Source organism: Ranitomeya variabilis, chromosome 2 (assembly GCF_051348905.1).
Source record: "Ranitomeya variabilis isolate aRanVar5 chromosome 2, aRanVar5.hap1, whole genome shotgun sequence".
In the NCBI taxonomy this organism is placed as follows: domain Eukaryota; kingdom Metazoa; phylum Chordata; class Amphibia; order Anura; family Dendrobatidae; genus Ranitomeya; species Ranitomeya variabilis.
In genome coordinates, this window is record NC_135233.1 from 684,177,598 (window position 1) to 684,321,776 (window position 144,179).

At 43.6% G+C, this 144,179-nt stretch overlaps 3 protein-coding genes and 1 pseudogene across 3 annotated transcripts; all 4 read right to left on the minus strand.

Moving 5' to 3' along the window:
* Nucleotides 1-15,253: 15,253 nt before the first annotated feature.
* LOC143803920 (trace amine-associated receptor 4-like) lies at nucleotides 15,254-16,270 on the minus strand. The gene has a single exon (XM_077281680.1). The coding sequence runs from the start codon at nucleotides 16,268-16,270 to the stop codon at nucleotides 15,254-15,256; it is 1,017 nt and encodes a 338-aa protein (XP_077137795.1).
* A 19,870-nt stretch (nucleotides 16,271-36,140) lies between these two features.
* LOC143803921 (trace amine-associated receptor 4-like) lies at nucleotides 36,141-37,181 on the minus strand. The gene has a single exon (XM_077281681.1). It carries the CDS (start codon nucleotides 37,179-37,181, stop codon nucleotides 36,141-36,143), a length of 1,041 nt encoding a protein of 346 aa, XP_077137796.1.
* A 14,789-nt stretch (nucleotides 37,182-51,970) lies between these two features.
* On the minus strand, nucleotides 51,971-115,578 carry LOC143803922 (trace amine-associated receptor 3-like; annotated as a pseudogene).
* A 13,047-nt stretch (nucleotides 115,579-128,625) lies between these two features.
* LOC143803923 (trace amine-associated receptor 3-like) lies at nucleotides 128,626-129,589 on the minus strand. The gene has a single exon (XM_077281682.1). The coding sequence runs from the start codon at nucleotides 129,541-129,543 to the stop codon at nucleotides 128,626-128,628; it is 918 nt and encodes a 305-aa protein (XP_077137797.1). The 5' UTR covers nucleotides 129,544-129,589.
* Between the last annotated feature and the right edge of the window lie 14,590 nt (nucleotides 129,590-144,179).

Sequence of the window (144,179 nt, forward strand, 5' to 3'; positions counted from 1 at the left end):
ACAGTGGGAGAACTCCATGTGAGGTTAGTGAAGGGTTCAGCTGCCTGGAGGCCTATCGCTAGGGGAGAGTTTCTGAGGTGTCTGGATGAAGAAATCCACCTCCCCTTTTCCCATCACATGGACAGTCTCGAAGGATCCTTCTTTAAGGGAAAAACTTAGTGTTTAGGGGGGATTGTCAAGGTGAAAATGTATTTTCTTATATACCTTTGTACTTTTATATAAATCTTTATACTCTTTTTGTACTGCTATACTTTTATACTGTGAAACAATAAGTTTTTCCTATCTGCTAGTTAATGCAAATGTAATTGTATTTAAAGATGGCCGCCAGGGTTCAGTTTCGTTTCTGGTTTGTGTCTGGAGGGATGATTCATTTCTTTGGAAACGAAACGAAAAGAATGAGAAGAAGAGGAGGAATTCACCAGGAGACGTTCGACGAATCAAAAGGACTGAGCACTAGATGTATGCTGCTTAAACCCCACCCATTGCATTCCCTTTTTAGTACTATGTATTGAAAAATAAAGCACAGTTGCTGCTCAGCTCCTCACTGAGGTGAACGCAAGAGCATCAGCAAAGATTGAATCAGCTACGTGTCTGAATCATTTCTTTTTCCGGTACCAGAAGTTCTGCGCTCACATTACAATTTGGAATGACTGGTGAATGAGGATTAATTGTCGTTATTACGACCCCGACACCTTCACATGAAGCGACGCTGCAGCGATAGCGACAACGATGCCGATCGCTGCAGCGTCGCTGTTTGATCGCTGGGGAGCTGTCACACAGACTGCTCTCCAGCGACCAACGATGCCGAGGTCCCCGGGTAACCAGGGTAAACATCGGGTTGCTAAGCGCAGGGCCGCGCTTAGTAATCCGATGTTTACCCTCGTTACCAGCGTAAAAGTAAAAAAAACAAACAGTACATACTCACCTGCGCGTCCCCCGGCGTCTGCTTCCTGACACTGACTGAGCTCCGGCCCTAACAGCACAGCAGTGACGTCACCGCTGTGCTTTCACTTTCACTTTACGGCCGGCGCTCAGTCAGTGTCAGGAAGCAGACGCTGGGGGACGCGCAGGTGAGTATGTACTGTTTGTTTTTTTTACTTTTACGCTGGTAACCAGGGTAAACATCGGGTTACTAAGCGCGGCCCTGCGCTTGGTAACCCGATGTTTACCCTGGTTACCAGTGTAAAACATCGCTGGTATCGTTGCTTTTGCTATCAAACACAACAATACACGGCGATCGGACGACCAAATAAAGTTCTGGCCTTTATTCAGCGACCAGCGACATCACAGCAGGATCCTGATCGCTGCTGCGTGTCAAACTAAACAATATCGCTAGCGAGGACGCTGCAACGTCACGGATCGCTAGCGATATCGTTACAAAGTCGTTTCGTGTGAAGGTACCTTTAGTAAGCTGTTAAAGGCTGAAGGAGGAGGTTAGAGAAAGAAGATGAGTGACAGATTGGGAGAGCAAATCATCAATGGGGATGTTAAAGTCCCCCATGATGAGAGTACCAATGTCACAGGATAGAAAGTGGATGGAAGCCAGGAGGAAAAGTGAACCAGAAACAGACGAGAGGAGCTCGGAGGGTAATATACAACCAACACTCGCAGGGTGAAGGGTTTGAAGAGTCTACCAGAGTGGATTTCAAAGGAAGGAAACATACAGTAAGTGTACAGGGTACAAGTGATAACCTGAAAAGCACATTGTGATGAAAGGAACAGACTAACACCTCCACCTTAAAAAAAAATGGAGAACCATTTCAATGCTACTATAAAAAATTTATACATTTTATTGAGAACTAGCTGTACTACCCGGCTTCGCCCGGGTTAATGACTGCTGTTAGCAAAATAGAATGTGTTAACAAAAATTTATTCTGCACACAAAAACCACAAAACAAATAGATAGAAATGTAATTATTAAAAGGCAAAAACTAAGCAAATAGAAGCATTTCACAACATATATTAGCTTTGTTATACTGAGAATGTCTTTGCTGCCTATATTAACCAATCAGAGCTCAGGTTAATTAACTGTAGCAAAATAGAAGCTGAGCTGTGATTGGTTGCTATTGGCAGCCTGATAAATCCCCAGCCAACAGGAAGCCCTCCCCCCTGGCAGTATATATTAGCTCACACATACACATAATAGACAGGTCATGTGACTGACAGCTGCCGTATTTCCTATATGGTACATTTGTTGCTCTTGTAGTTTGCTTATTAATCAGATTTTTATTTTTGAAGGACAATACCAGACTTGTGTGTGTTTTAGGGCGAGTTTTATGTGTCAAGTTGTGTGTGTTGAGTTGCGTGTGGCGACATGCATGTAGCGACTTTTGTGAGATGAGTTTTGTGTGGCGACATGCGTGTAGCAACATTTTGTGTGTTGAGTTGCATGTGACAGGTTAGTGTAGCAAGTTGTGTGCAGCAAGATTTGTGCATGGCGAGTTTTGCGCGTGGCGAGTTTTATGTGTGGTGCATTTTGAGTATGTGCAAGTTTTGTGTGAGGCAACTTTTGCATGTGGTGCAACTTTTGTACATGTGGCAATTTTTCTGTGTGTGCAAGTTTTGCATGAGGTGAGTTTTCCATGAGGTGAGTTTTGCACGTGTGGCGAGTTTTGCGTGAGCCTAGTTTTGCATATGGCGAGTTTTGCATGTAGCGAGTTTTGAGTGGTGACTTTTGTGTTTCAACTTTTATGTGGCGAGGTTGGTGTGTGTGTGTGGTGAAATGTGTGCTGAGGGTGGTATATGTGTTCAAGCACGTGGTAGTGTGTGGCGCATTTTGTGTTTGTGTTCATATCCCCGTGTGTGGTGAGTATCCCATGTCGGGGCCCCACCTTAGCAACTGTACGGTATATACTCTTTGTCGCCATCGCTCTCATTCTTTAAGTCCTCATTGTTCACATCTGGCAGCTGTCAATTTTCCTCCAACACTTTTCCCTTCACTTTTTCCCCATTATGTAGATAGGAGCAAAATTGTTTGGTGAATTGGAACGCGCGGGGTTAAAATTTCACCTCACAACATAGCCTATGACGCTCTCGGGGTCCAGACGTGTGACTGTGCAAAATTTTGTGGCTGTAGCTGCGACGGTACAGATGCCAATCCCGGACATACACACATACATACATACACACATTCAGCTTTATATATTAGATATACCTGTATGTAATCTCCTGTATATAGTATATACCTGTGTGTCATCTCACCTATATATAATATATATCTGTGTGTCATCTCCTGTATATAGTATATACCTGTATGTCATCTCCTCCTATACATAGCATATACCTGTGTCATCTCCTCCTGTATATACTATATACCTGTAGGTAATCTGCTCCTGTATATAGTATATACCTGTGTGTCATCTCCTCCTGTATATAGTATATACCTGTATGTCATCTCCTCCTGTATGTAGTATGTACCTGTATGTCATCTCCTCCTCTATATAGTATATACCTGTGTGTCATCTCTCCTGTATATAGTATATATCTGTGTGTCATCTCCTCCTGTATATAGTATATACCTGTGTGTCATCTCCCCTGTAAATAGTATATACCTGTGTGTCATCTCCTGTATATAGTATATAGCTGTATGCCATCTCCTCCTGTATTAGCCCTCGTTCACACGTTATTTGGTCAGTATTTTTACCTCAGTATTTGTAAGCTAAAATGGCAGCCTGATAAATCCCCAGCCAACAGTAAGCCCACCCCCTGGCAGTATATATTAGCTCACACATACACATAATAGACTGGTCATGTGACTGACAGCTGCCGGATTCCTATATGGTACATTTGTTGCTCTTGTAGTTTGTCTGCTTATTAATCAGATTTTTATTTTTGAAGGATACCAGACTTGTGTGTGTTTTAGGGCGAGTTTCGTGTGTCAAGTTGTGTGTGTTGAGTTGCGTGTGGCGACATGCATGTAGGGACTTTTGTGAGATGAGTTTTGTGTGGCGACATGCGTGTAGCAACTTTTTGTGTGTCGAGTTGCATGTGACAGGTTAGTGTAGCAAGTTGTGTGCAGCAAGTTTTGCGCATGGCGAGTTTTGCGCGTGGCGAGTTTTATGTGTGGTGCCTTTTGAGTATGTGCAAGTTTTGTGTGAGGCAACTTTTGCATGTGTTGCAACTTTTGTGCATGTGGCAATTTTTCTGCGTGTGGCAATTTTTCTGCGTGTGCAAGTTTTGCGTGTGGCGAGTTTTGCACGTGTGGCGAGTTTTGCATGTGGAGAGTTTTGCGCGTGGCGAGTTTTGAGTGGCGACTTTTGTGTTTCTACTTTTATGTGGCGAGGTTGGTGTATGTGTGGTGAAATGTGCACTGAGGGTGGTATATGTGTTCGAGCACGTGGTAGTGTGTGGCGCATTTTGTGTGTGTGTTCATATCCCCGTGGTGGTGTGATTATCCCATGTTGGGGCCCCACCTTAGCAACTGTACAGTATATACTCTTTGGTGCCATCGCTGTCATTCTTTAAGTCCCCCTTGTTCACATCTGGCAGCTGTTAATTTGCCTCCAACACTTTTCCTTTCATTTTTTCCCCATTATGTAGATAGGGGCAAAATTGTTTGGTGACTTGGAAAGCGCGGGGTTAAAATTTCACCTCACAATATAGCTTTGACGCTCTCAGGGTCCAGACGTGTGACTGTGCAAAATTTTGTGCCTGTAGCTGCGACGCCTCCAACACTTTTCCTTTCACTTTTTCCCCATTATGTAGATAGGGGCAAAATTGTTTGGTGAATTGGAAAGCGCGGGGTTAAAATTTCACCTCACAACATAGCCTATGACGCTCTCGGGGTCCAGACGTGTGACTGTGCAAAATTTTGTGGCTGTAGCTGCTACGGTTCAGATGCCAATCCCGGACATACATACATACATACATACATACACACACACACACATTCAGCTTTATATATTAGACTAGCTGTACTACCCGGCTTCGCCCGGGTTAATGACTGCTGTTAGCAAAATAGAATGTGTTAACAAAAATTTATTCTGCACACAAAAACCACAAAACAAATAGATAGAAATGTAATTATTAAAAGGCAAAAACTAAGCAAATAGAAGCATTTCACAACATATATTAGCTTTGTTATACTGAGAATGTCTTTGTTGCCTATATTAACCAATCAGAGCTCAGGTTAATTAACTGTAGCAAAATAGAAGCTGAGCTGTGATTGGTTGCTATTGGCAGCCTGATAAATCCCCAGCCAACAGGAAGCCCTCCCCCTGGCAGTATATATTAGCTCACACATACACATAATAGACAGGTCATGTGACTGACAGCTGCCGTATTTCCTATATGGTACATTTGTTGCTCTTGTAGTTTGCTTATTAATCAGATTTTTATTTTTGAAGGACAATACCAGACTTGTGTGTGTTTTAGGGCGAGTTTTATGTGTCAAGTTGTGTGTGTTGAGTTGCGTGTGGCGACATGCATGTAGCGACTTTTGTGAGATGAGTTTTGTGTGGCGACATGCGTGTAGCAACATTTTGTGTGTTGAGTTGCATGTGACAGGTTAGTGTAGCAAGTTGTGTGCAGCAAGATTTGTGCATGGCGAGTTTTGCGCGTGGCGAGTTTTATGTGTGGTGCATTTTGAGTATGTGCAAGTTTTGTGTGAGGCAACTTTTGCATGTGGTGCAACTTTTGTACATGTGGCAATTTTTCTGTGTGTGCAAGTTTTGCATGAGGTGAGTTTTCCATGAGGTGAGTTTTGCACGTGTGGCGAGTTTTGCGTGAGCCTAGTTTTGCATATGGCGAGTTTTGCATGTAGCGAGTTTTGAGTGGTGACTTTTGTGTTTCGACTTTTATGTGGCGAGGTTGGTGTGTGTGTGTGGTGAAATGTGTGCTGAGGGTGGTATATGTGTTCAAGCACGTGGTAGTGTGTGGCGCATTTTGTGTTTGTGTTCATATCCCCGTGTGTGGTGAGTATCCCATGTCGGGGCCCCACCTTAGCAACTGTACGGTATATACTCTTTGTCGCCATCGCTCTCATTCTTTAAGTCCTCATTGTTCACATCTGGCAGCTGTCAATTTTCCTCCAACACTTTTCCCTTCACTTTTTCCCCATTATGTAGATAGGAGCAAAATTGTTTGGTGAATTGGAACGCGCGGGGTTAAAATTTCACCTCACAACATAGCCTATGACGCTCTCGGGGTCCAGACGTGTGACTGTGCAAAATTTTGTGGCTGTAGCTGCGACGGTACAGATGCCAATCCCGGACATACACACATACATACATACACACATTCAGCTTTATATATTAGATATACCTGTATGTAATCTCCTGTATATAGTATATACCTGTGTGTCATCTCACCTATATATAGTATATATCTGTGTGTCATCTCCTGTATATAGTATATACCTGTATGTCATCTCCTCCTATACATAGCATATACCTGTGTCATCTCCTCCTGTATATACTATATACCTGTAGGTAATCTGCTCCTGTATATAGTATATACCTGTGTGTCATCTCCTCCTGTATATAGTATATACCTGTATGTCATCTCCTCCTGTATGTAGTATGTACCTGTATGTCATCTCCTCCTCTATATAGTATATACCTGTGTGTCATCTCTCCTGTATATAGTATATATCTGTGTGTCATCTCCTCCTGTATATAGTATATACCTGTGTGTCATCTCCCCTGTAAATAGTATATACCTGTGTGTCATCTCCTGTATATAGTATATAGCTGTATGCCATCTCCTCCTGTATTAGCCCTCGTTCACACGTTATTTGGTCAGTATTTTTACCTCAGTATTTGTAAGCTAAAATGGCAGCCTGATAAATCCCCAGCCAACAGTAAGCCCACCCCCTGGCAGTATATATTAGCTCACACATACACATAATAGACTGGTCATGTGACTGACAGCTGCCGGATTCCTATATGGTACATTTGTTGCTCTTGTAGTTTGTCTGCTTATTAATCAGATTTTTATTTTTGAAGGATACCAGACTTGTGTGTGTTTTAGGGCGAGTTTCGTGTGTCAAGTTGTGTGTGTTGAGTTGCGTGTGGCGACATGCATGTAGGGACTTTTGTGAGATGAGTTTTGTGTGGCGACATGCGTGTAGCAACTTTTTGTGTGTCGAGTTGCATGTGACAGGTTAGTGTAGCAAGTTGTGTGCAGCAAGTTTTGCGCATGGCGAGTTTTGCGCGTGGCGAGTTTTATGTGTGGTGCCTTTTGAGTATGTGCAAGTTTTGTGTGAGGCAACTTTTGCATGTGTTGCAACTTTTGTGCATGTGGCAATTTTTCTGCGTGTGGCAATTTTTCTGCGTGTGCAAGTTTTGCGTGTGGCGAGTTTTGCACGTGTGGCGAGTTTTGCATGTGGAGAGTTTTGCGCGTGGCGAGTTTTGAGCGGCGACTTTTGTGTTTCTACTTTTATGTGGCGAGGTTGGTGTATGTGTGGTGAAATGTGCACTGAGGGTGGTATATGTGTTCGAGCACGTGGTAGTGTGTGGCGCATTTTGTGTGTGTGTTCATATCCCCGTGGTGGTGTGATTATCCCATGTTGGGGCCCCACCTTAGCAACTGTACAGTATATACTCTTTGGTGCCATCGCTGTCATTCTTTAAGTCCCCCTTGTTCACATCTGGCAGCTGTTAATTTGCCTCCAACACTTTTCCTTTCATTTTTTCCCCATTATGTAGATAGGGGCAAAATTGTTTGGTGACTTGGAAAGCGCGGGGTTAAAATTTCACCTCACAATATAGCTTTGACGCTCTCAGGGTCCAGACGTGTGACTGTGCAAAATTTTGTGCCTGTAGCTGCGACGCCTCCAACACTTTTCCTTTCACTTTTTCCCCATTATGTAGATAGGGGCAAAATTGTTTGGTGAATTGGAAAGCGCGGGGTTAAAATTTCACCTCACAACATAGCCTATGACGCTCTCGGGGTCCAGACGTGTGACTGTGCAAAATTTTGTGGCTGTAGCTGCTACGGTTCAGATGCCAATCCCGGACATACATACATACATACATACATACACACACACACACATTCAGCTTTATATATTAGACTAGCTGTACTACCCGGCTTCGCCCGGGTTAATGACTGCTGTTAGCAAAATAGAATGTGTTAACAAAAATTTATTCTGCACACAAAAACCACAAAACAAATAGATAGAAATGTAATTATTAAAAGGCAAAAACTAAGCAAATAGAAGCATTTCACAACATATATTAGCTTTGTTATACTGAGAATGTCTTTGTTGCCTATATTAACCAATCAGAGCTCAGGTTAATTAACTGTAGCAAAATAGAAGCTGAGCTGTGATTGGTTGCTATTGGCAGCCTGATAAATCCCCAGCCAACAGGAAGCCCTCCCCCCTGGCAGTATATATTAGCTCACACATACACATAATAGACAGGTCATGTGACTGACAGCTGCCGTATTTCCTATATGGTACATTTGTTGCTCTTGTAGTTTGCTTATTAATCAGATTTTTATTTTTGAAGGACAATACCAGACTTGTGTGTGTTTTAGGGCGAGTTTTATGTGTCAAGTTGTGTGTGTTGAGTTGCGTGTGGCGACATGCATGTAGCGACTTTTGTGAGATGAGTTTTGTGTGGCGACATGCGTGTAGCAACATTTTGTGTGTTGAGTTGCATGTGACAGGTTAGTGTAGCAAGTTGTGTGCAGCAAGATTTGTGCATGGCGAGTTTTGCGCGTGGCGAGTTTTATGTGTGGTGCATTTTGAGTATGTGCAAGTTTTGTGTGAGGCAACTTTTGCATGTGGTGCAACTTTTGTACATGTGGCAATTTTTCTGTGTGTGCAAGTTTTGCATGAGGTGAGTTTTCCATGAGGTGAGTTTTGCACGTGTGGCGAGTTTTGCGTGAGCCTAGTTTTGCATATGGCGAGTTTTGCATGTAGCGAGTTTTGAGTGGTGACTTTTGTGTTTCGACTTTTATGTGGCGAGGTTGGTGTGTGTGTGTGGTGAAATGTGTGCTGAGGGTGGTATATGTGTTCAAGCACGTGGTAGTGTGTGGCGCATTTTGTGTTTGTGTTCATATCCCCGTGTGTGGTGAGTATCCCATGTCGGGGCCCCACCTTAGCAACTGTACGGTATATACTCTTTGTCGCCATCGCTCTCATTCTTTAAGTCCTCATTGTTCACATCTGGCAGCTGTCAATTTTCCTCCAACACTTTTCCCTTCACTTTTTCCCCATTATGTAGATAGGAGCAAAATTGTTTGGTGAATTGGAACGCGCGGGGTTAAAATTTCACCTCACAACATAGCCTATGACGCTCTCGGGGTCCAGACGTGTGACTGTGCAAAATTTTGTGGCTGTAGCTGCGACGGTACAGATGCCAATCCCGGACATACACACATACATACATACACACATTCAGCTTTATATATTAGATATACCTGTATGTAATCTCCTGTATATAGTATATACCTGTGTGTCATCTCACCTATATATAGTATATATCTGTGTGTCATCTCCTGTATATAGTATATACCTGTATGTCATCTCCTCCTATACATAGCATATACCTGTGTCATCTCCTCCTGTATATACTATATACCTGTAGGTAATCTGCTCCTGTATATAGTATATACCTGTGTGTCATCTCCTCCTGTATATAGTATATACCTGTATGTCATCTCCTCCTGTATGTAGTATGTACCTGTATGTCATCTCCTCCTCTATATAGTATATACCTGTGTGTCATCTCTCCTGTATATAGTATATATCTGTGTGTCATCTCCTCCTGTATATAGTATATACCTGTGTGTCATCTCCCCTGTAAATAGTATATACCTGTGTGTCATCTCCTGTATATAGTATATAGCTGTATGCCATCTCCTCCTGTATTAGCCCTCGTTCACACGTTATTTGGTCAGTATTTTTACCTCAGTATTTGTAAGCTAAAATGGCAGCCTGATAAATCCCCAGCCAACAGTAAGCCCACCCCCTGGCAGTATATATTAGCTCACACATACACATAATAGACTGGTCATGTGACTGACAGCTGCCGGATTCCTATATGGTACATTTGTTGCTCTTGTAGTTTGTCTGCTTATTAATCAGATTTTTATTTTTGAAGGATACCAGACTTGTGTGTGTTTTAGGGCGAGTTTCGTGTGTCAAGTTGTGTGTGTTGAGTTGCGTGTGGCGACATGCATGTAGGGACTTTTGTGAGATGAGTTTTGTGTGGCGACATGCGTGTAGCAACTTTTTGTGTGTCGAGTTGCATGTGACAGGTTAGTGTAGCAAGTTGTGTGCAGCAAGTTTTGCGCATGGCGAGTTTTGCGCGTGGCGAGTTTTATGTGTGGTGCCTTTTGAGTATGTGCAAGTTTTGTGTGAGGCAACTTTTGCATGTGTTGCAACTTTTGTGCATGTGGCAATTTTTCTGCGTGTGGCAATTTTTCTGCGTGTGCAAGTTTTGCGTGTGGCGAGTTTTGCACGTGTGGCGAGTTTTGCATGTGGAGAGTTTTGCGCGTGGCGAGTTTTGAGCGGCGACTTTTGTGTTTCTACTTTTATGTGGCGAGGTTGGTGTATGTGTGGTGAAATGTGCACTGAGGGTGGTATATGTGTTCGAGCACGTGGTAGTGTGTGGCGCATTTTGTGTGTGTGTTCATATCCCCGTGGTGGTGTGATTATCCCATGTTGGGGCCCCACCTTAGCAACTGTACAGTATATACTCTTTGGTGCCATCGCTGTCATTCTTTAAGTCCCCCTTGTTCACATCTGGCAGCTGTTAATTTGCCTCCAACACTTTTCCTTTCATTTTTTCCCCATTATGTAGATAGGGGCAAAATTGTTTGGTGACTTGGAAAGCGCGGGGTTAAAATTTCACCTCACAATATAGCTTTGACGCTCTCAGGGTCCAGACGTGTGACTGTGCAAAATTTTGTGCCTGTAGCTGCGACGCCTCCAACACTTTTCCTTTCACTTTTTCCCCATTATGTAGATAGGGGCAAAATTGTTTGGTGAATTGGAAAGCGCGGGGTTAAAATTTCACCTCACAACATAGCCTATGACGCTCTCGGGGTCCAGACGTGTGACTGTGCAAAATTTTGTGGCTGTAGCTGCTACGGTTCAGATGCCAATCCCGGACATACATACATACATACATACATACATACACACACACACACATTCAGCTTTATATATTAGATTACATTAAAAAAGACAGAAGGTAGGCAAGTGGGCGCACTTGCTGGTGGTTCAATGTAAGGTCCCACAAAAAGGCTGGAGATACTGCCGGAAACAATGGTATCATATATATATGTATATATATATATATATATATATATATATATATATATATATATATATATATATATATAAACAAAGGGAGGATCATCAAGTGACTATAATTGTATTATTTGACATGCATGTATGTCACACCAAAAATGATGGTATCTTATATGTAAAAACAATCATGCATTAAAGGCTATATACACACATTATGAAGCTATATTGTTTAGCAATTCATCAGTGGTTCCATGCAAAATGTACAGTGAAAGAGACATGCATGAAAATCTAAACATATACTTGTTATACAGATAAACACAGGGTGGGCCATTTATATGGATACACCTAAATAGAATGGGAATGGTAATATCAACTTCCTGTTTGTGGCACATTAGTATATGGGAGGGGAAAAACTTTTCAAGATGGGTGGTGACCATGGCGGCCATTTTGAAGTTGGCAAATTTGGATCCAACTTTATTTTTTTCAATGGGAAGAGGGTCATGTGACACATCAAACTTATTTAGAATTTCACAAGAAAAACAATGATGTGCTTGGTTTTAATGTAACCTTATTCTTTCATGAGTTATTTACAAGTTTATGACCACTTATAAAATGTGTTCTAAGTGCTGCCCATTGTGTTGAATTGTCAATGAAGCCCTCTTCTCCCACTCTTGACACACTGATAGCAACACCGCAGAAGAAATGCTAGCAAAATCGGCCTCAAGGATACTGCTTTCTCCTGCTTCTCCTTCTACCTCTCTGACTGTTCCTTCACTGTATCTCCTCTTCTCTTCCCCTTACTCTCGGCATTCCTCTAGGCTCAGTACTAAACCCCCTTCTTGTCTCTATACACTGCCCCTATTGGACAAACCATCAGCAGATTTGGTTTACAGTATCATCTCTATGCTGATGACACCCAATCATACACTTTTTCTCCTGACATCACCCCCACTTAATTATAAAATACTGTCTGTCCGCTGTCTCTAACACCATGTACTCCCTCTACCTGAAACTGAGTCTCTCCAAAACTGAACTTCTCATCTTTTCTCGCTTTACTAACCTACCTATACTCTATATTGCAATTATTTTGATGGGTGGTTCAACCATAACTTCCAAGCAGCACGCTCGACGTTTTGGGGCCATAATTGACACAGAACTTTCCTTTATTCCTTACATCTAAAATGGAGTAGCTCATGTTAGGCTGCTTTCACACATCAGGTTTTCAGTGTCAGGCTAAATCCGGCTAATTTTCAAAAAACCGGATCAGGCGAATGTTGCCGCCGGATCAGGTTTTTTTTCCCAAAGACTTGTATTAGTGCCGGATTGCACCGGATGACAATGCGTTTCACCCGGTTTTTGCCGGATCCGGCAAATCTGCCTCTTCCAGTTTCTTGAAAAAACGTCCATAGCAACTTTTTTTGTCTCCGGCGAAAAAGCCTGAAGTGCTGGATCCGCCACTTCCGGCTGCTTGCTAGAATGGAAGCCTATGGGAGCCGGAAGGTGCCGGATCTGGAAAAAGGCGGATCCGATGGCCTGATCTGTTTTTTTAAACTGAGCATGCTCCAAATTTTTTTTATCCATTAATCTAGATAGGCTAGCCAGAGCCGTCAAAAAAACGGATCCGTCGCATCAGTTTTTCACAATCTGCGCCGGATGCAGTTTTTCCAACATTTGCTGGATTTAGCCTGACACTGAAAACCTGATGTGTGAAAGTAGCCTTACGTGCATCTTAAAAACATCTCCAGAATCCGATCTTTTCTCACCTTCGAAATGGCAAAAACTCTTACTGTTGTTCTAATCCATTCTCATCTGGACTGCTGCAACTATTTACTGATTAGTCTCCCTATAACCAAACCTTATTCTCTTCAATTCATCCTGAATGCGGCAGCCAGGGTTGCATTTCTATCCAGCCGCTTTACCGATGCCTCCATATTGTGCGAGTCATTACACTGGTTGCCTACCCACTACAGAATACAATATAAACTTATCTCTCTCACCCATCTCAGCTTTTCACGTTTTGAACCACCCTATATTTCATCCCTCATTTATGTCTGTCACCCTACCCATGCCCTCTGCTCTGTAACTGATCTAAGACTAACATCCCCCATATCCCAAACCTCACACCTCCATCTCCAAGACATCTCTCATGTTGAGCCAGTGATCTGGAATGCAGTACCCAAAGCAATTTGACTAATATCTAGCCCCATTTTTTAAGCGTGCTTTAAAAACACATCTCTTTAGGAAAGCTTACCACTAGTGTTGAGCGATACCGTCCGATACTTGAAAGTATCGGTATCGGAAAGTATCGGCCGATACCGGCAAAATATCGGATCCAATCCGATACCGATACCCGATACCAATACAAGTCAATGGGACTCAAGTATCGGACGGTATTCCTGATGGTTCCCAGGGTCTGAAGGAGAGGAAACTCTCCTTCAGGCCCTGGGAACCATATAAATGTGTAAAAGAAAGAATTAAAATAAAAAATATCGCTATACTCACCTGTCCGACGCAGCCGGGACTTCAGCGAGGGAACCGGCAGCGTTGTTTGTTTAAAATTCGCGCTATTACTTGGTTACGTGAATTCCCGGCTTGTGATTGGTCAGGTCGGCCATGTTGCCGGGACGCGGACCAATCACAGCAAGCCGTGACGAAATTACGTCACGGCTTGCTGTGATTGGTCTGCGTCCCGGCAATATGGCCGCCCTAACCAATCACAAGCCGTGACGTCACGGGAGGCTGGACACGCGCTCATTTTAAAATGGGCGCGTGTCCAGCCTCCCGTGACGTCACGGCTTGTGATTGGTTGCGCCGCGGTCAACCAATCACAAGCCGGGAGGCTGAACGCGCTCATTTTAAAATGGGCGCGTGTCCAGCCTCCCGTGACGTCACGGCTTGTGATTGGTTGCGCCGCGGTCAACCAATCACAAGCCGGGAGGCTGGACGCGCTCATTTTAAAATGGGCGTGTGTCCAGCCTCCCGTGACGTCACGGCTTGTGATTGGTTGCGCCGCGGTCAACCAATCACAAGCCGGGAGGCTGGACGCGCTCATTTTAAAATGGGCGCGTGTCCAGCCTCCCGTGACGTCACGGCTTGTGATTGGTCAGGGCGGCCATATTGCCGGGACGCGGACCAATCACAGCAAGCCGTGACGTAATTTCGTCACGGCTTGCTGTGATTGGTCCGCGTCCCGGCAACGTGGCCGACCTGACCAATCACAAGCCGGGAATTCACGTAACCAAGTAATAGCGCGCATTTTAAACAAACAACGCTGCCGGTTCCCTCGCTGAAGTCCCGGCTGCGTCGGAGAGGTGAGTATAGCGATATTTTTTATTTTAATTCTCTCTTTTACACATTTTAACATTAATGTTGTTGCGATACCCGATACCCGATACCACAAGAGTATCGGAATCCCGGTATCGGAATTCCGATACAGCAAGTATCGGCCGATACCCGATACTTGCAGCATCGGAATGCTCAACACTACTTACCACTTCAACTCAATAACCTAACTCTTATTGTTCCCTCCTTTTAAATGTTATTCATAATCTGCTCCCTCCTGTTCATGTGTCTCCACGTCCTCCATACATCCAATAGCACACGGTAACTACACTAATACAGATAATGGCTGATGACTGGCTCAAGCACTTTTATGTAAAAACTAAAAACCCTTATTTATTACAATGATGGCCGGACCATACATAACAGCATGTTCTACCTATTGTGTCCCCCTTACTTCCTTATAGATTGTAAGCTTGTCAGCAGGGCCCCCACTTTTCATGTAACTGTGTTACTTTGTATTGTACTTATTGTCTGCACATGTCCCCGATTAATTGTAAACTGCTGCCAAATATGTTGGCGCTAGATAAATAAAATTATTATTGATTACTATTATCTCCAATGGACTCAGAGGAAGAGAGCCACATATAAGCATGACAACCTTTACATTGAAGCAATGCAGGTGGCAACCAGTCTGAGTGGGAATTCCAGAGGTGGAACCTCAACCTGTACAGTATTTTTGCTGAATAATGCTTCAAAGTATTCAATTTATGTCATGTTTACAATGTTGAAAGAAGCAGAGCCTAATGTTAATATTTTACCAGTGAGAATTAAAAGGAAAGATTTTTTAAACCAAGGGTAAAATAGGCCATAAATAATAGGATCAAATGCAGAATTGAAATAACCAAGCCATAGGACAATATTGTATATATTACCAGAAACAAAAAAATTGAGATACGGATCAACCACAGTAAGAGTGAAAAAGGGCAACCAGCAAAGGATGAAAATCCCCATCACCAAACTCAATGTTCTAGCTGCTTTGTTTTCGGCATTTATAAGAATTTTCTTTTTATTGTTTTTCTTCTGATTTATAGAACTGGGAATAATATTAATTAATTTGGCTTGTTTCTTTGCAACAGAGAAAATGTATATATAAATTCCAATCATGAGTGTTCCTGGAATAAAGAAAGAAAACATAGCAGAGAAAATGCTCCAAATTTTGTTAAACACAAGAGAACAAGACCCCATACAAGGCACAAGTGTCTCCTGCCCCTCCAATCCTTCAGTGTTTACATTTGATAAAACGAGGCCAAATGAATACAGACAGGGGACAGACCAGCTGACAAATATATAGAGTTCTATGACAGAAATGGTTATTTTCCTGCTGTAATGAAGAGGATGACATATTGCATAGTAACGGTCAACAGCAATGAAGAATAGATGAAATATGGATGTAGTGCACAATGTCATGTCAATGCAGCTGTGCACTTTACAAAACAGGTCACCATAATACCAGCATGCAGTTATGGACCTCACCATACTGTATGGCATAACTGTGAGCCCAAGCAGGAAATCCGCAGTGGCCAATGACAAAATGAGAAAGTTGGTTGGCGTGTGAAGCTGTCTGAAATGAGAAACCGAAATGATCACCATCAGGTTTCCCAAAATTGTAAGGATGATAGCGCCATGCATGACAAAATACAAGCATATATCCGTAAGCACAGGTCTGATAGTTCTAGGACAAGATGTATTCACACCATTGAAGCACACTTTGGTATTTTGCATCTTCTGGAAATCAAGGTTGCATAAAATGATACTATTATCATCTCTTTGAAAACCCTGTAAAGGAGAAAGTATGACTCTTTTAAACTATGATGGGGACAATAAGATGACTATATGTCAGTCATTTCTAAAAACATTATGTGGTTTTGAACAATTTATAAAATGTACAGGACTTTAATAATTATGACTTGCCCTTAGGGTATGATAACATTCGAGAAATTCAAGGGCAATTTCTGACACCCCCAAGTGACCAGCAGGTTAAAGGTACAATAGTGCACTGGAGGTGGCACAGTTCTATACATTGTAGAGTAGCTATCAATAGTTCTGCTAGCTCTTTTCTTTACAGTATATAGAACGGTGTTTCCAATTTTTGTACTTACATATTATTAGTGTCATTTATTGAACATTTGCTTAAGGAGGATCTTTCAATTTATTTTTAATTTAAACAGAGTATCCCCTCCAACTGGCGCTGCTCATTTGATTCTGGAATAGCTTTTCTTTATTCTTCTGTGCCCCTCTGTTCCAAGTTATGCCCATGGAAGTAAAGATACAAATTTTCCGTTCAACCACCTAGGAGTATACAACACAACAGGGTAACTTGTTTTGACCGGCTAGCATAAGTGGCAAATTTGTTTATTTCTACCTTACATAGGGGTCCTTGTCCTTGGGTATGTGCATGTGGTTGCGATACTGATACTGACACCTTCAGGATACGTTTTGGCACAAATGGTGCAGTTCCGGACCCCTTTAACTCCACGATGAAGAAAACAGATGGGTTTGCAAAAATAGGAATAGCCTTGTTTACTGGGTTTGGAACATATATACAAAAGGTAGCAGGAACAATGCTTAACTTTCTCTTCTGTGAAAGTATGAAAATGGCACATTACTTGTGAAGGACGTTGCACATGCATAACAGATTGCACTGAGGGCCTCCACCTCCCCGGTAAAGGACCATATGGGTCAATGTGTAACACAGTGTCCCGTGCACCCTAACTGCACTCTGTGAACAGTGTAAGGCAGCATTCACTAGCTACCATCTTATGAATGTGCCTTAGCATGGCTGATCACATATTCTTTCACAAAGACCTCCAGGACTGGCTAACACTGAGTGCTTTAAAACCCTCTTGCATTAGGAGCTCCAACTTGCCTGCTAATGATATGAAGAAAGATTGCTGACACAGTTGCTTGCTTGTTTTAATGTCCTCTCTTGGAAGTCTGTTTCTCCACACACCCAATGATGAACAGAACTCTCTGTCATTATGTAAACTAGGGAGCAGGTCACTGAGGGATCATTGATCTCTCAGAAGCCATACTGGTGAATACATAGTCAGAGCACCACATGAAGACCCCCATACAGGATGCCCAAGAGCACGAGCATATCAGTAACCCAGAACTAAAAATAAAGATTAAACAACAAAAACAAGACAGATTTCATCAACCAAGGTATCATTTTAATCAGTATAACGGCGTGGACCTGACAGTGTATGTAGGTTATTGTGCACAATCCTGCTGACAGGTTCCCTTTAAAGGGAATCTGTCACCAGATTTTTGACAATTATTCTGAGAGCAGCATAATGTAAAAACAGAGACTCTGATTAAGATTGTGATGAATGTTTCACCTTCTTGCTGCTTGCTGAAGATTTGATAAACTCAATATTTTTCAGCAGGAGTTTTTCACCCAAGGACAGGTTAACCTCTGGCCATGTAGGCCTCTATATTCATGAGTTCTCTATAACCCTGTCCCAAAACTGGTTATAGAGTACCTCCGGCCATGTAGGCCTCTATATTCATGAGTTCTCTATAACCCTGTCTCAAAACTGGTTATAGAGTACCTCCGCCCATGTAGGTCTCTATATTCATGAGTTCTCTATAACCCTGTCCCAAAACTGGTTATAGAGTACCTCCGCCCATGTAGGTCTCTATATTCATGAGTTCTCTATAACCCTGTCCCAAAACTGGTTATAGAGTACCTCCGCCCATGTATGTCTCTATATTCATGAATTCTCTATAACCCTGTCCCAAAACTGGTTATAGAGTACCTCCGGCCATGTAGGCCTCTATATTCATGAGTTCTCTATATCCCTGTCCCAAAACTGGTTATAGAGTACCTCCGGCCATGTAGGCCTCTATATTCATGAGTTCCCTATAACTCTGTCCCAAAACTGGTTATAGAGTAACACAATAGAGAGTAAAATATGCTGGCAGTGGAATCGCCACAATAAAGAATGCAAAACAGCCTGCAAAGCCATTTCAGGAAAGCAATCATTAGGGTTTTCCTCAAGTGGCTATATCTGGGACAACTCAATGGTTGCATCTAAAATGCACTCTGTGCCCATAGTCTATTGGCAAAATCTCTAACAAAAGTGAATAAAAAAAAAATAACTACATAACTGGAGGTATAGTTTAAGTGATGAAAATGGGAAATAGGAGAAAACGTTACCATGTTTGCACAGCATTACAATTCTATTAGAAGATGGCTTTAGAGTTCAAATTATGGTAAATTTCCTGAATATTGAATCTGAGGCATACAATTACCTGTTTTATTTCATCAGCTTCAGGCAAGTATTTTCAGGAACAGATCATCTGTTGTTTGAGATCTGGTAAGATGAACAATGGTTTATATAGTCAGTTTTCCCCAGAAGATCGCACATTGAGGACACCAGGGAACATTTTGCAGCTGCTTAAACTGCTTTCAAAGATAGATTATCAGAATAGGGTTGCTCATGAAATGAAAAAAACTTTCTGAAAATATTTCCATATAGAAATTATCAACATATCTTGCTTTAGTTCACAATAGTACAGACAGCAATCACATTGTCTGAGGCAAACCATGCTTAAGTTAAAACCATATTAGTATTTGGAAAGGTGAAACAACCAAAATATGAACATTTATCGAAGTGTCAAATACAATAATACAGTATATTTATTCTTGGCAATGAACATTTTCTTGGAGGGTTACACACTTAATTTATCATATCATTACATTGTTCTTTTTTCCCAATTTTTTACGTTTTTTTTACATTGTATTAGTATGTTTCATCACTAAATTGGTAATTTTCTGCAATTATTTTTCAGCCATTTTCATTTAAAGGGAACCTGTCACCCCCCCAGGCTTTGTAACTAAAATAGCCACCTTGTGCAGCACTAATGCTGCATTCTGACAAGGTGGCTCTTTTAGTTCTTGTTCCTGCCACTGTTGAAAGAATTGTTTATCAAATTTGTTCCTCATACCTTGAAATCGCCACTGGGCAGGACTTTCCCCTCCTAATACAGACACACCACAGGCATCACTCATGGCCTCTGTGCCCCGGGCACCGCCTCCTCAGTGTTATTCAATTGTCCCGGCACCTGCGCTGTCATATTAGGCCTTGGGTATGCGCAGTTAGCGCTGCCCGTCCACTGACATCACTTGATGTCTTGCTTACTGTGCCTGCCTGCCTAATATGACAGCGCAGGCGCCAGGACAATTGAATAATGCTGAGGAGGCGGCGCCCGGCGTGCAGAGGCCATGAGTGATGGCTGTGGTGCGTCTGTGTTAGGGGGGAAAGACCTGCCCCCGTGGCGATTTCAAGGTATGAAGGACAAATTTGATAAATGATTTTTTCAGCAGTGTCAGGAACAAGAACTAAAAGAGCCACCTTGTCAGAATGCAGCATTAGTGCTGCACAAGGTGGCTCTTTTAGTTATAAATGCCTGGGGGAGGGGGGTGACAGGTTTCCTTTAAGGAACTTTATTCTTGATTAATCAAATATTTGCTTCCTCTAAACCCACAATCCTACACAACTTCAATTATTCAAATACTTTAGGTTACTTTAGCCCCTTGTCGACGCATCTAATTTTCATTTTTGCATTTTCGTTTTTTCTTCTCCTTTTTCAAATAGCAATATCTTTTCTTTTTTTCCACAGACATGGACATGTAAGAGCTGGTTTATAGTGGGACAAGGTTGTGGTCTTAAATGACACTGATGATTTTCTTATTTTGAGTAACAAAATATGGAAAAAAAAAAATGCAAGTGTGATGAAATGGTAAAAAAAACTCAATTCCGTTATAGTTTTTTGGGGCATTATTTTTATGTTGTTAATTGTGCAATAATAATAACCTAAAAACATGACTTTCCATGTCCGTTTGATTATGGTGTTACCAAGCTTCTTTTAATTTTTTTTACTATTTTAACGATGACAAAATAATTCCAAACTTTGCAAATAAAAATGGTTCCCAGTTGCTATTTTCATATACCCATAACTTTTTATTTTCTATCAGTATTTCTGTGTGAGGGTTTGCTTTTTGTGTGGCAAGCAGGAGTTTTTCTTTATTTAGTTTTGGATTAGATGCTATGTTTTAATTCATTTTAATTGCATTTCTTGAGGGAAGTGAGGCTGCAAAAAAAAAAATCAGAAATTTGGGCTTTTCATTTTTTTATTTCTGACATTTAGCATGTATATTAAAGAAGTTGTCCACTACAAAAAATTTTTTTTCATAAATCTTGCTATTATGTGCCACTGAAAACATCCACTGTGTTTATTTTAGCAATGTTACCTTTTATCATGCTGTGGCAGCACATCTTCAGTGCTGGATCCAGCTCTCATGGGGTTAATCAACAACTTCCTTTCTCCTGAGTTATTGTGCTCTAATACTACAAGTTCCATGATGCATTGCACTCGCCTGTAACTCTGCACCTGGCACACCCACTCCAAAACACACCCCAACCCCTCCCTCCTCTTCCCCTCTATCTTCAAAAAGATTTGTGATGTCATTTCTGTCCAACCTCCTCTTTTACATTTGTCCAACCCACACTCCATTACACACAGATAGATGGATGGATAGATAGATAGATAGATAGATAGATAGATAGATAGATAGATAGATAGATAGGAAGATAGATAGGAAGATAGATAGATAGATATGGGATGGATAGATACATACAGATATATCTACAGTATATATATATGTCTATTTACATAGACATGTCCATATCCATGCTTCTAAACCCCTTCACCCCTGGAGCTTTTTCCGTTTATCGCTCCCCTTCTTTCCAGAGCCATAATTTTTCCTGTCAATATGGCCATGTGAGGGCTAATCTTTTGTGGGACAAGTTCTACTTTTGAACGACATCATTGGTTTTACCATGTCGTGTAACAGAAAATGTGAAAAAAATTCAAAGTGCAGTGAAATTGCAAAAAAAGTGCAATCCCACACTTGTTTTTTGCTTGGCTTTTTTGCTAGGTTCACTAAATGCTAAGGCTGTGTGCACACGTTGTGGATTTGATTGCAGATCCGCAGGGTTTTTTGCTGCACAGAATTGCATCAAATCCGCAGTGTAGTGCACAACCAATGTAAGCCTATGGGAGCCGCAGACTTGTTGTGCACATGCTGCGGAAAAAGCCACACCAAAACGCAGCTTTTTTTTTCCGCAGCATGTCACTTCTTTTGTGCCGAACTGCAGTGTTTCTGCACCCTTAGGCCGGGATCACACACAGCGAGATATGGTCGAGTCTTGCAGGTTAAAACCAAGCTCTGGCACCGGCACTCCAGAGCGGAGCATGCAGCCGCATAACAATACATAGAGCTGCACGCTCCGCTCCGGAGTGCCGGTGCCAGAGCTTGGTTTTAACCTGCAAGACTCGGCCGTATCTCGCTGTAGTGTGACTCCAGCCTTAGGGCTTGTGCACACGCTGCGGATTCCAACGTGGAATTTTCCGCAGTGGATTTGATAAATCCGCAGTGCAAAACCGCTGCAGTTTTTACTGCGGATTTATCGCGGTTTCTATTGCGGTTTCCTCTGTGGGTTTTCACCTGCAGATTTCTATTGGAGCAGGTGTAAATCCGCAGCGTAATCCGCACAAAGAATTGACATGCTGCGTTTTTTTCCGCAGCATGTGCACTGCGGATTTCGTTTCCCATAGGTTTACATTGTACTGTAAACTCATGGGAAACTGCTGCAGACCCGCAGCTGCGGAAACACTGCAGTTCCGCAGCAAAATCCGCAGCATGTGCACATACCCTTAGACTTTCATTGAGTCGGGCACATCCACAGCAAAACCGAAGATGTAAAAAAGATCTGCAGTTTTGCTGCGGATGTGGGTCCGAGAAACGCTGCAGGAGGAGGGAAGTGTGTGGGCGGTGACTGTGTGCATGTATGTGTGTGCGGGCGGGGTCTGCGGGCTGTTCGGGTGTGTGCGGGGCTGTGCGGGGGGTCTTTTGGGGTGAGTGCGGGGATCATCCGATGGGACTACAAGTACGCAGCATCCAATCTGCAGCTAATTCGGATGTAAGGCTACTTTCACACTTCCGTCAGTACGGGGCCGTCGCAAACCGTCGGCCCGAAGTACCGACGGACGTTGTGCTAAATTTAGCACAACGTGAGCAGCGGATGCAGTTTTACAATGCATCCGCTGCCCATTGTGATGAGCGGAGAGGAGGGGGCGGAGTTGCGCCTGCACATGCACGGTCGGAAATGGCAGACACGTCACACAAAAAATGTTACATTGAACGTTGTTTGTGTGTCATGTCCGCCAAAACACGACAGATGCGACGTGTTCCCATCCGTCGCGATCCGTCGCTAATACAAGTCTATGGGCAAAAAACGCATCCTGCAAGCACATTTGCAGGATCCGTTTTTTGCCCATAACGACGGATTGCGACGGAGCCCAGAAGACGGAAATGTGAAAGTAGCCTAATCCGGACAGTGGACACGCACCCTACACTATCCATACATCTATCAATAGATATATCTATCCAGATATATCTATAGATAGATATATGAATAGATAGATGTATGCATCTATAGATCTATCTATATGTAGATCTGTCTATCCATTTAATCTGTCATCTGTCTATCTGTGTGTAATTGAGTGTGGGTTGGACAAATGTAAAAGAGGAGGTTGGACAATAATGACATCACAAATCTTTTTTTTTTTGTTCAATAATATACCTTTATTTAGCTTTCAAAAATGCATAAAAACCGCACAAAAACTGCACCAAAAAAATAAAAAAATGCATCAAAACCATGCAAAAATGCACCAAAACTGCATCAAAACTGCCCAAAAACTGCATCAAAACTGCACCAAAAACTGCACCAAAACTTCACCAAAAACTGCATAAAAAAAGCATAAAAAAACTGAATCAAAACTACGCAAAAAAACGCACTGAAAACAACATCAAAACTGAGCAAAAACCACTCAAAAACCGTGAAAAAAATGCATAAAAAGGCAACTGCGTTTTCTGCAAGGAGATGCAGATTTTGTGCAGAAAATTCTGCACCCAAATCTGCAACGTGTGCACACAGCCTAAAGCTGACCTGCCATTATGATTCTCCAGGTCATTACGAGTTCATAGACACTAAACACGTCTAGGTTATTTTTTATCTAAGTGGTGAAAAAAATTCCAAACTTTGCTACAAAGAAATAAAATAATTGTGCCATTTTCCGATAGCCGTAGCGTCTATATTTTCTGAGATATTGGGTCGAGTGAGGGCTAATTTTTTGCGCTCCGATCTGACGTTTTTAATGATGCCACATTTGTGCAGATACGTTCTTTTGATCGCCCATTATTGTATTTTAATGCAATGTCGCGGCGACCAAAAAAAACATAATTTTGGCTTTTGATTTTCTTTTCTCACTATGCCGTTTAGTGATCATGTAAATTTTTTGTAGCGGCTGACATGTTGCGGCTTTGAAGTGGGCTCACCGCCGAAGCCCACCTCAAAGCGTGGGAAATACTGCCAGCTGACGTACTATTCTGTCAGCTGGCAGAAAGGGGTTAATGAACAATATGCGTGGGCTCCCGCGCAATTTTCTGCACCAGAAGGGGAAAGCCAATGGCCGGGGGCCAATATTTGTAGCCCGGGAAGGGGGTAATACCCATGGCCCCTCCCAGTCTGTGAATATCAGCCCACAGCTGTCTGCGTAGCCTTTACTGGCTATTAAAACAATAAAATGATGTGGGGTGCCCCTATTTTTTATAGCTAGAAAGGCTACGCAGACAGCTGCGGGCTGATATTCATAGCCTAGAGAGGGGCCATGGATATTGGCCCCCCGGCTACAAATACCGGTCTGCAGCCGCCCCAGAAATGGCGCATCAGTAAGATGCCCCAATTCTGGCACTTAGCCCCTCTCTTCCCACTCTCGTGTAGCGGTAGGATATGGGGTAATAAGGGGTTAATGTCACCTTGCTATTGTAAGGTGACATTAAGCCGGGTTAATAACGGAGAGGCGTCAATAAGACGCCTATCCATTATTAATCCAATAGTAGTAAATGGTTAATAAAACACACACACATTAGGAAAAAAGTATTTTAATATTCTTCATTTAACCATACTTACCATACTTCAGCGCCTGCAAAAAACATAAAATAATAAACCGTATACTACCTGTCCGCCGTAGTCCAATTAATAACGAGTGTCCCACGACGATCTCCCCTATAGAACAGTGACATTGGGTGATGTCACTGCTCTATAGGACCCTCAGTGACACACTGACAGGAGACAATGGCTCCTGCAGTGCATCACTGAGAGGTTACCTTAGGACAAAGTCTCACTTTATGGCAATTGCTGTGTGGGAAAATTTCTCACACAGCAATACCAAAAGTGAGACTAGGGACTATTTTCTCACAGGGGTGTAGGAATACATTGTGAGGAATACATTGTGGAAGGATACCTTCGATCATTCTGTTCCTGGAGCCCCTGGAGAGCGGTCACATCATCATCAGCTGATGCTGTTGCTCTGCACGGGAGATCGTCAATTTGGATTTCTGCAGATCAGGGAGTATATTGTTTGTTTATTATTTTAATATTTTTTACAGATGACACTGGCTTCGGGGATCAAGGTGACAAGTGATGGTGAGTATGTACTCTATGTTTAAGGTACTGTATGTCTGTATGTATGTTGTATGTATGTACTGTATGTATGTACTGTATGTGGCATGCTGCATGTCGCATGTCACATGTTGCATGCCGTCGCATGTTGCATGATGCATGTCGCATGTCGTCGCATGTCATCGCATATTGCATGCAGCATGCCGAATGTCATCGCATGTTGTATGTTTCATGTTGCATGGTGCATGTCATCATATGTTGCATGTCATCGCATGTTGCATGCTATCGCATGTTGCATGCTGCATGTCATCGCATGTTGCATGTTGCATGTTGCATGTCATCAGATGTTGCATGTCATCGCATGGTGCATGCCGTCGCATGGTGCATGTCACATGTTGCATGTCATCGCATGTCGCATGTTGCATGTCATCACATGTTGCATGTCACATGTCGTCACATGGTGCATGTCGCATGTTGCATGTCGTCATATGATGCATGTCGCATGGTGCATGTCACATGTTGCATGTTGTCACATGTTGCATGGTGCATGTCATCGCATGTTGTCACATGTCGCATGTCATCGCATGTTGCATGTCATCGCATGGTGCATGTCGCATGTTGCATGTCACATGTTGCATGTTGTCACATGTTGCATGTCATCACGTCGCATGTCATCGCATGTTGCATGTCACATGTCATCTCATGTTGCATGTCGTATGTTGCATGTTGTCGCATGGTGCATGTCACATGGTGCATGTCACATGGTGCATGTCATCGCATGGTGCATTTTGTCACATGTTGTCACATGTTGCATGTCACATGTTGCATGTCATCACATGACGCATGTCATTGCATGGTGCATGTCGCATGTCATCGCATGGTGCATGTCACATGTCTGTGAAGGAACAGATGATTGGCCACGGGTTTCTCAACGCAGTGATCCAGAACACTGCCCCCATCCCTTATGGGTGCCTTTTACTAGGCACTGCTCCTAATAGCCAGATTCCTACTCCACACTGATGAGGGGCAAACACCCCGAAACAGCTGTCTGTGGATGGATACCATGCTTGGCATAGGTGGTTTTCCTGTATTGGATGTTTTCCTTTATTGGATGCTGCCCTTCCCGTGGTTGTTCCTTCCCGGGGAAAGGTCTGGCTATTCACTGCTTGCATTGAGAAACACGTGATGGTGTCTCCTGTTGTGAATTTGGTTTCTGGGCTCCCCCGGTGGTTACTGGTGGTACTGAACTTGTGTGCTTCATCTCCTCTGTTCACCTGTTTTCATCAGGATGTGGGAGTTTCTATTTAGCCTTGCTCCTCAGTCATTTCTATGCCGGCCAACAATGTTACCAGAAGCCTTTCTGTTGCATGTTCCTGCTCCTAGACTACTATAAGCTAAGTTGGACTTGTAGTCCTAAGATTGTTTTTGCATTTTTGTTCCAGTTCTCTGTGTTTGAATATTTCTGAGGCTGGAAGCTCTTGTGAGCTGAAATTGCCACTCTGGTGTCATGAGTTGATATTAGAGTCTTAAAGTAATTTCAGGATGGTGTTTTGAAAGGGTTTTCAGCTGACTGTGAAGTTCCCTTTTCTGTCTTCCTACTATCTAGTAAGCGGACCTCAATTTGCTAAACCTATCTTCATACTTCGTATGTCAATTTCCTCTAAAATCACCGACAATATATGTGGGGGCTACTGTCTGCCTTTTGGGGAAAATTTCTCTAGAGGTAAGCCAGGTCTGTATTTTCCTCTGCTAGGGTCAGTCAGTCCTCCGGCTGGCGCTGGGCGTCTAGGGATAAAACGTAGGCACGCTACCCGGCCACTGTTAGTTGTGCGGTAGGTTTAGCTCACAGTCAGCTCGAGTTCCCATCTTCCAAGAGCTAGTCCTTTTGTATGCTTTACTACGGTCTCTTGCCATTGAGAACCATGACAGTTTGGCCGGCCAAGGGTTAAAATAATTGGCAGAAGAAAGGAGAGAAAAGAAGTCTGCAGAGAATTTTTTTTTTTTTTTCTGAGTTTGCTCATTAGTTGATTCACTTGCATCTCTGCTTACTGCAGCCTTCGTCTCTCTCTCCTTCTAATCCTTGAATGGTTCTGATTTCACCTGATTAAAATGGATTCTCAGAGTTTAGCTACAGGTTTGAATAATCTCGCTATGAAGGTTCAAAGTTTACAGGATTTTGTAATTCATGCTCCTATATCTGAACCTAGAATTCCTTTACCTGAATTTTTCTCCGGGGATAGATCTCGCTTCCAGAATTTCAAACATAATTGTAAATTATTTTTGTCTCTGAGATCTCGCTCCGCTGGAGATCCTGCACAGCAGGTCAGGATTGTAATTTCCTTGCTCCGGGGCGACCCTCAGGATTGGGCATTTGCTTTGGCACCAGGGGATCCTGCGTTGCTCAATGTGGATGCGTTTTTCCTGGCTTTGGGGTTGCTTTATGAGGAACCTCATTTAGAGATTCAGGCTGAAAAAGCCTTGATGGCCCTGTCTCAAGGGCAAGATGAGGCTGAAATATACTGCCAAAAATTTCGTAAGTGGTCTGTGCTTACTCAGTGGAATGAGTGCGCCCTGGCGGCGAATTTCAGAGAGGGTCTCTCTGATGCCATTAAAGATGTTATGGTGGGGTTCCCTGTGCCTACAGGTCTGAATGAGTCCATGACAATGGCTATTCAGATTGATCGGCGTTTGCGGGAGCGCAAACCTGTGCACCATTTGGCGGTGTCTTCTGAGAAGGCGCCAGAGATTATGCAATGTGATAGAATTCTGTCCAGAAGCGAACGACAGAATTTTAGGCGAAAAAATGGGTTATGCTTCTATTGTGGTGATTCAACTCATGTTATATCAGCATGCTCTAAACGTACTAAGAAGATTGATAAGTCTGTTTCAATTGGCACTTTACAGTCTAAGTTTATTCTATCTGTGACCCTGATTTGCTCTTTATTGTCTATTACCGCGGACGCCTATGTCGACTCTGGCGCCGCTTTGAGTCTTATGGATTGGTCCTTTGCCAAACGCTGTGGGTTTAATTTAGAGCCTCTGGAAGTTCCTATACCTCTGAAGGGTATTGACTCCACGCCATTGGCTAGTAATAAACCACAATACTGGACACAAGTAACTATGCGTATTAATCCGGATCACCAGGAGATTATTCGCTTCCTTGTGTTGTATAATCTACATGATGTGTTGGTGCTTGGATTGCCATGGCTGCAATCTCATAACCCAGTCCTCGACTGGAAAGCAATGTCTGTGTTAAGCTGGGGATGTCAGGGGACTCATGGGGACATACCTTTGGTTTCCATTTCGTCATCTATTCCCTCTGAGATTCCGGAATTTTTATCTGATTATCGTGATGTTTTTGAGGAGCCTAAACTTGGTTCACTACCTCCGCACAGAGATTGCGATTGTACTATAGATCTGATTCCGGGCAGTAAGTTTCCAAAGGGTCGTTTATTTAATCTATCTGTGCCTGAACATGTTGCTATGCGGGAATATATTAAGGAGTCCTTGGAAAAGGGACATATTCGTCCTTCGTCATCTCCCTTAGGAGCCGGTTTTTTCTTTGTATCTAAAAAAGATGGCTCTTTGAGGCCGTGTATTGATTATCGGCTTTTGAATAAAATCACGGTTAAATATTAGTATCCTTTGCCACTGCTTACTGATTTGTTTGCCCGAATAAAGGGGGCCAAGTGGTTCTCTAAGATTGATCTTCGTGGGGCGTATAATTTAGTGCGAATTAAGCAGGGGGATGAGTGGAAAACCGCATTTAATATGCCTGAGGGCCATTTTGAGTATTTAGTAATGCCTTTTGGTCTTTCAAATGCCCCTTCAGTCTTTCAGTCTTTTATGCATGACATTTTCCGTGAATATTTGGATAAATTTATGATTGTGTATCTGGATGATATTTTGATTTTTTCGGATGACTGGGACTCTCATGTCCAACAGGTCAGGAGGGTTTTTCAGGTTTTGCGCTCTAATTCCTTGTGTGTAAAGGGTTCTAAGTGTGTTTTTGGGGTTCAAAAGATTTCGTTTTTGGGGTACATTTTTTCCCCCTCTTCCATTGAGATGGACCCTGTCAAGGTTCAGGCTATTTGTGATTGGACGCAACCCTCTTCTCTTAAGAGCCTTCAGAAGTTTTTGGGCTTTGCTAATTTTTATCGTCGATTTATAACTGGTTTTTCTGATGTTGCTAAGCCGTTGACTGATTTGACTAAGAAGGGTGCTGATGTTGCTGATTGGTCCCCTGCTGCTGTGGAGGCCTTTCAGGAGCTTAAGCGCTGCTTTTCTTCCGCCCCTGTATTGCGTCAGCCTGATGTTACTCTTCCTTTTCAGGTTGAGGTCGACGCTTCAGAAATCGGAGCTGGGGCGGTTTTGTCGCAGAAAAGTTCCGACTGCTCCGTGATGAGACCTTGCGCGTTCTTTTCTCGTAAATTTTCGCCCGCTGAGCGAAATTATGATATTGGTAATCGGGAGCTCTTGGCTATGAACTGGGCTTTTGAGGAGTGGCGTCATTGGCTTGAGGGGGCTAGACATCAGGTGGTGGTATTGACCGACCACAAGAATATGATTTATCTTGAGTCTGCCAGGCGCCTGAATCCTAGACAGGCGCGCTGGTCGTTATTTTTCTCTCGGTTTAATTTTGTGGTTTCTTACCTACCGGGTTCTAAAAATGTGAAGGCGGATGCCCTTTCTAGGAGTTTTGAGCCTGATTCCCCTGGTAATTCTGAACCTACAGGTATCCTTAAGGATGGAGTGATATTATCTGCTGTTTCCCCAGACTTGCGACGGGTCTTGCAGGAGTTTCAGGCGGATAGAACTGATCGTTGCCCGCCTGGTAGACTGTTTGTTCCGGATGATTGGACCAGTAGAGTCATCTCGGAGGTCCATTCTTCTGCGTTAGCTGGTCATCCTGGAATCTTTGGTACCAGGGATTTGGTGGCTAGGTCCTTCTGGTGGCCTTCCCTGTCGCGAGATGTGCGAGGTTTTGTGCAGTCTTGTGATGTTTGTGCTCGGGCCAAGCCTTGTTGTTCTCGGGCTAGTGGATTGTTGTTATCTTTGCCTATTCCGAAGAGGCCTTGGACTCACATCTCCATGGATTTTATTTCTGATCTCCCTGTTTCTCAGAAGATGTCTGTCATCTGGGTGGTGTGTGACCGTTTCTCTAAGATGGTCCATTTGGTCCCCTTGCCTAAATTGCCTTCCTCATCTGAGCTGGTTCCTCTGTTTTTTCAAAATGTGGTTCGCTTGCATGGTATTCCGGAGAATATCGTTTCTGACAGGGGAACCCAATTCGTGTCTAGATTTTGGCGAGCGTTCTGTGCTAGGATGGGCATTGATTTGTCTTTTTCGTCTGCTTTCCATCCTCAGACTAATGGCCAGACCGAGCGAACTAATCAGACCTTGGAGACTTATTTGAGGTGTTTTGTGTCTGCGGATCAGGATGATTGGGTTGCCTTTTTGCCCTTGGCGGAGTTTGCCCTCAATAACCGGGCTAGTTCTGCCACCTTGGTTTCTCCTTTCTTCTGTAATTCGGGGTTTCATCCTCGTTTCTCTTCCGGTCAGGTGGAGTCTTCGGATTGTCCTGGAGTGGATGCTGTGGTGGAGAGGTTGCATCAGATTTGGGGGCATGTGGTGGACAATTTGAAGTTCTCCCAGGAGAAGACTCAGCAGTTTGCCAACCGCCGTCGTCGTGCTGGTCCTCGTCTTTGTGTTGGGGACTTGGTGTGGTTGTCTTCTCGTTTTGTCCCTATGAAGGTTTCTTCTCCTAAGTTTAAGCGTCGGTTCATCGGCCCGTACAAGATATTGGAGATTCTTAACCCTGTGTCCTTTCGTTTGGACCTCCCTGCATCTTTTTCTATTCATAATGTCTTCCATCGGTCATTGTTGCGCAGGTATGAGGTACCGGTTGTGCCTTCCGTTGAGCCTCCTGCTCCGGTGTTGGTTGAGGGTGAGTTGGAGTACGTTGTCGAGAAGATCTTGGACTCCCGTGTTTCCAGACGGAGACTTCAGTATTTGGTCAAGTGGAAGGGCTACGGTCAGGAGGATAATTCTTGGGTGACAGCCTCTGATGTTCATGCCTCCGATTTGGTCCGTGCCTTTCATAGGGCTCATCCTGATCGCCCTGGTGGTTCTGGTGAGGGTTCGGTGCCCCCTCCTTGAGGGGGGGGTACTGTTGTGAATTTGGTTTCTGGGCTCCCCCGGTGGTTACTGGTGGTACTGAACTTGTGTGCTTCATCTCCTCTGTTCACCTGTTTTCATCAGGATGTGGGAGTTTCTATTTAGCCTTGCTCCTCAGTCATTTCTATGCCGGCCAACAATGTTACCAGAAGCCTTTCTGTTGCATGTTCCTGCTCCTAGACTACTATCAGCTAAGTTGGACTTGTAGTCCTAAGATTGTTTTTGCATTTTTGTTCCAGTTCTCTGTGTTTGAATATTTCTGAGGCTGGAAGCTCTTGTGAGCTGAAATTGCCACTCTGGTGTCATGAGTTGATATTAGAGTCTTAAAGTAATTTCAGGATGGTGTTTTGAAAGGGTTTTCAGCTGACTGTGAAGTTCCCTTTTCTGTCTTCCTACTATCTAGTAAGCGGACCTCAATTTGCTAAACCTATCTTCATACTTCGTATGTCAATTTCCTCTAAAATCACCGACAATATATGTGGGGGCTACTGTCTGCCTTTTGGGGAAAATTTCTCTAGAGGTAAGCCAGGTCTGTATTTTCCTCTGCTAGGGTCAGTCAGTCCTCCGGCTGGCGCTGGGCGTCTAGGGATAAAACGTAGGCACGCTACCCGGCTACTGTTAGTTGTGCGGTAGGTTTAGCTCACAGTCAGCTCGAGTTCCCATCTTCCAAGAGCTAGTCCTTTTGTATGCTTTACTACGGTCTCTTGCCATTGAGAACCATGACAGTCTCCGCAGCTATCCTACATGCATTTGCATATTTCCCATAAGGGATGGGGGCAGTGTTTTGGATCACTGCGTTGAGAAACACGTGATGGTGTCTCCGTGGTGTTGGATGTTTTGGTCTCCCTGAGGCCAATCATCTGTTCCTTCACAGCCTTTTACTAGGCACTGCTCCTAATAGCCAGATTCCTACTCCACACTGATGAGGGGCAAACACCCCGAAACAGCTGTCTGTGGATGGATACCATGCTTGGCATAGGTGGTTTTCCTGTATTGGATGTTTTCCTTTATTGGATGCTGCCCTTCCCGTGGTTGTTCCTTCCCGGGGAAAGGTCTGGCTATTCACTGCTTGCGTTGAGAAACACGTGATGGTGTCTCCGCAGCTATCCTACATGCATTTGCATATTTCCCATAAGGGATGGGGGCAGTGTTCTGGATCACTGCGTTGAGAAACACGTGATGGTGTCTCCGCAGTGTTGGATGTTTTGGTCTCCCCGATGCCAATCATCTGTTCCTTCACAGCCTTTTACTAGGCACTGCTCCTAATAGCCAGATTCCTACTCCACACTGATGAGGGGCAAACATCCCAAAACAGCTGTCTGTGGATGGATACCATGCTTGGCATAGGTGGTTTTCCTGTATTGGATGTTTTCCTTTATTGGATGCTGCCCTTCCCGTGGTTGTTCCTTCCCGGGGAAAGGTCTGGCTATTCACTGCTTGCGTTGAGAAACACGTGATGGTGTCTCCGCAGCTATCCTACATGAATTTGCATATTTCCCATAAGGGATGGGGGCAGTGTTCTGGATCACTGCGTTGAGAAACACGTGATGGTGTCTCCGTGGTGTTGGATGTTTTGGTCTCCCCGAGGCCAATCATCTGTTCCTTCACAGCCTTTTACTAGGCACTGCTCCTAATAGCCAGATTCCTACTCCACACTGATTAGGGGCAAACACCCCGAAACAGCTGTCTGTGGATGGTACCATGCTTGGCATAGGTGGTTTTCCTGTATTGGATGTTTTCCTTTATTGGATGCTGCCCTTCCCGTGGTTGTTCCTTCCCGGGGAAAGGTCTGGCTATTTACTGCTTGCGTTGAGAAACACGTGATGGTGTCTCCGCAGCTATCCTACATGCATTTGCATATTTCCCATAAGGGATGGGGGCAGTGTTCTGCATCACTGCATTGCATGCATGTCACATGTTGCATGTTGTCGCATTTCGCATGGTGCATGTCATCGCATGTTGTCACATGTCATCGCATGTTGCATGTCGTCGCATGGTGCATGTCACATGTTGCATGTCACATGTTGCATGTTGTCGCATGTCGCATGTTGCATTTCATCACATGTTGCATGTCATCGCATGTTGCATGTCACATGTCATCGCATGTTGCATGTCGTATGTTGCATGTCGTCGCATGGTGCATGTCGCATGTCACATGTTGCATGTCATCGCATGCCGCATGTCGAATGTCATTGCATGCCGCATGTCATCGCATGTTGCATGTAGTATGTTGCATGTCGTCGCATGGTGCATGTCGCATGGTGCATGTCACATGTTGCATGTCGTCGCATGTTGCATGTCGTATGTTGCATGTTGCCGCATGTCGCATGCTGCATGTCATCGCATGTTGCATGCTGCATGTCATCGCATGCTGCATGTCGTCGCATGGTGCATGTCGTCGCATGTTGTCACATGTCGCATGTCATCGCATGTTGCATGTCACCGCATGTCACATGTTACATGCTGCATGTCACATGCTGCATGTCACATGTCATCGCATGTCGCATGCTGCATGTTGCATGTCATCGCATGTTGCATGTCATCGCATGTCGCATGTTGCATGTCGCATGTTGCATGTCATCGCATCGTGCATGTCGTCGCATGTTGTCACATGTCGCATGTCATCGCATGTTGCATGTCACCGCATGTCACATGTTACATGCTGCATGTCACATGCTGCATGTCACATGTCATCGCATGTCGCATGCTGCATGTTGCATGTCATCGCATGTTGCATGTCATCGCATGTCGCATGTCATCGCATGTCGCATGGTGCATGTCACATGTTGCATGTCGTCGCATGTCGTCGCATGTCGCATGCTGCATGTCGCATGTCATCGCATGTCGCACGGTGCATGTCATCGCATTTTGTCACATGTTGCATGTCATTGCATGTTGCATGTCATTGCATGTCACATGTCATATGTTGCATGTCACATGTTGCATGTTGTCACATGTTGCATGATGTCACATGTTACATGTATGTATGTTGTATGTACAGTATGTGTGTACTGTATATGTGTATGTGGGTTTTTTTTACATTCAACACATTAGCCGGATGATGGGACTACTACTGTCCCATCATTGGCTAATGTGTCACTCACTGTCACTGTAGCAGGCAGAGCCCGATGGGACTTGTAGTCCCATCGAACGATGCCTGCACACAGAGATACACCAATGACCCTGCCCCCCACAGCAGACCCCAGCACCAGCCGCACATCCCGGCGCCAGCACGCAGACCCCGGCGCCGGCACACAGACCCCCAGTGCCATAACGCAGACCCCCGGCACCAGCACTCAGACCCCCGGTGCCGGCACGCAGACCCCCAGCGCCAGCACATCCCAGCGCCGGCATGCAGACCCCCCGTGCCCGCACACCACATTGTGATCGGACGTACACATCCCTGCGTAGCCCCGCCCGCTCCCAGCACAGCCCCGCCCACCCCCAGCACAGCCCTGCCTAGCCCTGCCCACCCCCAGCACAGCCCCGCAGGCAGCCCCCAGCACCGCCCACAGCCCAGTCACTCTTGATGAGTGACTGCTGACTGTGAGGCTGGTCACGCCTGCTGCTGACATCACGTCAATTTCCAGAGTCTGGAAATTGACGTGACGTCGGCGGAAATAAGCGGTGGCTGCAGCCTGGGGGTCATGTGACCCGGACTCAGCCTCCAGCATAGCGCCGCTCACAGGTGAAAACGGCAACGGAAGGTAATGACACAATTCATTAGGGGCCTCGGGGGGATACATTGGGGGGTTAATTGAAAGTAGTGGACAACCCCTTTAACAAACATGAACTAATTGGGGCCAAATACTTTAATTGCTAATATCTCTACAAAGCAGAGGAAAAAAATGTTTTTATTCCACTCTGTGGCCACCATTGCATATTATATGCATTTTAACATGCGCAACTTGGTGAAAAGTTCTCCTTAACGTACATGTATAAAGATATATTGTATTTTGCAGGTAATGTAATGTAATAGGAACTAACTAGAGATGAGCAAATTTATTCCAGTGGAAATGAACACTCATTGAATTTAACTATAATTCGTATTCTTCAAAATACAGATTTTATTTGTAATTCACTCCTATTGAAATCAGTAAAATGGCAGTCATTTGCAGTGTCTTCACTCCAGCCCAACTGGGTCTTAGGTGTCTATGCGTGCCATGCCTTCTCGGCACACATTGTTCCGTAACAGTGACATCTGGCCTGTAGTGAAGAGGATAGACTTGATAGAGGTAGGGAAAAAGAGGTGCAGGGATAGAGGGACAGATGAGTGGTGAGGTGATTATGAATTTTTTTTACATCCTACATCTGGAGGAACCAAAGAGCATATTAAAAATTATTTATTATGCAATGAATATGTTTTCTGCAAATCAAATTTTCCTGTAAAATTTACGCTACTTGGCATGTTTGAATCATGGCAAATCGGCCATCTCTAGAAATAACCCACCAAACCTAGTAAATAGATTATTTACTTCAATTTTATTGGAGAAAATAGTAATAATGCATATCGTTGTTGTATGAGATTTCACTGAGATTTCAGTAAGAGCTGTTGAGTTAGGGGATGGGGATTTTTGAGGGTAATGCAAGTTCTTGAGTAGAAAAGGTTATCGTACTAAGACAGTTTTTGAAGTTTTGACATTCTGTGAAAACAAGAACTTTGATAAACTACAATGATTTAAGAAATAAGAAAAGTGGCAAAGGGGACTTTAGTAGTGATTAAAGGATGAGTAACAAAATCCAAAGAATCATCAACTATTCCAAAGCGTCATAATTAAATTCTTATGGCTCATGCAGACATCCACGGATCATGGTCTGATCATGGACCGAAATGCACAGACTGGCCATTGGTCTCCTGACCAATGCATGACAGCTTCCTATTTCTAAGTGTTATTTAATATATTGTAAGAAGCAGATCCTAACTGTAATATTTTACCAGTGAGAATTAAAAGGAAAGATTTTTTAAACCAAGGATAAAATAAGCCATAAATAATAGGATTAAATGCAGAATTGAAATAGCCAAGCCATAGGACAATATTGTATATATCATCAGATATTGAGAAATTGAGATAAGGATCAGCCACAGTAAGAGTAAAAAAGGGTAACCAGCAAAGAATGAAAACCCCCATCACCAAACTCAGTGTTCTAGCTGCTTTGTTTTCAACATTTAGAACAGGTTTCTTCTTACCGCTTTTTTTCTGATTTATAGATTTGGGAATATTGCTAATTAATTTGGCTTGTTTGTTTGCCACCAAGAAAATGTATATATAAATTCCAATCATGAGGGTCCCCGGAATAAAGAAACATAGGAATGAGGTGATTATAGCCCAGATTCTATTAAACACAAGGGAACAAGACCCCATACAAGGTACAAGTGTATCCTGCTCCTCCAATCCTTCAGTGTTTACATTTGATAAAACGAGGCCAAATGAATACAGACAGGGGACAGACCAGATAAGAAATACAAAAATCTCTATGACAGAATTGGTTATTTTCCTGCTGTAATGAAGAGGATGACATATTGCATAGTAACGGTCAACAGCAATAAAGAATAGATGAAATATGGATGTAGTGCACAATGTCATGTCAATGCAGCTGTGCACTTTACAAAACAGGTCACCATAATACCAGCATGCAGTTATGGACCTCACCATACTGTACGGCATAACTGTGAGCCCAAGCAGGAAATCTGCAGAGGCCAATGACAAAATGAGAAAGTTGGTTGGCGTGTGAAGCTGTCTGAAATGAGAAACCAAAATGATCACCATGAGGTTTCCCACAATTGTAACAATGATAGCGCCATGTATGACAGAATACAAGGATATATCAGTAAGCACAGGTCTGATAGTTCTAGGACAAGATGTATTCAGACCAGCAAAACATACTTCATTAATTTGTGAGTTATGGAAATCCAGTCTACTCATGATGGTATTTTATGATTGTCTCAATCACATCTCTGTAACAAAAAAAAACAGGAGAAAATGATCAGCCACGATTTTTGAGCTTTAGTAATGGCAACTGTGTCATTTTACATTTACAGCATTTTAATTGGTTAGTACTACTGAATTTTTGGCTTAAAGATGTGTCCAATGCAATGCAGACTAAAAATAAGTGTTAGTCTTGGGCATGTTAGTGTCCAAGGCAGAGTTGGGAAAACCTGCTCTGGGGTTTTTGTATTTTGAAGCAGACTGCAGGATGTAGTCGTGCAGTCCGTTTCATTCCAGGCCCGGGTTTTCCAAGTGTCTGAAGGCCACAGATCCCAGTTAAAATCCCTGCAGTATAGAGTTTGGGTGTGTCATGGCCAGTTGGTGCTTGATAGTGTGCAGAGCAGTTGGCGTTTCAGAGCTCCTCCTGTGTGAGGCAACACAGGCCAGCTGAGCCAAAACGGCCAAGGCAGCTGAATAACCTGGCACCCATGGTAACGGGTCCTGGAGGTGGACAGTCTTGTGCCTGGAGGTGAACCAGTGATAGACTGTCCTGTGCCTGTAGGAAGACTAGTGTGTGTGACAGCTGCAAACTGAGGGATATTGTGTACTGTGGAAAAGCTGTGAGTAAAAAGACATTGACATTGGCGGTGCAGTCACCCACAGCAACCGGTCATGAAGGTAGACCGGCATGTGTAGTTACTGTGTAACCCAGAGTATATGTGCCCGGCTGTTATACAGAGGATACTGGGTACTATGTAGTGCTATGAATTGGACATTAAGGGTATGCACTGGTGTGAACTGAACACTAATTGCTATGTACTTGTGTGAATCGGACATTTAATGCTGTGACATAATGCAATAAAGAGACTTTTTTTTGTTGGAACTTTGTTGGCTCGCTGCCTTATCACTGCACAGACTGCTACCGGAGCACTACACCATTTAATTATTCTTTTTTCTCTGCTCTATGTACGAGGGCATGTAAAAGTTTGGGCACCACTGGTCAAAGTGACTGTTATTGTGAACAGTTAAGCAAGTTGAAGATGAAATGACTTTTCCAAGGCAATATGGATGGAAATCCCTCAAGCAAGAATTAAAAGACTACTGTCTAGCTATAAAAATGTTTACAAGCTGTGATATTTTCAAAAGGGGATGATGCTACTAGGGACTAACCATACAGGGTGCCCAACTTTTGCATCATCCTTTGTACTTTTTAAAACAACTTTTTAAAAAGTAAAATACACTGTATATATATATATATATATATATATATATATATATATATATATATATATATATACAGTACAGACCAAAAGTTTGGACACACCTTCTCATTTAAAGATTTTTCTGTATTTTCATGACTATGAAAATTGTACATTCACACTGAACACATCAAACTATGAATTAACACACGTGGAATTATATACTTAACAAAAAAGTGTGAAACAACTGAAATTATGTCTTATATTCTAGGTTCTTCAAAGTAGCCACCTTTTGCTTTGATGACTGCTTTGTGCACTCTTGGCATTCTCTTGATGAGCTTCAAGAGGTAGTCACCGGGAGTGGTCTTCCAACAATCTTGAAGGAGTTCCCAGAGATGCTTAGCACTTGTTGGCCCTTTTGCCTTCACTCTGCGGTCTAGCTCACCCCAAAACCATCTCGATTGGGTTCAAGTCTGGTGACTGTGGAGGCCAAGTCATCTGGCGTAGCACCCCATTACTCTCCTTCTTGGTCAAATAGCCCTTACACAGCCTGGAGGTGTGTTTGGGGTCATTGTCCTGTTGAAAAATAAATGATGGTCCAACTAAACACTAACCGGATGGAATAGCATGCCGCTGCAAGATGCTGTGGTAGCCATGCTGGTTCAGTATGCCTTCAATTTTGAATATATCCCCAACAGTGTCACCAGCAAAGCACCCCCACACCATCACACATCCTCCTAAATGCTTCACGCTGGGAACCAGGCATGTAGAGTCCATCCATTCACCTTTTCTGCGTCGCACAAAGACACGATGGTTGGACCCAAAGATCTCAAATTTGGACTCATCAGACCAAAGCACATATTTCCACTGGTCTAATGTCCATTCCTTGTGTTCTTTAGCCCAAACAAGTCTCTTCTGCTTGTTGTCTGTCCTTAGCAGTGGTTTCCTAGCAGCTATTTTACCATGAAGGCCTGCTGCACAAAGTCTCCTCTTAACAGTTGTTGTAGAGATGTGTCTGCTGCTAGAACTCTGTGTGGCATTGACCTGGTCTCTAATCTGAGCTGCTGTTAACCTGCGATTTCTGAGGCTGGTGACTCGGATAAACTTATCCTCAGAAGCAGAGGTGACTCTTGGTCTTCCTTTCCTGGGGCGGTCCTCATGTGAGCCAGTTTCTTTGTAGCGCTTGATGGTTTTTGCAACTGCACTTGGGGACACTTTCAAAGTTTTCCCAATTTTTCGGACTGACTGACCTTCATTTCTTAAAGTAATGATGGCCACTCGGTTTTCTTTACTTAGCTGCTTTTTTCTTGCTATAATACAAATTCTAACAGTCTATTCAGTAGGACTATCAGCTGTGTATCCACCAGACTTCTGCACAGCACAACTGATGGTCCCAACCCCATTTACAAGAAAGAAATCCCACTTATTAAACATAACAGGGCACACCTGTGAAGTGAAAACCATTCCCGGTGACTACCTCTTGAAGCTCATCAAGAGAATGCCAAGAGTGTGCAAAGCAGTCATCAAAGCAAAAGGTGGCTACTTTGAAGAACCTAGAATATAAGACATAATTTCAGTTGTTTCACACTTTTTTGTTAAGTATGTAATTCCACATGTGTTAATTCATAGTTTTGATGCCTTCGGTGTGAATGTACAATTTTCATATTCATGAAAATACAGAAAAATCTTTAAATGAGAAGGTGTGTCCAAACTTTCGGTCTGTACTGTATATATATATATATATATATATATATATATATATATATATATATATATATATATATATATATATATCCTTAAATACAAAGGAAATAAGGAAATGTGTCATCTTTAACTTTAGGCCTTTTAGAGATAATTTCATCTTCAATTGGTTAACTGTTCACATTAACAGTAACTTTGACCAGGGGTGCCCAAACCTTTACATGCCACTGTAGAGTCAGGAAGTATTTTGTCGCTGTATGCCCAGTATGACTCAATCGCCTCTTTAAATCCTGTTCCAGCTGCTTTATTCTTCCCCTTGCCATAGAATTTTGCCTTGACTCATGACTTGTGCAGAGAAAACTGACCTCCTGTTTCTACATAGATCTTACAAGGATTCAGCTAGTCAGATTTTAATCACGTGATGTCATAGACATTTTCTCTTTGGTCATAGACCTATTGGAAAACAGTAGAAATAACAATACACAGTGCTATATAATATGATGATTGCAATATATTAAGAGGATAAAACTTTTGATGGGAGGACTTCTTTAAAGGGAATCTGTCATGAGGATGCTCTTTCTCCAGACCAGAAATAACAAAAAAAAAAAATCAAGCATATTGAAATATTTTGAATCAGTATTAAGTCTTTTGCCTCTTATGCTTCCAACTTTGTATTTAAAATGCTTTTTTTTATCTTAAATTATAGAATCTATTTGGTTTAAGATTAATGTGACATAACAATTATCAGCTATCTTTGCAATTAGGATAATGTTTTATTGAAAGCCTGTCATAAATTACTATTGTGTAACCATAAATGTCCCGATTCATCAGGACCAGCGATTTTCTCTGTGCATGTGAATTGGAAGCATATGACGAGCAGAATTTGCCACTGTGCGCCATGCCAGAAATCTATCACCATTCCCTCACTGGTTTAACATTTCTGGCTTAAGTAATGCCACAGTTTTTTGTGAATTAGACAAGCTGAGGCATCAAGACCACCCCCACCCCCCCGCACACCAGTCATACCCAAGCTTCACCAAGCTCTGTACGGTATATTTTGTTATAGCCAGAAGAAGCTGCTGTAAAAATGCCAAAAGTTGTTAAACTTTTGCACCACCCTGAGTTGCTCCAAAATTATTTGACTTTTCAAAGCAATTGTGCCAGCATTCAGGCAAAATTGCTTCGATCAATTGGGTCTAATATATATATATATATATATATATATATATATATATATATATATATATATATATAAAGCAAAACACTTCCATAGCTTGTGCTGAGAACACAAATAGCTTTGAAAGTTTTTACTGCGGACAGTATGCAAATTGTGAAAATGCTGAATATGTTGCAATGTCTTGTAAGAGAAACCTAAGACTTTGGTTTAATGTGGTCTACATTTTAGTTAACAGCATAATATTTAAATGTCTTGTATTCAATGACTAGCTTGAAAAAAAAAATGAAGTAGAAAGGAAGAAAAACTGCATGTGTAAATATAATGGAAGTTATCAATTAAGTACTTTTATTTTGTATTCTTGCTGGTTATTATTGCATTAAAAACTGCCGTGATGTTTTTTCAACAGATCATGAGCCCTTTTCGATAAGACAGGAATAAGATGCACCAAATTCGTTAAGAGGTGCACTCTACTTAATTCATTTGGCACATCTTACCAGTGTGTGCCTCTGTGTTCCTTGTAAGAAATGTTTCTCCAGTCAGGCACTGGAGTAACATTTTTGGTATAAGTAAACCAACCATGCTTTGTCTCACTCGTGCTTCACCCATTTGCCATTTTGGCAGTGCTAGTTGGACTGGAATGAAAATTCCAAAAGTAGCAAAAGTTTTGTGCAATTTTGCACTGCATCAAAAAAAATCCATCATTTTAAAGTGTTTGATTCTAATGTCTTTAATGAATCCACCATTAATTAAAAAAACATAAATTATCATAAAAAATGCACTAAAGACACCAGAAAATACTGTATGCAGCTATAAAAAGTGTGCTTTCTGCAATAACATCCCTATCTAAATGAGTGGAACATATTTTCAGCTACAACATTTCTGAATTTATTTGTTTATGTATAAATAAAGCCTTAAAGTTGAAACAACAAATAAAAGCAACAAATAAGACAAATATGAGTGAAAAACAAAGTGCAACTCTCATAATTTTCAATGTAAAAGAGAAAAGTAGATTGTATATACAAGAAATATGGATTAAAAAATGGAAAGGAAAAATTATTTTTATCATAAATGTTGATAAATAAAATACCAGCCTTATGCCAAAGTCATCCCCTGCCAGATTGCTATAGGTACAAGTTAGAATTGAAAAACCAATGGTTTATATAACATGTCTTTTTCCCAGTATACCACACGTTGAGGACATGAGGGAATTTTTTTCAGCCCTTTAAACTATTTTGAAAAAAGATAAGTCAAAGAAGGTTTCTGAAATATTTTCTAAGTAATGTAATGATTAGGTCATAAATAAAACATGATCTTCTCTATCTCACAATAGGGCAGACTGTACCCCATCAAGGTAAAAATAAAGAAAAACCCATACAAGTTTGGTATTTTTGTAATTGTACTGATTGTATATTTATAATTTTTTTACAAAAATATCCAAAAATATAATTCTTGTATTGCTTTTTTTTTTTTTACAATTTCACTGCACCTAAATTCTTTTCTGGTTCTCAGTACATTGAATAGTAAAATTAATTATGCAAATCAAAAATACAACTTTCCCACGAAAAGTAGACCTCACACCACTATGTCAATGAAAAAATTGGGAATGTGATTAACCACTTCACCCTAAAGCCTGGTTTCACCTTCCTGACCAGGTCAATTTTTACAATTCTGACCACTGTCATTTTATGAGGTCATAACTCTGGAACGCTTCAATGGATCCCAATGATTCTGAGAATGTTTTCTTGAGACATATTGTACTTCATGATAGTGGTAAAATTTATTTGATGTGACTTGTGTTTATTTGAGAAAAAAATGGAGATTTGGAGAAAATTTTTAAATTTTAAAAATTTAATTTTTATGCCCTTAAACCAGAGAGTCATATCACACAAAATAGATAATAAATAACATTTCACACATGTCTACTTTAGATAAGCACAATTTTGGAAACATACTTTTTTTTGTTAGGAAATTATAAGAGTTAAAAGTTGATAGCAACCAAACACTCCCTTGAGAAAGCGGCCTCTAGCTGCCGTGAAACGTGCGTCGGGACCCTCCATCCACCCCCCTCCTTGTTTCCACTCATCTGTTGGTAAGAGTTGCATTTCTTGCCATGCACTATTGCACCTTAGATGTTAGATAGACTGGTGTAACTTTATTCCCGATCATCTGGTTCATGCATGCTGCTTCCCTGACGTCCATGTTTGGACGCAGTATCTTTTCCCTGAGTTACGGTCTTTGGACCTTTATTTATTTATTTTTCCAGGGATTGAAGTGTATATGTGAGGTGGGGATAGGTGTGGGTGGGGTTCATAACAGTCTGCATTGTTTTTTGGTGTTCTATATATTGTTGTGACATTTTACCTTTTCTATGATATGATAAAATTATATGATATCTTTTAGATATACCGTATATACTCGAGTATAAGCCGAGATTTTCAGCCCAAATTTTTGGGCTGAAAGTGCCCCCTCGGCTTATACTCGAGTCACGGTCGGCGGGTGAGGGGGAGAGGGCGCTGAGGCATACTTACCTAGTCCCGGCGATCCTGACGCTCCCCCTGCCCGTCCCACGGTCTCCGGGTGCAGCAGCTCTTCCCCTGTTCAGCGGTCACGTGGGACCGCTCATTAGAGAAATGAATAGGCTGCTCCACCTCCCATAGGGGCGGAGCCGCCTATTCATTTCTCTAATCAGCGGTGCCGGTGACCGCTGACAGAGGAAGAGGCTGCGGCACCGAAGACCAGCTGTCCGGGGGAAGGAGCGGGACGCCGGGAGCAGGTAAGTATTACATATTCACCTGTCCTCGTTCCACACGCCGGGCGCCGCTCTGTCTTTCCGGCGTCTCTCCGCACTGACTGTGCAGGTCAGAGGGCGCGATGACGCATATAGTGTGCGCGCCGCCCTCTGCCTGATCAGTCAGTGCGGAGAGAGAGACGCCGGGACGGGACATGAGGAGCTGCAAGCAAGAGACGTGAGTATGTGTTTTATTATTTTTATTGCAGCAGCAGCACAGCTATGGGGCAATAATGGACGGTGCAGAGCACTATATGGCACAGCTATGGGGCAATAATGGTGCAGAGCACTATATGGCACAGCTATGGGGCAATAATGGTGCAGAACACTGTATGGCACAGCTATGGGGCAATAATGGACGGTGCAGAGCACTATATGGCACAGCTATGGGGCAATAATGGTGCAGAGCACTGTATGGCACAGCTATGGGGCAATAATGGTGCAGAGCACTGTATGGCACAGCTATGGGGCAATAATGGTGCAGAGCACTATATGGCACAGCTATGGGGCAATAATGGTGCAGAGCACTGTATGGCACAGCTATGGGGCAATAATGGTGCAGAGCACTATATGGCACAGCTATGGGGCAATAATGGTGCAGAGCACTATATGGCACAGCTATGGGGCAATAATGGTGCAGAGCACTATATGGCACAGGTATGGGACAATAATGGTGCAGAGCACTATATGGCACAGCTATGGGGCAATAATGGACGGTGCAGAGCACTATATGGCACAGCTATGGGGCAATAATGGTGCAGAGCACTGTATGGCACAGCTATGGGGCAATAATGGTGCAGAGCACTGTATGGCACAGCTATGGGGCAATAATGGACGGTGCAGAGCACTATATGGCACAGCTATGGGGCAATAATGGTGCAGAGCACTGTATGGCACAGCTATGGGGCAATAATGGTGCAGAGCACTATATGGCACAGCTATGGGGCAATAATGGTGCAGAGCACTATATGGCACAGCTATGGGGCAATAATGGTGCAGAGCACTATATGGCACAGCTATTTGACAATAATGGTGCAGAGCACTATATGGCACAGCTATGGGGCAATTATGAACGGTACAGAGCACTATATGGCACAGCTATGGGGCAATTATGAACGGTGCAGAGCACTATATGGCACAGCTATGGGGCAATAATGGTGCAGAGCACTATATGGCACAGCTATGGGACAATAATGGTGCAGAGCACTATATGGCACAGTATGGGGCAATTATGAACGGTGCAGAGCACTATATGGCACAGCTATGGGGCAATTATGAACGGTGCAGAGCACTATATGGCACAGCTATGGGGCCATAATGAACGGTATGGAGCATCTATTTTTATTTTTGAAATTCACCGGTAGCTGCTGCATTTTCCACCCTAGGCTTATACTCGAGTCAATAAGTTTTCCCAGTTTTTTGTGGCAAAATTAGGGGGGTCGGCTTATACTCGGGTCGGCTTATACTCGAGTATATACGGTAATCAGTTTGCTCTTTTTGTCCTCCTGTTGTTATCTGAGTTAAAAGTTGACCAGCGATTTTTCAGTTTTACATTGCAAAACCATTTTATTTAGGGACCACCTCACATTTGAAGTAACTTTGAGGGGCCTATATGACAGAAAATACCTAAAAGTGACACCATTCTAAAAACTTCACCCTTCAAGGTACTGAAAACCACATTAATAAAGTTTATTAACCCTTCAGGTGCTTCACAGGAATTTTTTGGAGTCTGGAACGAAAAAATAAACATTTACTTTTCTTTCACAAAAATTTTCCTTTAGACCTATTTTTTTTTACTTTTGCAAGGGTAACAAGCAAAAATGGACCATAAAATGTGTTGTGCAATTTCTTCTGAGCATGTTGATACCCCATATGTGGGGAAAATCTGTTTGGGCACTTGGCAATGCTCGGAAAGGAAGGAGTGACATTTCACTTTTTGAATGTAAAATTTGCTGGCATAATTAGCGGACGCCATGTCATGTCTGGATTACATTTAGAATCGTGAAGAGAGCGGCTTGCGTAATCTATCACCCTCTCTCTCCTGTCCTGTATCTGTGACAACATAGCCCCAAGTCCCAGCAAACTCCCGTCAGTGTGCAGAAAAACCGGTTGAGAAAAGTCTGCATAGGCCAACACAGGAGCTTTCTTCAAATCTTGAAAAGCTTCCTCCTGATGTTCCTTCCAACGAATGCTCCAGTTCTATGCACCCAAGGGAACCCCTTTAAGCAGCTCCTGCAGCGGTCTTGCTCGGCGGACAAAATTCTTCACAAAACGGAGGTAATATCCAGTTAATCACAGAAACGCTCGGACATCTTTCACCGTCTCTGAAGTAGGCCAATCCTGTATCTCCGCTATCTTTTCTCGGGATGGTTTCACCCCGGCAGCAGAAACAACATGGCAGAAGTATTCAATCTGTGTGCGAAACAAATTATATTTTGGAGGTTTCACCTTTATTCCGTGCTTTGGAGGCGACTCAACACTTGTTCTAGCCGATATATTCCTCATTATAGCGTAGACTATAATGTCATCTAGGTAGATAAGTGTGGCTTCAAAATTTAAGTCACCCAGACACCTTTCCATGAGACGTTGAAAAGTTCCGCGGGCATTGGCCAGGCCAAACAGCATTCGGATAAGTTCAAACAGGCCCATGGGTAGAATGAAAGTGGTCTTTAGTCGATCCTGTTCGGACATTGGTACTTGCCAAAAACCGCTGCCGAGGTCCATTGTAGAAAAGAATTTGGCTTTTCCTAGCGTAGACAAGGATTCCTCAATCCTGGGCAAAGGGTATGAGTCTTTCATGGTACAAGCAATGAGTTTCCGGTAATCCACACAAAAATGCAGAGTCCCTTCCTTTTTCCACACCAGCACTATCAGAGCAGACCAGAGCAGCCCAGCATCTATCCCAACATGCTGTTCACCTCCTGGTACAGCTGTGGTGGGATTTGCCCATAGCTTTCTCTAATGGGTGTGGTATTCCCAGTAGATATCTTGTGTGTGATGGCCATGGTGCAGCCAAAATCATGTTCATGGTGAGCTAACACATCCTTATATCACCCTATCAGAGCTGCCACCGGTTACACCTGAGTCTCAGTGAGTCCAGCCAATTCAGCCCTCATTTGCTCCAGAATAAGCCGCCCATCCTGAATGTATTGGAGCTCTGGTGACAAAGAGGAGTTCACCGTCACAGTCCACGGATACCCTTGTTGCACCTCCAGCTGTACAAACTGAGATGGTACTATCTCTTCAAGCATACTCACAATCTGGGCTACTTCAAATTTGGGGAGGACTATGAATTCCTGATCCTCTAAATTGATGCAGTGTACAGGAACAGTCCCATCGCGTACAATGGCTAGCATACGGGCCACCAAGAATCCCGAGGGAAGTTGCCCCAAGAAGGAAGACTCAATTTTAATTTCAACTCCTTCTAAAGGTACGCGATCCCGGACGGGCAGAGTGAGTACTGTTTGTCCGGGTGGTAGAATGAGTTTGGAAGAAGCAGGAACAATCACTTTGCCTAACACTCCTCCTTCACGGCAAGTTTCTTGAGCTTGAGCTTCACGCACTAACTGGTGGAATAGTCTTCTTTGAGGCATATGTGGACTCCATTGCTTGAGAGTCTCATTGGAGGGTTCATTGATGAGGAGACTCCAAAATTCCTTCAAAACGTTCATCCCTAAAGTGACTGTATATCCGCTGCTCACTCCTCCCTGGGTTAGCACCACACCCTTTCGTTCCAGATCTTTTGCACAAATGGAGATTTGCATCCACATCACCCCTGCGATCGGGATGGGCAGTTGGTTGTCTGCCATCAACTTTATCACTGGTTCCCACTTGGGCCGCCTTGCTTGAGGAAAATGTCGCCGGAAGTACGCTTCTTGCATCGTTGTTACTTGTGAACCTGTGTCCACCAGGCAGCACACCGCACGACCATCAAATTTGGCCCAGACTAGAGGGCGCACTGACGCTAGACTTGAGGGACTTCCACTACTCCTCTGCATCTGTTCTGGCTCCAGGCGGCGTCCCCCAGACTTGGAGCCTTCTAGTTTAAAGGACGATGGGGTGGAACTCTTCCACAATGTGTACACATCCACGCTATATGTATACTTTTGCCACAATTAAAGCAAGTGAGAGGCCTCTGTCGATGAAGCATTCTAGTATGACAGCGGGACTCTGGGCCTTCCCTGTTTCCGGAAGCATTTGCGTCAGTCTCTTTTAACGTCAGCCAATTCTCCTTTAATATTCAGAAGTTCTCTCCTTAATTCTTCCACCCATTGGGGTTTGGTGATTGCATTCACAGTCACCTCCCCGCTCCGGACCTTCCCCACCGGGACTGTCACCCCCTGCTCTTGTTCATGCGTGCTTTTCCTCCTGACTGCCGACTCATGTCCCACTGCTGCTGCTCATATGAAAAGAGCAGTTGAGGCAACGTGTCCTTCTTCTGAGCTGCTCCCGTCCTGTCACATCAATGGTGCTCCTGCAGAGGGAGCGGCCCACGGCAAGGGGCGGCCCCTCTGGCAAATGCCAGAACTGCCCTATGGCCAGTCCGGCCCTGCACCCGCCCCAGCAGTCAGGTGCAAAAGTTTATTCCGGTCAGAAAGTGCTTCCCCTAACAACAATGGTGACAGACCCGACAGTTCCGGCCCGGACATGCTAGAGAGACTACTATTCTGGTCTATCTTCCTACATTGTGTGGTCTGATAAAACTAAAATTTAACTTTTGGGGCACATGACCATCGTTATGTTTGGAGAAAAAATCGAGAAGCTTGGAAGCCTAAGAACACCATCTAAACTGTGAAACACGGATGTGGCAGCATCATGTTGTGGGGTTGTTTTGCTGCTGGAGGGACTGGTGCATGTCACAAAATAGATAGCATCCTGAGAAAAGAAGATTATGTGGCAATACAGAAACAACATCTCAAGACATCAGCCAGGAAGCTAAAGCTTGGGCAGAAATGGGTCTTCCAAATGAACAATGACACTAAGCATACTGCCAAAATGTTAACAAAGTGGCTTAAGGATAACAAAGTCAATGTTTTGGAGTGGCAATCACAAAGCCCTGATTTCAATCCTATTGAAAATTTATGGGCAAAGCTGAAAAGGCAGGAGCGAGCAAGGTGATCTACAAACCTGGATCAGTTACACCAGTTTTGTCAGGAGGAATGGGCCCAAATTCGAACCAACTATTGTGAGAAGCTTGTGGAAGGATATCCCAAATGTTTGACCCAAGTCATTCAGTTTAAGGGCAATGGTGCCAAATACTAATGAAATGTATGTAAACATTTGACTTTGCAGTAAGTAATAAAAATTCCTTCAAACATTCTCTCTCTCATTATTCTGGCATTTGACAAATATTAATAATTATGGTAATCCTAATTGATCTAAAACGGGAAAGGTTTATTCTGATTTCATGTCAGATATTGAGAAAAACATGCATACTGTATGTGTCTTACTATATAGTGTATGTAAACTTCTGGTTTCAACTGTATATGTGTATACCGGTCAATTTTGGATATGTGGCCTATGCTCCTCTTGAGCATAGTGCAATGAGACACACAGACACACAGCAGGTTTTTAATTGCAGATGTCATTTACTCAAATTCAGGATGCTAAACACAGTGATTACAGTCAATACTGTGGCACACAGCTTGGTGGTCACAACGGATTGATAAATTCTGGTTACACATCATAGTTGGGGCACAGAGGAGGTTATAGAGTTCAAAACTCACAATAGGTATTCACCAGCAGCAAAAGCAACAGTCTAATTTCAAACTACACAGTGCATCGCAATTTACATAATGAACTATGGTATGTGATTTATAGTATTCAGCTGCAGTATTCACATTCTTATCCAGGATGTAGCCAATTGTACTCACTTAGAATATAGGCTTAGATCTGCAAGCCATCTACAGCTTGCAGTATATAGAGCTGCTGCTCTATACATGGAGCAATCATTCAAGTAGGTCCATACATGCATTGTACCTCCCAGACTTTTCCACAGGTCTGTCCATTTTGTCAAAGTTGCTTCAAAATGGAGTCCAAACATCAAATGTCCCCAATTTTTTGGCAATTCCTGGACAAAAGGTTTCATGAATAGGGCCAAAGTATGTAATAATTAGTTCATATACTTTACTACTCAATATTGCTTCGTTGCGAAAAATAAGTCTAAAAGGAAGCTGGAAGAGTCCACAAAAGGTAAAAGGGTAAAAGGTCCAGTAACTAATAGTGTTGAGCATTCCGATACCGCAAGGATCGGGTATCGGCCGATATTTGCTGTATCGGAATTCCGATACCAAGTTCCAATATTTTTGTGATATCGGAAATCGGAATCGGAAGTTCCCAGTGTATGGTTCCCAGGGTCTGGAGGAGAGGAGACTCTCCTTCAGGCCCTGGGATCCGTATTCATGTAAAAAATAAAGAATTAAAATAAAATATATGTATATACTCACCCCTCCGGCGGCCCCTGGACCTTACCGATGTAACCGGCAGCCTCCGTTCATAAGAATGAGGAGTTTAGGACCTGCGATGACATCGCGGCTTGTGATTGGTCGCGTGAGCGGTCACATGAGCGGTCACGTGACCAATCACAAGCCGCGACGTCATCGAAAGTCCTAAACTCCTCATTCTTAGGAACGGAGGCTGCCGGTTACATCGGTAAGGTCCAGGGGCCGCCGGAGGGGTGAGTATATCCATATTTTTTTATTTTAATTCTTTATTTTTTACATGAATATGGATCCCAGAGCCTGAAGGAGAGTTTCCTCTCTCTCAGACCCTGGGAACCATCCAGGATAGCTTCCGATACTTGTGTCCCATTGACTTGCATTGGTATCGGGTATCGGTATCGGCGATATCCGATATTTTTTGGATATCGGCCGATCCCATCCGATACCGATACCTTTGAGTATCGGAAGGTATCGCTCAACACTAGTAACTAATAATTGCAAAATGAAAAATGTTATCCACTCATCGGTCATCCCTCAGCTTCATGTAGTTAAGGTAAAAAGGTTTGTTCTAAGTAGACCGCATTTCTCTCACATGTGATACCTCTCCTGCCTCATATAAATCAATAAACAGAACATACTTGTAGGGTGAAACAGCAGACCAATCCCCACTCTACAATCTGATTCTGATAATGTGACAATTTAGAAAACATACAATTCGTTATTTTGTTTTTTCACATATTTTATTATGAATTTACAAGATTTGATAAAATTTAGGATATGTCAGCATCACGACCGGACAGAGAGAGAAGAGGGACTCCTTACAGCTCATCATAGTGCACCTGTTTTGGAGGTATAAGTAGGCCTATTTACCTCTCGAGCCCCTGTGTGGCTGCACAGGTTTCACCAATGGTGTGTTCACCCCTGGTAAGCACATAAACCAGAGATTATATTAGTGATGAGCGAGTATACTCGTTGCTCGGGTTTTCCCCAGCACGCTCGGGTAGTCTCCGAGTATTTGTGACTGCTTGGAGATCTAGTTTTTGTTGACTCGGCTGCATGATTTACAGCTGGTAGCCAGCCTGAGTACATGTTGCCTGGTTGCTAGGGAATCCTCACATTTAATCAAGCTGTCTAGTAGCTGCAAATCATGCAGCTGTGGCAAGGAAAACTAAACCTCCGAGCTTGGAGACCACCCAAGCTTGCTCTGGAAAACCCGAGCAACGAGTATACTCGCTCATCACTAATTATCATATAGATAATTAAAGGAAGCTGCATTATTCTGAGCAGAAATCCGCAGTCTTGTGAAAGAGTTCCATTTTGGGTTTTCCCTTCTTCTAGGTTAGATTTTATTAAAACTTAAAATTTGGACAGATTTTAAAGTGAAATAGTAAGAGACCTGCAAAGTAATCAATACTTACCAAAATGATAATGTTTTAAGAAATTCTGTTAAGTCTTATTTTTGTCCAATTTATATCATCTTATCACAAATTTGCTAAACAAGAATCAGTTTCAAATATTTTGCCAATAACAATATATTCTAAAGCTTTTTGAAACCAAGTATAGAAGAATCCGTATATTAAAGGATTTAATGTTGAATTAAAATACCCAAGTCAGTTGAAGGCATTAAACAGCATTTCTGGAGTAGAAAAGTTGATAAATGGGTCTGCCAGGATATTAATAAAGACAGGCAGCCAACACATAATAAAGACCCTAATTACAATGCTCAATGTCTTTCAGCTTGGAAACTTGAGATGAGACTTCTGTCACATTTGCAGATGCACATTTCATAATTTGTGCATGCCTTTGAGACACTATAAATATCTTAATGTAAATGTCAACCATAACTGAACCAGGAGCAATAAAAAATGTAAAAAACATAACCAATGACCACAATTTATTAAATGTAATTGGACATAAATTAAAACCTTCCACCCGCAGCTCATATCCAGCAACTCCAGATACATGGGAGTTTGTTATGACAACTGTAAATGCAAATGGAGCGCCCCCATGGGCAAGGGGTACTCGGTACCGGGTCCTTCGGTTCTCAGGGGGATGTCACGGTGGCTGACCCGTTCCATGGCCCTTGGGACGTCCATGTTAAAGGGAAAGGTCTTTAAAGAGATATGTTCGTGATGCCACCTGTGGTATTCGGTCAGGGTGACCAACGCTGCTTTAAGGGGTCCGCTGGGGTGATGTTATGGCAGCTAGATGGTATACCTTCCCACAGGTGAAGTATGTCCCCAGGGCTTCCCAGTGTGTAGATGGTGGATGGTGTGAGGCGCAGTGAAGAACGAGGATACAAGGTTGCAGTCTCTTTACCTTTTTACTGAAGGCTTCAGCATCCACAGTCCATAGCACAGACCACAGGGCAGGCAGAGTCCGGCCACTTTGGAGGCAAATCCAGAGCCCCCTTATCCAGATAGAAATCAGTAGCTTTCCTCTAGCTCCGTGTGTTGTAGTACCTTACTGCCAAGCTTCTCATAAGATCCTCACAACTGTTGAAGATGCTACAGATGCTATGTCTCTCTCTGTCCCCCAGATGGATAGGACAAACCCGTATGACCGGTGGCTTGAGGCTTTTTACAGGGACTCTATCATGCCCCAGCCTCTCGTGGATTCCACCTTGCCTCCTGGGTTTAGGGCGGGCAGATAACATGAAACTAGCTGTCCTGCCGGTCTCTGAAGCTAAGCATAAAGGACTGTTGCTCCCTCGGTGTTCTGGCTACCGGGATCCTGCGCCTCAGAAGGAGGCAGCCTGTGCAGGGCAGAACTCCTCTGATATCCACTCCTTTGCTACAAGTTCTTTGCCCTCTCTACAATACAGTTCTCTTTCAATGACTCTTTCTGGAAGCTGCCGCACTCAGGGCAGGCGCAGCTCCATGTCCTTCTGTCTCAGCCTCTAACAGGATCCCACCCCTGTCAGAGACCAGCTACCTGAGCAAAGCTCAGCCAGCAACTGACTAACTTCCTATCCAGGCAACCAGTTTTACCTAAGTGTGAGGAGTGCCCTAATAAATAGGAGCAGAGCTCCCCCTGGTGGCCTGGAGTGCGAAATGTGTTGTATGTTTGTGATACCTGGATTCAGTTGTCCTTCATTGCCTCCAAACGTAACATCACTCCCCCTAGAGGAAAATGATATTACTGCAACGACCAGGACCCTGGGGCGCTGCACAAACATAGCTGGTAGAGACCAGCAAACGAATACCATATTCTTTATGACAGAGATTGCTATTTTATTGGGGTAACGGAGAGGATCACAGCATAAAACCTATCAATGGCAATGCAGCAGAGATGGAAAATAGAGATTACACTCAGCATCAAATCAAAACTATACTAGAATTTGCAAAATAGTTTCCCAAAAATCCAACATCTTTCCACAGAACTTACCATACTATACGGCATTACTATCAGGCCAACCAAGCAATCGGTGACAACCATAGAATGAATAAGGAGATTGGTTGAGGAGAAGTAACTTAAAATGACTGATAGAAATGATGATACCCAGATTACCAAAGATAGTGGCAGTTATTGGGATGACAAAAAAATGTACATGTACAACAAAAGGCCTGTTTTGGGGGCAAAAAGCAATGTGTTTTCATATTGCAAACTCTCTGGATTAATAATGGATTTATTAATGTGATTGATCTTCTATAAAAGTGAAAATTAATAGAGTGAATAGAAGAACAGAGCACTTTAGTTAAAGGAAATATATAAAAAAGTGTGATGAAAAGTTAAAAAATAAATTGAAACACACACACATTCCTCAATATTGAGAAAATTACAACATCAAGAAGGAAAAGTCATGGAATCATAATGGATAAATGGAAGCAAAAAGTTCAAAATATCTCAATTTATTCAGTGCATGGCTTGGCATGCTGTCAGTGAGTATATTAATGGGTAGTTGAGGAGTGTTGTACCACAATGATAGCACTTGGGCACTCGGATCATCAAGATCCACTGCTGGCAGCTTCCATTGCAATTGTTGACCAATGACATCCTAGAAGTGCTCAATAGGAGACAAGTCTGGAGATACTGTAGTCCATGGTAGCACATTTTGGGAACACAAGCAGCACACAGTAGCATGATCAAGATATAGCTTGGTGTTGTGTTGAAAAACAACTCCAACAATGACTTTCAATAAGCTGCGAAATACAGTAGTTTAAAATGGAGCAAATGTGCCAAAATCAATCTTATGAAAAGCTCTGGTTTACAAAACATTGGTCACTAGAAAAGGCGTCATTACTAAAAAGCATGCTCCTAATATGCTAAAAGGCATATATGTCAGTGACCCATTTTTAATGTTTGAAACAGTTTTTTTTATTTTGATAATATCAAGAGAGATGTCCAAACAAAAACTTCAGTCTATAATATGACGAAGACCCAATTTTATCAGACTGCACTTACAAATGTGCACCTTCTTACCTTTCCTATTCGCTTGACATGTCTCTGTATGAGTGATGTGAGATTACCAGATTTAAAAATATTTTCATGGTACTGTGTGAAGAGTTGTTTCTGCTATGTGTGGCTTTATGTCAGTATAAGCAAGGATAATAAAAATAGTGCATGCTATGTGGTCATTCTGTGGTTGAGATGTGAGTTAAAGTCTATGTTTTTAGTAGCATGATATAGTAATTCAATGAATTTGTATGCAAAAAATAAGAAACCTAAACAACATTTGCAAAAGCATAATAGTGGACAAATCTGTACAAACTATAGCAGAGTAGTTAGAACCAGGTACCGAGGGCTTATCTTGTTTATAACATAATTATTGCATTTTAGGATTGGTCTCTTCTTTCAAGTCACCTGAAGAAAAGACCAATCTGTCAGAGAGATGAGCTGATCAATATGGGGAGGAACAAGTTTGAGTACAATTTTCTGAAATTCACGGTTTAACATTAATGCAAACATTTGGGTTTCGGTTCGCAGTTCGCAAAAAAAACTTGTCAGGCACCATTTCCCACAATGCTGAAGCATCAGAGAGCAGGCAAACATCATTTTGCATAGCCACACGGGCCTCCCCATACTGTCCTGCAGTTAGAAGAAAAACAGCACTTAAACTGCATGACTGAAAGAACTTTTCTTGGTGCAAAAATAGCATATGGTTGTTTTATTGGACAACGCATTTCTATTCCATACGAGCATCTTTTTCAAGTAAATAGAAACCCAACAGATAAAAAAGACACCAGTACATTGTATAAATATGAATTCCAACAAAAGAACCATCTTCTATTTGTTTTCACCAAGAATTCTCTTCCAGCAGCCTATTTAAAGTGTTTTGTTTTTTGTCTCCCCCATAAAGCAACAGCACCCTTTCAAACCACATGTTACCACTCTTTGCTGAAGGTGAGCGTTACCATATTACTTTCTATCCTTTCTAATAATGTCAAAAAAATTTTGTGCGCTCTTTCCCCACACAGCTTTTATAAACTTATGGATTATCATATTGTATACATATCTCTCACGATCTCCACACTGTCCTTGTCTGCTATGTTACCATTGTGTGGAGACTGTCAGTCTGTTTTGGTTGTGCTGGTTCTGGGCTGCAATCACCTGTGTTCACTTCTCTTGATTAGTCCTCTACTTAAGCATGCTAGCTCCTCCATCCAGTGTCAATCGTACACTTGCTGCTGCCTGTGTAAGTCTGATCTCTCTTTGCTCTGCGCCTGACCCAGCCTGACTTTATTCCCTTCCTGGACTTAGACTCTTTGTTTGTGAGCTGACTTCTCTTTTGCCTGCTCCCTGTAAACTACACTGCTCAAAAATATAAAGGGAACATTTAAACAACAGAATATAACTCCAAGTAAATCAAACTTCTGTGAAATCAAACTGTCCATTTAGGAAGCAACACTGTTTGACAATCAATTTCACATGCTGTTGTGCAAATGGAATAGACAACAGATGGAAATTATTGGCAATTATCAAAACACACTCAATAAAGGAGTGGTTCTGCAGGTGGGGACCACAGACCACATCTCAGTAGCAATGCTTTCCGGCTCATGTTTTGTTCACTTTTGAATGTTGGTTGTGCTTTCACACTCTGGTAGCATGAGACCGACTCTACAACCCGCTCAGGTAGTGCAGCTCATCCAGGATGGCACATCAATGCGAGTTGTGACAAGAAGGTTTCCTGTGTCTGTCAGCGTAGTGTCCAGAGGCTGGAGGCGCTACCAGGAGACAGATCAGTACACCAGGAGACATGGAAGGGGCAACAGGAGGGTAACATTCCAGCAGCAGGACCACTAACTCAGTCTATGTGCAAGGAGGAACAGGAGGAACTTCCAGAGCCCTGCAAAATGACCACCAACAGGCCACAAATGTGCATGTGTCTGCCCAAACGGTTAGAAACTGACTCCATGAGGATGGACTGAGGGCCCGCCATCCACAGATGGGGGTTGTGCTAACAGCCCAACACTACGCAGGATGCTTGGCATTTGCCACAGAACACCAGAATTGGCAAATTCACCACTGGCACCCTGTGCTCTTCACAGATGAAGGCAGGTTCACACTGAGCATATGTCACAGACGTGACAGAGTCTAGAGACACCATGGAGAGTGATCTGCTGCCTGCAACATCCTTCATGACCGGTTTGGCAATGGGTCAGTAATGGTGTAGGGTGGCATTTTGTAACGCCGTTGGGTTTATACTTTGTTTCTTCAGCGTTACTTTTGCATGTCTCTGCTTTAACCCTTGCTCCTCTCCCCCTAACTTGCAGGGATACTGTAGTCTGTTACCTGGATGGATGCGGCTCAGTTCCCTGTGCTGCTGCGTAGCTGTACATGTGCTGTGATGTCTTTGCTCTGCTGCATGACCACTCGCATGTGCGGTCCCTGGCTGCCGCTGTGGAAGCTATCCGTGACTTGCAAGGTCCTCTGCAGCTGGTGCATGACTTTCAATGTGTGTTCAGGCTAGCAGTCACTGCCAGATGCCCTAAGCCACAGTTCCTGTGCTGTCTGTGCTGTAATGGTTTCTGTTTGTGCTTAGGGTGTGCGCGGCCACACCTACCCTGCTTTTATTAGGGTTTGAGTGAGCACCTGTGTTGCTTCCTCAGCCTATTGCTGAGGGGCAGCTCCTATATAAACTCCCTCTTCCCTGTTGGGCATTGCCAGAGCATTGCATTGTGTTTCTGTGTCTTGCCTTGTGAGTTAGGTATCCAGCTCCTGTTCTGTCTGCAGTATGTTCTGGGAGAGCTGATACCTGTCTTCCGCCTATCCTGGAGGCTGCATACCCAGATCCATTTGCGTTTTGTTTTTCCGCCTAATCTGGGGGCAGAGTACCCAGACCTGCCTATTCTGGAGGCTGCATATCCAGATCTGTTTGTGTTTTGTTTTTCCGACTAATCTGGGGGCAGAATACCCAGACCTGCCTATCCTGGAGGCTGCATCTCCAGTGCCTGACCCTGCCTGAACTGAGTCCTCTGCTATGTTGCTGAAGTCCTTTTGTGTCTGGCACCCTGTACCCAGTGACTGAACTTCCTGGGCTCATCTTTTAAAGATGGAGTCTGGTGTTTATACTGAGCCCTAACTATGCTGTGCTCAGCCTGTTATGTGGGCTAACCCGTCTGGCCCAGGTCCAGTCCGGCGGCGCTTACACTATCACGCTTGAGTTCCTTCCTTGGTCCGATGCCCGGAGCCTGACGGCCGTAGCTAGGGACCTGATGACCACTGCTACCTGATCATGTGCCATCTGAGTCTCAGCCGATGACCTGGGCTGCCTCGCCAGTGTCCGAGATGTCTATCCGGTATTCTTGATGTCCTGATGCCCTGCCTGTATCCTGATGTCCTGATGTCCTTCTTGTGTCCAATGTCCTGATGTCCTGGGCTGCCATGCCAGTGTCCCGGATGTCTATCCTGATGTCCAGCCTGTGTCCTGATGTCCAGTCTGTGTTCTGATGTCCAGTCTGTGTCCAATGTCCTGATGTCCAGCCTGTGTCTGATGTCCTGCCTGTGACCCGATGTTCCACCGGTTCCCCGGGGTCCACCCTGTGATGAATCACACACATCCTCTTGAGAAAGCATCTATACAAAAAAGCTAAACGTACTTTGGGTTTTTTTTCGAGTCCTGTCCGGCGATGCTAACCCTCCAACTTATATACTGGTAAGCGCTATTTACCTGCATCTATTTATACTATTTTTGGACTATTTGGTCACAATTACTGCTAGTATTGATCCTATTAGATAAACGCTCCCTGTTTACTGTTGGTGGGTGCACAGCATCGGTAATCCTTCAGCATTATCCTTGTGCACTTTATCCTGTGTTTTTATTGTCTACATTTATTATTTACTTTTGTATACCTATTAATAAAGTATCTTTTTAATTATATACTCCTTTTTCTCTGTATTTCATTACAGGGTGGGCCATTTATATGGATACACCTAAATAAAATGTTAATGGTTGGTGATATCAACTTCCTGTTTGTGGCACATTAGTATATAGGAGGGGGAAAACTTTTAAAGATGGGTGGTGACCATGGAGGCCATTTTGAAGTCAGCCATTTTGGATCCAACCTTATTTTTTTCAATGGGAAGAGGGATATGTGACTTATCAAACTTATTGAGAATTTCACAAGAAAAACAATGGTGTGCTTGGTTTTAACATAACTTTATTCTTTCATGAGTTATTTACAAGTTTATGACCACTTATAAAATGTGTTCAAAGTGCTGCCCATTGTGTTGGATTGTCAATGCAACCCACTCTTGACACACTGACAGCAACTCCGCAGAAGAAATGCTAGCACAGGCTTCCAGTATCCGTTGTTACAGATGCTGCACAGCATAGACAATTGCCTTCAGATGACCCCAAAGATGAAAGTCTAAGGAGGTCAGATCAGGAGACCTTGGTGGCCATTCAACTGGCCCACGACGACCAATCCACTTTCCAGGAAACTGTTCCTGTAGGAATGCTCGGACCTGACACCCATAATGTGGCGGTGCACAATCTTGTATCCCAAGTTGACATTTTATTGCGGTGATACAAATCTGTCTGCAAACCTAACGCACATTAACATTTTTTTTTTCTTTTAATTTAGTGGCGTTGAAATTGTTCTGTGTGTTGAACTGTTGCACATTAAAATTAATTAATTTTTTTACAGACGTGCTACAGCAGCCGTGATAAGAGTTTGAAATTGTTTTGAGCCTATCTTCTTGATTATATGCATCTTTGGCATCCAATTTCTCACAGGCATCTTTTATGCCTAGCTTGAGACACACATCTGTTACACCTATCTTCTGATGATCATCAAACGCTCTCTGGTAATTGGTGTTGGTTAAATGAGTAATCATTGTAGGCTGGATCCTGGACCTTGTACTTCCCTTAGCCGCCTTGTTATTGATCCTATTGTACAATCCCATTCCCGCAGTCGTCATGCCCCTTTTGCTGATCAGTTCATGTAACAACACATCGGCCATATTTCTCTGGCAAACCTGCACTTTACCAGTGGCAACTGTAGGAAAGAGGGCGTTCCAATGCCACGGACAATATTTAGATTATACAGGCCTCATCCACACTAAAAATATTTCTTTTTAATGTTACTAACGTGATACAGAAGGTGAGACCTCAGTTTGAAATTATTTTGAGCATCTAGTCAATGTTATGCAGGCCTCATCCACACACAAAATAATCTACCACTAACATCATACAGAAAGGGACATCACACTTTGAAATTTTTTGGAGCAGATCTTTTTTGTCATACAGGCGTCATCCACACTGAAACAATTCTTTCTCCTTTGATTAATGAGATTTATCAAACCATATTTCACCTTCTAATTTTTGTGTTGCTGAAATTCAGCTGTGTGCAGAGGTTGTGCAGAATAAAAAATATAATTTTTAGTTGCTAATAGTGTGTTCCTAGCACACTATCTGAGCAATATGACTGGGAAAAAGCGAGGTTGTGGTAGAAGGGGGATTAGACTTGGTGTTTGAGGTGTATGTGGGGTAGGTGTTAATGTTTCTGAAAGCACTAGTGAACCAACAATGTGATGTCCTTTCCAAAGACAACTGACAAATTTTGCTATTGGATGTTGTAGTTTTTTGGGTGCTGCATTGTTCTCATGTAATTGCGGTCTCTGATATCTTTAGTGGGCCTTATGTGCCTGATGTTGCTGCTGCTGGAGATGTTAACACTAATTTGTGGAAATGTGAACAGTCCTGCTTGGGTGTCCTTCTGCTGGGTTGGTGTACTGGAAGACCTGTGTTCCCTATTAGACTATTTCTAGTGTGGTGAAATTGATGTTACTTTGTTGGTGTCTGTCAATAAATGTTTGTAGCTGTGTAGATTCCTGGTTGGGTCTCCTTCATGTGTATTGCCTGTAGCAGAAGGCCTCCGATACCAGCAGTCCTCCACTCTCTTTGAGTCAACTTCCCCGTAATACTGTAAGCAGGTAACAGGATGAAGGAAGGCATAGAATGTAGAGCAAGGGTTAACAATAATGCAGTTTACTTGTAACAATTGAGAACTCCTCGCAGGGAGACAACAGGTAATTAACAAATGGAATTGCAATATAGCACAAGTCTTATTATCAAATTTATCATGACTCCAATGTCCCTCAGCCGCATGCAGTCTGATGAGGGTTGTAGTCCCAGCAGCGGGTGGCAAGGCGTCTTCAGGCATTTCCCGCAAACACACAAACAAGCTACTGGCAGCAATGGGTGGTCTTCGGTTTTACCCGTTGAGCCCCTAGTCCATTAATCCGTAGAACCGAAGAGGGTAACACCAAGGAAGTCTCTACCTGGTGCTTGCTCCGCTGCATACCGGTCCATAAAGGGGAATACAGCTCACGATCTGTCACCTGGCACCCGTTCCTTGCTGCAAGCACCTCACACTGTCTGGCAGTGCACCTGATGCTTTGTGCGCTCCCTGTTCCCATGGGGCCTTCACATAACCCCGGATGGGTCTCATCTCCATGCTCCCTCTGTGTCTGCAGAGCGGGGCACACACCTGTCTCTACTCTCAGCCAGCAGGAAACTTCTTTCTCTTCCCGCTTCCTGCTTCCTGCTCTCTCCTCCCTCTGCTCGCCACGCCCCTTCTCACCAGGTCATCAGTCCTGTCCAGTTCTCCATTCTTTCCCTCCTGGCAACACTGGACCCAGCCCTGACAGTTGCGGACCCGGCATGTCACAGGTACCAGCAGCCCAGTCTTCCTCCTTACATTACTATTCTTACATTGTTCTGGCAATAGTAGAGTGTGGATGAGCATCAATTTCATTTTTTTTGTTTGTTTTATCACTTACATAGCGCAAATAATTCAACATTCGCTTTACAGATATCACTAGCACTGTCACCATTGGGACTCACACTCTAAATATACTATCTGTATGTCTTTGCAGTATGCGGTGAAAAATAATTACTGGGACTAAATCCTCGCAAACACGGAAAGAACATACAAACTCTTTGCAGATACTGTCCTTGGTGGAGTTGGAGCACTGGACTACAGCACTGCAATGCTCCTAATGTTTTTTGCGCTGACAACTGAACTATCCTCCCACCTCTTCTCTTGCTCCCTCTTTGACCGCTTACAATCTGGCTTCAGACCGCACCATTCCACTGAAACTGTCCTAAATAAAGTCACCAACGACCTACTGACCACCAAATGTTAGCTACTTGAGTTTGTCCTACCTCCTTCTCTGGAACCTGGCATCTGCCTTTGACACAGTGGACCATTCCCTCTTACTGACTTTCTGATCTGTTCACATTACAGACTTGGCCCTTACCTAACAGACAGGACATTCAGTGTCTCCCAATCACACACCGCCTCCTCATCTCGCCTCCATTGACAGTAATGGCATTTGGTTAGGTTCGTCAAATATTCATTGATATATTTTGGCAAATATTGCAAATTCGGCGATCGTAATCCAAACCGAACATTGAAATATTTGCTCATCTCTATACAAGAATAAAAATTAAATTTTTTATGAATAAATGCACATACCACATACTTTTAAGCATATTGCAAGGAACTAGGACAATGATTGATTATTCGTAAATGTTTTATTCTCTTCGATGACTACGACCATACTTATGACAGTGAGTATAGTAATGTATGCCATCTATAAATACAAAATTATAAAGACATAATATACATTACTATTCACTAACCCCATAATCCAAAGTTAAGTAGGCAATTAAATAGCACTTCAGTCATAGATACTTATGTGAGTTACCTAACAAGGCACGAAGTGATGCATAAGAAGGTGAATACATTTTTTTTTCTTTATTGAGAAAATATTTTAAAATCAAACAACATTAAAAGACAGGAAGATGGAAAAAATGGCACCTCCATAGAAGTCAGGGTGTGACACAAAAGATGATAACGTTTTTTAAGGATTTTTTTCCTTGTAGGATATGTCCGCACATACTGTATAAAGTATTCCTATAGGAAGGTTATGTGGGCTTGCTAATATGGGTGGACATGAAAAATGTCTCTTTAAGTCTAAGTTCACATTTGCGTTGTGCGCCGCAGCGTCGGCGCCGCAACGCACAACGCAAACAAAAACGCAGCAAAACGCATGCACAACGCTGCGTTTTGCGCCACATGCGTCCTTTTTTTCATTGATTTTGGACGCAGCAAAAATGCAACTTGCTGCGTCCTCTGCGCCGGACGCGGGCGCCGCAGGGACGCATGCGGCTCAAAACGCAAGTGCGACGCATGTCCATGCGCCCCCATGTTAAATATAGGGGCGCATGACGCATGCGGCGACGCTGTGGCGCCCGACGCTGCGGCACCGACCGCAAATGTGAACGTAGCCTAATACCCTTTGCAGTCCTATATCTTAAAAAGGTAAACTTAACCAGCAGAATATAATAATCCCCTCACATCAGGAAATATATATTTTTGAAAAGCAGCTTATGTCATATTTATACTCAAATCGACAGTGACCTGATGTAAGAATGATACATATTCATATGAAGCAAAAGGAACATCAATGCTATGCATTTTTCAAGCAGTCACTAGATGGCAATATAGTATAAGACATGGGAAAAGTAGTGGGTGCAGTGAAATCCAAATGAATGTGAATGTAAATAAGGCCGATCATAAAGCTGTTAAATATTACCTGAGTTTTGGGAGGTGGAAAAAGGTGCAGCATATGGAGGAAAAGTGTCAAATTCTGCGCCCCAGGGCGCTATGCTTGAAAAATGCATAGCATTGTGGAATTATATACTTAACAAAAAAGTGTGAAACAACTGAAATTATGTCTTATATTCTAGGTTCTTCAAAGTAGCCACCTTTTGCTTTGATGACTGCTTTGCACACTCTTGGTATTCTCTTGATGAGCTTCAAGAGGTAGTCACCGGAAATGGTTTTCACCATTCTTGAAGAAAACCTGTTGGAGTCTGCAAAACACCTGAGACTGGGACGGAGATTTGTGTTCCAACAAGACAATGATCCCAAACATAAAGCAAAATCTACAATGGAATGGTTCACAAATAAACGTATCCAGGTGTTAGAATGGCCAAGTCAATGTCCAGACCTCAATCCAATCGAGAATCTGTGGAAAGAGCTGAAAACTGCTGTTCACAAACAATCTCTGTCAAACCTCACTGAGCTCGAGCTGTTTGCCAAGGAAGAATGGGCAAGAATTTCAGTCTCTCAATGTACAAAACTGATAGAGACATACCCCAAGTGACTTGCAGCTGTAATCACAGCAAAAGGTTGCGCAACAAAGTATTAAAGGGGTTGTCCACTACTTTCAATAATCCCCCCAATGTGTCCCCCGGGGCCCCTGATGAATTGTGTAAACACCTTCCGTTGACATTTTCGCCTGTGAGCGGCACTATGCTGGTGGCTGAGTCCGGGTCACGTGACCCCAAGGCTGCAGCCGCCGCTAATTTCCGCCGACGTCACGTCAATTTCCAGACTCTGGAAATTGATGTGACGTCAGTAGCAGGCGTGACCCCAGGCTCCACAGTCAGCAGTCACTCATAAAGAGTGACTGGGCTGTGGGCGGCGCTGGGGGCTGCAGGGCTGTACTGGGGGTGGGCGGGGCTAGGTAGTAGGCAGGGATGTGAACGCTGTGTTCTGGGATGGGCGGGCGTGGAGGAGTCTGCGGGATGTTCCTGCGACTGTGCCGTAGTGCCGGTGCCTGCGCCGTGATGTGCCGTGGTGCCGGTATGTGCTGGCGCCGGGATGTGCCGGTGTCTGTGCCATGGTGCCGGTATGTGCTGGCGCCGGGATGTGCCGGTGCCTGCGCCATTATGTGCCATGGTGCCGGTATGTGCCGGTGCCTGCGCCGTTATGTGCCATGGTGCCGGTATGTGCTGGCGCCGGGATGTGCCGGCGACTGCGCCGTGATGTGCCGTGGTGCCGATATGTGCTGGCACAGGGATGTGCCGGTGCCGCCGCTGGGATGTGCCGCCGCCGGGATGTGCCGTGGGGCTGCGCCGGGCTGTGCGGTGGGTCCGCTGGCCGTGCAGGGGTCTGCGGCGGGCAGGTGTCATTGCTGTATGTCTCTGTGTGCAGGCATCATCCGATGGGACTACAAGTCCCATCGGGCTCTGCCTTCTACAGTGACAGTGAGTGACCCATTAGCCAGTGATGGGACAGTAGTAGTCCCATCATCCGGCTAATGTGTTCAATGTTAAAAAAAATATATATACAATACATACAGACATACAGTACATACAGACATACAACATACACCATGTGACAAGCAACATATAACATGCAACATGTGACAACATGGGACATGTGACATGGGACACGCGACATGGAACACGCGACATGTAACATGTGACATGCACCATGCGACGACTTGCACCATGCAACGACATATGACATGCAACATATGACATGCACCATGCGACGACATGCAACATATGACATGCACCATACGGCGAAATGCACCATGCGACGACATGCGCCATGCGACGACATGCGCCATGCGACAACATGCACCATGCGACGACATGCGCCATGCGACAACATGCGATGGCATGCCACATGGGACGACATGCACCATGAGACAACATGCGACGACATGCACCATGCGATGACATGCGACATGCACCATGCGATGACATGCAGCATATGACATGCACCATGCGACAACATGCACCATGCAACGACATGCACCATGCGACGGCATGCCACATGCGACGACATGCACCATGCGACGACATGCACCATGCGACGACATGCACCATGCGACGACATGCGACGACATGCACCATGCGACGACATGCACCATGCGACATGCAATGACATGCAACATGTGACATGCGACATGCAACATGCCACATACAGTATGTACATACATACAACATACATACAGACATACAGTACATGTAACATAGATTACATACTCACCATCACTTGTCACCTTGATCCCTGAAGCCAGTGTCACCTGTAAAAAAATATTAAAATAATAAACAACCAATATACTCCCTGATCCACAGAAATCCAATTAAAACGAGTGTCCCTCGACGATCTCCCGTGGAGAGCAGGAGCATCTGCTGATGCAACTGCTCTCCAGGGGCTCCAGGAACACAATGATGGAAGGTATCCTTCTACAATGTATTCCTCACCATGTATTCCTACGCCCCTGTGAGAAAATAGTCCCTAGTCTCACTTTATGCCATTGCTGTTGAGAAATTTTCCCAGGCAGCAATTGCCATAAAGTGAGACTTTGTCCTAAGGTAACCTCTCAGTGATGCACTGCAGGAGACATTGTCTCCTGTCAGTGTGTCACTGAGGGTCCTATAGAGCAGTGACATCACCCGATGTCACTGTTCTATAGGGGAGATCGTTGTGGGACACTCGTTATTAATTGGACTACGGTGGACAGGTAGTATACGGTTTATTATTTTACCTATTTTGCAGGCGCTGAAGTATGGTAAGTATGGTGAAATGAAGAATATTAAAATACTTTTTCCTAATGTGTGCGTGTTTTATTAACCCTTTATTAGTATTGGATTACTAATGGTTAGGCGTCTTATTGACGCCTCTCCGTTATTAACCCGGCTTAATGTCACCTTACAATAGCAAGGTGACATTAACCCCTTATTACCCCATATCCCACCGCTACATGGGAGTGGGAAGAGAGGGGCTAAGTGCCGGAATTGGTGCATCTTACAGATGCGCCATTTCCGGGGCGGCTGCGGACTGGTATTTGTAGACGGAGGGGACCAATATCCATGGCCCCTCTCTAGGCTATGAATATCAGCCTGCAGCTGTCCGCATAGCCTGTTATGATCCTAGTGGCAAGGATCGCAGGTCGGACTAGCTAAGTAACTGAACAGACTACTAGCTCTTGGGAAGTGATAACTAGATTGACTGCAACCTGATCCTATCCACAAACAACTATAGGCAGCCGTGGAACGTTACCTAAAAAATCCTAGACGTCTCGACACGGCCTGAGAAACTGACTATTCCTGGAGGGAAAGTAAGTCCTCACTTGCCTCAGTGGAAGACCCCAAAGATATAGAATAGCCCCCCACAAATATTAACGGTGAGTTAAGGGGAAAGCACAAACGCAGAGATGAAATCAGATTTAGCAAATGAGGCCCGCTAATACTAGATAGCAGAAAATAGGAAGGAAACTGTGCGGTCAATAAAAAACCCTATTCAAAATATCCACGCAGAGATTGCTCGAGCCCCCGCACCAACTAACGGTGCGGGGGAAGCAACTCCGTACCCCAGAGCTTACCAGCAAAAAGAAATCACATGTTAGCAAGCTGGACTAGACTCATCATACACAGAAATCATATTGCAGGCAGATGAGCAAAAAATATTCAAACAGAACTTAGCTTATCCTGAAGAGGCAGAAAACGAGATAATCAGGAGTAATCAGAATAGCACTGAATACATTGACAGCCGGCAACAAGTGGAAGTGACGCAGAGCTAAATAGGAGCCTCCCTGATGAATAACGAGGCAGCTGATCCAGCAGACCCGCAGGATAATAAACCAAACCACCAGGGGGAGCCAAAAAACCAAAGTCACACAATACCATCTGTGACCACAAGAGGGAGCCCGAAAACGGAGTTCACAACAGTACCCCCCCCTTGAGGAGGGGTCACCGAACCCTCATCAAAACCCCCAGGGCGATCAGGGTGAGCCACATGGAAGGAACAAACCAAATCGGCCGCATGACATCAGAGGCGACAACCCAGGAGTTATCCTCCTGACCATAGCCTTTCCACTTAACCAAATACTGAAGCCTCCGTCTAGAAATACGAGAATCCAAGATCTTCTCCACCACGTATTCCAATTCTCCCTCAACCAGCACAGGGGCAGGAGGCTCAACTGAAGGAACCACAGGCACCACATACCTCCGCAACAACGACCGATGGAACACATTATTAATAGCAAACGATGCCGGGAGGTCCAAACGAAATGACACAGGGTTAAGGACTTCCAAAATCTTATAAGGACCGATAAACCGAGGCTTAAACTTAGGAGAGGAGACCTTCATAGGAACAAAGCGAGAAGACAACCACACCAAATCCCCAACGCGAAGTCGGGGACCCACACAGCGACGGCGGTTGGCAAAGCGCTGAGCCTTCTCTTGTGACAGCTTCAAATTGTCCACCACATGATTCCAAATCTGATGCAACCTATCCACCACAACATCCACTCCAGGACAGTCAGAAGACTCCACCTGACCCGAGGAAAAACGAGGATGAAACCCTGAATTACAAAAAAAAGGCGAAACCAAAGTAGCAGAACTAGCCCGATTATTAAGGGCAAACTCGGCCAATGGCAAAAAAGTCACCCAGTCGTCCTGATCAGCAGAAACAAAACATCTTAAATAGGTTTCCAAAGTCTGATTAGTGCGCTCGGTTTGGCCATTCGTCTGAGGATGGAAGGCCGACGAAAAAGACAAATTAATTCCCATCTTAGCACAAAAGGTCCGCCAAAATCTAGACACAAACTGGGATCCTCTGTCGGAAACAATATTTTCAGGGATCCCGTGCAAACGAACCACATTTTGAAAAAACAGAGGAACCAACTCGGAGGAGGAAGGCAACTTAGGCAAGAGCACCAAATGGACCATTTTAGAAAAACGATCACACACCACCCAAATGACCGACATTCTCTGAGAGACAGGGAGATCTGAAATAAAATCCATGGAAATGTGCGTCCAAGGCCTCTTCGGGACAGGCAAAGGCAACAACAAGCCACTGGCACGAGAACAGCAAGGCTTAGCCCGAGCACAAAATCCACAAGACTGCACAAAGGAACGCACATCCCGCGACAAGGAAGGCCACCAGAAGGACCTAGCCACCAAATCTCTGGTACCAAAAATCCCAGGATGGCCTGCCAACACCGAAGAATGAACCTCGGAAATAACTCTGCTGGTCCATCTATCCGGGACAAACAGTCTCTCCGGTGGACAACGGTCAGGTCTATCCGCCTGAAACTCCTGCAGCACTCGTCGCAAATCTGGGGAGATGGAAGACAAAATCACCCCTTCTCTGAGGATACCAGCTGGCTCTGAATCACCAGGAGAGTCAGGCACAAAACTCCTAGAAAGAGCATCAGCCTTCACATTCTTCGAACCAGGCAGGTATGAGACCACAAAATCAAAACGAGAGAAAAACAACGACCAACGAGCCTGTCTAGGATTCAGCTGCTTGGCCGACTCAAGATAAATCAAATTCTTGTGATCAGTCAAGATCACCACACGATGCTTAGCTCCCTCGAGCCAATGTCGCCACTCCTCAAATGCCCACTTCATAGCCAACAACTCCCGATTACCAACATCATAATTCCGCTCGGCAGGCGAAAACTTTCTTGAAAAGAAAGCACATGGCTTCATCACAGAGCCATCAGAGCCTCTCTGCGACAAAACAGCCCCCGCTCCAATCTCAGAAGCATCAACCTCGACCTGGAAAGGAAGGGAGACGTCTGGCTGACATAAGACCGGAGCCGAAGAAAACCGGCGCTTCAGCTCCCGAAAGGCCTCCACAGCCGCAGGAGACCAATTAGTAACATCAGAACCCTTCTTGGTCAAATCCGTCAATGGCTTAACAACACCAGAAAAATTAGCGATGAAGCGACAGTAAAAATTAGCAAAACCCAAGAACTTCTGAAGACTCTTAACAGATGTAGGCTGAGTCCAGTCATGAATAGCCTGAACCTTGACTGGGTCCATCTCAATAGCAGAAGGAGAAAAAATGAAACCCAAAAAAGAGACCTTCTGGACTCCAAAAAGAAATTTTGAGCCCTTCACAAATAAAGCATTGGCACGCAGGACCTGAAACACCATCCTGACCTGCTTAACATGGGACTCCCAATCATCCGAAAAAACCAGAATATCATCCAGATACACAATCATAAATTTATCCAGATACTCGCGGAAGATGTCGTGCATAAAGGACTGAAAGACAGAAGGAGCGTTAGAAAGTCCAAAAGGCATCACCAAGTACTCAAAATGGCCTTCGGGCATATTAAATGCAGTTTCCCATTCATCACCCTGCTTAATACGCACAAGGTTATACGCACCACGAAGATCTATCTTGGTGAACCAACTAGACCCCTTAATGCGAGCAAACAGATCAGATAACAATGGCAAAGGATACTGAAATTTGACCGTGATTTTGTTTAGAAGGCGATAATCAATACAAGGTCTCAAGGAACCATTCTTCTTAGCCACAAAAAAGAACCCCGCACCAAGAGGGGAGGAGGAGGGGCGAATAAGTCCTTTCTCCAAAGACTCCTTTATATAACTCCACATAGCAGCATGCTCCGGCACTGACAAATTGAAAAGTCGTCCCTTAGGAAACTTACTACCAGGAATCAAATTTATAGCACAATCACAATCCCTATGAGGAGGTAGAGAACTGAGTTTGGGCTCATCAAATACATCCTGGTAATCTGACAAAAACGCAGGGACCTCAGAAGGAGTGGATGAAGCAATTGACACCACAGGAGCGTCGCCATGAATTCCCTGACAACCCCAACATGACACAGACATTGCTTTCCAATCCAGGACTGGATTATGAGTCTGCAACCATGGCAGGCCCAACACGACAACATCATGCAAATTATGCAATACAAGAAAGCGAATCACCTCCTGATGAACAGGAGTCATGCACATGGTCACTTGTGTCCAGTACTGAGGTTTATTCGTAGCCAATGGTGTAGCATCAATTCCCCTTAGTGGAATAGGGAATTTTAAAGGCTCCAAAACAAAACCACAGCGCCTGGCAAATGACAAATCCATCAGACTCAGGGCAGCACCTGAATCCAGAAAAGCCATAACCGGGTAAGATGACAGGGAACAAATCAGGGTAACAGACAAAATAAACTTAGGCTGTAAAGTACCGATGGTGACAGATTTATCAATATTTTTTGTGCGCTTAGAGCATGCTGGGATAACATGAGCTGAGTCACCACAGTAAAAGCACAACCCATTTTGCCATCTATAATTTTGCCGTTCACTTCTGGTCAGAATTCTATCACATTGCATAGACTCAGGTGTCTGTTCAGAAGACACCGCCAAATGGTGCGCAGGTTTGCGCTCCCGCAAACGCCGATCAATCTGAATGGCCAGAGTCATTGACTCATTCAGACCTGCAGGCGTAGGGAACCCCACCATGACATTCTTAATGGCTTCAGAAAGACCTTTTCTGAAATTTGCAGCCAGGGCACACTCATTCCATCGAGTAAGCACCGACCATTTCCGAAATTTCTGGCAGTACACCTCTGCATCATCTTGCCCCTGAGAGAGGGCCAACAACGCTTTTTCAGCCTGGTTCTCAAGATTAGGTTCCTCATAGAGCAATCCAAGGGCCAGAAAAAACGCATCCACACTGAGCAACGCAGGATCCCCTGGAGCCAATGCGAAAGCCCAATCTTGAGGATCGCCACGCAAGAAAGAAATAATAATCTTAACTTGCTGAACAGAATCCCCAGAGGAACGAGGTTTCAAAGAAAGAAACAACTTGCAATTGTTCTTAAAATTCAGGAACCTAGATCTATCTCCAGAAAACAACTCCGGAATAGGTATTCTAGGCTCTGACATAGGACTGTGCACAACAAAATCCTGAATATTTTGTACCCTTGCAGCAAGATGATCTACACTGGAGGCTAAACTCTGGATATCCATATCAGCAGCTGAACTCAGAGCCACACCAAGATTAAGAGGAGGAGAGAAGCCAGACACACAGCAGCTAGACACACGGCAGCAAGAAAAAAAAAATATCTCCAAGCTTCTTTTCTCCTGCTTCTGCCATGCAATTAACACTTTATAGGCCGGCTGTACTGTTATGATCCTAGTGGCAAGGATCGCAGGTCGGACTAGCTAAGTAACTGAACAGACTACTAGCTCTGGGGAAGTGGTAACTAGATTGACCGCAACCTGATCCTATCCGCAAACAACTATAGGCAGCCGTGGAACGTTACCTAAAAAATCCTAGACGTCTCGTCACGGCCTGAGAAACTGACTATTCCTGGAGGGAAAGTAAGTCCTCACTTGCCTCAGTGGAAGGCCCTAAAGATATAGAATAGCCCCCCACAAATATTAACGGTGAGTTAAGGGGAAAGCACAAACGCAGAGATGAAATCTGATTTAGCAAATGAGGCCCGCTAATACTAGATAGCAGAAAATAGGAAGGAAACTGTGCGGTCAATAAAAAACCCTATTCAAAATATCCACGCAGAGATTGCTCGAGCCCCCGCACCAACTAACGCTGCGGGGGAAGCAACTCCGTACCCCAGAGCTTACCAGCAAAAAGAAATCACATGTTAGCAAGCTGGACTAGACTCATCATACACATAAATCATATTGCAGGCAGATGAGCAAAAAATATTCAAACAGAACTTAGCTTATCCTGAAGAGGCAGAAAACGAGATAATCAGGAGTAATCAGAATAGCACTGAATACATTGACAGCCGGCAACAAGTGGAAGTGACGCAGAGCTAAATAGGAGCCTCCCTGGTGAATAACGAGGCAGCTGATCCAGCAGACCCGCAGGATAATAAACCAAACCACCAGGGGGAGCCAAAAAACCAAAGTCACACAATACCATCTGTGACCACAAGAGGGAGCCCGAAAACGGAGTTCACAACAGTAGCCTTTCTAGCTATAAAATATAGGGGACCCCACGTCATTTTTTTTGGGGGGTCCCCCTATTTTAATAGCCAGTAAAGGCTACGCAGACAGCTGTGGGCTGATATTCATAGCAGGCTACAAATATTGGCCCCTGGCCGTCGGCTTTCCCCCTCTGGCGCAGAAAATTGCGTGGAGCCCACGCCGTTTTTTTCCGTTTTTTTTTTTTTAAATTAAACGCTCATAAAGGCTTATTTCACCCTTGCGTCGGTACGGGTCCGTCGCTATGCGTCGGGCCTACGTACTGACGCACGTTGTGAAATTTGTGCACGTTGTGGGCAGCGGATGCAGTTTTTCAACGCATCCGCTGCCCATTCTGAAGTCCAGGTAGGAGGGGGCGTAGTTTTGGCTGTGCATGCGCGGTAGAAAATGGCGGACGCGACAGACAAAAAAACTTTCACTTGAACGTTTTTTCGTCCCAACGGTCTGCCAAAACACAACGCATCCATTGCACGACGGACGCGACGTGTGGCCATCTGTCGGGATCCGTCACTAATACAAGTATATGTGTAAAAAACGCATCCTGCGAGCACATTTGCAGGATCCGTTTTTTTCCCCAAAAAGACGGATTGCTAAAAACGCAAGTGTGAAAGTAGCCTTAGGCTGCTTTCACACTAGTGTCGGTAAGGGGCCGTTGCGCTGCTTCTGCCCGACGTACCGACGCATACTGGTCCAGTCTTAAGACGCTTCCGCTGCCACATTTCAAGGACCGGGGAGGAGGGGGCTGCGTTTCGCCCGTGCATGCGCGGTCGAAAATGGCAGACTAGATGCACAAAAAAAGTTACATGTAACTTTTTTGTGCCAGTGGTGCGCCAAAACACGGCGCAACCATCGCACGACGGTTGCGAAGTGTGGCACTGTGTCGCAATGCATCGCTAATAAAAGTCTATGGAGAAAAAACGCATCCTGCGGGCAACTTTGCAGGATGCGTTTTTTCTCCACAATGACGCATTGCGATGTGCAGTGCACGACGCTAGTGTGAAAGTTGCCTTAGAAACATTGGCCTTTCTATTATATATCTATGGATATATCTATCCATAGATATATTTATAGATAGATATATCTATAGATGCATAGATGTATCTATCCATATATTTGGCTGCTTTCACATCAGGTTTTTGCCATCAGGCACAATCCGGCGAGTTTTGAAAAAAACGGATTCGTTTTTTTCTCTTAGAGTTGTATTAGCGCCGGATTGCACCTGATGGCCACACGTTTCATCTGTTTTTTGCCAGATCCGTCAAAAAAGCTGTTTCCGCCGGACGGAAAACACATACAGAGGAACGTTTTTTCTGTCCGGCGAAAAAACGCACAGCGACGGATCCGGCAAAAAACGTATGAAACTGAGATGTGAAATGATGAATCCGGCCTTGGAATCCATTTTTTCATGCATGTTTCCATTCAAATCATGCACATTTTCAGTTTATTTATTTATTTCCAAAAACGGCATTAAAACCGCGCATAAACCTCACCAAAAAAAGCATCAAAACTGCACCAAAAACTGCATCAAAACTGCACCAAAAACTGCATCAAAACCTGGTGCAGTTTTGCAGTTTTGGTGCGGTTTTGATGCAGTTTTTGGTGCGGTTTTGATGCAGTTCTTGGTGCGGTTTTGATGGAGTTTTTGGTGCGGTTTTGATGGAGTTTTTGGTGCGGTTTTGGTGCAGTGTTGATGCAATTTTGGTGCGGGCTTGATGCAGTTTTTGGTGCGGTTTTGGTGCATTGTTGATGCGGTTTTGATGCAGTTTTTGGTGCAGTTTTGATGCATTTTTTGTGCAGTTTTGATGCTTTTTTTATGCGGTTTTTTGCACGGTTTTGATGCATTTTTTTATTCGCTTTTGGTTCGGTTTTTGCGCGGTTTTTCTGCGATTTGGAAAGCTAAATAAAGATGTATTATTGAACAAAAAAAAAAGATTTGTGATGTCATTATTGTCCAACCTCCTCTTTTACATTTGTCCAATCCACACTCCATTACACACACAGATAGACATATAGATGATAGATGAAATAGATAGACAGATCTACATATAGATAGATCTATAGATGCATACATCTATCTATTCATATATCTATCTATAGATATATCTGGATAGATATATCTATTGATAGATGTATGGATAGCGTAGGGTGTGTGTCCACTGTCCGGATTACATCCGAATGAGCTGCAGATTGGATGCTGCGTACTTGTAGTCCCATCGGATGATGCCTGCACACACACCCCAAAAGACCCCCTGCACAGCCCCGCACACACCTGACCAGTCCCGCACAGCGCCGCACACACCCGAACAGTCCCGCACAGGGCCGCACACATCTGAACAGTCCCGCACACATCCGAACAGCCCGCAGACCCCGCACACATCCGAACAGCCCGCAGACCCAGCACACACCTGAACAGTCCCACACAGCGCCGCACACATCCGAACAGCCCGCAGACCCAGCACACACGTACACGCACACCGTCACCGCCCACATTCCGCCCAACACACTTCCCTCCTCCCGAACTGCAGCATTTCTCGGACCCACATCCACAACTAAACTGCAGATCTATTTTACATCTGCGGTTTTGCTGCGGATGTGCCTGACTCAATGAAAGTCTAAAGGTGCAGAAATGCTGCAGTTCCGCACACAAGAAGTGACATGCTGCGAGAGTCTGCGGCTCCCATAGACTTACATTGGTTGTGCACTACACTGCGGATTTGATGCAATTCAGTGCGGCAAAAAACGCTGCGGATCTGCAATCAAATCCGCAAGGTGTGCACACGGCCTTAGAATTTAACCCCTTCACCCTAAAGGGTGGTTTGCACGTTCATGACCGGGCCAATTTTTACAATTCTGACCACTGTCCCTTTATGAGGTTATAACTCTGGAACACTTCAATGGATCTTGGCGATTCTGACATTTTTTTCTCGTGACATATTGTACTTCATGATAGTGGTAAAATTTCTTCGATATAACTTTCGTTTATTTGTGAAAAAAACGGATATTTGGCGAAAATTTTTAAAATTTCGCAATTTTCCAACTTTGAATTTTTATGCCCTTAAATCACAGAGATATGTCATGCAAAATACTTAATAAGTAACATTTCCCACATGTCTACTTTACATCAGCACAATTTTGGAACCAACATTTTTTTTGTTAGGGAGTTATAAGGGTTAAAATTTGACCAGAAATTTCTCATTTTTACAACACCATTTTTTTTTTAGGGACAACATCTCATTTGAAGTCATTTTGAGGGGTCTATATGATAGAAAATACCCAAGCGTGACACCATTCTAAAAACTGCACCCCTCAAGGTGCTCAAAACCACATTCAAGAAGTTTATTAACCCTTCAGGTGTTTCACAGGAATTTTTGGAATGTTTAAAAAAAATGAACATTTGACTTTTTTTCACACAAAATTTATTTCAGTTCCAATTTGTTTTATTTTACCAAGGGTAACAGGAGAAAATTGACACCAAAAGTTGTTGAACATTTTGTCCTGAGTACGCTGATACCCCATATGTGGGGGTAAACCACTGTTTGGGCGCATGGCAGAGCTCTGAAGTAAAGGAGCGCCATTTGACTTTTCAATGCAAAATTGACTGGAATTGAGATGGGACGCCATGTTGCATTTGGAGAGCCCCTGATGTGCCTAAACACTGAAACCCCCCACAAGTGACACCATTTTGGAAAGTAGACCCCTTAAGGAACTTATCTAGATGTGTGTTGAGCACTTTGACCCAACAAGTGCTTCACAGAATTCACAGAAGTTTATAATGCAGAGCCGTAAAAATAAAAAATCATATTTTTTCACAAAAATGATATTTTCGCCCCCAATTTTTTATTTTCCCAAGGGTAAGAGAAGAAATTAGACCACAAATGTTGTTGTGCAATTTGTCCTGAGTGTGACGATACCCCATATCTGGGGGTAAACCACTGTTTGGGCGCATAGCAGAGCTCGGAAGGGAAGGAGCGCTATTTTACTTTTCAATGCAAAATTGACTGGAATTAAGATGGGACGCCATGTTGCGGTTGGAGAGCCCCTGATGTGCCTAAACATTAAAACCCCCCACAAGTGAAAACATTTTGGAAAGTAGACACCCTAAGGAACTTATCTAGATATGTTTTGAGAGCTTTGAACCCCCAAGTGTTTCACTACAGTTTATAACGCAGAGCCATGAAAATAAAAATTCTTTTTTTTCACAAAAATGATTTTTTAGCCCCCAGCTTTGTATTTTTACAAGGGTAACAGAATAAATTGGACCCCAAAAGTTGTTGTCCAATTTGTCCTGAGTACGCTGATACCCCATATGTGGGGGGAACCACTGTTTGGGAGCTCGGAAGGGAAGGAGCGCCATTTGGAATGCAGACTTAAATGGATTAGTCTGCAGGCGTCAAGTTGCATTTGCAGAGCCCCTGATGTACCCAAACAGTACAAACTACCCACAAGTGACCCCGTATTGGAAATTATACCTCCCAAGGAACTTATTTAGATGTGTTGTGAGAACTTTGAACCCCCAAGTGTTTCACTACAGTTTACAACGCAGAGCTGAGAAAATAAAAAAATATATTTTTTCCCACAAAAATGATTTTTAGCCCCCCAAATTTTTATTTTCCCAAGGATAACAAGAGAACTTGGACCCCAAAAGTTGTTGTCCAATTTGTCCTGAGTACGCTGATACCCCATATGTTGGGGTAAACCCCTGTTTGTGTGCACGGGAGAGCTCGGAAGGGAAGGAGCACTGTTTTACTTTTTCAATGCAGAATTGGCTGGAATTGAGATCGGACGCCATGTCGTGTTTGGAGAGCCCCTGATGTGCCTGAACAGTGGAAACTCCCCAATTCTACCTGAAACCCTAATCCAAACACACCCCTAACCCTAATCCCAACGGTAACCCTAACAACACCCCTAACCCTGACACACCCCTAACTCTAATCTAAACCCTAATCCCAACCGTAAATGTAATCCAAACCCTAAACCTAACTTTAGCCCCAACCCTAACCCTATCTTTAGCCCCAACCCTAACCCTAACTTTACCTCCAACCCTAGCCCCAACACTAACCCTAGCCCTAACCCTAGCCCTAACCCTAGCCCTAACCCTAACCCTAGCCCTAACCCTAACTTTAGCCCCAACCCTAACTTTAGCCCCAACCCTAACCCTAACTTTACCTCCAACCCTAACCCTAACTTTACCTCCAACCCTAGCCCCAACCCTAACCCTAACCCTAGCCCTAACCCTAGCCCTAACCCTAACCCTAGCCCTAATGGGAAAATGGAAATAAATACATTTTTTAAAATTTATTATTCTTCCCTAACTAAGGGGGTGATGAAGGGGGGTTTGATTTACTTTTATAGCGTTTTTTTATATCGGATTTTTATGATTGACAGCTGTCACACACTAAAAGACGCTTTTTATAGCAAAAAAGTTTTTGCGTCTCCACATTTTGAGACCTATAATTTTTCCATATTTTGGTCCACAGAGTCATGTGAGGTCTTGTTTTTTGCGGGATGAGTTGACATTTTTATTGGTAACATTTTCAGACACGTGACAGTTTTTGATCGCTTTTTATTCCTATTTTTGTGAGGCAGAATGACCAAAAACCAGCTATTCATGAATTTCTTTTGGGGGAGGCATTTATACCGTTCCACGTTTGGTAAAATTGATGAAGCAGTTTTATTCTTCGGGTCAGTACGATTACAGCGATACCTCATTTATATCTTTTTTTATGTTTTGCGCTTTTATACGATAAAAGCTATTTTATAGAAAAAATAATTATTTTGGCATCGCTTTATTCTGAGGACTATAACTTTTTTATTTTTTTGCTTATGATGCTGTATTGTGGCTCGTTTTTTGCGGGACAAGATGACGTTTTCAGCGGTACCATGGTTGTTTATATCCGTCTTTTTGATCGCGTGTTATTCCACTTTTTGTTTGGCGGTATGATAATAAAGCGTTTTTTGGCTCGTTTTTTTTTTTTTTTTCTTACGGTGTTCACTAAAGGGGTTAACTAGTGGGACAGTTTTATAAGATGGGTCGTTACGGACGCGGCGATACTAAATATGTGTACTTTTATTGTTTTTCTTTTTTTTTTTAGATAAAGAAATGTATTTATGGGAATAATATATATATTTTATTTCTTTATTTAGGAATGTTTTATTTATTTTATTTTTTTTACACGTGGAAATTTTTTTTTTTCTTTTTTACTTTGTCCCAGGGGGGGACATCACAGATCGCCGATCTTACAGTTTGCATAGCACTCTGTGAGATCGGCGATCTCACTCATCGCTGCAAGCTTACAGAGCTGCAACTGCAGCCTGCTCCTGACCCGGAAGTCCTCCCTGCAGGACCCGGATGCAGCCCCGCGGCCATTTTGGATCCGGGGACTGCAGGGAGAAGACGCTCGGTACAAGGTGAGTACATTCGCTTGTACCGATCGTCTCAGGGAAGCCCGCAGGGAGCCCCCTCCCTGCGCGATGCTTCCCTGTACCGCCGGTACACCGCGATCATGTTTGATCGTGGTGTGCCGGGGGTTAATGTGTCGGGGGCGGTCCGTGACCGCTCCTGGCACATAGTGCCGGATGTCAGCTGCGATAGGCAGCTGACACCCGGCCGCGATCGGCAGCGCTCCCCCCGTGAGCGCGGCCGATCGCATATGAAGTACTATCCCATCGGTGGTCATACGGGCCCACCCCACCTCGACGGGATAGTACGTCAGATGTCAGAAAGGGGTTAATGAACCTAGCAAAAAAGCCAAGCTAAAAACAACTGTGGGATTTGCACTTTTTTGCAATTTCATTGCACTTTGAATTTTTTTCACATTTTCTGTTACACAACATGGTAAAACCAATGGTGTCGTTCAAAAGTAGAATTTGTCCCGCAAAAGATAAGCCCTTACATGGCCATACTGATGGAAAAATTATGGCTCTGGAAAGAAGGGGAGCGATAAACGAAAAAAAGCTCCAGGGGTGAAGGGGTTTAGAAACATGGATATGGACATATCTATGGAAATAGACAGATATATAGAGATATCTGTATGTATTCATCTATCTATCTATTTGTTATCTATCTATCTATCTATCTATCTATCTATCTATTTGTTATCTATCTATCTATTTGTTATCTATATATCTATCTATTTGTTATCTATCTATCTATCTATCTATCTATCTATTTGTTATCTATCTATCTATCTATCTATCTATCTATCTATCCGTGTGTAATGGAGTGTGGGTTGGACAAATGTAAAAGAGGAGGTTGGACAGAAATGACATCACAAATCTTTTTGAAGATAGAGGAGGAAGAGGAGGGAGGGGTTGGGGTGTGTTTTGGAGTGGGTGTGGTAGGTGCAGAGTTACAGGCGAGTGCAATGCATCATGGAACTTGTAGTAATAGAGCACAGTAAGTCAGGAGAAAGGAAGTTGTCGATTAACCCCATGAGAGCTGGATCCAGCACTAAAGATGTGCTGCTACAGCATGATAAAAGGTAATATTGCTAAAATGAACACAGTAGATGTTTTCAGTGGCACATAATAGCAAGATTTATGAAAAAAAAAAGGTTATAGTAGTGGACAACTTCTTGGGGCCGAATAATATTGCACGCCCCACTTTTCAGTTTTTGAATTTCCACAAAAATTTAAATTAGCCAATAAATTTCGTTCAACTTCACAATTGTGTTCCACTTGTTGTTGATTATTCACCAAAAATTTACATTTGGTATCTTTATGTTTGAAGCATGATATGTGGGAAAAGGTTGAAAAGTTCCAGGGAGCTGAATACTTTCGCAAGGCACTGTATCTATAGATATTTCCATAGATATATTTATACATATATCCATAGATACTGTATATCCATATCCATGTTTCTTAAACCCTTTCTGCCATCTGACGTACTATCCTGTCGAGGTGACCTGGGACTTAATTCCCAGGCACGAGATAGTACATCATGAGCGATCAGCCATGCTCACGGGGGAGCGCGGCTAATCGTGGCCGGGTGTCAGCTGATTATTACAGCTGACATCCGACACTATGTGCCAGGAGCGGTCACGGCTCCTGGCACATTAATCCCCATGATCGCAGTGTTCTGGCAGTATAGGGAAGCTTCCCTGAGACCCTCGGAACAACGCAATGTGATTGCGTTGTTCCGAGCGTCTCCTCCGTCCTCCTCCCTGCAGGCCCCGGATCCAAGAAGGCCACGGAGGTCCTTCCGGGTCCAAAAGGGAGGTGGCTGGCGAGCCTCCAGCACTGCATGTCAGATCGCTGATATGATACAGTGCTCTGTGAAGTGTCAGATCAGCGATCTGACACTAAACAATGATGTCCCACCCTGGGACAAAGTAAAAAAAACAAACATTTTAACATGTGTAAAAAAAAAAAAAACCTAAATAAAGAAAAAAAAATATTGTTCCAATAAATACATTTGTTTATGTAAATAAAAAAAAACAATAAAAGTACACATATTTAGCATCTCCACGTCTGTAACGACCAGACCTATAAAACTGTCCCACTAGTTAACCCCTTCAGTGAACACCGTAGAAAAAAAAAAATGAGGCAAAAAACAATGCTTTATCATCATACCGCCGAACAAAAAGTGGAATAACACGCGATCAAAAAGACAGATATAAATAAACATGGTACCGCTGCAAACATCATCTTGTCCCACAAAAAACGAGCCACCATACAGCGTCATCAGCAAAAAAATAAAAAAGTTACAGCCTTCAGAATAAAGCGATGCAAAAATAATAATTTTTTCTGTAAAATAGTTTCTATTGTATAAAAGCGCCAAAACATAAAAAAGATATAAGTGAGGTATCGCTACAATTGTACTGACCCAAAGAATAAAACTGCTCTATCAATTTTACCAAACTCGGAACGATATAAACGCCTCCCCCAAAAGAAAATCATGAATTGCTGGTTTTTGGTCATTCTGCCTAACAAAAATCGGAATAAAAAGAAATCAAAATGTAATATTTTTAAATATGCTCTCTATATAGTTAGTAGGCCCAGGTACGTGAGCTATTGTTCATATGAGTTTGAATGTTAACTCTTGTTATAGATTGATTTGGCGCTTGTGAATTGTTGAATGGCTGCTACAGCTCCTACCGTTCTTGTGTTGCTATCTTTGAAGGACAGGGATGCATCATAATTAAATTTAAGCAGCATCAGTAACCTCTGACTGAGAACCACAGGTGGCGTCACAAACACAAACTTTATTTAGAACCACTTTAAGGACATTCCCTTTTACTTGGACGCCAATGGCAACGGACCGAGTTGCCGCCACCGTGACATCCCCTTTAACTGCCGGACCCTGTACCGAGTACCCCACAGCCCTGGCGGGCATTCCACATTTACTTCCTATTTTACCATGATTGCTATGGTGATCGCAGTGTGCCAGCGGTACAGGGAAGCATCGCGCAGGGAGGGGGCTCCCTGTGTGCTTCCCTGAGACCCCCGGAGCAACGCGCATCTCTTACCTCCTATCCATGCAGGCCCCGGATCCAAAATGGCCACGGGGCTGCATCCGGGTCCTGCAGGGACTACTTCCGGGTCCAGTGCAGGCGCTGGTAAGCCTGCAGCGCTGGCAGTCAGATCGCTGATCTGACAGAGTGCTGTGCAAACTGTCAGATCAGCGATCTGTGATGTCCCCCCCTGGGACAAAGTAAAAAAGTTTAAAAAAAAATTCCACATGTGTAAAAAAAAAATAAAAAAATTCCTAAATAAAGAAAAAAAAATATTATTCCCATAAATATATTTCTTTATCTAAATAAAAAAAAACAATAAAAGTACACATATTTAGTATCGCCGCGTCCGTAATGACCCAACCTATAAAACTGTCCCACTAGTTAAGCCCTTCAGTGAACACCGTAAGAAAAGAAAAAAAAAAAACGAGCCAAAAAACAACGCTTTATTATCATGCCGCTCAACAAAAAGTGGAATAACACACGATCAAAAAGATGGATATAAATAACCAGGGTACCGCTGAAAACGTCATCTTGTCCTGCAAAAAACAAGCCACAACACAGCATTATAAGCAAAAAAATAAAAAAGTTATAGTCCTCAGAATAAAGCAATGCCAAATTAATTATTTTTTCTATAAAATAGCTTTTATCGTATAAAAGCACCAAAACATAAAAAAATTATATAAATGAGATATCGCTGTAATCGTACTGACCCATCGAATAAAACTGCTTTATCAATTTTACCAAACGTGGAGCGGTATAAATGCGTCCCCCAAAAGAAATTCATGAACAGCTGGTTTTTGGTCATTCTGCCTCACAAAAATAGGAATAAAAAGCGATCAAAAAATGTCATGTGCCCGAAAATGTTAACAATAAAAACATCAACTCGACCCGCAAAAAACAAGACCTCACATGACTCTGTGGACCAAAATATGGAAAAATTATAGGTCTCAAAATATGGAGACGCAAAAACTTTTTTGCTATAAAAAACGTCTTTTAGTGTGTGACAGCTGACAGTCATAAAAATCTGATATAAAAAAAACGCTATAAAAGTAAATCAAACCCCCCTTCATCACTTTCTTAGTTAGGGAAAATAATAAAATTAAAAAAATGTATTTATTTCCATTTTCCCATTAGGATTAGGGCTAGGGTTAGGGCTAGGGTTAGGTTTAAGGTTAGGGTTAGGGCTAGGGTTAGGGCTAGAGTTAGGGTTAGGGTTAGGGCTAGGGTTAGGGCTAGGGCTAGGGTTAGGGTTGGGGCTAGGGTTGGAGCTAAAATTAGGGTTAGAGTTGGGGCTAAAGTTAGGGTTAGGGTTGGGGCTAAAGTTAGGGTTGGGTTTGGATTACATTTACGGTTGGGATTATGGTTAGGGATGTGTCAGGGTTAGGGGTGTGGTTAGGGTTACCGTTGGGATTAGGGTTAGGGGTTTGTTGGAATTAGGGTTTCAGGTAGAATTGGGGAGTTTCCACTGTTCAAGCACATCAGGGGCTCTCCAAACGCGACATGGCGTCCGATCTCAATTCCAGCCAATTCTGCGTTGAAAAAGTAAAACAGTGCTCCTTCCCTTCCGAGCTCTCCCGTGCATCCAAACAGGGGTTTACCCCAACATATGGGGTATCAGCGTACTCGGGACAAATTGGACAACAACTTTTGAGGTCCAAGTTCTCTTGTTATCCTTGGGAAAATAAAAATTTGGGGGGCTAAAAATCATTTTTGGGGAAAAAAAGATTTTTTATTTTCACGGCTCTGCGTTGTAAACTGTAGACCTTGAGAGGTCTAGTTTCCAATATGGGGTCACTTCTTGGGGGTTTCTACTGTTTGGGTACATCATGGGCTCTGCAAATGCAATGTGACGCCTGCAGACCAATCCACCTAAGTCTGCATTCCAAATGGCGCTCCTTACCTTCCGAGCTCTGCCATGCGCCCAAACAGTGGTTCCCCCCCACATACGGGGTATCAGCGTACTCAGGACAAATTGGACAACAACTTTTGGGGTACAATTTCTCCTGTTACCTTTGGGAAAATACAAAACTGGGGGCTAATAAATAATTTTTGTGGAAAAATTTATTTTTTTTATTTTCACGGCTGTGTTATAAACTGTAGTGAAACACTTGGGGGTTCAAAGTTCTCACAACACATCTAGATAAGTTCGCTGGGAGGTCTAGTTTCCAATATGGGGTCACTTCTTGGGGGTTTCTACTGTTTGGGTACATCAGGGGCTCTGCAAATGCAACGTGACGCCTGCAGACCAATCCATCTAAGTCTGCATTCCAAATGGCGCTCCTTCCCTTCCGAGCTCTGCCATGCGCCCAAACAGTGGTTCCCCCCCACATACTGGGTATCAACGTACTCAGGACAAATTGAACAACAACTTTTGAGGTCCAATTTCTCCTGTTACCCTTGGGAAAATACAAAACTGGGGGTTAATAAATAATTTTTCTGAAAAAAAAAGAATTTTTATTTTCACGGCTCTGCGTTATAAACTGTAGTGAAACACTTGGGGGTTAAAAGCTCTCAAAACACATGTAGATAAGTTCCGTAGGGGGTCTACTTTCCAAAATGGTGTCACTTGTGGGGGGTTTTAATGTTTAGGCACATCAGGGGCCCTCCAAACGCGACATGGTGTCCCATCTCAATTCCAGTCAATTTTGCATTGAAAAATCAAACGGCACTCCTTCCCTTCCGAGCTCTGCCATGCGCCAAAACAGTCATTTACCCCCACATATCAGGTATCAGCGTACTCAAGACAAACTGCACAACAACTTTTGGGGTCCAATTTCTTCTCTTACCCTTGGGAAAATAAAAAATTGGGGGTGAAAATATCATTTTTGTGAAAAAATATGATTTTTTATTTTTACGGCTCTGCATTATAAACTTCTGTGAAGCACTTTGTGGGTCAAAGTGCTCAACACACATCTAGATAAGTTCCTTAAGGGGTCTACTTTCCAAAATTGTGTCACTTGTGGGGGGTTTCAATGTTTACGCACATCAGGGGCTCTCCAAACGCAACATGGCGTCCCATCTCAATTCCAGTCAATTTTGCATTGAAAAGTCAAATGGCGCTCCTTTCCTTCTGAGCTCTGCCATGCGCCCAAACAGTGGTTTACCCCCACATATGGGGTATCAGCGTACTCAGGACAAATTGTACAACAACTTTTGGGGTCCATTTTCTCCTGTTACCCTTGGTAAAATAAAACAAATTGGAGTTGAAATAAATTTTGTGTGAAAAAAAGTTAAATGTTCATTTTTATTTAAACATTCCAAAAATTCCTGTGAAACACCTGAAGGGTTAATAAACTTCTTGAATGTTGTTTTGAGCTCCTTGAGGGGTGCAGTTTTTAGAATGGTGTCACACTTGGGTATTTTCTATCATATAGATCCCTCAAAATTACTTCAAATGAGATGTGGTCCCTAAAAAAAATGGTGTTGTAAAAATGAGAAATTGCTGGTCAACTTTTAACCCTTATAACTCCCTAACAAAAAAAAATGTTGGTTCCAAAATTGTGCTGATGTAAAGTGGACATGTGGGAAATGTGACTTATTAAGTATTTGGCATGACATATCTCTGATTTAAGGGCATAAAAATTCAAAGTTGGAAAATTGCGAAATTTTCAAAATTTTTGCCAAATTTCAATTTTTTTCACAAATAAACGCAAGTTATATCGAATAAATTTTACCACTATCATGAAGTACAATATGTCTGGAGAAAACAATGTCAGAATCGTCAAGATCCGTTGAAGCGTTCCAGAGTTATAACCTCATAAAGAGACAGTGGTCAGAATTGTAAAAATTGGCCAGGTCATTAACGTGCAAACCATCCTCGGGGCTTAAGGGGTTAATCAGATTAGTAACCACTTGTATGCAAATACTATGTCATGTACCAATAGATACAAAAATCCTCCCAAATAAAAAAGTACAAAAACGACAATGTATAAAACATATATATTTATTGAAAGTAATAAAGAATATAATAAAATAATATATAAAACAAAATATAATATAACTAATAAATAGGAGCACAATATAATGGTATAATAAAACACCCAAATAATATATTAAAGAAAATAAAATAATAACCTACACTCCAATATGATATATCCTAGCACTATTCCAGAAAATTATTTGATAAATATGTAAATATATCAACCCTGCACTACAAAGTGCCTAATGCAACAAAAAACTGTGAAAAAATTGCAAAAATTAATATTGTGCAATAGTGCAGCTAAAATCAAAACAATATAGAAACATCATATGCAATAATAAAGTGCAACAACCACAATAAAATGTATATAAATATATATATAAAAAATATAATCCAAATTTATGTGGTGTAACAATGCACCAAAAGTGCAGTAGTGCAAATAATTTAGTGCAAAAAATATAACAATGCAACAAGGTGCAACAGTGCTGATGAAGCTAAAATTAGTGCAAAATATAAAAGCGTTGTCAATTTCACAAGGAGTCAGAATAGCCGCAAAAAAATATATATAATTTATATGCAATTAAAGCAGAAATGAATATATATAACTAAATGCAATAGTGCAAAAACACACTGTAAAAAATACAGCATTGCTACTAAAAAATGCAGAAGTCCGCTGTGTAACCACAAAAATGCAGGAAGTACCAGTAGGATAATATCACACTAACACAATAAAGTAGGTGAAACAAAATAACATTAATGGCTCCTCATACCTATAAATGCTCCAAATCCCAACTTCCAAAAAAATAAAGTAGGCTAAATGCAGTTCAAAATTGGTAACAGGACTAAACAGGCAGCATTGCTTTGTTCAGTGGAGGAAAACTGTAATGAGTGGCAGACACAGTTAGTAGGCCCAAATAATAAAGTAGGCTAAATGCAGTTCAAAATTGGTAACAGGACTAAACAGGCGGCATTGCTTTGTTCAGTGAAGGACAACTGTAATGAGTGGCAGACACAGATATAGGCCCAAATAATAAAGTAGGCTAAATGCAGTTCAAATGTGGTAACATGACTAAACAGGCGGCATTGCTTTGTTCAGTGGAGGAAAACTGTAATGAGTAGCAGACACAGTTAGTAGGCCCAAAAAATAAAGTAGGCTACATGCTGTTCAAAATTTGTAACAGGACTAAACAGGCGGCATTGCTTTGTTCAGTGGAGGAAAACTGTAATGAGTGGCAGACACACATATAGGTCCAAATAATAAAGTAGGCTAAATGCAGTTCAAATGTGGTATCAGGACTAAACAGGCGGCACTGCTTTGTTCAGTGGAGGAAAACTGTAATGAGTGCAGACACAGTTAGTAGGCCCAAAAAATAAAGTAGGCTACATGCAGTTCAAAATTGGTAACAGGACTAAACAGGCGGCATTGCTTTGTTCAGTGGAGGAAAACTGTAATCAGTGGCAGACACAGATATAGGCCCAAATAATAAAGTAGGCTAAATGCAGTTCAAATGTGGTAACAGGACTAAACCGGTCGGCATTGCTTTGTTCAGTGGAGGACAACTGTAATGAGTGGCAGACACAGTTGGTAGGCCCAAAAAATAAAGTAGGCTGAATGCAGTTCAAAAGTGGCAACAGGACTAAACAGACGGCATTGCTTTGTTCAGTGGAGGACAACTGTAATGAGTGGCAGACACAGATATGCTGTAGGCCCAAATAATAAAGTAGGCTAAATGCAGTTCAAATGTGGTAACATGACTAAACAGGCGGCATTGCTTTGTTCAGTGGAGGAAAACTGTAATGAGTGGCAGACACAGTTAGTAGGCCCAAATGGGCTAACTGTCTGCCAAAAAATTGTTCATAAATAAACAGGTGGCATAGCTAGGAACAGGGGTGGGCTCCTCTGCTGAGTAGCAGACTGTGGTAGTAGGCGCAAAGTATTAACTGGTCTAAATGGAGGCCAGGGCCCCTGTATATTTTAACTATCATCTATCATTTCAACAAATTTGTATTGGCAGTGCCATTGAAGGATTTAACAGCACAGACTACACAGTGGTGGAGCAGGGAGAGGTAAGCATTGCAAGTGGTAGAGCACTGTTCGAGCTGGAGGGAACACTCTCTCGTGAGCGGGGGTACTGGCATAGGGCCCCTCATATTACGACGGTGTGTCTGACATTGGTTGTGCACCACCACCATCAGAGACACTTCATTGTACTATGAGGGACCCTGTGCCAGTGCCGTCGCCCAAGAGTGGGCCCACCCACCTGTCCAGGCAAATGGCACTCGCACGGGTGCTTGCGCCAGGTGGTGACCATGGTCCTGTGGGGGGAATCAGCCCATTTAGGGAGGTATAAAAATGGCCTATGGTGGACATTCAGCAGCTGCAAATGGAGGAATTGGAGAAGTCAGTAAGAGGAGGCCAAAAGCAAGACATTTTTCAGGCAAGCTACGTGTCAGCAGGGGAAGGTGGGGCAAAATAATTTGAAATCCATGATTCATTCATTTTAATGAAGGTTAGATCATCAACATTTTGGGTAGCCAGACGTGTCCTTTTTTTAGTCAGTATTGAACCAGCAGCACTGAAGACTCTTTCTGATAGCACACTAGCAGCAGGGCAAGCGAGCTCCTGTAATGCATATTCTGCCAATTCAGGCCTGGTGTCTATTTTAGATGCCCAGCAAATCAAAGGGGAATGACCTGTGAGGGAGAACATCGATAAGGGAGGAAAAGTAGTTCGTAACCATATTGGAGAAATGCTGTCTCCTGTCACTTTGAATCGATGCAGCAGTACCTGTCGTGTCAGCGGTCATTGTGAAATCACTCCACAACCTGGTCATAAAACCCCTCTGTCCAATGCCACTTCGGATTTGTGCACCTCTAACACCTCTGCCATGTTGCCCCCTATGGCTCGTGTGAGAACCATCACCACCGCTGTGTGCTGGGAATGCCTGAACCAAACGGTCTACAAGCTTTGCTTGTTTGGTAGCCAATATTTGCTCAAGGTTCTCATGTGACATGATATTTTGTAATTTTCCTTTATATCGTGGATCCAGGAGGCAGTCCAACCAGTAATCATCATCGGTCATCATTTTGATAATGCGGGGGTCCCTTTTTAGTATACGCAAGGCATACTCAGCCATGTGGGCCAATGTTCCAGGTGTCAATTCACTGCTTGTGCTGGGTTGAGGAGCACTTTCTTGCAAATCAACATCACTTGTGTCCCGCAAAAACCCTGTACCTGACCTTGCAACGCCACCAGTTTCCATTGCCCCCTGAGAAGCATCCTCCTCCCATAAATATTCATCCCCAACATCCTCCTCCACCTCTTCATCCGCCACCTCATCCAGGAGAGTTCCCTGAGCAGACTAGCTGATTGTTATCAAGGCTTCCCTCCTCCTCGGCTGCAGACGCCTGATCCTTAATGTGCGTCAAACTTTGCATCAGCAGACGCATTAGTGGGATGCTTATGCTTATGATGGCGGCGTCTGCACTTACCAGCCATGTACATTCCTCAAAACACTGAAGGACTTGACAGAGGTCTTGTAGCTTCGACCACTGCACACCAGACAACTCCATGTCTGCCATCCAAGTGCCTGCCCGTGTATGTGTATCCTCCCACAAATTAATTACAGCACGCCTCTGTTCGCACAGCCTCTGAACCATATGCAGTGTGGAATTCCACCTTGTTGCAACGTCGATTATTAGGCAGTGCTGGGGAAGATTCAGCAATCGCTGATGGTTCAGCATACGGCTAGAGTGTACGGGCAACCGGTGGATGTGCGAGCAAAGTCTTCGCACCTTCAGGAGCAGCGCTGGTAACTCCGGATAATTTTTGAGGAAGCACTGCACCACCAGGTTCAAGGTGTGAGCCAGGCAAGGTATGTGTTTCAGTTCTGAAAGGGCTATGGCAGCCATAAAATTCCTTCCGTTATCACTGACTACCTTGCCTGCCTCAAGATGTACACTGCCCGGCCATGACTGAGTTTGTTGCTGCAAGTACTCGGCCAGTACTTCCGTGGTGTGTCTGTTGTCGCCCAAACACTTCATTTGTAACACAGCCTGCTGACGCTTACCACTAGCTGTTCCATAATGGGACACCTCGTGTGCAACACTGGCAGCTGCGGATGGAGTGGTCGTGCGACTGCACTCTGGGGACGAGCTTTCGCTTCTGGAGGAGGAGGAGGAGGGGTGGCGAATGCCTACAGCCAACTGTTTCCTAGAACGTGGGCTAGGCAGAACTGTCCCACTATGGCTGTCCCCTCTGGACCCTGCATCCACCACATTAACCCAGTGCGCCATGATGGACACGTAACGTCCCTGGCCATGCCTACTGGTCCATGCATCTGTTGTGAGGTGCACCTTTCCACTGACTGATTGCCTCAGTGCATGGACAATGCGGTCTTTGACATGCTGGTGGAGGGCTGGGATGGCTTTTCTCGCAAACAAGTGCTGATTGGGTAGATCATAGCATGCTACTGCATAGGCCATCAGGTCTTTGAAAGCTTCGCTTTCAACCAACCTATAGGGCATCATCTCCAACGAGATTAGTATAGCAATGTGGGCATTCAAACCCTGTGTACACGGATGAGAGGATGAGTACTTTCTTTTCCTAACGAGAGTCTCTTGTAGGGTTAGCTGGACTGGAGAGCAGCATATGGTGGAACTAGCGGTGTTGGTGGTGGACATGGCGGATTGAGAGAGGGTTGGTGATGGTATTCTTGATGTTGGCCTACATACAGTGTTTCCTACCAATAACCTTGTGATCCTCCACATTTGCTGCTGGTGGTGTCCTAACCGGTGGGCTTACAGTGAGGGAAGCCATGTAGCGTTGCTGAGTACCTTCATTCTGAGCAGGTGCACCAACGGTAAGTGACGTTTGGTAGTTAGACCAGGCTTGCAAGTGCATGCTGGTTAAATGTCTAAGCATGCACGTTGTATTTAAATTTTGAAGATTCTTCCCTCTGCTAAAGGTCTTTGAGCATTTGTTACACATAACTTTGCACTGATCATTTGGATCTTGGTTAAAAAATTGCCACACTACACTCTTCCTACTATGGAATACCTTTTCAGGCATTGCACGCTGTGCTACTTTCACCGGAGGGCCACGCTGTCCTAAAACTGTTTTTGTTTTTGACACACGTTTTTGGCCTGATACGGGCCTGCCAGATAACAGCTGTTGCGATGTAGATGGCTGCTGAGGATCATCCTCCTCCACTTCTGAGCTACTGGCAGCGGCACCCTCTTCCCCCAATGGCTGCCAATCTGGGTCAACAACTGGGTCATCTATCACCTCCTCTTCAATGTCATGTGCACCATCCTCTGTGTCACCGTGTAAGGTGCTATAGCATTCGGGACGGGGCACCATAGTCTCATCAGGGTCAGATCACCTTAGGTGCTATTGTGCTTTTGCCACTCCCACTAGATGCACCACCACCACCAACTTCAGTACCAGCTGGCAACCACCGCCCACGGGCTCTTCCACCAGACTTCCTCATTTTTTGGAAAATCTAACCAAAATAACAACTGTTATATGGTACTGTAAAACAAGGTAGAAGGTGTATATAAACTTGTTGAGAATTTAAATCTCCCTTTTTTTTAGGAGACTGAACCAAAACTCAAGCCCAGTGTATAACACAACACAATGTATGTGGCAGAAAGTGGCTGGCTGATATACGACAAACTAACAGGACTGAAGTATATCCACTTTGTGAGAATTTGAATCTCACTTTTTTTGGGGGAGACTGAACCAAAACTCAGGCCCTGTGCATAAAACAACACAATGTAAGTGGCAGAAAGTGGCTGGCTGATATACGACAAACTAACAGGACTGAAGTATATCCACTTTGTGAGAATTTGAATCTCACTTTTTTTTGGGAGACTGAACCAAAACTCAGGCCCAGTGTATAACACAACACAATGTACGTGGCAGAAAGTGGCTGGCTGATATACGACAAACTAACAGGACTGAAGTATATCCACTTTGTGAGAATTTGAATCTCACTTTTTTTTGGGGGAGACAGAACCAAAACTCAGGCCCAGAGTATAAAACAAGACAATGTACATGGCAGAAAGTGGCTGGCTGATATACGACAAACTAACACGACTGAAGTATATCCACTTTGTGAGAATTTGAATCTCACTTTTTTTTGGGAGACTGAACCAAAACTCAGGCCCAGTGTATAAAACAACACAATGTACATGGCAGAAAGTGGCTGGCTGATATACGACAAACTAACAGGACTGAAGTATATCCACTTTGTGAGAATTTGAATCTCACTTTTTTTTGGGAGACTGAACCAAATCTCAGGCCCTGTGCATAAAACAACACAATGTAAGTGGCAGAAAGTGGCTGGAAGATATATGAAAAAATACAAGGACTGTAGTACAATTTCAATCTCCCTACAATGATCTCAGGACAAGTATGTTAGCAATAAAAAGGACTGCTTATTCTGACTCATGGGTATGTAGAACGCAGTGGTGCCTGGATAGACCTTTTGTTTTGGGCGCTTCCGTATTGACCTATACTCACGTTCATACCGATTAATCAGACAGCTTAACTCAGCCACGTTCTCATGTAAGAAGACTCCAGGAAAAGAGGATTGCTTTAACTGAAATTCTTGTATTATAATGAAAGTAGCAGGTAAAAAGGAATATTCAACAGAGGACATGTAGTAGGATGCATACAGATGGAGGAATGATGACAAAATGGAGAATAAGGGCGTGAACAAACATACATCACAGGACTACAGTGAGAGAGTTGGGACAAATACAGGGAAAAGCAAACTTCTGCCTAGAAAGAAGGATAGAACACAAGCAATGCAAACATTGAATGATTTCCCAAGTCGTGAGACATGACACTCCCCGTCTGAAATCCTTGGATTTCACGATGTCCGTAATTCTTCGAAGTCGTTCGAACCTGAAAAAACAAGAGGAAGAAAACATGCATGCAATAATAAACATCAAAGATTTTAAAGTCCAAACTCATTGTTGTCGACCCGTAGATCAAACCGAAAGATAAGTCCAAATATATTAAACCCATCTTCAGATTGGGGAAGCCGCAAACATGCTAACTCTTCCACCAACCCAGAATCCAATGGGAATGTTAACAGCTCAATAAACTGGAGAATGAAGAGGAATGCTCCCCGCCGTGAGCAACGTCCAGGAGCATGTTCAGTTCATGTGATGTCCTCCTTTCGTAGAAGCAGCATGAGTTCAGTGACCGGGCGGAAGAAGGTTCGGGTAGAGCCCCCTTTTGTCACCTTAACTTCTTCCTTACGAGTCTTTCCGTCCTCACTGGGTAAGACCTTGGTAATAAGTCCCATTGGCCAGTCATTACGATGAGCCTCTTTATCCTTTAAGAGAACAAGGTCTCCTTCTTGGAGATTGGGACTGGGCGTCTGCCATTTGTGACGGTTTTGAAGCAAGTGCAAATATTCGGTCTTCCAGCGATGCCAAAACACATTAGCCAGGTGTTGAACTTGTCTCCACTGACGTTTGTAAATGTCCTTGTTATTGAAATTCCCAGGTGGGACTGTAGCGGCTCCAATCTTCTGTGTAAGGAGTGTAGCTGGAGTAAGTATCGTTGGAGCATCGGGGTCGGATGATACTGGAACCAAAGGTCTAGCATTTATTAGGGTTGAGCGAAACGGATCGTTCATTTTCATAAGTCGCCGACTTTTGGCAAAGTCGGTGTCTCATGAAACCGAGCCAATCCCTGTGTGGGGTCTGCCATGCGGTACGCAACTTTCGCGCCAAAGTCGCGTTTCAATGACGCTAAAAGCGCCATTTCTCAGCCAATGAAGGTGGACGCAGAGTGTGGGCAGCGTGATGACATAGATCTCAGTCCCCACCATCTTAGAGAAGGGCATTGCAGTGATTGGCTTGCTTTCTGCGGCGTCACAGGGGCTATAAAGGGGCGTTCCCGCCGACCGCCATCTTACTGCTGCTGATCTGAGCGTAGGGAGAGGTTGCTGCCGCTTCTTCAGAAGCAGGGATAGTGATAGGCAGGGTACATAAAGCTGCAAACCGCTTGTGCTGTAGCGATTTCCACTGTCCAACACCACCTTTTGTTTGCAGGGACAGTGGAAGCTACTTTTTTTTTTCCTCAGCGCTGTAGCTCATTGGGCTGCACTAGAAGGCTCCCTGACCCTGATAGCTGCGTTGCTGTGCCTGTGTGTGTACGACGCTGTGCAAACCAACTGCTTTTTACAAAGCACAAATCCTGTATTTCCTTCCTTTCTGCACAGCTATCTTGTGTGTTTGTCCACACTTTTGTGTGCAGCAGTCCTTTTTCTAGCTGCCTGCCATACTTTTCTGAGATAACTGCAGGGAGATAAATATTGGCAAGTCTGCCTCCGTGCCATTGCTGTGGGTGGCATCTCACTCTCATTGTGTGGCACCGAAAAAACCACTGTGTGATACTTGGCCATTTTTTTTTTGGCTAAATTCTCCCTTTTCAAAAAAAAAATAGTTAGTGGGAGATAAATCTTGGCAAGTCTGCCTCCGTGCCAGTCCTGTGTGTGGCATCTGTCTCTCATTGTGTCCCACCGAAAAGCAGTGTGTAATACTGTTTTTTTTTGGGGGGGGGGTAAATTCTCCCTTTTCAAAAAAAAAAAAAAGTTAGTGGGAGATAAATCTTGGCAAGTCTGCCTCCGTGCCAGTCCTGTGTGTGGCATCTGTCTCTCATTGTGTCCCACCGAAAAGCAGTGTGTAATACTGGGCCTTTTTTTTTTGGGGGGGGGTAAATTCTCCCTTTTCAAAAAAAAAATAGTTAGTGGGAGATAAATCTTGGCAAGTCTGCCTCCGTGCCATTGCTGTGGGTGGCATCTCACTCTCATTGTGTGGCACCGAAAAAACCACTGTGTGATACTTGGCCAATTTTTTTTTTTTGGCTACATTCTCCCTTTTAAAAAAAAAAAAATTAGTGGGAGATAAATATTGGCTGCTTGAGTGCTGCTCCTGTGTGTGCCATCTGTCTCAAATTATTGGGGCACAAAAAACCGAGTGTGTAACATTGGGCCTGATTTTCCTTTCAGTGTCAGGCACCTATAAAGGTATATATAAATTCTACAGAAGTTTGATTTCACCTTATAAGTTGTTTTACAGTAACAAATAGCGTTACTTTGGTTACGTTTTGCAAACAATGAGGAAGTCTGATGGAAGAGGTCGTGGCCTTGGGCGGTCATTGTCAGCTGGTAATGATGGTAGTGATGGTGAAGCATCAGGTGGTCGTGGTAAAAGCAGTACAGCACCTAAGTCTCAAGTTGTTGAGCCAAAAACATTGTCTGCCTACACAAGGCCTCGAACGCTCTCTTTTCTGGGAGTAGGAAAACCACTTTTGAAGCCGGAGCAGGAGGAACAAGTATTGGCTTTCATTGCTCACTCTGCCTCTAGCTCTTTCGCCTCCTCCTCGGAAAGTGCCAAATGTCAGAGCAGTGCATCGTCAGTGGATGCTCCCGGTCAGGAACAAGTCGCTTCCTTGTGTCCTTCACTCAGAACAACAGTGAAGGATGCGTCAGTCGACACAACAGGTTACTCCATGGAGCTCTTTACACATACCGTTCCTGGGTTAGACAGTGAAACAGTTAACAGGCCATGCCCATTAGAAGTTGAATCAGACATGGAGTGCACAGATGCACAGCCACAGCCAGATTACTATGCTGTTCCTTTGACTCAGACAAGAACATTGCCCTCACAGTGTACTAAGGCAGAATCAAACCCAGCGGAGACTATGGTGCCCCGTCATGAACGCTATACCACCGGCTTACACGGTGACACAGACGAAGTTGCACACGACATAGAAGAGGAGGTCATAGATGACCCAGTTGTTGACCCCGATTGGCAGCCATTGGGGGAACAGGGTGCAGGCAGCAGTAGTTCAGAAGCGGAGGAGGAGGAGCCGCAGCAGGCATCAACATCACAACAGGTTCCATCTACCGGGCCCGTATCTGGCAAAAAACGCGTGGCAAAACCAAAACCTGTTGGAGGACAGCGTGGCCATCCGGTTAAAGAAGCTCAGTCTGCAATGCCTGAAAAGGTATCCGATAGTAGAAAGAGTGCAGTCTGGCATTTTTTTAAACAACATCCAAATGATCAGCACAAAGTCATCTGTCAAAAATGTTCAACTACCTTAAGCAGAGGTCAGAATCTTAAAAGTCTAAATACAAGTTGCATGCATAGACATTTATCCACCATGCATTTGCAAGCCTGGACTAACTACCAAATGTCCCTAAAGGTTGCAGCACCCTCGGCCAATGAAGCTAGTCAGCAACGCTACATCCCTTCCCTCACTGTAAACCCACCATTTCCCGCAAAACCGGCAGTATCTGTGCAGCTTTCGTCGCCAGGCCAAAGCAGTCAGGGAATCACCAGGTTTGCTGTAGGAAACACTGCATGTAGGGCACCGGCAAGAATACCATCTCCAACCCTCTCTCAGTCTGCCATGTCCACCGGCACCACCGCTACTTCCACGATCTCCAGCTCTCCAAGTCCAGCTCACCCTACATGAGACTCTGTTAGGAAAAGGAAGTACTCATCCTCGCATCCGCGTACACAGGGTTTGAACGCCCACATTGCTAGACTAATCTCATTAGAGATGATGCCCTACCGGTTAGTTGAAAGCGAAGCTTTCAAAGCGCTGATGGACTACGATGTACCACGCTACGACCTACCCAGTCGGCACTTCTTTTCTAGAGAAGCCATCCCAGCCCTCCAACAGCATGTTAAAGACCGCATCGTCCATGCACTCAGGCAGTCTGTGACTACAAAGGTGCACCTGACAACAGATGCATGGACCAGTAGGCATAGCCAGGGACATTACGTGTCCATCACGGCACACTGGGTGAATGCGGTGGATGCAGGGTCCACAGGGGACAGCAATATTGGGACAGTTTTGCCTAGTCCACGGTCAAGGAAAGAGTTGGCTGTAGGCGTTAGCCCCCCCTCCTCCTCTTCCTCCTCCTCATGCAGAAGCGAGAGCTCGTCCACACACCGCAGTCGCACATCCACTCCATCCGCAGCTGCCACTGTTGCACACCACGTGTAAATAGATCAACTGACTGAACAATATATATATATGTATATAAATAATTTGTAACCAAAAAAATTCAAATACAAAAATAGATCAATGGTTACATTAGTCTGTGCTAAAAACTAAGGAAAATGTGAAATATGTGAAATAGGAAATAGCATACTGGCTTATGAACTTTATGAACAAACACATGAGATTTTTAGCACAAGATTTGCAAATATTGTGAGCCCATTCACCAAAACGTCAAGGTAATCTCAGATCGAATGGGTAACTACACTGACTGGTGTGAACACTTACTTGTGGTATCTGAGCTGACTGCCTAATGTGAACACTTACCTATGGCTAATAACAGGATAAAGCCTACTTATATAGGAAGCTCAGAACCAACTATGTTGAGATGTAATTAAAACCTGGAGAAGGGCGGGACGTTCAAGTCAGAAAATAGTATATAGTAAATAGATCAACTGACTGAACAATATATATATATGTATATAAATAATTTGTAACCAAAAAAATTCAAATACAAAAATAGATCAATGGTTACGTTAGTCTGTGCTAAAAACTAAGGAAAATGTGAAATATGTGAAATAGGAAATAGCATACTGGCTTATGAACTTTATGAACAAACACATGAGATTTTTAGCACAAGATTTGCAAATATTGTGAGCCCATTCACCAAAACGTCAAGGTAATCTCAGATCGAATGGGTAACTACACTGACTGGTGTGAACACTTACTTGTGGTATCTGAGCTGACTGCCTAATGTGAACACTTACCTATGGCTAATAACAGGATAAAGCCTACTTATATAGGAAGCTCAGAACCAACTGTGTTGAGATGTAATTAAAACCTGGAGAAGGGCGGGACGTTCAAGTCAGAAAATAGTATATAGTAAATAGATCAACTGACTGAACAATATATATATATATATGTATATAAATAATTTGTAACCAAAAAAATTCAAATACAAAAATAGATCAATGGTTACATTAGTCTGTGCTAAAAACTAAGGAAAATGTGAAATATGTGAAATAGGAAATAGCATACTGGCTTATGAACTTTATGAACAAACACATGAGATTTTTAGCACAAGATTTGCAAATATTGTGAGCCCATTCACCAAAACGTCAAGGTAATCTCAGATCGAATGGGTAACTACACTGACTGGTGTGAACACTTACTTGTGTGCCATTATGGGACAGCTAGTGGCAAGCGTCAGCAGGCTGTATTGGCAATGAAGTGTTTGGGTGACAACAGACACACCGCGGAAGTTCTGTCCGAGTTCTTGCTGAATAAAACTCAGTCATGGCTGGGCACTGTACATCTTGAGGCAGGCAAGGTTGTGAGGTTGTAACGGAAGGAATTTCATGGCTGCCATAGCCCTTTCCCAACTGAAACACATTCCTTGCCTGGCTCACACCTTAAACCTGGTGGTGCAGTGCTTCCTGAAAAGTTACCCGGGGTTACCAGACCTGCTCCTCAAAGTGCGCAGGCTTTGCTCGCATATCCGCCGTTCGCCCGTACACTCCAGCCGTATGCAGAACTATCAGCGGTCTTTGAACCTTCCCCAGCATCGCCTAATCATCGACATTTCAACAAGGTGGAACTCCACACTGCACATGCTTCAGAGACTGTGCGAACAGAGGCGTGCTGTTATGTTTTTGTGGGAGGATACACATACACGGGCAGGCAGTTGGATGGCAGACATGGAGTTGTCAGGTGTGCAGTGGTCTAAGCTACAAGACCTGTGTCAAGTCCTTCAGTGTTTTGAGGAATGCACACGGCTGGTTAGTGCAGACAACGCCATAATAAGCATGAGCATCCCCCTAATGCGTCTGCTGATGCAAAGTTTGACGCACATAAAGGAGCAGGCGTCTGCAGCCGAGGAAGAGGAAAGCCTTGATGACAGTCAGCCATTGTCTGGTCAGGGCCGTGTAGAGGACGCGGTAGCGGGCGAAGAGGAGGAGGAGGACGAGGAGGATGATGGGGATGAGTACTTTTTTAATGAGGAAGCTTCTCCTGGGCCAACAGAAATTAGTGGCGTTGCAAGGCCGGGTTCTGTTTTTTTAAGGGAGACAAGTGACGTAGATTTGCCTGTAACAGCCCCTCCAACCAGCACAACCGCAGATTTGACAACTGGAACTTTGGCACACATGGCGGATTATGCCTTACGTACCCTCAAAAGGGACACACGCATTATTAAAATGATGAGCGATGACGTTTACTGGTCGGCCTGCATCCTTGACCCTCGCTATAAAGGCAAATTGCTAAATATTATGCCACATGAGAACCTCGAACAAATATTAGCAACCAAACAAGCTACTCTTGTAGACCATTTGATTCAGGCATTCCCAGCACACAGCGCCGGTGATGGTTCTCAGTCTCACACAAGCTGCAGGGGGCTACATGGTAGAGGTGTTAGAGGTGCACAGATCAGAAGTGGCGTTGGACAGAGGGGTTTTCTGACCAGGTTGTGGAGTGATTTCGCAATGACCGCAGACAGGACAGGTACTGCAGCATCTATTCAAAGTGACAGGAGACAACATTTGTCCAGTATGGTTACTAACTATTTTTCTTCCCTTATCGATGTTCTCCCTCAACCGTCATTCCCATTTGATTACTGGGCATCCAAATTAGACACCTGGCCTGAATTGGCAGAATATGCGTTGCAGGAGCTTGCTTGCCCAGCAGCTAGTGTGCTATCAGAAAGATTATTCAGTGCTGCTGGTTCAATATTAACCGAAAAAAGGACTCGTCTGGCTACCCAAAATGTGGATGATCTCACCTTCATTAAAATGAACCACTCCTGGATTTCTAATTATTTTGCCCCACCTTTCCCGGCTGACACCTAGCTTTCCTATAAAAAGGTCTTGCTTCTGGACTGGTCTTACTGAGTGTTCCTATCTCTTAATTTGCAGCAGCTGTTTGTCCAGCATACGACATGTTTACACCTCCCCCAATGGGAAAAATCCCCCCACGGGGCCGTTGGATCGCCACTTGGCGCAAGCACCCGTTACAGTGCTGTTTGTCTGAAGAGGTGGGTGGGCCCGCTTTTGGTCGACGGCACTGCCACTGGGTCCCTCATAGTACAATGTAGTGTCTCTGGCGGTGGTGGTGCGCACCCAACGTCAGACATACCGTTGTAACATGAGGGGCCCTGGGGCGGTACCGCCGGCCACAAGAGAGTCCCTCCCCCCCAGCTCAAACTGTGCTCTACCACGTGCAAAATTATCTCGCACAGCTCCACCAATGTTTAGTCTATGCACTGACATCATTCAATGCCTGGCACTGACAAACAATACCAATTTGTTTGCATCTATGATGCTAGTTAAAGTAGTCTGGGGCAGTGTCCTATATTGACACCAGTAAATACTAATTTACTGCCAAATTACTTTGTCATAAACTCTGCATATGAGCCCACCCCGGTACCTAAGCATGCCACCCTTTTTTAACTTATCGTTGTTTTGCGAGACATTATTATTTTTTTTTTTTGGAGTACTAACTGTGTCAGACACTCCTTGCAATCCTCCTCCACTGACCACAATGCTGCCTGGCCTGCCTGTGTATCCATGTAACCAATTTAAAACTGCCATGAGCCTATTGTTTGTTATTTTAGGCCTTTGATTGCCTGTCTGCGGCCCCTACTTGCATTACTCCTCCACTGACCACAATGCTGCCTGGCCTGCCTGTGTATCCATGTAACCGATGTAAAACTGCCATGAGCCTATTGTTTGTTATTTTAGGCCTTTGATAGCCTGTCTGCGGCCCCTACTTGCAATACTCCTCCACTGACCACAATGCTGCCTGCCTGTGTATCCATGTAACCGATTTAAAACTGCCATGCCTGACTATTGTTTGTTATTTAAGGCCTTTGCTAGCCTGTCTGCGGCCCCTACTTGCATTACTCCTCCACTGACCACAATACTGCCTGGCCTGCCTGTGTATCCATGTAACCGATTTAAAACTGCCATGAGCCTATTGTTTGTTATTTTAGGCCTTTGATAGCCTGTCTGCGGCCCCTACTTGCATTACTCCTCCACTGACCACAATGCTGTCTGGCCTGCCTGTGTATCCATGTAACCGATTTAAAACTGCCATGAGCCTATTGTTTGTTATTTTAGGCCTTTGATAGCCTGTCTGCGGCCCCTACTTGCATTACTCCTCCACTGACCACAATGCTGTCTGGCCTGCCTGTGTATCCATGTAACCGATTTAAAACTGCCATGAGCCTATTGTTTGTTATTTTAGGCCTTTGCTAGCCTGTCTGCGGCCCCTACTTGCATTACTCCTCCACTGACCACAATGCTGTCTGGCCTGCCTGTGTATCCATGTAACCGATTTAAAACTGACATGAGCCTATTGTTTGTTATTTTAGGCCTTTGATTGCCTGTCTGCGGCCCCTACTTGCATTACTCCTCCACTGACCACAATGCTGCCTGGCCTGCCTGTGTATCCATGTAACCGATGTAAAACTGCCATGCCTGCCTATTGTTTGTTATTTTAGGCCTTTGATAGCCTGTCTGCGGCCCCTACTTGCATTACTCCTCCACTGACCACAATGCTGTCTGGCCTGCCTGTGTATCCATGTAACCGATTTAAAACTGCCATGCCTGACTATTGTTTGATATTTAAGGCCTTTTCTAGCCTGTCTGCGGCCCCTACTTGCATTACTCCTCCACTGACCACAATGCTGCCTGGCCTGCCTGTGTATCCATTTAAACGATTTAAAACTGCCATGCCTGACTATTGTTTGTTATTTAAGGCCTTTGATAGCCTGTCTGCGGCCCCTACTTGCAATACTCCTCCACTGACCACACCAATGCTGCCCGTGTACCCCTGGAACCTATTTAAAAGTTCATAGAGTCTAGTTATATATTTTATTTACTATTAATAAGGCCATGATGGACTACGCTGTACCACGCTACAAGCTAACCAGTTGACACTTCTTTTGCGAGAAAAGCCATCCCGTCCCTCCACCAGCATGTAAAAGACTGCATTGTCCATGCACTCTGGCAATCTGTGAGTCCAAAGGTACACCTGACAACAGACACATGGACCTGTAGGCATGGCCACGGAAGGTTACGTGTCCTTTGTGGCGCAATGGGTTAATGTATTGGATGCATGGTCCACACAGGGGACAGCCTGGTAAGTCTGTCTGCAGTCCCTAATTCAAGTTGTCCTCAAATGAATAAATCTGAGCTTCAACCTTCTGGCTCTCATTAAGTGCTGTGTTTTTAAAAATTGGTGGTTAGGGCCTACTAACGGTGTCTGCCCCTCCCTGGTGTTGTCCTCAACTGAATACAGCTGAGCTTCTACCTTCTGGCTCTCATTAAGTGCATTTTTTTTTTTTTAAATAGGTGTTTAGGGCTACTAACGGTGTCTGCCCCTGCCTGGTGTTGTCCTCAACTGAATACAGCTGAGCTTCAACCTTCTGGCTCTCATTAAGTGCATTTAAAAAAAAATATATATAGGTGTTTAGGGCCTACTAACGGTGTCTGCCCCTGCCTGGTGTTGTCCTCAACTGAATACAGCTGAGCTTCAACCTTCTGGCTCTCATTTAGTGCATTTAAAAAAAAAAAAAATAGGTGTTTAGGGCCTACTAACGGTGTCTGCCCCTGCCTGGTGTTTGTCCTCAACTGAATACAGCTGTGCTTCAACCTTCTGGCTCTCATTAAGTGCTGTTTTTAAATTAAAAAAATGGTGTTTAGGGCCTACTAACGGTGTCTGCTCCTGCCTGGTGTTTGTCCTCAACTGAATACAGCTGTGCTTCAACCTTCTGGCTCTCATTTAGTGCATTTTTTTAAATAAAAAAATGGTGTTTAGGGCCTACTAACGGTGTCTGCCCCTGCCTGGTGTTGTCCTCAACTGAATACAGCTGAGCTTCAACCTTCTGGCTCTCATTAAGTGCATGTTTAAAAAAAAAAAAATAGGTGTTTAGGGCCTACTAACGGTGTCTGCCCCTGCCTGGTGTTTGTCCTCAACTGAATACAGCTGTGCTTCAACCTTCTGGCTCTCATTAAGTGCTGTTTTTAAATAAAAAAATGGTGTTTAGGGCCTACTAACGGTGTCTGCCCCTGCCTGGTGTTGTCCTCAACTGAATACAGCTGAGCTTCAACCTTCTGGCTCTCATTAAGTGCATTAAAAAAAAATAAAAAATAGGTGTTTAGGGCCTACTAACGGTGTCTGCCCCTGCCTGGTGTTTGTCCTCAACTGAATACAGCTGTGCTTCAACCTTCTGGCTCTCATTTAGTGCATTTTTTTAAATAAAAAAATAGGTGTTTAGGGCCTACTAACGGTGTCTGCCCCTGCCTGGTGTTGTCCTCAACTGAATACAGCTGAGCTTCAACCTTCTGGCTCTCATTAAGTGCATGTTTAAAAAAAAAAAAATAGGTGTTTAGGGCCTACTAACGGTGTCTGCCCCTGCCTGGTGTTTGTCCTCAACTGAATACAGCTGTGCTTCAACCTTCTGGCTCTCATTAAGTGCTGTTTTTAAATAAAAAAATGGTGTTTAGGGCCTACTAACGGTGTCTGCCCCTGCCTGGTGTTGTCCTCAACTGAATACAGCTGAGCTTCAACCTTCTGGCTTTCGGCCTATAAAATTAGATATTAAACTGCATTTGGCCTTCAACTTTGGTTACGGCCTACTAACGGTGTCTGCCCCTCCCTGGTGTTGTCCTCAACTGAATAACGCTGAGCTTCAACCTTCTGGCTCTCATTAAGTGCATTTAAAAAAAAGAAAAAATAGGTGTTTAGGGCCTACTAACGGTGTCTGCCCCTGCCTGGTGTTTGTCCTCAACTGAATACAGCTGTGCTTCAACCTTCTGGCTCTCATTAAGTGCTGTTTTTTTAAAAATTGGTGGTTAGGGCCTACTAACGATGTCTGCCCCTCCCTGGTGTTTGCCCTCAACTGAATACAGCTGAGCTTCAACCTTCTGGCTTTCGGCCTATAAAATTAGATATTAAACTGCATTTGGCCTTCAACTTTGGTTACGGCCTACTAACGGTGTCTGCCCCTCCCTGGTGTTGTCCTCAACTGAATAAAGCTGAGCTTCAACCTTCTGGCTTTTGGCCTACAGTAGCAGATATTAAACTGCATTTGGCCTACTAGTGTGGTTGGGCCCTTAAAACAGTGTCTGCTGCTCTTGGGTTTGCTACTCCACTAAACAAAGCAATGCTGCCTGTTTAGTCATGTTACCAATTTTGAACTGCATTTAGCCTAATTTATTCTTTGGCCCTATATCTGTTTCCTCCTCCCCCTGCCCATTGCCCAGCCACTGCTAGATGAGTCTGCTGGTACATTGACCTAGACCACTACATTCCCCTTGCACTCTACACAGCCAGAATCTGACCCTGCTGAAAGTAAGGTTCCCCTTCCCGCATGCTATACCACCTTACACAGGGACAAAGAGGAAGGTGCAGATGAAAGTGCATGTTCCTTCATCAGGTGGGGGGGCATACTCGTTGGCAACGTCACTGGAACAGGGCCCCTCAGAGTACGCAAAAGTGTCGCTGCTGGTGGGAGGCGCCCCCGCCATGCAAACACACCGCTGTACTTTGAGGGGCCCTGTGCCAGTGCCAATGCGAACGAGTGGGCCACCCCTGCTTGCTCAGGATCACAGCACTTGCAAAGTTGAAATACTTACCTCTCCCTGCTCCACCGCCGTGACGTAGTCCACGATTCCTGGGCCCACTAAAACCTTGAACCAGCCCTACCCCCCACAACTTTTGCCAAATGACCCCCAAGTTCCAATGAACAACTATTATTATAAAGTTAATTAAGATTGACAAGCTTCAGAAACAAGAATGGATGTTTCTGCCATTAAAATGGGCACTGTAGGTGTTTTCCTGGCCTCCACTCACTGCCGACTATGCTTCCCCATTGACTTGCATTGGGTTTCGTGTTTCGGTCGATCCCCGACTTTTAGCGATAGTCGGCCGACTGCACTCGACTCGACTCTGGACAAAGTCGGGTTTCACAAAACCCGACTCGACCTTAAAAAATGAAAGTCGCTCAACCCTAGCATTTATTATGGCTGACACTTCTGCGAGGAAAGTGACCAGAACTTCATGAGTAAGGGGAAGTTTATGGTCCAGCAACATGGAGTCAAGGATTCTTCGTGCAACACCAATCATGCGTTCCCAAGCTCCACCCATGTGTGAAGAGTGTGGAGGGTTAAATACCCAAGTGCATCCATTGTTGGACAAGAAGTTGTCAAACTGCAGTTCCTTGCAGGCTCTTACAAAGTTTGCGCCGCAGTCTGACCGCAGTTGCTCTAAGAACTTCAGAGACTTCTTCCACGCCTCCCACCTTTGCTGTTTCTGAGTTGGGAGCGGGGTGTCCCAACCCGTGTTCTCGGCCTTAAGCTGTCTTAACAGTATCTTGCCTTGAATAGTGATGGGTGCTACAAACCCGAGAGGATCATAGATGCTATTTATGACAGATAGGACTCCTCGTTTGGTAAAGGGTTTGTCATAGGGTGACACTTGGAAAGTGAAGGTGTCCCGTTTGATATCCCACAGTAGACCAAGGCTGCGCTGTGTTGGAGGAACATCGGAACCCAAGTTGAGGTCCTTTAGGTTTGTGGCATGGTCTTCAGATGGAAACGCGTTCATTACCTCTTGACTGTTAGAGATAATCTTGTGGAGTCTGAGGTTTGATGTGGATAGCATTTCCTGTGTCCTGGAGAGTAGGTCAAATGCATCTTTGCTTGTGGGCAAGGACTTGAGCCCATCGTCCACGTAGAAGTTCTTCTCTACAAATTGCCGAGCATCGGAACCGTACTCTCTCTCACCTTCCTGGGCTGTCCGTCTCAGTCCATAGATCGCCACAGCAGGTGAGGGACTGTTGCCGAAGACATGGACCTTCATCCGGTAGTCTATGACCTGATTGTTGACATTGTTGTCTTTGTGCCATAGGAACCTAAGATAGTTTCTGTTGTCTTCTTTCACGATGAAGCAATGAAACATCTGCTGAATGTCGGCCATTATGGCGACAGGTTCTTGTCTGAAGCGGATCAATACTCCAAGGAGGCTGTTGTTCAGGTTGGGCCCAGTTAGGAGCAAGTTATTGAGAGAGAGACCTACAAACTGAGCACTGGAGTCAAACACCACTCTGATCTGATTAGGCTTGCGAGGGTGATAGACACCAAAGGATGGAAGATACCAACATTTTTCTCCCTCCCTCAGTGGTGGCGCGGGTTCAGCATGATCTCTGTCAAAGATGTTCTGCATAAAGTCAATGAAATGCTTCTCCATCTCTGGTTTCCTCTTTAGGGTACGCTTTAAGGATGAGAACCTTGCAGTTGCTTGCTGCAGGTTGTTCGGCAACCTCACTCTTGGGAAACGAAAGGGTAAAGGAGCTACCCAACTGTTGGAGACATCTTGAGCAAATTCTTTATCCATAACCTTTATGAATTCTTTATCTTACCTTGTGGGTGCCAACTTGTTGTCACTACTTGTAGAGTCGAACACTGATGACCCGAGGTTTTCATCCCAGGGCTGGTGTGTGTTCATGTTGTTGAAGGATTCCTGTTGCCACTTGGTGTTGCTCACTTTCTCTTTCACCCAGTAGTGATGTGGGCATGGCTGAAAATGAGTGCTGCGACCATTTGACAAGATGTGTGTTTTGTAAGAGGAGATGTTGTTAGGTCTCTTCATCTTATGTATGCAAACATTGCCTATGATTACCCAGCCTAGATCTAAGCATTGGGCAACTGGTGCATTGTGTGGTCCGTTAATTTGCTGACGCACCTTGTGCAGCCAGAGAATGTCTCTGCCAAGCAGAATCAGGATATCTGCACTGTTGTTGAGGGCTGGTATCTTGTTTGCTATCCCCTTGAGATGTTGGTGATGAAGAGCAGCCTCTGGCGTTGGGATCTCTTCTCGATTGGACGGAATCTGGTTGCACTCGACCAGTGTAGGTAACGGTATCTCGACGGTGTTCTCGAGAGATGTCGCTGTAAGACCACTGGCCCTTCTCCCAGAAACCTCTGTAACACCACTGCAGGTGCCTAAGGTGTAAGGGTAGGCATTTCCCTTTAAGTTAAACATATCAAAGAGTTCTGACCTTGCAAGTGATCGGTTGCTCTGATCATCCAGAAGGACGTACACCTTCACGGCTTTCTCTGGGTGACCGTTGGGATATACGTTCACCAGGCAAATCTTCGCACAGGACTTGTCCCAGAGGTCTTCTCCGCAGACTTCTGTGCATGAAGAAGATATTGTGGTATGGCTTGCAGTTTGAGCTGCGTCCTCCCCGCCATGGCTCGTGGTGGGGGAAGAAGTACAGTGCCTACAAGTAGTATTCAACCCCCTGCAGATTTAGCAGGTTTACACATTTGGAATTAACTTGGCATTGTGACATTTGGACTGTAGATCAGCCTGGAAGTGTGAAATGCACTGCAGCAAAAAAGAATGTTATTTCTTTGTTTATTTTTTTTTTAAATTGGGAAAAGTTTTTTCAGAGGGTCATTTATTATTCAACCCCTCAACCCACCAGAATTCTGTTTGGTTCCCCTAAAGTATTAAGAAGTAGTTCAGGCACAAAGAACAATGAACTTCACATGTTTGGATTAATTATCTCTTTTTCCAGCCTTTTCTGACTATTTAAGACCCTCCCCAAACTTGTGAACAGCACTCAAACATGGTCAACATGGGAAAGACAAAGGAGCATTCCAATGCCATCAGAGACAAGATCGTGGAGGGTCACAAGGCTGGCAAGGGGTACAAAACCCTTTCCAAGGAGTTGGGCCTACCTGTCTCCACTGTTGGGAGCATCATCCAGAAGTGGAAGGCTTATGGAACTACTGTTAGCCTTCCACGGCCTGGACAGCCTTTGAAAGTTTCCTCCCGTGCCGAGGCCAGGCTTGTCCGAAGAGTCAAGGCTAACCCAAGGACAACAAGGAAGGAGCTCCGGGAAGATCTCATGGCAGTGGGGACATTGGTTTCAGTCAATACCATAAGTAACGTACTCCACCGCAATGGTCTCCGTTCCAGACGAGCCCGTAAGGTACCTTTACTTTCAAAGAGTCATGTCAAGGCTCGTCTACAATTTGCTCATGATCACTTGGAGGACTCTGAGACTGACTGGTTCAAGGTTCTCTGGTCTGATGAGACCAAGATCGAGATCTTTGGTGCCAACCACACACGTGACGTTTGGAGACTGGATGGCACTGCATACGACCCCAAGAATACCATCCCTACAGTCAAGCATGGTGGTGGCAGCATCATGCTGTGGGGCTGTTTCTCAGCCAAGGGGCCTGGCCATCTGGTCCGCATCCATGGGAAGATGGATAGCACGGCCTACCTGGAGATTTTGGCCAAGAACCTCCGCTCCTTATCAAGGATCTTAAGATGGGTCGTCATTTCATCTTCCAACAAGACAACGACCCAAAGCACACAGCCAAGAAAACCAAGGCCTGGTTCAAGAGGCAAAAAATCAAGGTGTTGCAGTGGCCTAGTCAGTCTCCTGACCTTAACCCAATTGAAAACTTGTGGAAGGAGCTCAAGATTAAAGTCCACATGAGACACCCAAAGAACCTAGATAACTTGGAGAAGATCTGCATGGAGGAGTGGGCCAAGATTACTCCAGAGACCTGTGCCGGCCTGATCAGGTCTTATAAAAGACAATTATTAGCTGTAATTGCAAACAAAGGTTATTCCACAAAATATTAAACCTAGGGGTTGAATAATAATTGACCCACACTTTTATGTTTAAAATTTATAAAAATTTAACTGAGCAACAAAACTTTTTGGTTTGTAAGATTTATGCATCTGTTAATAAATCCTGCTTTTGTTTGAAGTTTGAAGGCTCTAACTTATTTTCATCTTATTAAACCTGCTAAATCTGCAGGGGGTTGAATACTACTTGTAGGCACTGTAAGTGTAGAGTCAGGACGGAATGGGTGGAGTGCTTGTACGTGGTCCTCACTGTCACACTCCATGCACTTAATTGTAGTTTTACAGTCTTTAGCAAGGTGTTCAGTAGAAGCACAACATCTGTAGCATACCCCGAACTTCTTTAGAAGCTCCTTGCGTTCTTGAAGCGGTTTCTTCCTGAAGCCGATGCACTTTTTTAAGGGATGTGGCTTCTTGTGGATGGGACACTCACGATTTGGGTTCTCTATCTTTTCACCCTTGTTACTCTTGTCTGGGGGTGATGTTGGTAAGGGGAGAATATCCGTCTTCTTCACTGACACTGGACCCCTGCGGTTTCTATCATTCGAGCGTGCGCTCACGTATTTAGAAGGAGGTGAAGCTGGGCCATTGGATTCTTCGTAGGAAAAGCTTGGGTCGTTATTACGCTCTGCCACATCTTTTATAAACTCACAGATGTAGGAGAACGGAGGAAATGACACTTGATGGTCTTTCTTGTATTTTGACCCTAGTGTAGTCCACTTTTCTTGTACATTGTACGGTAGCTTGGAGATAATGGGATTTGCTCCACGAGCAGTGTCCAGATAGCTGAGGCCAGGTAGGTGGGTGTCTGCCTTGGCCAGCTGGAGCTCTAACAGCAAGTCACTGAGCTCTAGGAACTTTGAACTGTCCTTGCTTGAAATCTTTGGAAAACTCTGTAGACGCTTGAACAGTGCATCCTCTATGGCTTCTGGACTGCCAAAGTTTTTCTCTAGTCTTTCCCATGCAGCCATGAGACCAGCCATTGGATTACTGATATGTACAGACCTGAGTCTCTTGACACGCTCTATGGATTGTGGTCCTAGCCATCTGATTAGCAGGTCCAGCTCTTCGGCAGCAGTGATGCCGAGGTCACTAGTTACGGTTCTAAAGGCATTTTTCCAACCTCTGTAATTTTCAGGTTGGTCGTCAAACCTTGTGAGACCGGTTTTAGTAAGTTCGCGGCGAATCATGTACCTTGCGAAGTCGGACATGTCTGTTCTTTCTGACTTAGGATGCACGAATGTGGGCTGAGCGGTGTTGTACATAGGAGTGGAGACGTCTCGGCCTTGAAACGTGGGTAAGTATGGAGAGGCATATGCATTTAGTCCAGCAACCGGTTTGGTGGGTATAGTCTCTGCTACATGCGAAGCTGGCACTGTGCGGTTGTCGAGAGTATAATGACCTGCCGGTATATTGGGTTGCGTGTAGATAATAGCCTGTGGAGTTTGATGAGATGCAGGGTCTTGGCGCATACCGGAATACGAAGGAAGTTCAAGTTTGGGAGCATTGTACTGACCTTGAGTGTAGGGTTCTGTAAGTGGATCGGCATCCTGGTGCCCTGGAGAAGCATGAACACCATCAGGAGTGTTAGTGATGATCTGCGGTTCGCCATTTTGGCTTAGCACGTAGTCTCTTGTGCGTTCAATAGGGTCCTCTGCCTCCACTTCTCACAAAATGATGCTGTCTCTTTGACTCCCACTGACAGCTCGCTCCAGGATCCTTAACTCCGCCATGGCTGTTGCGTGCTCACATTCCTTCTCCAGAGTTTCCTTGCGTGCTGCATCCGCATCCATTTCTGCTCTCCTTTGTGCTGTGGCTGCATCCATTTCTGCTCTCCTTTGCGCAAAGGCTGCTTGTATCTTAGACGTTTCTGCCTTAGCACGTGCCCTTATAAGCTGCTGGCTGAGAGTGGAATATTTTGATGAACTTAACCTAGATGAGCGTTTTGAGTGCTTAGACGATTTGGATGAGCGAGATGATGCATCTGGTGTCCGTGCAATTTTAGCCTCTATCTTTGTCTTAATGTCGCGTACGGTGCAGTCTCTTTCAGAATTAAGCTGCTGGAAACTTTGCAATTCTTTTAAAGTCTCTGGCAGATTCAGTTTCTTCAGGAGAATAATGTATTGGTCATTCTTCTCCATATACCTTTGGTATGCTGTGCATAATTGTTCTAGGGCTCCCTCAAGTGGTAAATCATGAGAAGCAGGCCTTGATACAGTATCTATGTGACTCAGCACTTTCTCCCATAGTGAAGACACATCACTATATACAACACATTTTTCAGTCTCTAAATTCTCCATGACTTTCCATGTAGGTTTGACTGTACGTTTTCCCCTTTCACTAGCTGGTGGATGGGGATCTGGGTCTCTTTCCTGTGTTTGTAAGTCTGGTAGGGACATTGTATACCTCGCTTCAGACATGATTTGTTTGCAGGCAGGAAGAGTGGATGATGAGGGTTATACTTCTCACTGTTTATCTGCAGTGTGTGCTTCTATGCACGCTGGGGTCTGGCTGGGAACTGGGTTACTGTGTATCTGGGAAATGTCCTTTTCCACTGAGGTTCAGCACAGACCTTGAGTTACTGTCTCTGAAGGCAGGATATTCCTTTTTACTATTCTGACTCATGGGTATGTAGAACGCAGTGGTGCCTGGATAGACCTTTTGTTTTGGGCGCTTCCGAATTGACCTGTACTCACGTTCATACCGATTAATCAGACAGCTTAACTCAGCCACGTTCTCATGTAAGAAGACTCCAGGAAAAGAGGATTGCTTTAACTGAAATTCTTGTATTATGATGAAAGTAGCAGGTAAAAAGGAATATTCAACAGAGGACATGTAGTAGGATGCATACAGATGGAGGAATGATGACAAAATGGAGAATAAGGGCGTGAACAAACATACATCACAGGACTACAGTGAGAGAGTTGGGACAAATACAGGGAAAAGCAAACTTCTGCCTAGAAAGAAGGATAGAACACAAGCAATGCAAACATTGAATGATTTCCCAAGTCGTGAGACATGACACTGCTGCACACAAAAGTGTGGACAAATAAACAAGATAATTGTGCAGAAAGGAGCAACAGGATTTTTGCTTTTAAAAAAGCAGTTGGTTTGCACAGCAGCGGTGCAAACAGCAATGCAGCTATCAGGGAGCCTTATAAGGCAGCCTAATAAGCTACAGAGCTGATGCACAAAGATATAGCCTTCACTGTCCCTGCAAAAAAAAGGTGGTGTTGGACAGTGGAAATCGCTACAGCACAAGTGGTTTGGGGGTTAATCTTCCCTCCCTAACTATATCCCTTCTTCTGATGAAGCTGCAGCAACCTCTCCCTATGCTAAGATCGGCAGAAGTAAGATGGCGGTCGGCGTGCACGCCCCTTTATAGCCCCTGTGATGCCGCAGAAAGCAAGTAAATCACTGTCATGCCCTTCTTTAAGATGGTGGGGACCGAGACCTATGTCATCACGCTGCCCACACTCTGCGTCCTCCTTCATTGGCTGAAAAATGGCGCTGAAAGCATCATACGAAACGCGACTTTTGAGCGCAGATCGTCGACCTCATGGCCGATCCCACACTAGGATCGGGTCGGGTTTCATTAAACCCGACTTTGCCGAAAGTCGGCGATTTTTGAATTTGTCCGATCCGTTTCGCTCAACCCTAGTTGGGGACATATTATTTCCCATTAAGCACTGTACAGTTGTAGATTAAGCGCAGGCATCAGTGTGCCTACAACTGATCCAAGACATTAATAATGATAATAATACTAAAAGAAACACTGCAACACAAAGTGCCATTTCAATTGACAGAGTCAAAGTTTCTGTGGAGAATAAAATGATAAAACTTTATTTTGGCTACAACTTTGTGAGCAATTCACTTTTTTTTTTTATTTCAAGTGTGCTAGATGAAAATGAGATAAAGACATATTATGCTGCCATCTGTGGAGAATATTCATTACACTGATGAGATGTTTTACAGAGAGGGCACGCTACACCAAAGCGGCTATTAACACTTTGGTTTAATATGTAAACAACAGGTAGATTTTTGATCTGGTAACTCTCAATAATAATCCACAGAGAAAACTTTCACAGCTTATTTCACGGCATAAAATTATGGTAAATTGACACCTTTGGGTCTCATTATTACCTAGGATGCAAGACCTGGACATGACAGTTCATATAATGGTGATAATTAGCCTGCGTCCAGTTTAATTCCATGATGTTAGCGCTCCTGAATTATCCAAGTACTAACAAGAGACTCAAGTGCAATTAAACATGTTTAGTACAGCATACTAGTACTAGAAGCCATTGATGTTTGCACTGCATAATCAAAAAATTATATTATAACATACTGATATACAGATATATATTTATTTGCACATACAGATCAGTACATAAATGTATGTCTAACAAACTAACTATCCTTCCTTGACTTCCCAGTGTTCTACTCTGTTGTTTGTGAGTGCATATTTGTATCATTGATATTTTCATGCTGTACGCCTTCCCTTGCTAGTCTGGTTTGTGTATCCTTAAGCACTACAGTCATGGCCAAAAGTATTCACACCCCTGCAATTCTGTCAGATAAGTCTACGTTCACATTAGCGTTCTGCGCCGCAGCATCGCCGCATGCGTCATGCGCCCCTATATTTAACATGGGGGCGCATGGACATGCGTTGTGCTGCGTTTTGCGACGCATGGCAGCAAGCGTTGGGCGCAGAGAACGCAACAAGTTGCATTTTTTTTGCGTCCAACTTTCGGCAAAAAAGGACACATGCGTCGCAAAACGCAGCGTTTTAGCGTGCGTTTTGTTGCGTTTTTGTTTGCGTTGTGCGTTGCGTCGCCGACGCAGCGGCGCACAACGCAAATGTGAACGTAGCCTTACACTCAGTTTCTTCCTGAAAATAATTGCAAACACAAATTCTTTGGTATTATTATCTTCATTTAATTTGTCTTAAATGAAAAACCACACAAGAGCATGAAGCAAAAAGCAAAACATTGATCATTTCACACAAAACTCCAAAAATGGGCCAGACAAAAGTATTGGCACCCTCAGCCTAATACTTGGTTGCACAACCTTTAGCCAAAATAACTGCGACCAACCGCTTCCAGTAACCATCAATGAGTTTCTTACAATGCTCTGCTGGAACTTTAGACCACTCTTCTTTGGCAAACTGCTCCAGGTCCCTGATATTTGAAGGGTGCCTTCTCCAAACTGCCATTTTTAGATCTCTCCACATGTGTTCTATGGGATTCAGGTCTGGATTCATTGCTGGCCACTTTAGAAGTCTCCAGTGCTTTCTCTCAAACCATTTTCTAGTGCTTTTTGAAGTGTGTTTTGGGTCATTGTCCTGCTGGAAGACCCATGACCTCTGAGGGAGACCCAGCTTTCTCACACTGGGCCCTACATTATGCTGCAAAATTTGTTGGTAATCTTCAGACTTCATAATGCCATTCACACGGTCAAGCAGTCCAGTGCCAGAGGCAGCAAAGCAACCCCAAAACATCAGGGAACCTCCGCCATGTTTCACTGTAGGGACCGTGTTCTTTTCTTTGAATGCCTCTTTTTTTCTCCTGTAAACTCTATGTTGATGCCTTTGCCCAAAAAGCTCTACTTTTGTCTCATCTGACCAGAGAACATTCTTCCAAAACATTTTAGGCTTTTTCATGTAAGTTTTGGCAAACTCCAGCCTGGCTTTATTATGTCTCGGGGTAAGAAGTGGGGTCTTCCTGGGTCTCCTACCATACAGTCCCTTTTCATTCAGACGCTGACGGATAGTAGGGGTTGACACTGTAGTACCCTCGGACTGCAGGGCAGCTTGAACTTGTTTGGATGTTAGTCGAGGTTCTTTATCCAACATCTGCACAATCTTGCGTTGAAATCTTTTGTCAATTTTTCTTTTCTGTTCACATCTAGGGAGGTTAGCCACAGTGCCATGGGCTTTAAACTTCTTGATGACACTGCGCACGGTAGACACAGGAACATTCAGGTCTTTGGAGATGGACTTGTAGCCTTGAGGTTGCTCATGCTTCCTCACAATTTGGTTTCTTCAGTCCTCAGACAGTTCTTTGGTCTTCTTTTCTCCATGCTACACGGTACACACAAGGACACAGGACAGAGGTTGAGTCAACTTTAATCCATGTTAACTGGCTGCAAGTGTGATTTAGTTATTGCCAACACCTGTTAGGTGCCACAGGTAAGTTACAGGTGCTGTTAATTACACAAATTAGAGAAGCATCACATGATTTTTCGAACCGTGCCAATACTTTTGTCCACCCCCTTTTTTATGTTTGGTGTGGAATTATATCCAATTTGGCTTTAGGACAATTCTTTTTGTGTTTTTTTCATTTAAGACAAATTAAATGAAGATAATAATACCAAAGAATTTGTGTTTGCAATCATTTTCAGGAAGAAACTGAGTATTATCTGACAGAATTGCAGGGGTGTCAATGTCAATACTTTTGGCCATGACTGTACAACTCCCCAATTTCGTGGGTGAGGGAAGGGACAGTTATAGGCTGATTTAGGAGATCAGCAAGGCATGTGGCCCCGGCTTTTTAACCATTAAAAGTAATCCGAGGAGCAGGGATAGCTAGGAGCCCCCAAACCTAGAATATCATATATATAATTTTTTGACCCTGTACCTGTTTCTTGAGACCCGTGTTTTACCTGAACCTTAAACTGCATGTGCGGTACCTGAACCCTGATGGACCTATAGTACCTTAATCCTGAGGCAGCACCTGCAGTATCTGAACCCTAAAACTGCACCCACAGTACCTAAGCCGTGACACCTCTCATGTGGTATCTGATCCCTGACATCGTACCTGCGGTACCTGAACTCTGAATCTGCACAAGCTATACATGAGCCCTGACATTGTTAATGCGGTACCTGAATCCTGAAGCCGCACGCGCTGTACCTGAACCTTGACATCGCTCCTGCGGTACCAGAACCCTGGAACCACAACAGCGTTAGCTGAACCCTGAAGCCGCATCTATACCCCCCAAAGAAGCAGCAGCGAAACGCGCATTGAGGCATCTGTGCAGGTGGTTTTGGCATCCATGGGTAAGAGAAGCTTGTCTTAGATATATATGCACTTTCAGCACTTTACCTCTAGCCCTATAGGAACATGGTAATTTCATTATATGTTACATTTAGTAGGGAGTCTGTTCCTGGGATATTCAGCATACCTCTTGCCCATTCATATTAGATTGTTTAGGTTACTCTCTTATTTATATGCATGTGATATTATGTCACCCAGTCCAATTTGGTACGTACTGGGTGTATATATATTCTTGAGTGCCTTATATGGACTGCCTACCTCTGCCAGGTTGCATCATTGTTCATTGGACCTGTCCAGTACTTTCTGATTTTATTATGTACACTGGTTTGTCTTGCTTGGATTTTGTAATATTATTAAAGTTGCATGTATTTTCTACGGTTATTGGCTTGACATCAGTGATTATTGATTCTATCTCTATATAACTACATTTAGGAATTCAAAAGCTCTTGTTTTTCTTTATGTGTATTCTATATCTATGGTACCTGAACCCACATTGCGGTACCTAAACCCTGAAGGCACATCAGTGGTACTAGAACCCAAAAGCCACACTGGTGGCCCCTGAGCCTTACACCACTCCACTCTGGTGGTATTTGAGCCTGTAGCCACTCCTGCGGTACCGGAACCTGACACCGTACAGGCGGTATTTGTACCAGTCTCACTGTCTATCTTGGTTAGCGTTCAAGAGTCTGAACTGTAGGAGCCTATTCCAGTATCTGTATCCAGTCCTGCCTGTGACTTCGGGTGTTGTGGTTTCGGCTCTCACTACCGAGGTTGAGGCTGAGATTGCCGAGGCTCAGGAGGAGGTACCATCTGAGCTTCCCATCAACAAATCTTTTGTACCTCTTCATCTCCGCTTAAAGGTTTTGGTGGAGTATCATGATGCTGTCCTGGCTGGCCACCCAGGGGTTAGAGGTACCTTGGAGTTGGTGTCACGTCGGTTTTGGTGGCCCAAGATCCGACAGGACGTGGTCTCATATGTGTCAGCTTGTACCACGTGCGCTAGGGCTAAGACGCCCCGCTCCCGTCCTGTTGGCACACTACTTCCTCTTGAAGTACCTAGTAAGCCATGGACGGAAATCTCCATGGATTTCATCACTGATTTGCCCTCATCAGCTGGGAACACGGTCATCTTGGTGATTGTTGATCGGTTTTCTAAAATGTCGCACTTTGTGTCTTTGCCTTCGTTGCCTAACGCTAAAGGTACCTTCACACGAAGCGACGCTGCAGCGATAGCGACAACGATGCTGATCGCTGCAGCGTCGCTGTTTGATCGCTGGGGAGCTGTCACACAGACCGCTCTCCAGCGACCAACGATGCCGAGGTCCCCGGGTTACCAGGGTAAACATCGGGTTGCTAAGCGCAGGGCCGCGCTTAGTAACCCGATGTTTACCCTGGTTACCAGCGTAAAAGTAAAAAAAACAAACAGTACATACTCACCTGCGCGTCCCCCAGTGTCTGCTTCCTGACACTGACTGAGCTCTGGCCCTAACAGCACAGCGGTGACGTCACCGCTGTGCTTTCACTTTCACTTTAGGGCCGGCACTCAGTAAGTGTCAGGAAGCAGACGCTGGGGAACGCGCATGTGAGTATGTACTGTTTGTTTTTTTTACTTTTACGTTGGTAACCAGGGTAAACATCGGGTTACTAAGCGTGGCCCTGCGCTTGGTAACCCGATGTTTACCCTGGTTACCAGTGTAAAATATCATTGGTATCGTTGCTTTTGCTTTCAAACACAACGATACACGGCGATCGGACGACCAAATAAAGTTCTGGACTTTATTCAGCGACCAGCGACATCACAGCAGGATCCTGATCGCTGCTGCGTGTCAAACGAAACGATATCGCTAGCGAGGACGCTGCAATGTCACGGATCGCTAGCGATATCGTTACAAAGTCGTTTCGTGTGAAGGTACCTTTAGACTCTGTCTCAGGTATTTGTGCAGGAGGTAATCAGACTTCATGGGGTTCCGTCTGACATCGTGTCTGATAGGGGGTCTCAGTTTGTGGCAAAATTTTGGAAAGCATTTTGCTCATGGCTGGGGATCAAGTTGTCTCATTCTTCGGCGATCCATCCTCAGTCAAATGGTCAGACTGAGCGTATGAACCAAAATTTGGAACAGTACTTACGCTGCTTTGTCTCTGATAACCAGGAGGAGTGGTCTACCTTTCTTCCTTTGGCTGAGTTTGCCATCAATAATCACCGCCAGGAGTCATCTGGGGAGTCTCCGTTTTTTTGTGTTTACGGGCTACATCCTCAAATTTGTACCTTGAGTCAGAGGGGCTCTTCCGGCGTTCCGGAGGAGGATCAGTTAGGAGCACAATTGTCATCAGTCTGGAGGAGAGTTAAACAGCGCCTGTTGAGTGTGGGTGCTAGGTACAAACGTGTGGCTGACAGTAGGCGTGTGCCAGGTCCGGACCTGAGTGTGGATGACTGGGTGTGGTTATCCACAAAAAACATAAGACTCAAAATACCATCCCTTAAATTGGGTCCACGGTTTATTGGTCCATTTAGGGTCACCACCGTCATTAACCCAGTAGCGTACCGATTGGAGCTCCCTATGGTGTATAAGATACACAACGTGTTCCACAGGTCTCTTCTAAAGAAGGTGGTGGGTTCTGTGGACGCGGCGCCTATGCCACCTCCAGTCTTGGTGGATGGTAATTTAGAGTTTGAAGTCTCCAAGGTGGTTGACTCTCGTGTAGTGCGTCGCACTTTACAGTACTTGGTACACTGGCGTGGTTATGGGCCTGAGGAGAGGTCCTGGGTACCAGCCTCAGATATTCATGCGGATCGGCTGGTCAGGTTTTTTCATCGTCGCCATCCATACAAGCCGGGTCCTATAAGCCTTGAGGGCCCTGGGGTCCCTCGTAGAAGGTGGGGTACTGTCATGTCGGACGCTGTTCAGACCAGGTCGTTCGACAGACAGCGGTAATTCCGCTTTTGACCACTATTTGTTCATTGGCGTCGGCTAGATTTTATCTAGCTGTTCTGGGGTTAATTTACCTGATCCTCGGATTGGAAGCTGGGCCATGCCCATTGCCTTTAAATAGTTCTCCTGATCATTGGGCGTCGCCGATTATAGCTTCTGTCTTGTGCGTTGTTATCTCGGTCCGGAGTGGAGAGCTGGTTGTTGGAGATTCGTTGCTGGTGGTGTATTTTCCTTAGTCTTATTTACTCCTTCCTATATTTGTATTTATTTTGCCCTGCACATTTATAGTGTATTCCTGAGTGACTGCGGGGTGGTGTATATTTTCCTTTATCCTTGTCTGTGCTAACTGTGGGTATTGGTGTATTACCTCTTCACTGGGTGGTGGGCGGTTGGTTTCAGCCTAGGGTTGAAACAGGAGACAGGGCGAGGGTCAAGGCCTGGACATGCACACCATCAGTGTAAACTCCAGGTAGAGGGTCAGTCAGGATTTCCCTAGTCTGAGGGAAATTGCAGGGGCCGGGTTATTAGCTCTCGCTCACCTAGTCTCCCCGTGACAAATCCACATTAGAAATGTACCCATGTATTAGCGACTCATTATAATATGATTACCAAAGAGATTCAGAGTCAGATATGCCAAAAAAAATTAATACAATGTTTATTTTTACAAGAAATACAATGGTATTAAACAAATAACAAATACAAGATAGTTATGGGTACATATATAGATCCATGATTGTGACCCAAGGTAAAAAAATGGCCAAGGACTAGGCAGGGACAAAATAGCCTGTGTCAAACTAATAAACAATAAAGCTGATATGTATCAGTAAGGCTGTCGTCACACTAGCAGTATTTGGTCAGTATTTTACATCAGTATTTGTAAGCCAAAACCAGGAGTGGGTGATAAATGCAGAAGTTGTGCATATGTTTCTATTATTCTTTTCCTCTAATTGTTCCACTCCTGGTTTTGGCTAGCAAGTACTGATGTAAAATACTGACCAAATACTGCTAGTGTGACGGTAGCCTAAATGTGATTTTTATTCTCAAAGTTGTATGTGTAAATAAATATCCCAAAACTAACCATTTGCACTCTGTTGTCCTAATGGGCAACATACTTTCTGTGCTGATAAAGTGGGACATAAACTAATGTCAATCACATCATGAAAGGCTCATGTTGCAAAGAAAGAAGGTATTAACTTTATGTAAAGTATTTACCCATGATGTATGTCCTGCCTTCACGTCAGCCGCATTCCCCAATGCACGTTTCGCGTGATGTCGAAGACACGGTATGCGATGTGCCGACACGGTGGAAATATAATCTGCACATGTTGCAGAGACTGTGGCAGTAGCGATGAGCCCTGGTACAGTATGTCCTTTTGCATAGTCTGAGCCAATGTAGTATGGATGTGGGTAAATCACGCTGGCGAAGTGGACACAGATGAAGGACCTCTTCTCCCTTCTGCACAGTTTCGAAATGGCAACTGAGATGGTTAGTGCTGACACTGTCATCATCCATCAGCATCACTATTCCGGGCTCCGTGGGAGGGTGGATTACAGCAATCGAGGGGGCTCATGGTACCAGACAAACTGTTAGTGAAGGTGCAGGAGCCAAGAAAAGGATGGAGGAGGACGAGAAGGAGGAGGTGACAGATGTGTAACAGTCAAGAGATGAAGAGGATAATAATCCCCTCTATGTTGTTCGTGGTTGGAGGAAGGGGATGGAGGAAGCAAGCTTGAGTATTACCTCATCACCAACACACCATGGACTTATGGAAGCACCCGACACATGAGCGCCTTCTTGCTGCACTATCCGCAACATAATGCCTGTATTCTTAGGGTTAGAAATAATGATAATTATTGGGTTGACACTCTGTTAGATCCAGATGCTTCCCCCACTGGAAAGGGATGTGCACATGCTGGAATATCGAAACATGCTTGCAGACAATCTTAAGAGTGGTTTTCCCCATGACAGCAGTGAGGCAGACAGTATGCATTGCAGTTATAGACTTGCAACCTCGGGAACATCAAGTCATCAAAGCAAAAACATTAGCAGCAGCAGAAACAGTGTAAGTGGCAGAAGTAATTCCAGTGAGTCGTTTCACACATTTTTTAAACCAGCCCATAAACCATCAGAACAGAATACAGGGCTGACATGCTGTCAACGACTGAAGAGCATGATGCAGGAGTATCTCAAGCTCAATATCAACGCCATCGGGAAAGTTTGGACCCTTTTGCATTTGGTCTTCAAAAATGGCAGGGTGGCCTGACCTGGCCTGTCATGCCTTGGAGGTTTTGTCATGCCCGACAGCCAGCTTTCTCTCAGAATGTGTCTTCAGTGCTGCTGGTGGTGTCCTAATGGATAAGTGCATCCAGCTGTCCCCTGAAAGTGTAGACAACCTAACTTTCATCAAGAGGAACAAGTCATGGATTTCCAATTACCGTATACAGTATACTCGAGTATAAGCCGACCCGAGTATAAGTCAAGACCCCTAATTTTGCCACAAAAAACTGGGAAAACTTAATGACTCGAGTATAAGCCTAGGGTAGGAAATGCAGCAGTAGCTGGTAAATTTAAAAAAATAAAAATAGATACCAATAAAAGTAAAATTAATTGAGACATTAGGAGGTTAAGTGTTTTTGAATATCCATATTGAATCAGGCCGGCACCTGGGAGATCTTTGGGGTCTCGGCTGCTGGGGGTAGCCGAGACCCCAAAGAACATGATCTGTTTTGCGATCGCCGGTAATTAACTGTTTACCGGCGACCGCAAAAAAAAAAAAAAAGTGATGTGTAATTCTCTGTCCTCTGATGTGATCGCACATCAGAGGACAGAGAAATAGGGGGATTTGGGGACCCTATCATACTTACCGGTGTCCCTGGGTCCTCCTGTGTCTTCTCCTGGCCGCCGGCTTCTTCCTATGAAAAGAAAATGGCGGGCGCATGCGCAGTGCGCCCGCTCTCTGCTGCCATCTGCCGGCCGGCAGGAGAGAAGAGTTGGGGCTAAAATTAGGGTTAGGGTTAGGGCTAGGGTTAGGGTTAGGGTTAGGGCTAGGGTTAGTGCTAGGGTTATGGTTAGGGTTAGGGTTAGGGCTAAATTTAGGGTTAGGGTTGGAGCTAAATTTAGGGTTAGGGTTGGGGCTAAATTTAGGGCTAGGGCTGGGGCTAAATTTAGGGTTAGGGTTAGGGTTGGGGCTAAAGTTAGGGCTATAGTTAGAGTTGGGGCTAAAGTTAGGACTAGGGTTGCGGCTAAAGTTAGGGATAGGGTTGGGATTAGGGTTTGGATTAGGGTTGGCATTAGGGTTACGTTTGGGATTACGGTTAGGTTTGGGATTAGGGTTAAGGGTAGGGTTGGGATTAGGGGTGTATTGGGATTAGGGTTAGGTTTGAGGTTAGGGTTGAGACTAGGATTAGGGGTGTGTTGGATTTAGGGTTCTGATTAGGGTTATGGTTGTTTTGAGGTTAGGGTTGCGATTATCCTTAGGGTTGTGATTAGGATTATGGATCGGGTTGCCATTAGGGTTAGGCCTCTTTCACACTTCAGTCTTTTGGCGTCAGTCTGAAACCGCCATTTTCATCAAATAGCGGATCCGCCATTTTTTTGGGCGGTTCCGCTATTTTCCCATAGACATGCATTAGTGACGGATTGTGGCGGATGGTCGTCCGTTCCATCCGCCATGTGACAGATCCGTCGAGATTTGGCGGACGTCATCTAGACATTGACGGCCATTGTAACGTTTTTTGTCTGCGCCGAAATGGCAGTTCGCGACGGATCCGTCGCGTTCGTCATTCCATAGAATGGCCACCTATGGGCGACGGATCCGTCGTTACCATCATTTTGGTGGATCCGTCGCCCCAATCCGCTTTTTCAATTGCGCATGCTCCAAAAAGTAGATACTTTTCCCAGACAACCCCCAAGTAACGGATCCGTCAAAAAAACGGATCCGTTAGAATCGTTTTCTCAACAATTGTGACGGATCCGTCACTATGTCAGAGCTGACTGACGCCAAACAACTGAAGTGTGAAAGAAGCCTTAGGGGTGTGTTGGGGTTAGGGTTGGAGTTAGATTTGGGGGGTTTCCACTGTTTAGGTATATCAGGGGGTCTCTAAACGCCACAGCCAATTTTGCGCTCAAAAAGTCAAATGGTGCTCCCTCCCTTCCGAGCTCTGCCGTGCACCCAAACAGTGGTTTACCCCCACATATGGGGCATCAGCGTACTCGGGATAAATTTCACAACAACTTTTGGGGTCCAATTTCTCCTGTTACCCTTGTGAAAATAAAAACTTGGGGGCTAAAAAATCTTTTTTGTGGAAAAAAAAAATATTTTTTATTTTCACAACTCTGCATTATAAACGTCTGTGAAGCACTTGGGCATTCAAAGTTCTCACCACACATCTAGATAAGTTCCTTGGGGGCTCTAGTTTCCAAAATGGGGTCACTTGTGGGGGGTTTCTACTGTTTAGGTACATCAGGGTCTCTGCAAACGCAACATAATGCCCGCAGACCATTCTATCAAAGTCTGCATTCCAAAATGGGGTTCCTTCCCTTCCAAGCTCTGCCATGCGCTCAAACAGTGGTCCCCACCACACATGGGGTATCAGTGTACTCAGCACAAATTGGACAACAACTTTTGGGGTCCAATTTCTCTTGCTACCCTTGTCAAAATAAAAATTTGGGGGCTCAAAAATCTTTTTTGTGGAAAAAATTTTTTATTTTTATTTTCACGACTGCATTATAAACTTCTGTGAAGCACTTGGGCATTCAAAGTTCTCACCACACATCTAGATAAGTTCCCTGGGGGGTCTAGTTTCCAAAATGGGGTCACTTGTGGGGGGTTTCTACTGTTTAGGCACATCAGGGGCTCTGCAAATGCAACATAACGCCCGCAGACCATTCTATCAAAGTCTTCATTCCAAAACGGCGCTGCTTCCCTTCCGAGCTCTGCCGTTCACCCAAACAGTGCCCCCCCCCCCACACGTGGGGTATCAGTGTACTCAGGACAAATTGGACAACAACTCTTGGGGTCTAATTTCTCTTGTTCCCTTGTGAAAATAAAAACCTGGGGGCTAAAATATCTTTTTTGTGGAAAAAAAAATATTTTTTATTTTCACAACTCTGCATTATAAACTTCTGTGAAGCAGTTGGGCATTCAAAGTTCTCACCACACATCTAGATAAGTTCCTTGGGGGGTCTAGTTTCCAAAATGGGGTCACTTGTGGGGGGTTTCTACTGTTTAGGTACATCAAGGGCTCTGAAAACGCAACATAACGCCCGCAGACCATTCTATCAAAGTCTGCATTCCAAAACGGCGCTCCTTCCCTTCCGAGCTCTGCCATGCGCCCAAACAGTGGTTTACCCCAACATATGGGGTATCAGCCTACTCAGCATAAATTTCACAATAAATTTTGGGGTCCAATTTCTCCTGTTACCCTTGAGAAAATAAAAAATTGCAGGCTAAAAAATAATTTTTGAGGAAAAAAAAAAGGATTTTTTATTTTCACGGCTCTACTTTATAAATTTCAGTGAAGAACTTGGGGGTTTAAAGTGCTCACCACACATCTAGATAAGTTCCTTAAGTGGTCTAGTTTCCAAAATGGGGTCACTTGTGGGGGGTTTCTACTGTTTAGGCACATCAGGAGCTCTCCAAACGCGACATGGTGTCCGATCTCAATTCCAGCCAATTCTACATTGAAAAAGTAAAACGGCACTCCTTCTCTTCCAAGCTCTGCGGTGCGCCCAAACAGTGGTTTACCCCACATATGGGGAATCGCCATACTCAGGAGAAATTGCACAACAACTTTTGTGGTCTAATTTCTCCTGTTACCCGTGTGAAAATAAGAATTTGTGGGCAAAAAGATCATTTTTGTGTAAACAAATGCGATTTTTTATTTTCACGGCTCTACTTTATAAACTTCTGTGAAGCACTTGGGGGCTCAAAGTGCTCATCACACATCTAGATAAGTTCCTTAAGGGGTCTAGTTTCCAAAATGGGGTCACTTGTGGGGGGTTTCCACTGTTTAGGCACATCAGGGGCTCTCTAAACATGACATGGCATCCGATCTCAATTCCAGTCAATTCTGCATTGAAAAAGTCAAACGGCGCTCCTTTTCTTCCAAGCTCTGCGGTGCGCCCAAACAGTGGTTTACCCCCACATATGGGGTATCGGCGTATTCAGGAGAAATTGCACAACAACATTTATTGTTAAATTTCTGTTTTTACACTTGTGAAAATAAAAAAAAATGGTTCTGAAGCAAAATGTTTGCAAAAAAAAGTTAAATGTTCATTTTTGCCTTCCACATTGTTTCAGTTCCTGTGAAGTACGTAAAGGGTTAATAAACTTCTTGAATGTGGTTTTGAGCACCTTGAGGGGTGCAGTTTTTAGAATGGTGTCACACTTGGTTATTTTCTATCATATTGACCTCTCAAAATGACTTCAAATGTGATGTGGTCCCTAAAAAAAAATGGTGTTGTAAAAATGAGAAATTGCTGGTCAAATTTTAACCCTTATAACTCCCTAACAAAAAATAATGTTGGTTCCAAAATTGTGCTGATGTAAAGTATACATGTGGGAAATGTTATTTATTAACTATTTTTTGTGACATATCTCTCTGATTTAAGGGCATAAAAATCCAAAGTTTGAAAATTGCTAAATTTTAATTTTTTTTGCCATATTTCCATTTTTTTCATAAATAATCGCAAGTAATATCGAAGAAATGTTACCACTAGCATGAAGTATAATATGTTATGAAAAAACAATCTCAGAATCAGCAGGATCCGTTGAAGCGTTCCAGAGTTATAACCTCATAAAGTGACAGTGGTCAGAATTGTAAAAATTGGCCTGGTCATTAAGTACAAAATTGGCTCTGTCACTAAGGGGTTAAAGCTTCGACTCAATCATCTGTCAATGGAGAAATGTAGCAAATTATTTGCTCCCAAATTCGAATGCCCCCTCCCTTCTGAGCTCCAGTGTGCCTTATCACATTTAACGCCAACATGTTTGGTATTTCTGTAATGAGGAGAGCCCCCCTAATTAGAAAATGTGTCTCCAGAAGCATGAGCTGGGCATAATGTACTGGTCACTACAACAACAGTTTGCAATTTTCAGTCAGCAACATCCACTGCTGCTTGTTTCTGGAAAACATCCATGGAGTCAAAATCATCACCACATATGTAGGTAAATTCCCAAAGGGTTATAATTTTCAAAATGGGGTCACTTGAGGGGGATTCTGCTTTTCTAGCACTTAGGAGCTCTTTATATGGGATCCGCAAACTATTGTAGAAAAATCTGCATTCCAGGAGGCAAATATCGCTCCGTCGTTCCAGAATCTCTCCGTATGGCTAAGTAGTACTGTACAGACAGATATGGGATATTTCTACATTCAGCTGAAATTGTGGGACAAATTTTGGTGCCATTATTACCCATTTCCAGTATAAGAATGTAAAACTTGGGGCTAACACACAATCTTAGTGGTAAAAATGTAAATAATTTTTTATTCATTGACCAATGGTATAAAACTTTGTGACACACCTGTGGTGTCAATATAATCACTGCACCCCTAGATAAATTCACTGAGAGGTTCAGTTTGTAAAATAGGGTCACTTATGGGGGGTTCTGCTGTGCTGGCACCTCAGGGGCTCTGCCAATGTGACATGGCACCCTCAAACAAATGCAGCAAAATCTGCACTGCAATATTTTGTTTCTTCCCTTCTGAGCTTTGCACTGTGCCTCAAAAGTAATTTTTTGACGACATATGGGGTATGGGTGAACTCAGGAGAAATTGCACAACAAATTTCGGGGTCCATTTTCTCCTGTTACCAGGTAGGGGCTGACACTGAAATTCAGCTCTGGCATTTAAAATCACACAGGCCCATGTTGTCCCCATCCCAAAGCACCAGATGGGATATATTACTAATATTACCCAGGATGGAAGAAAGCAAGATTTACTACAAGACCAACATTTCTAATGATTCCCATGCCCCACTGGGGTAAGTGACGAAGTCAGCGACTATGTGCTCCATCACAACTGTTAACAGTATGGCTGTCTTGAAAACACCGATTCTATTAACAACGTAGCAGATAAAGTGGCCCATGACCAGACAGGCCCTTCTGGCATTTGCCAGAGTTGCCAGGTATCCAGTCCGGCCCTGCCTGCTACCCTTGTAAAAATACAAACTTTGGAGCTAAAAAAGATCTTTGCTGGAAAAATGTGTTTATTTTATTTTCATGGCTTAACATTATAAACTTCTGTGAAGCACCTGGGGCTTCAAGGGGCTCAATACACTTCTAGATAAGTTCCAAAAGGAGTCTAGTTTTGAAAATTTTGTCACTTGTGGAGGATTTACACTGTTTAGGCACATAAGGGGCTCTCCAAACGTGACATGGCATCCACTAACTATTCCAGCAAATTTTGCATTCAAAAACTCAAATGGCGCTCCTTCCCTTCCAAGCCTTGCCGTGTGCCCAAACAGTTGTTTTCCTTTACATATTTGGCATGATCGTAATCAGAAGAAATTGCACAACAAATTCTTTGGAGTAATTTCTCCTGTTACCCATATGAAAATGCATAATTTGAAGCTAAAAAAGATTTATCTGTGAAAAATTAGATTTTTTAGTTTTCACCGCTCAACGTTATAAACTTCTGTGAATCACCTGAGGGTTCAAGGTGCTCAATACAAATCTAGATAAGATCCCAAAGTGGTCTAATTTCCAAAATGGTGTCATATGTTGGGTTGATTAGGCATATCATGGGCTCTCCAAACATGACATGGCATCCGCTAATGATTCCAGCAAATTTTACTTTAAAAAAGTCAAATGGCGCTCCTTCCCTTCCAAGCCCTGCCATGGACCCAAATAGTGGTTTTCCTCCATATATTGGGTATATGGGCACTCAGGAGAAATTACACAACAAATTGTATGGAGCAATTACTCCTGTTACCCTTATGAAAATGCAAAATTTGGAGCTAAAAAGATTAATCTGTAAAAAATGTGATTTTTTAATTTTCTGTTTTCATGGCTATACGTTATAAACTTCTGTGATACACCTGTGGGTTCAAGGTGCTTAATACACATTTAGATATGTTCCCTAAGGGGTCTAGTGTCCAAAATGGTGTCACTTGTTGGGGTTTTCCACTGTTTAGTCACATCAGGGGCTCTCCAAACATGACATGGTGTCCACTAATTCTGCCAGCAAATTTTACATTCAAAATGTGAAGTAACGTTCCTTCCCTTCCGAGCCTTGCCATGTGCCCAAACAGTAGATTTCCCCCACATATGGTGTATCGGTATGCTCAGGATAAATTGCACAACATATTGTATGGCCCATTTTCTCCTGCTACCCTTGCAAAAGTGAAAAAATTAGGTCTAAAGGAAAATTTTTGTAAAAGAAAAATAAATGTTTATTTTTTCCTTCTCATTCCAAAAATTCCTGTGAGGCACATGAAGGGTTAATAAACTTCTTGAATGTGGTTTTGCGTACCTTGAGGGGTGCAGTTTTTAGAATTGTGTCACTTTTGGGCATTTTCTGTCATTTTGGCCCCTCAAGGTCACTTCAAATGTGAGGTGGTCCATAAAAAAATGGTTTTACAAATGTTGTAAAAATGAGAAATTGCTGGTCAACAAAACCTTTATAAATTCCTATAAAAAAAGTTTCAAATTTGTGCTGATGTAAAGTAGAAATGTGGGAAATGTTATTTATTAACTATTTCTTGCCCTATGACTGATTTAAGGGCATACAAATTAAAAGTTTGAAAATTGCAAAATTTTCACCAAATTTCATTTTTTTTCACAAATAAATGCAAGTCATATCAAATAAATTTTACCACTATCATGATGTACCATATCTCTCGATAAAAAATTCTCAGAATCAGTGGGATCCATTGAAGTGTCCCAGAGTTATGACCTCATAAAGTGACAGTGATCAGAATTGTAAAAACGGGCCTGGTCAGGAAGGTGAAAACAGGTTTCGGAGTGAAGTGGTTAAAGTGAAATGGTAATAGACCTTCAAAGTAATGAATGCTTACCAAACTGCTAATGTTTAAAGACGTTCCGTTATCTTAAGATAATTTGGCTAAAGAGGAATCATTTTCAAATATTTTGCCAATAACAATATATTTTAAAGATTTTCGAAACCAAGGATAAAAGAATCCATATATTAATGGATTTAATGTGGAATTAATATACCCAAGCCAGTTGAAGGCATCAAAGAGCATTTCTGGAGTAGAAAAGTTAAGAAATGGATCTGCCAGGATTGTAATAAAGACAGGCAGCCAACACATAATAAAAACCCCCATTACTATGCTCAATGTCTTTGCAGCCTTCCGGTCTTTCAGCTTGGAAACTTGAGATGAGACTTCTGTCTTATTTGTAGATGCACATTTGATAATTTGTGCATGCCTTTGAGACACTATAAATATCTTAATGTAAATGCCAACCATAACTGAACCAGGAGCAAAAAAACATATGAAAAACATAACCAATGACCACAATTTATTAAATGTAATTGGACATAAATTAAAACATTCCACCAGCAGCTCATATCCAGTAACTCCAGATACATGGGAGTTTGTTATGACAACTCCAAATGCAAACATAGCTGGTAGAGACCAGCAAACGAATACCATATTCTTTATGACGGAGATTGTTATTTTATTGGGGTAACGGAGAGGATCACAGACGGCATAAAACCTATCGATGGCAATGCAGCAGAGATGGAAAATAGAGATTACACTTAGCATCAAGTCAAAACTATAGTGGATTTTGCAAAATAATTTTCCAAATAGCCAGCATCTTTCCACGGATCTTACCATACTGTACGGCATTACTATCAGGCCAAGTGAGCAATCGGTGACAGCCATTGAAAGAATGAGGAGATTGGTTGGGGAATGAAGCTCCTTAAAATGACTGATGGAAATGATGATACCCAGATTTCCAAAGATAGTGATAGTTATTGAGATAGCAAGAAAAATGTACATTCCAAGACGTACAACAAAAGGCCTGTCATTGGGGCAAAAAAGTGATGCATTTTCATATTGCAAACATTCAGGATTAATAATGGATTTATCCATGTGATTGATCTTCTATAAAAGTGAAAAATAATAGAGACGCTAAGAGAACAGTGCACTTTAGTTAAAGGAAATATATAAAATTGTAATAAAAATTAAAATTATATACACACACATTCCTCAACATTGAAACTGCAATTGAAATTTTCAAAACATCTCAATTTATTTAGTAAATGCCATGGCATCCTATCAATGAGACTATTAATGGTGGTCTGAGGAGTGTTCTGCTATGCTGGTTGCACACAAACATTTACAAATCATCAAGATCCGCTGCTGGCAACTCCCATAGTAATAGTTGGCTAATGAAGTCTCAGATGTGCTCAATGGTAGAAAAATCTGGAGATTTTTCAGGTCTTAATATCACCTTTTGGGCACAGAGGCTGCTCATAGTGGCATGAGCGACATGTGGCCTGGTGTTGTTTCCTTAAAAAATGGTTCCAGCAATGACTTTCAAGATGTTACAAAATACAGTAGTCCCTCCTTACATTTCCTCTTTGTTTGACGTGTTTCAATTTGAGTGATTTACAATGATTAGCTTTGAAAAAAAAAATGTTTTCACATTATTCTGTCATGAGATGTTTATGCTATGGGTTATATATGTTATGGTATTGCCACATGACCACCCATTCTCTAAGCAGTGAGTTGGAGACTGTCCAGGGCTTTGCAAGTGTGTTACAGTAATTTATTGAACTTGTATTTTGTAAAAAATATGAGACTTAAGCAAAATTTTCAGAAAGACAAGGTGTGCAAAGCTGTATAAAGAATAGCATAGTAGATAGAACTAGGTACAAAGGGCTAGTTTATAAGATAGGTATTGATTATGTGTTTTAGGATAAATCTTTTCCTCCAAGTGAGCTGAAGAAAGGACCAGTCTGCTTTGTAAATGCATAGTTAGTAAAAGTCTTCTTATCAACAAGACAAGTCTATTTTACCTTTGGAGTATAGCAGTTTCTGCTATTTGTATTCTCTGTAGACCTTGGAGTTTAGAAGAAAGCAGGTTCAATTAGTCACTAGGAAAAGCAAACTACTGTACAATAGAGTCCTGCTAGAAAGTGAATAGAATACTTTGAAACACTGATTTCTTAGTTTCCAGTAGCATGTTATCAGAAGAAATTGATAGGGAAACGGAAGATTAATTGAAAAAAAAATTCCGACTACTAACAAAATCCTTACACTTTTGTAAATTTTTCTAATGCTTCATAGCAGTGATTGCAGCAAACCTTACCTTATCACTTTACATGTTATCATTCCATGCTGCCACAACCTTAATGTTACATTTTCAATGGCTTCTGCTGTTAAATGTCAAGGTAAGATTTGCTGCACGGAGGTATTTAGGTGCATCATGGTTCAGTAAGTAACATGATAAGTGTCACATTAATAATTTCTATTTGTGTTACATAACATGGATCAAGTCCCATGACCCAAACATTTTGTAATTCAGAGTCTATAGAAGTATTGAAAAACTTTATTTGCCCAAATTGTGTACTTTTTTGGCTTACCCTTATCATTTTAAATGTGGTTTAAAACCAAAATTAGAATGTGGCACAAGAAAGTATTTTAATTTCTGCTTTTTATGAATACATGTGCATTTCACACTAATGCAAGCGGAATAAAAGAATGCTAGGTCATTGATTGATTAATTGTAAATGTTTTAATCTCATTGATGACTATGACCATACTTATGTCAGCGGATATAGCAATGGATGCCATCTATAAATAAAAAATGATAAAGACATGATATATATTCTGTTTCATACTTACCATTCACTACTCTTTGAAAGCTTAGACGAGTCACATAAAACATATGAGTATTGGTCCAACTTCTCTTATATTATGTCAGGTAGTCTCTCATGAGAACTATCTCAAGAGGATAGGCAGGTCTTTCATGCTAAATGCCATTTGTAATGATGTATCATGACGATACTCAACATCCTATGCATCTGGGTGTCCATCTAGAGGAAGAGTTCACACCTGACAATGATGCATAATAGAGCAGACGTGCACTCTGTCAGCACCATAAGTCCCCATCCATGTATATGCCCAAATCCAGTTTTGCACGTTTCCATGGGACTAACGCATGTGTGCCAAAATACAAAGTGAAAGCACCCTTAGTGGGGCAGTCATACAGATGATAACTTGCTGATCAATGAGTGTCCTTTCTGTAAAGACACACACACATTGTGTGTCTTTCAATGGATCACCGCACATGAAACGTAGGACAGCCAGGGAATGCACGATCACCACACTGCTTGAGGAAAAGCAGAGCAGGACCTGACAGATCACGTGATGGCAAGCCGAGGTCAGAAGACGGGAAGACAAGCAGTAGCCAGAGACAAGACAGAAGGATGGTGGGGGACAAGCCAAGGTCGGTAGCCAGATGGGAGCGCAGGACAAAAGAACAAAACAGAGTGGTCAAAGACAGAGCCAGGGGTCAGAACAAGAAAATACAGTGTGGTACCGAATCTAGAGGCAGAAGCAGAAAGTGAGTCTAAGCCGGGTCATACACTGGATACACAAGCACACAGAGGCACAACGATATCAGAAGGATAACCTGGGTCAACAACTCAAGCTGGGTAAGCAAAAGTATCACTGACACAGAACCAGGCCAGCAGCAGACCTAAATAGCCCTCCCTGAACCAAAGAGATGCTAAACAAGGTTAACCCCTACCGGACCAGGACGGGAGAAACCCCCAGCCCTGTGTCATGACACTATCACTGGGACACATACTGATCAGTAGGTCAGGGAATTTTTTATCTGTGACAAGTATCTTAAATCCTGTAATGTAGTGACAAAATGGCACGGTGGGTCGGACACCCACCATCTATTCAGTTCATTTTTTATGGAGCTTCGGAAAAAAAGCATCGTGCATCAGGCAGCAGTCTGAACTGCCTGACATGTAGCAGCAAAATGCTGTTGCTTCCATGTCAGATGGAGACATTGCTCACTGGTTAGCCAGCAGCAGACAGTTAGATCATCTCACAATGGGGCATGATGGATTGCTAAAAAGGAGGATTTGTGGATTTTGATCTGCGCTACCAGCACATCCAAAAACAGACCAATTGTATAGTTGAACAGTGGTTTATTCCACGCGCTTCGGAGTACACATGACTCGTTCTTCAGGACATACCACAACTTGTGGTATTTCCTGAAGAAGGAGTCATGTGTACTCCGAAACACGTAGAATAAACCACTGTTCAACTATACAATTGGTCTGTTTTTGGATGTGCTGGTAGCGTAGATCAAAATCCACAAATCCTCCTTTTTAGTGATTTAACTATGGTAGCACTGCGGCAGCCGGCAATATATGCTTTTGAATATTCTACATCAGGTGAGCAGTTAATTTTACAGGTAAATCCTCTGTAATTTGTGAGATAAGACACTATTTGCGCTTCTTTCCTGCAAGTTATTTTACTAATGGGGCATGACGGTCATGGACCCGAGGTGAAGGGTACCAGTTATATTTTCAGCTGGATGTACATCATGGGAGCACATTCACTTGAAAATTATTGCAGAGTGGAGAATCACTAGCTTCCTGCCCCGCAATACCTATACATGACATAAGTCTATCAGAGGCCAACAGCAAGCGATATCAGGCATCTCTTCGCAGGTGGCACAATGACGTAACAGCATTGCGCTGCCTGAAATGGGAGGAGGAGGAAGAAGAAGTTGCTTGTCATGGGAACGTGGACAAGTAATGTAAGTGAAATTGGTGTCTTTAATTGTCATGTAAAAAGTACCGTAGAGGGAGAAATGATACTGTATGGAGAGCAGAATGGGGGACAATATTACTTTGTGGGGGATTAGTAAACTTATATGGTGGTTATAATTAGGGATATTATACAGTATTTAGCCAGAATGGGGGACGTTATTGCTGTATGGAAGCTAAAATGGGGTATACTTTTGCTGTATGGGGCCCATAATAATGAACATTATTGCTGTGTTGGGGTTATATTGGGAGACATTATAACTATATTGGGGTCAGAACAAGGCTCTTATTGCTTTATTGGGGTAGGAATGGGAAACAGAATATGGTACACCCATCTCTGCCTGCAGTCCCTCTCTCCCTGCAGAGACACCAGCATACTCACCACCGAGGCTCCGGAGGGTGGCATTATTTCTGTATGGGAGCAAAAAACTGTGGACAATATGCAGTGTATTGGGGACATTATTACAGCCCTGGGGCCAGAATAGGGGACATTCTGTTATATGGTGCACACAATAGGAGACATTATAGCTGTATGAGGGTCAGAAGAGGGGACATTATTACTGTACTGAGTCCAGAATGGAGAACATTATACTGTGTAGGAGTCAGAATGGGGAACCTTATGGCTGTATAGGGGGCAGAATGAGGGATAGTATATTATATATTATATGAGGGTCATAAAAGTAGCTAGTTTTACTGTATGTGGGCCAGAATGAGGGACATTATTACTATATGGGGGCCAGAATAGAGGACAGTATTGATGTATGGGGTCAGAAAGGGAAACATTACTTCTGTATGTGGGCCATGACTGTGGTTTTGTAGATGCTTTCTTCCAATTGACTCCTTTCTATATTAATCCCACAATTTAAAAACCCTGCTCCCGCAGAATGCCCCTTCCCCCCGAAATGAACACCTATTCCTTTGGATAAATTGGCCAAATCAGCCTTTTATTAACAAACATTACAATAAATAACCTCTTTGTAAGGAGGTTCTTGGAGCTCCAAAACCTGGCGGAAACCAGTAAATAATAATTAACCATCCAGCATTATCCCAAGCTGCGATCACAGGCTCGTGGGCACCTTTGTTGCTAGAAAACCTTTTCCATAAACACTGACTCTCAGGGACCCAACCCTGTAGAGCCCCAAAATCTGCCAGGCAATCAACCCAAATCCAAACATAAAGGGGAGGTTACCATTCACCTGATGTACAACCCCCCTTCACAATTTTTGCCACCAACTCCAAGAACCCCCTCACCACCACCACAGCGAACATTACCTGACTCCTCATAATGCAAGTCACCCCACCAAAAGAGAATTATTAAGTCAATAATCAAAATAAGGTAAAAAAACTTTTAAGTAAGCTAACAAGTTAACCTTAAGACCATCAGATAAAATTTTACTTTTAATCGATCCTAGTAAAAACGATAAATATCAATCACCATAAAAACAACCGTGCTCAACTATGTTCACTCTAGACCAGTTAGCCTGAACTCAACGCCTACCTAACAGCAGAGGTTGGCACCCTAAAAACAAATGAAGCAAGTGATAGCGCCCCCGCTCCTTGACGGCTATCCCTGAATCTCCTAGATACCCCTATATTAGTGGATGATGCATCCACTTATTGTGCATAAATAGGGAAGGGAGAAAATAGGGGGTGCCATACAAGGAGTAATAATAAAGGTAGACGGCAATGACAAAGGATGTGCAAAAGCCGGAGAACAAAAAAAATCACACAAATAAAGTGCCCTGTGCAAAATCTTGGACAAGTACCTCACTATATCATTCCCTGCTTGATAGATTACTACCTAGCAGTGGAGGTAGGCACCCTACTTGTCAGCGGATATGGCGCCCCCGCTCCATGACGGCTGTCCCTTGGAGACCCTATTGATACTCTATCTAAAGGACAGTTTCCTAATAACAAGCAAAGGCAGGTAGCATATAATATGGAACCCAGAACAGATAAGAGTTCAAAGGCACATGGCATTTATAGATATATCAACATGATAACAGTAAGTATTGGAGGTACTTATGATTTTAGATGGCTCTCAAGAAAACCTCTACGCGGCGTTTCACCATCATGGATCATCAGGAGGTTGGATATGTAGATGCTGCATGGTGACCAGCCATATTCCTACTTATATAGATATCCCCATGACCTGTCAGATGAGCACTTCCTTTAAACACTAGAGGTACCTATCGCCTCCTTCCATATTGCAGCTTATAGACTACCAATCAATGGGAGTGTTTAACCCCCCTAGGTTTTTACGTTTACAGTGCTGCTGGGCAAACTACTGCTCACAGGTAGATGGAGCACATGTGGGTATCGTCGGGATTGATAGAACTGGAAGTGTATAATTTACCTCCGTGGCGTCCACAGCGTGTGTTCCACAATGTGCGCTCCATCTGGAAGGCATCCATATTCCTGCCTGTTTGATCATACTGCGCATGACCATATTCAAAAGCCTGAATTATCTGTTCACTCCATCACAGCAATGGCGTGCATTCCACAATGTGCTCTAGCTGGAACGCATCAACCTATTTGTACTGCGCATGCGCCTACTTTGCACGGCGCTTTTACTATCGGAAGTGCTTCATCAGCTTAACCCTTATGAGTCCCTCTCTGGAGCACCACATAAACGATAATATAGATAGAAATAAAAGCGGATTGGTTGCAACAATATAATAATATACTCAATAGATACACCCCGCCAGTGGCGCCACCTCAATATTAACCCTGATAGGAAGCAGCAAGCCATGTCAACATATGGGACAGATCATTCTAAACACATAACCAAGAACATAAGTATATAGGAGTAAATATAAATAAATAGAGATAAATTAACATCATTTTTTATTATATATATATATATATATATATATATATATATATATATATATATATATATATATATATATATATACATATTGATGCTCACAATAATTTGTGAATCTCAACCAAAAGGGGATTAGTCTCAGCATGGCAAGGGATTTTATGGTCTCTAGACTGAATGGACAAGGCTAGGTGCTTACACCAGCCATGATTACAGGAAACGAGCATAATAAAGGCTTTCGTTCAGGCCCGTAAGTGTCAATGAGTCAAAACGGTAAATCCATGCACATTCCTTCTGGAGCAGCAATCTATCAAGATTACCCCCCATGGGTTTGGTGTTATAACTTCAATTACACTAAACACAATCTCCCCAACATTTCCTTGATGTACTGAATTAATATGTCTGGCAATGTGGGTATCACGTTCGTGTCTGATGTCCCCGATGTGCTCGCCCACTCTCATCCTCAATTCTCTTGTGGTCTTCCCCACATAGTCCTTTTGACAACTGCAAGTGGCTAGATAAACAAGTCCAGCGGTCTTACAGTTGGAAAAATCACGTAGGCAATATTTCCTTCCAGTCGAAAAGCTCAGAACATATTTGTATGGTTTCATAAACCTGCAATTGACGCAGTCACCACACTTAAAAAAAACCCACAAGTTTTTCAATCCAGCCACGTACCCTCAGGAGTTGATCTCTTATAGAGACTATGTACCAGGTTGTCCTTAATGGAACGTCCCCTCCTGAACGTCACCTGAGGTCAGGGTCCTAGAATTCCCATTAGGTCAGGATCAGCTGTTAAGATGTCCCAATGTTTGTTAAGGATCCCCACTACTCTCTTATTTTGACAGTCAAATGTTCCAATAATTCTGGTAACATCCAGATTGTTAGTGGAACGCTTGGCGTTCATTTGTAGAAGAGTGTACCTTTCACTTGACAACGTATGGTTATATGCTATCTTGATCATGCCTTTGGGGTAACCGTTTTCAATAAATCTTCTCTTCATGTCTGCTGATTGTTGCAAAAAGTCATCCATGTCGGAGCCTCAAGAATTGGCCCTTGGGAATACCATACTTCAGTGCTACTGGATGGTGGCTATCCCATATGAGTAAACTATTGGTACTGGTAGGTTTGCGTTAAATCTTCGTTTTCAATGAACCATCATCATTTCTATGAATCTGAACATCAAGAAATGGCAGCGAGGTTTTCGCTAATTCAAATGTAAATCTTAGACCGATAGTGTTGTCATTAAGGGCATTAATAAAATCTGAGAACTCAGCCTCACTACCCTGCCAAAAAATGTCAAAAAAATGTCATAGATGAATCTGTATCAGACTCCCACAAAGGGGTGCCACCATTTGGATTCATCCGGAAACATTAGGGTTTCCTCCCACCAGCCCAGGTAAAAGCTAGCAAATGATGGAGTGCAGGGACTGCCCATACCAGTGCCCCTGAGCTGGTGGAAGTACTTCCTGTCAAAGAAAAATAATTTTTTTGTAAGTGTGAATTGCAGAATGTCTAATATGAATTGACTATGGGCTCTACATTGAACTGCCCTTGATTTAAAAAAAATGTCCAACAGCTATTAGGCCAAAATTATGTGGTATATTGCTGTAGAGGGCCTCTACATCGATAGAGGCCAGGAAACAACCTTCCCCAACATGAATGCCATCCAACTTGAGAAGATGATCAGGGGTGTCCCTGATATACAAGGGAAGGGCGAGCGCCGAGCACAAAGGGGCATAGCAGCTCATCAATGTAGACCCCACAGTTTTGAATTAATGACTCTGAACCTGAAACTATAGGGCGGCCCTTGATAGGATTAAAACCTTTGTGCACTTTAGGTAAAGTATAGAAAGTCGCAACCAAGGGTTGAGATGGAAGCAAAAATTCAAACTCATTTTTCGAGATTTGACCCTGGGTCCTAGCTACCTCCAGTATATAACTCAGCTCATTTTAAATATTGCGTGGATGGATTAGATTGCAGTACTTCATAAGTATCTGAGTCCCTGTGAATGCTATAGCACATCTTAAGATAATCAGACTCCTCCATTATTACTAAGTTCCCCTCCTTCTCAGAAGGCTTAATAATCAAACAATTATTTTTCATCAATCTAGATAATGCCTCCTGTTCACCACACGATAAATTAGACTCCGAAATACCGGATGTAATCTTTCTTAGATCCCTTTCTACAAGTCTGAGAAATATGTCTATACTGGTGATGTCTCCCTGTGGTGGCATCCTGGTACTTTTATTTCTAAGGTTGGTAAAAGGGCCCTTGCCTTTTTCTATGCTGCTTTCCTCTAATAGTCCCACCAAGGCCCTGTAGCCTTCTATTTCGTCATCCTTAAGAAGCAAAAGTACCAGGATGACACCACAGGGAGACATCACCAGTATAGACATGTAGGGGTTCCCACTGCCCTATTAGCCTTTATCCTCATCTTATTAATTCTTTACACAGACCGGGCAGCATGCCAAGTTATCCTGGGCGCTATATCAGACCACACTATCGTAATTTTTGGATAATTTATCCATAAACGCAGCATGTCGTGCCGAATGTCCCTAATCAACTCCCTACACGGGGGGATCCCCAGATCATTTCCCCTTATGTGCAACACAAGCACATCCAGGGAACGATCTACCAGAGCAAACCAGTGAAAATCCGGTAGCACTTGTCACCAGATCATCCCTCTGAATCCAATACACCTTACTACAGCCTCCTGCCTTGGAAAACCTAGCTGACGCCCATTTTTTCGCACGTCAGCCCTCAGTGCCCCCAATGCACAAATGAGTGCCCAAAAATCCAAACTAACCGCACTTCTCTTATGTGAAGAAAAAATCTGTAAACTTAATCAGAACTCAAATTTTTTTAAATAAATATAAACAATGACCAACACCTACGATCCAACACCGTCCCCTCCCTCCCTTATGTTAGATGATGCCTCACATAAATTTTATATCTCTTAGGCTGGTTTCACACTTGCGTTTTTGTCTGCAGCGTTTTTTGCAAAAAAAACGCATGCGTTTTTTCCCCTATATTTAACATTGAAAACGCATGCGTTTTTTTGTATGCGTTTGGTCGCGTTTTCAAACGCATGCGTTTTTTTTCTGCATGCGTTCATATTCAAAAATGCAACCTGTAGTATTTTTTTGCGCGTTTTTTTTGCCGCGAAAAAACGCATGCGTTTTTTCGCGGCAAAAAAATGCATTGCTGTCTATGTAAACGCATGCGTTTTTAAGCACATGCGTTTGTTTGCGTTAAAACGCATGCGTTTTTATAGAAAAAAACCAGAAAACACACTGAAAAGTCACCCACCACCATCAAGGTGATAAAGGGATCCAAACCCTAACCCTAACCCTACCCCAAACCTCACCCCTAACCGTTTATTGAACATTTTCTGACAGTCATAGTGCCACATATTTCAGTGCCACGTATTTCAATGCCACGTATTTCAATGCCACGTATTTCAATGCCACGTATTTCAGTGCCACGTATTTCAGTGCCACGTATTTCAGTGCCACGTATATAAGTGCCACGTATTTAAGTGCCACGTATTTCAGTGCCACGTATTTCAGTGCCACGTACTATAAATACTATAACTACGTGGTTATACGTGGCACTGAAATATCGTGGCACGTAAATACGTGGCACTTAAATGCGTGGCACTTATATACGTGGCACTTAAATACGTGGCACTTAAATACGTGGCACTTAAATACGTGGCACTTAAATACGTGGCACTAAAATACGTGGCACTTATATACGTGGCACTTAAATGTGTGGCACTTATATGCGTGGCAATTATATACGTGGCACTTAAATACGTGGCACTAAAATACGTGTCACTTATATACGTGGCACTTAAATACGTGGCACTTAAATACGTGGCCACTGATTAGGGTTAGGGGTAGGGTTAGGGTTAGGGGTAGGGTTAGAGGTAGGGTTAGGGTTTTTTGTTTTTTTCTTGTTTTCTTGTGTTTTTCTATAAAAACGCATGCGTCTAAAAAACACATGCGTTTTACCGCGTTTACATGCGTTTTTTCACACATGCGTTTTTTTTAAAAACGCATGCAGATAAAAACGCAAGTGTGAAACCAGCCTTAGACTCCCACCTTCCTATCTTCTGAACCACTTCAGCTGGCAATCCTCATTTTTCCGCTTCAGTTGCAGCCTTGATACGGAATGAATGAGCTGAGAACCTGTTTGCCTCCAACCCCAAAATTTCCAGGCATTTTCTGAAAATTGCCACAAACTCATATCTAGAAAGGTAAGACCCATCGTTGTGCTTTAACAATGGGCCTGAACGATCCACTACTAAACCCAAATAATTTTTAAAACACTCTACTGGACACATTTTTGACCCCCTCAATGCCCCCAAAACAATTCTCTTCCAGGTTGATCAGTTTTTGACCACCGCACCCAAAACTCTACTGAATCAGCTAAAACAACTGCATCCTGGCTTAGTATCCCACCCCCTTAGCCGAAGATGGAGAAACCAACTCTCCTATTCTCATGCCACCCAAAAATGCCCACGAAAACGCCAGCCGAAACAACGTCTCCTCAAACTGAGAACTGCATACTCGTGCCAAAATGCCCCCTAATTCATCCAGAAGCTTGAATTATACTGGCCTCCGACTATCCGTCCTAGTGAGACCCTTTCTAAACCCTTTCAGTGCCTGACCTACAAGAAAATGCTTAGTAACAGCCACCACAGCCGCCATAGCTCCCACTCCCTCCAAGCTGTTTCGTGCGTTACCCATGTAACGTTTGCCAAGGATGCACGAGTCAAGGAGCTCGATGCTCGAATACCGGTTCCAAGTGCTCCACTGGCCACTTGCAGCCCGCGGACTCCGCGCCTGGTGCCAGCGATCGATAACGATCCAACTGGAAATGAGAAAGAGAATCAGCTATTGAATTCTCTACCCCTGGTACATGGACCACCACAGCCCATATATTGATACTGAGACTAAGGCACCTCAGGACAAAATACCTCAACAACCTAATCACTGGGGGAGAAGACCCAGATAAATCGTTAATCGTCATCACCACTGACAAATTGTCACAATGAAAACATATCTTCTTATTGCTGAATTGCTCACCCCAAATTGACAAGGCCACTACAATCAGCATGTCAGATTCTTTGTGAATCCTGCTTCCACCCAGGACTTCGGCCATTCTCCTAATGCCAAGCGAAGTGAAAAAACCCATCCCATGGGGATAATCCGGCATGCAAAATGAAGTTTTCCCAGTAATGACTGTAAGTCCCTCAACTGGATTTTTTGAGTCGGCCCACCCTGCACACTTCGGTGCGCAAAGCCACAATTTTTTCCTCAGACAACCTCCACTCCATCATCTCGGTGTCGATAGTGATGCCGAAAAAATGAATACATGTACATGGTCCTTCTGTCTATTCTTGTGCTAGCGGAACTCCAAAGTGCACAGCTACCCACTCCATAGACCGTAACAATAACGGGCAAATCAGTGAACTGGGCGGCCCGATAAATAAAAAACATCGAGGTAGTGAATAACTGTTGAATAACTGATGTTATCCTGGCTACATCGCAAACCACCCACTCCAAAAATGAACTAAATGCTTCAAAATAGGGACAAGAAATAGAGCAACCCATGGGCAGACACCTATCTACAAAATAAACACCCTCCCAAAAACAACCCCACAAATGTAAACTATCTGGGTGCACTGGCAAGAAACAGAAAGCAGCCTTTATTGGTTTTGGCTAACAATGCCCCCTTCCCATACTTCTTAACCCAATCAATTGCTGCATCAAAGGATGTATAAACCACAGAGCAAATCTCCCGGTCTATGCCATCATTAACCGATAAACCTTTTGGAAACGATAAATGCTGAATAAGACGGAATTTATTTGGCTCTTTCTTTGGTACTACCCCAAGGGAGAAACCACCAAATTATCCAAGTGGGGCTCTTTAAAAGGACCTGCCATCCTTCCACCTAATACTTCATGCATAATCTTTTTATTAACAACCTCGGTGTGCTGACGAGCCGAGACAACAAATTTTTCAACTTAAAAAGGGAATTAAGGGAATCTTAAAATCAAAACTAAAACCTTCCTCCAACAAAATCGCCTTACTCAGCTTTGGGTACTTATTTAGATAGGGGACCATCGCGTGAAGATTCACTGGACTCGCAGCCTTTTGCAGAATCCCCCCGGATCTAGATTTCTAAATTTCCCTTTCCTGAAACAACGTGACAACCTGTGTGAAGAGCCTCCACATCCTGAACACTGGTGCATATTTACAGCTCCCTCCGAACTTGCACTGGCCCTCATTGAACTGCCAACATGCTCCCTGCCTTGCTCCTGAAGGTCCAGTTTGGGACATGCCCCCCCCCCCGCGATATGCTGGCCGTGTCCCCCAGCTCCCCCTGGAAAGGACTACCCATAATGGGCAGGTGCCATCACCCTTAGCCATAGCCCTATATCGCTCTGGTCCCACCTTATTGTAGGCCTCATAGCTTTTCTCTGCCGAAACTGCTCGTCGTACCTTAACCAGGTTTGCCCCCCCATAGGTGCGATGAGCCTCGCCAATAGCATCCATATAGCAGAAAAGCCCGGAGCAATTCTCGGGGTTCTTCTCCCCTATCACACTAGCTAAAATGGCAAAAGCTTGAAGCCAATTTACAAAAGTCTGGAGAATAAGCTGCCACCTCCGCTTCTCTTCCTCCTCCTTTTTACTATCATCCTTCTTTCCCCATCTAAATTACATTTTTCTAATGGAAGGAGGGAAATTATTTCCACATATTCATCCTTCCATATTTTCTCTTTTACTTCCTTTTTAAAATGGTCTCCGAGAGGACCCTCAAAACATACGTACACTTTCCCTTTTGCCCTATCATCCAGCACAATCCTGTCTCCTTCTTTTTCTTTTTCTTTTTGAATCAACACTGAAACCCCACTGATATGCAAACCTTTGCTCGCTGCACGATTAACAGCAAGACCCAAAAAATCTGGCACTGGCACCCAAACAGGAACCGGGGAGGCTGGGAAGCCATTATTTGCCCAATCTAATTTCTCTAATAACTCCCGCACGCTCCCTATCAAACTGCCAATACTACCCTTTTCTGAGTCCAAACCCCCCTGATATTTATTAAAAAAGAAAAACTGAAATATCACATGGTCATAAGTATTCAGACCCTTTGCTTAAACACTCATATTTAAGTCACATGCTGTCCATTTCCTTGTGATCCTCCTTAAGATGGTTTTACTCCTTCATGGGAGTCCAGCTGTGTTTAATTAAACTGATAGGACTTGAATTGGAAAGGTACAAACCTGTCTATATAAGACCTCACAGCTCACAGTGAATATCGGACCAAATGAGAATCATAAGGTCAAAGGAATTGGCCAAGGAGCTCAGAGACAGAATTGTGGCAAGGAACAGATCTGGCCAAGGTTACAAAAGAATTTATGCAGTACTCAAGGTTCCTAAGAGCACAAAGGCCTCCATAATCCTTAAATGGAAGAAGTTTGAGACCACCAGAAGTCCTTCTAGATCAGGCCATCCAGCCAAACTGAGCTATCTTGGGAGAAGAACATTGGTGAGAGAGATAAAAAAGAACCCCAAGATCACTGTGGCTGAGCTCCAGAGATGCAGCAGGGAGATGGGAGAAAGTTCCACAAAGTCAACTATCACTGCAACCCCCCACCAGTTGGGCCTTTATGGCAGAGTGGCCCAACGGAAGCCTCTCCTCAGTGCAAGACATATGAATGCCTGCATAGAGTTTGCTAAAAAAACAAATGAAGGAGTCCCAGACTAAGAGAAATAAGATTCTCTGTTTTGATGAGAGGAAGGTAGACCTTTTGGGGGATAATTCTAAGTGGTATGTGTGGAGAAAACCAGGCGCTGCTCATCACCTGCCCAATATAATCCCAACAGTGAAATATGGTGGTGGCAGCATCATGCTATGGGGGTGTTTTTCAGCTGCAGGGACAGGGCGAATGGTTGCCACTGAAGGAAACATGAATGCGGCCAAGTACAGAG

Coding starts and splice junctions, on each gene's coding strand:
- LOC143803920 (XM_077281680.1), bottom strand. CDS start 16,270: ATGCAAAATACCAAAGTGTGCTTCAATGGTGTGAATACATCTTGTCCT.
- LOC143803921 (XM_077281681.1), bottom strand. CDS start 37,181: ATGAGTAGACTGGATTTCCATAACTCACAAATTAATGAAGTATGTTTT.
- LOC143803923 (XM_077281682.1), bottom strand. CDS start 129,543: ATGTACATTTTTCTTGCTATCTCAATAACTATCACTATCTTTGGAAAT.